This window comes from Sturnus vulgaris, chromosome 4, assembly GCF_052056855.1.
Source record: "Sturnus vulgaris isolate bStuVul1 chromosome 4, bStuVul1.hap1, whole genome shotgun sequence".
Taxonomy (NCBI): Eukaryota; Metazoa; Chordata; class Aves; order Passeriformes; family Sturnidae; genus Sturnus; species Sturnus vulgaris.
In genome coordinates, this window is record NC_142246.1 from 35948217 (window position 1) to 36070112 (window position 121896).

At 43.6% G+C, this 121896-nt stretch overlaps 4 protein-coding genes and 2 long non-coding RNA genes across 10 annotated transcripts; 3 read left to right on the forward strand and 3 right to left on the reverse strand.

Annotated features, from left to right (window-relative positions):
• Positions 1-21444: 21444 nt before the first annotated feature.
• Positions 21445-23749, forward strand: HAND2 (heart and neural crest derivatives expressed 2). Its single transcript, XM_014883983.2, has 2 exons — positions 21445-21999; positions 23020-23749. The coding sequence occupies exons 1-2, from the start codon at positions 21445-21447 to the stop codon at positions 23116-23118; spliced, it is 654 nt and encodes a 217-aa protein (XP_014739469.1). The 3' UTR covers positions 23119-23749.
• Positions 23750-27257: 3508 nt separating this feature from the next.
• On the reverse strand, positions 27258-29855 carry LOC148223945 (uncharacterized). The gene is made up of 2 exons (XM_088163588.1): positions 29567-29855; positions 27258-28923 (listed from the first exon to the last, which is right to left on the reverse strand). The coding sequence occupies exons 1-2, from the start codon at positions 29668-29670 to the stop codon at positions 28713-28715; spliced, it is 315 nt and encodes a 104-aa protein (XP_088019714.1). The 5' UTR covers positions 29671-29855; the 3' UTR covers positions 27258-28712.
• An 8653-nt stretch (positions 29856-38508) lies between these two features.
• Positions 38509-49844, forward strand: LOC148223946 (uncharacterized). The gene is made up of 2 exons (XR_015803151.1): positions 38509-40960; positions 49244-49844. It is a non-coding gene; the product is annotated as an uncharacterized LOC148223946 (long non-coding RNA).
• Positions 49845-61245: 11401 nt separating this feature from the next.
• On the reverse strand, positions 61246-100202 carry LOC106857720 (uncharacterized). Of its 5 annotated transcripts, XR_015803155.1 has the most exons (5): positions 90547-100202; positions 85298-85401; positions 78662-78824; positions 73768-76574; positions 61246-67308 (listed from the first exon to the last, which is right to left on the reverse strand). It is a non-coding gene; the product is annotated as an uncharacterized LOC106857720 (long non-coding RNA). The 5 variants fall into 5 exon arrangements; XR_015803156.1 differs by lacking the exon at positions 85298-85401 and having other exon boundaries at positions 73768-73897; XR_015803154.1 differs by lacking the exon at positions 85298-85401 and having other exon boundaries at positions 73768-76359.
• An 11-nt stretch (positions 100203-100213) lies between these two features.
• Positions 100214-107907, forward strand: SCRG1 (stimulator of chondrogenesis 1). The gene is made up of 3 exons (XM_014883992.2): positions 100214-100317; positions 104782-105047; positions 106595-107907. Exons 2-3 carry the CDS (start codon positions 104809-104811, stop codon positions 106647-106649), a joined length of 294 nt encoding a protein of 97 aa, XP_014739478.1. The 5' UTR covers positions 100214-100317; positions 104782-104808; the 3' UTR covers positions 106650-107907.
• Positions 107908-109987: 2080 nt separating this feature from the next.
• Positions 109988-116917, reverse strand: SAP30 (Sin3A associated protein 30). Its single transcript, XM_014883991.2, has 4 exons — positions 116353-116917; positions 114992-115114; positions 112314-112412; positions 109988-110322 (listed from the first exon to the last, which is right to left on the reverse strand). Exons 1-4 carry the CDS (start codon positions 116653-116655, stop codon positions 110200-110202), a joined length of 648 nt encoding a protein of 215 aa, XP_014739477.1. The 5' UTR covers positions 116656-116917; the 3' UTR covers positions 109988-110199.
• Between the last annotated feature and the right edge of the window lie 4979 nt (positions 116918-121896).

Genomic DNA, 121896 nt, shown 5'->3' on the forward strand with positions numbered 1-121896 from the left:
TTTTCTGCCATGAATGCATTCCATAAATGCAAAAGAATTGAAAAAAGAAAGATTAATCAAAGCTTAGGTGCTAAACTACAGGTTGGAAGATTCTGCTCAGTTTGGTTTCCACACATTCAGTGCCTTACACAAAGCTCTTTCATATATTTTAAAAGCATTCCATGCACACAGAAAAAAAAAGTTTATTTTTTTATCATTTTGAGTCTTTTGTTCCAAGCTTTTTTAAAAAAAAGTCTGTGAATGAACATATTCAGTTAGTTCCAATTAAATAGGGTTAATTTCATATTTTCCTTAGCATCATTAATCATTCTTCCTGCTACAAATAAGGCCAAATATACCAATCCTGATATAGATGGTCTCAGGTGACAGCTTAGTTTCAGTAATATATCTGCTGTACTTTCATAGTGTGAGAGGTGCCTACACTCCCTAGATCTGGGTGTCCTTTCTGACAAAACTAAGGAAGACTCAGTGGTCTCTCTTCTATAATGTCTGATACTCCACAAAAAAGCAATCAGCAAAGTGAGTCTGCTTCCATTCAGAGTGAAGGAAATGTTCAGGTGCAGTAAATTACTGTACTACTAGCTGCAAAGCAGAATAAAAAGTGAACATAAATAAAATGCTCCCACCACTTTGTGAGATACTCTTCCTACATTGTAAGAATTGAAAGGTCGCATGACGGAAATTAATGATTTTTTGTTTACCTTGGTCACAACAATCATGCAAGAAACTGAATGATAATGGTGTTTCCTGGTACCCTCTAAGTTGTTATGTTCTGGGTTCTGAGTGAGAGTAAGCTTTCTAGATCAGCAGCTGAGCAATCAGCAGAAGTACAAGGCAGGTGAAAGAAGAAAAAACATCTCTCAAATTAGCTTAGCCTGATCAATGTATTCAATGTATTTCAATCTGGTTAATCTCACGAGTGAGCATTCAGAAATGAATAGGAGAAAGCAGCACATAGAGAAATAGCACAGCCAGTGAACATACATCCATCCAGCAAAAGGCCACCAAAACTTTCTTGAACAGGGGTGAGGCACAGGATGTTCTGGATGCTGTGGGAAAAAAAAAAGATGATATGGAGAGTGTTAAACAGTAAGATATGCTGAGCAAAGAGGATGTTTAGTCTATTATCAAGAGTTTTCAGGCCCAAGTGGACAAGGCCCTTAGCATCCTGTTCTGCCCCCATAGTTCACTCTTCTCTGAGACAGTTTGGGCTACAGACCTTCATTAGTTTTTCAGCCTTGACTATTCAGTGGGTGCAGATGACTGCAGAGAGTAGCAATCAGTAGCATCTCAAAAATACAATGATCATGAAGAAATTCATTTCAGACAATTTATAAACTCACTTATATGAGAAGCTGGGAAACAGGTCATATGTTTCACAGATTTTCCATCACATGCCAGCAGCTCACTTGTATGTGCAGGAAGAAACAATAATGCCCTGAAAAAAATTTTGCCTTGAGAGTATTTGTCTATTTGTTGGCATACTATTCCTTCTACAATGACTCTACAATTTGTTTACTTTTCACAGGACATTAATATTCCCATTTTTAAAGCATAAACTAACAGCTGGTTTTGTAGGAGTGCTGTTTGATTTTGAAGTGATGAATAAGCAAGGGATGAGAAAAGACTGGTTAGAAAATATTTTTTTATTGTTGCTACTGATAAATGTTTGGCTGTAAAAGGAGACATTGTGCAATGAAAAAAAAAATCAGAGATCCACCAGTCTGTAGTGAAGAGGTCATTTCTAAGTTCTTCTTTTAGCCTCAGCTTTATGGTAAACATTGTGCCATCCTATTTCCTTTTGCAAGACTGCATCAAAACTACTAGTATGTTTTCCATATCGAAGGGGGAGAATAAATACATAGTAAAGAGTACCATTTTTTTAGTTAATCAAATGTGAATTTTAAATTTTGCTAATCCTTCACTGAGATTAAGGAATGCTTCTTGACTATCTTTTAGAAAGTTCAAAACATATAGAAATGGAAATATTCCATAATAAATAAAAGCGTATATGGACTCATTATTTTCCATTTGCACACATAAGTTTTCCATCATTTTATCATCTTGATAAATAAATAAATCTCTCTTACTTAAACTATGTTTACTGTTATAAAAGGTGATACTTTTGTATGAAATACAGATAAGGCCCTCAGTTATGGCTTGCATAACACACAAAATCAGTTTTCTAAAAGTCCATATTAAGTCAGAAATCTATCCCCCTCTGAGAGTCAGTGAAGCTTGGTCACCTGCTACATAGGATATTTTGAGAACTTGACTCCATCTGTGATTAGACATGTAGAAAAGCAGCAGAACTACCAGCCAAACTTACCCCTTGTCTTTCTTTTTTTCTTTTGTACCTAAATCTGAATCTAGGGGTTTTTGTACTCACAAACACACACACACACAAACACAGGTAGAAATTAGTTAAACTGCCTTTTTGAATAAACTCATTTGCTCCACTCACATTGAAAAACCACTGTGATTATTTTACAGCTTCCAGGAAAGTCACATATCTGGTGTCTGCACACTAATTAATATATTTGTCTCCCTTTCCAGTGTTACTAATTGTTCCTTGTGCTTAACCTTAGACAGTGACTTAGTTAAACGCTATATTGAATTTCACCATTTCCATTTGAACTACCTTTCTGGTAGTTCACTGAAGGGTTTATAGTTATCATGAGTGACCAAAGCACTTGGATTTGCCTACTTAGGTCAGTGTATAGGCCTATACATGTGGGATGGGGGTGAAATCTTTTAAAATAAAACAGCTGCAGAAGAAATGGTCAAGCCATTGAAGGCAATATGATAGCTGCTATTAAATCCCACTTTGAGAAACTTCCTTTAGCTTTGATGATTTTTTTCTTCTCAAAAGTTGCTATCAATTTTTCACTGACCTCAGCTCAACCTCAAAGAATCAACCTAACTTGTAGTCTGCTCACATTTTTCTTATGTGGGCACAAAAATAGTAAAACAGAAATAGTAAAATATATTGAAACTGAAAGTAATCAAAAGTTGGGGTGGTTTGGGTCTAAAAAATTTCATTAATTTTATTTTTCTTTTGCAAAACAAATACCCTGAGGTGGCTCACATCAGCATCCCCTTTTGTCTGAAGTTCAGAGAGGTAAGAATTAGAAGTTTGAGACTTTCTCTTTAATTGTAACCAAACACTACCTTGTAAGGGGTTGAGGATTACTGTCAAGGTGTTCTCAGCTTTTCAGGGGTTGTTGCTGCTCTTGATATAAAAATAATTTGTATAGTGCCTGCTCAGTATAAAATCTGAAAGACTCATAACCTTTATTTATGTTAACAGCATTTTTATTAGGCACCCTTGTTGTTGTGAACCCATATATTCCTATTCAGATGGGAAATTTACCCATAAATGGATCAATGCCACAGAGCAACACAAACTCTGCATCTCCTATAGCTGCAATGCCTGCCTGATAGAGGAACCTGCCAGTATGAGCCAGGCACTGAACATCTTTTTCTCGGTGCACATGAAGCACCTTGCAACTAAGTCGACAGAAGCACCGTGCGAGGCAGTGAATTCCTTGTGGCACTTGTGCATAACAGATCTTAAAATTTTGCCCCTCGTCAAGACTTGAGTGTTTGCCCAGTATAGAAACCCCATATTTCAGCCTGAGAAATCTGTGCAGCGTATGTGCACTCCACCCCACACTTCAGGAAGCAACACGTCCTGTTGCACATGCAGCATTTCATTGCTCTGCATATTCACAGTAAATCTGACTAGCAGAGGCTTTTCTCTGCGTGTTCCCAGGGACTGGGCAGCACATGGGCAGTAGGTCCATTAGACAATCCCCAGAAGTGTAAGTCTTACTGTGCAGGCATGTGGTGACTTCATCACATGTGCATAATAAATATGATGCTCTCTTAAAGTGTTGGCCTGACTATGAGGGTTCTTGCAGTCTTGTGGTTATCACCAGGCTGTATACAACCTGTTGTAGAGCATCCTGGGCAGAGAATTTGACCTGCCGCAGCTTCCAAACAGCTTGAAATCATAACAAATGTATAAATTTATCAACATCTGCCCAGACAATGTTTCTGGGCTGAAAAAGAGAATGTGTTCAGGAAATCCAACCATTTGGTAGCCTTCAGACTACAAAGGCTAAATTTACTAAGTTGTCCCTGAAGTTCACAGTCTCCTCTTGAGCACTTGCACCTCTTTCCTCAGCCTGGGATAAGTGACCCTCTAACCCCATCTCCATGGTCCAAATGCCACCTCAGGTAGTGAAGGAAGCTGTTTTTTTCCTAGTTTGGATGACATTTCTGAAAAATATGTGATTTTATAACATCAGTGGAAGGACTGGCAACCATTGCATTCAAATAAATACCAAATAAATACTGCACTTGTTCTAAGCTCTGACAAATTATAAACTAAGAATTATTTCCAGGCTGATAAATATTGGCTTGAGGATTTAGGCACTTGTATTTTGACACACCTTTCCCAAAATGGCAGAGAATCTCTGAACCAGAGCTGGAGTGTCCCAAGCTAGCAATTTTGTTGCCCCAAAAGACCAAGTCATTTTCATCCTGTCTCCTGTGTGCATTAAACTTTTCACCAGGAGATTTTTTAATGCTATTTTGTTTCTAAGGCTACAAGTATTAAGGGGTTAGATCTGAAGGAAAATAAAATGAAGAAAATTGTATATGTTAGAGCTGGTGAGTTCACCTTTTTGTAGCTGTGGAAACAGTTACAAAACTGAAAAACTCTCACAGGAGTCTCTCACCTGAGAAAACTCTGCTTCTTCCACAGATTAACTTTCTCATCTTGACAAAAATTAGCATCTCAGGTGAAGAACTGAACTTGCCTGGAAGGATGTCTGGGCTGGAGTTACATTCAGTGATTTTTGCAGCATCCAGAGGACTTTGCCCATCATTGTGCCTCTTCCCAGGAAGCCAGCAAAGCCTGTGCATGGTGAGTAGGAGGTGCTGGTGGAGAGACCTACTGATACTGTTTTATTTCATGTGGGAGATAGCTCTGTGTAGCTCTGTGTAATTGAAGGGGGGCCACTTCCACAAGGCCAGGCAGTTAGAAGGAATGTTAAATGCTTATATCGAGCACATTTTTTAATGGCTCTGGGGCTACTCTGAGCCATCAGCACTAGTTCTGGTGGATTATCCAAGGAGGACACAAGGAGATACACCACTGGGATTGGAAAGGGGGCCCACAGAAGGAGCAGAAACGGTGATTTTTGTATTTCATCACTAATACCGGTTTCATGGCATCATCAAAAAACAGACTGTGGATGTGTGGCTCTCAAGCTGGGAATGGTCTTTGGTCATAGTGGTGACCTTATTAGAGCAACCATAGAACTGACAGAGCTGGTTGGCAAGAGCCAGCCAGGCTTCAAACAGGAAAAGCTGCAAAGCAGCTGCCATAGAGCTGGAACACAAGTGTTCAGGTGGATGCAGAGGCCAGGGTGTCAGTGCCCTGTGCAGGCACTGATGTGAGCAGGCTTGCCCAATATCCACTTACTGGGCACGTCCCACGTAGGAGCAGCTTAAGCCCTAGCTTCAGCTCTTCAGTCACTGCTACTTCTTCCAGTTTTAACACCATGTCCTCTTCCCATGTTTCAGATCTTATCTAAATTTTCCTGTCCTTTCCCTGTAGTACTTTTACCTCTTTGTTCAGTCTTCTGTCTTTGCTCTTTTCTCTCTTTATTCTTATTTCCTTTTCGGGTTTTTTTGACTCAGTTTCTGTCTTCAACTCTCACTTCAAAGTCTATAATCTCACTACCACTCAATAAATCTATTCTTTCCTGCTCCTTTCAGGTTACACTTTAATTATAAGTTTGGCTTTCACCAAATTTCTTAATTTCTCTCTTTTGTATCCTCGGTTCACATTTTTTAAATTCTAAATTTTTAAATCATCACACTCTACCCAGTTCCAAATGTTACCTTCTTCTCTACCACCGTGGTATCTGCTCATCTAATGATGCCTCACTCACAACCTGCTCTGCTACTCCATCCCCTCCATTCTTAAAGTAAAGGAAACAGCATGCCATGATAAATTTCTGAAAAAAAACTTCTAAGTTGTTATCAAATCCTCTTCGGTTTTCTTCTGTAGCTTCCCCATCAGTAAAAATTTATCTGTTGCTTGCATTTTCTAACCTGCTGGTAAGCAAGAACTCTTATTGCTCAAGAAGTCTAAGACACGGGCAATTTTGCCATGGAATACATCAGGAATCCTATCCATTTTCTGTCTAGAATTGAAGGGGTTTGATTATCTCAGGTATTTTCTGCTAGAAATGTTCTGGAATAATCATTCTGTTGAAAAATTAACAGTAGATGTAGAATGGGGAAATACTGATATTATTCTGACTGGATTGTATAAACCTGGGAAGACAAAACTTTGAAGTATAAATGTGCTTACAAGAAATTATCTATGAACAAATTCCAAGCCTGCAGCTTTTCAATTGCATATCTCTCCATGAAGGATAAGAAAAACACCTGCTCATACACCTGGTGTTTTGGATTCCCTCCTCAGAGATGCCATGTAAAGTGTTGATTCTTATACTTCAGTCTATCTCCTGGTAACAACATGACATGCATCCATGGTAAGGTTGCAAGAAACAAAGTATTTGGCTCTTCATCCTGATAGAATCTTGAGTGCAATCCTTGCTTTCTAAAAATCATTCAATAGATGAGTTCTATTTGACAGTCTTCCACAAAACCCTTTAGGAATATGTTTTATCAAGTCTTGTGGTGGAAAATGTTTATCTACCTATGTCATGTTTAACCACAAAACCTTGCACTTTCTCTGTTTCTTCTTTCTGGTATCAAATAATTACCTTGGGCTGCCATACATTTTCTCTAAAACTAGAAACAAGGATAAAAATCACTCATCCTTCCTAGATTTCTTTCAATTTGACAAGAAATTCTTAGATGTATAAAGAAGCCTTTATCCTTTGTTGATTTTTTGTGACAGAACACTCCAGCAGAGTGTAATTTCTGCAATTCTCTCAAAACAAAGCCTGATCAAGAATTAAAATTCACATTTCATTTTGAAATAGTGATGTCATCTTTGTGCATTCAGACTGCTTGTTAGAAATACAAGGACTAGATTTGTCCAGATAGAAGATACACCTGCTTAAAGGGGAATGTGAATTTTATGTTTATTTATGCTGCATAAAAATGGCACAATTAGCAATGTAAATATGAATGATACTTTTCTGTCTTAACTGTATAGAAGGTAAAGTGAAATATATATATAGAAGGTGAAAGTGTAATTGGATGATGGTTTCCTAGTGACCATAAGGATGTTTTCTGTCTAGAAATGCATGTCAGAAATAACTGCAGAAGCTGCTTACAGTACGATAATTAAGAAAATGCTAGACTATCAAGAAGGTAGTTGCTTATTTGCCGGCTAAAAATCAGTCACAAGTTACAAATAACAGTTCTCCGTTTATAAATGTCTATCTTCTCTTTCTTTTCCATGCAACCACAAACAGAGTGTGCTTAGGGAATAACAAGACTGAAATTTGAGGAAGAGTGAGGAGAGGCTAGTTTTAGGGTGGGATGCATACCCAGGTCTTCTGCTGTTTGCCAGATGCATTTCTCAGGGCAGGTCCTTCAGCAGAGAGGAAGACTGGAGTCATTGGCACAGACTTTGTTTCCTGCTCAAGAAGGCTGTACACAAGCTGTTACAGCAAATCCACCAAACAGACTTGACATAAGATGGTGGGGACTTGAGCTAGCAACACAGAAATGAAAGACTCCATTGTCTATTCATGATCTCATAAACTATTAACTCTCACTTGAATTGTTCCATTAGATTACCATGTAAAATCTTCAGTTTTATTTTGGTCTTTTCCCTTCACTTCCTCTGGTTTTTTTTTTGCAGGACAGCATTTTAGACATATAGTATTTTAAGCTGAAAGGTCTTTTCCACTGGAAATTTAAATAGATTGTACTGTAAGAAAATATCTCACAGCATGCATGTGTTGCGTGCTACAGGGAGTGCAGTGTTTGTCTGAGTCCAAATCATTACTAAAGATTTGTATGGAGACTAAATAACAGAAAAAAATATTTAGGAAAACATTTCTTAGTTCTTATAACATTGATTCTTTGGTAGGCAACTTTCTTAGTTTATGAAGTAATTTAGCAAGTACTGTGTTGTAAATTACAAAGTACAGTACATAACACTCAGGGTAAGGGCAGTTTTGTTATTATGACTACCCAAGATCTGATAAACTATTATATCAGACTTTATAAACACTTTATTAAATATCACACTATCACAAACCCAAGAATGTTGTATAAAAGCAACTTGAGCAATTCGACATCCACTTTTTGTCATAAAAACAAGAAATATTCTCTTGATTAGTTTCTATGAAGCATAATATCTGCAAAATAAACAAGATAATCCTTGTGTAAACATCACAGGCTATATAGAGCACAAAAATGGATAGAGGCACAAAGAATTCTTGGCTCTAAAGCCTGAAAGCAAATTTCCGCTTCATTTAATCTAGTTTAATAATAGTTTTAATTGTAGTATTTTCATCACTGTAAAAAAACTTTTCTGACTCTTTTTGTAATTGTATCTAGGTTTGTTGGGGTTTTTTTTTAATTGAATCTATCCTCCTAGGTAGCATCCTCATGACTGCAATGAATCTGTATGTTCACATGTTACTTCAGACCTGTCTCTAGATTTCAACAGTGCAGTTTTGCCTGGCAACTCTTGTTCTGTTCTTCATATATCAAGGAAGCAAAATGTGGATCACCCATCCAGAGACTGTCTAGCTTATAGTCCACTGGCAACACTTCTTAGTCCAGACAAGAAGAGCAGATAGTGTGCATGGACATAAATATGAGAAATGCATTTGTCTCATACTCAGCTGTTCCCCTTCAATAAGCATTTTCTTCAAGTCAGATATAGCATATGGATTTTACTTTTTTTTCTCATTATTGTAATCTACAGTTTTGAAGGCACAAATCATTTAGATTTCTACTGTGACTGACATCTGAAATACTCCATGCAAATACTACTTAGTGAAACTCCATGTGGCCAGATGGAACAAAGACACTTGTCTCCACAAAGACAATGATCCATGAGAATCCCAAGGAAGCAGAATCAGATGTTTTTCAAGAACTGTATGGCTTGCAAATATTGCTAATCCTGCCAGATCCCAACATGTCTTTTGAACTAGAACACTGGTTAAGATGTAAATAGTGAAAGGAAATGTCTAGATCCTGGTTTGGGTTTTCTTCAGATTCCTACATATATGTATGCATGTATGTGTTTGTGTGTTTATCAGCTTGTATAGGATGTAAACATTTTTAAAATTTAAAGTCCTGGTTTCTTCTTATAAATGAGTTCATAGCATCCACCCTACAAATACCAGATTTCCTCCTGACTGCAACCATGGGAAGGTGTAGTGACAGTGAGGATTTTAAATGGTCTGGAGGTCTTCCAGACTGTGGGAAAAGAACTTGTCTCCATACTCTTATACATAGTATCCAAAGGAAGAAACAATTCTTCACAAGGAACAAAAGTTTTAGAACTCTTTTTCAAAAGATACATAGACATTGAGGTATTTGGGGTGTTTTATTTAGTTTACACTAACAGATGTTTTGTCGAAGTATCCATTTATACATAATTTCTGATACACTCAGATTTAACCCAGTGGCAGATTTCTAAGGCATCTGAGTAAGAAAAGGACATTAACTGCTATTATTCTGGGTAGCATTCTGCACACTGCTATGTCACACAATGCTTTCTTAGTCATGCACCACATACGTGTAGTTTAGGGAAATGTCCTCCACTGGATTATCTTCCATTTTTCTTTATTCGCATGTCAATAGAATCGATACTTCCCATTTGCAACCCCCTGTTTGTTGGTGCTTCTCTGTTTAGAGTCAGTCTGACTAGCAAAATGACAAAACACCTCATGGAAATACCGCAGTACTCGGCCCAACTCCACTTTTGATATTGGCGGCACTCGTGTCTTCAGCACAGCAATCAGTGTTCTGTGTGGCAGCCAATGCACATCATTACTCATTCTTCAACAAGCATGCCCAGCTCAGCCTCAGTGTAAGAGAAGCTGACACAAGTATCGCAAATATCCCCGGTGACTTTTAAGGGGCGTGCAAAAGGGAGGAGATTTCTCCCACGTGGCTTTGCAGAGGAATTTCCAACCCACGATGCCTTTAATCGGGATTAGGCGATAGCATCTGAAACACAGGCAGCTGGGGCTCCATTCTCCGCTCTGCTCAGTTGCAAAACTATGTTGGTGAACTGATAACAGACAAGCACTTAAAAACCTATTGCAAGCACAAACTCCTCTCTTCAGAAGCTGTCTTGGCGAGATGGGGGTGAACCTTGCCCAGTATGCAGGGCACCAGGACTCCCATTACCTACAGAGGTATTACAAAAGTGTTCCCAGATGAAAGCCTTTATCCAATTTCAATTGTCCACTGAACAGCAACAACATTAAAAGCAACATTGTTCCATTTGCTTCTGTGTCAAACAATACGACGACTGTTTAGCATTACATTTTGTTTCTCTGAGTAGCTGAAACTACTGTGGGAGTAGAGAAGTATTTACATCCAGAAAATCTGCATTCCTCAAAGCAGATGTTTTTAATTTTAGTAACATCAGCCTATAGAAATGAATATCTGAAATATTCTGATCACTGAGTGCATGTTGCTGTTTAGGAGTAACTCTCCATCGTAGTGAGTTTGCAGGAAACATCAGGAGCAACCAGGAGAAATAAACTGCTACTAACTGTGTTATCGAGAACAATTGTGCATTTCTTTTCTCTTTGAAAGCCACTTCAAATGTCCTCCTGTGCAGAAGAATGACATTTTCTGCACAGTAGATGTGCCATATTATAGACCCATAGACCCATACTTGGAAAATTGCACATGTAAATTTTTTTGTAGTGTATGCCTTTACTTTTCCACACATGCAGCCCAGATGTGTGTATGCACATATCACACAAAATGGGCATGTACTGTTTTTACAAGCTAGGACATATCTTTACGAATAGCACACAAATAGAGTGAGGGGAAGCCCTTTGTGGACTCCAGGGTACACAGGGCAGAGTCCCTGGTCTCCAGGTAAAAAAAAAGTGTATGCATGTGCAGTACTCACTTCTCCCACTACTCTGTCCGCTTTGCAGACTGCAGTCCAGTTTAGCCGTCCTTGAAGAGACTGCAAAAAAGTGCTTGCAGTCGTTTAGTGCAACAGAATGGAGCTCAGTCTAGGCTGCTTTTCTCAGTGGAAAACAGTAAAACCAGCCTGCACTGTGGTGTGCCTCCCTAGGCGAGACTGGTAATGGTAGATAAGCTAGCTTGACTATGTACAATTTTTTTCCTCCAACAGTAGGCACATGCAAAACTTCAATTCATATGAATAGGTGCCACTCTAATGAAAAGTTGGCTTAAGCAGAACAACTTGCAGTAATGATGTTTGTATTTGGGAGTTTTTGTGATCTTCTTCCCATTGATGTCTTTTGTATGTGTTGTTACACACATTATTTGGATTGACATATCTGAACTGATTGTTCTATGACTTTTCTTAATAAAATCATGGCTCCGAATCCACTTGCCTGTTTTATTTAAAAAAAAAAAAAAAAAAAAAGCCACAGGGAAAAAAGCAATGCGACTTTCATTTAGTTGTATGAGACAAAAAAAAAATCAACTAAAAGGACTTATTTGAAAAGAATATGTTTAACTGCATATGCTGCATCTGCATTCTGCTTTCATAGCTGTCAGGCTTCAAGTGACCAATCCCTTAGAGTGTCATGCTGCATGCATGTGTGCATGCTGAGATAGGAAAAGCTCGGCGCTGTGCGATACGAAGAGCAAGTGTTTCAAAATCTATGCTTCCAAATCACTGCAGCCCAGCAGAAGACCACTGGACCTACCAGCTATTTATTGATCTCTAGGTGACTTGACCTGGATCTAGGTGCTCATGGTAAGCAATATCAGGAGTTGGTCATAAGAAAGAATGAAAATAAGGCATGAAGACAGATAAAAAATATGTCTAGCATCTTAGATGTAAATATGTTTGCATTACACAAAACAGTTTGAAGATGTATGAATGTTTTGGGGGGTTTTTTACAGTGGAACATGACTGAAAAAACATACTGGATTTAAATCCTCGAAGAGCAGAATCTGCACTTACTTCAATGAACATTAGACTCTTTACCATTTGGAAATCCTCCGGCTGAAGTAGCTATCTTTATTTTAGCATGTGAATCACTTCCAAAAAATAAAAAGTCCCTTCAAAACTAGAGCTGTAGTTTAGCTCTATGGATTCATAAATTATCTCAAACCTTAAAGTATTAGAGTGACTAGAAAGAAAACAGCCTAATCTCATTCTGAGATGGAAGGTGGAGCATTGCTTCTGACTAAAAGTTTTGTGTATCAGTAAACTATGAAAGGGTAATGCCAGTAGCACCATAAATAATCAAAGCATATCCGTGCAGTGGTCAGATGTTAACTCTTGTGCCAGCATTGCTCCCATGAAAATCTCAGGGAATTTCGTCGTTGAACTGAGGGGCACAGGGTTGGATTTCTGTGTTGCAGGGGGGCTGGGAGGGAGAATATAGGTTATTCTTTTCTATGTAGGTGTCTTTAGATGTACCTGCAAAATACTTGAATCATAAAACCGTAGAATCCTTGTGTTTTGCTGCTAAAGAGAATCCATAAAAAAAGATTTATTGTCATATTTCCTTTTTGTGTTGCACTTTTCCACTCCATCATAAAATATTCTCGTTGGTTTATAGCAAAGCAAATATAGCAGCTTAGTTCATAAACGCCAAATTCTTTTCTGTTGCACCCCGTCTTTCAGCCATAATCGAATTAGCTCCGATCTGTGCTGCTGGCCGCAGTGACGAGCCTTATCGAGACCTGGTGTGTGCAGAGGGGTCGGTGTGCAGTGACCGAGGCGGACCCGCACCAGCCCCGCAGCTCTGCAGGAACCCGTCCAAGCAGCTCTAGCTTTTATTCCTCCTGACGAAGATTTAAAGCGGCTCTGTACAACAGTCAAACAAGAATAATCAGCTGTGGAAAATACAACAAATCATAAGAGCAGTTTAACAGAGAGAGAAGGAGCGGGTGCCGCATATCAAACCAAGTGCTCGGACTGCCCTGCCTGGGGACAGGCGGGCCGCCTGCCTGGTCCCTGACCCCGGCATGAGGGGCCAAGGCGGCGTTCGGGGAAAATCCCTTCTGCTGGAAAGCTCGTGGCTTCAGAGCAGACATTGCAAAAAAAAACCCCCCCAAAAAAATCCCCTTTTAGCCGGGGAGATTTCTTGTAATTTTTCAGTTTTGCTCGAGATGAGTCGCTCAGTGCTGCCGCGGGCGGTCCTGCACAATTCCCAGCCCAGGGAAAGGTGTCTGCGGGGCTGAACGGCACAGGCGGGAGGGGAGGGCGGCCGGGGGGTGGCAACGGGAACTCACCCCAGCGTGCAGGTAGCCACAAGCCAGGCTGTAATTACAAAGCAAACAAGGGTGAAATATTGAATCGGCCTCGCCCGTGACAAGATCTGCGCTTTTTGCCGCCAATTTGTTTGTGGAGCTCTATTTAAAGGCGCTTGATTGAGGAAACGTTGAAAATAGCAGTTAGGGTTTCCCTAATGAGACCTCTAGAGGAAAGCAGTGGCATTCAGGGGGCTACGGCAGGAGGAGGGGAAGCGCTTAACCCTTTCCAGCCCCCCCAGCCCGGCGAGGCTGCTCACGGGCCGCCCGCCCCCGTGAGGTGCGATGGGCAGGGGGCCAGCCCGCCGCCTCCCGCCGGTCTTCGGCATTTCCAGCACCGGCGGGAGGGCTGCCAGCCGCCCCGCCCGGCCAGTGCCGGGGCAGCGCTGAGCATCCCCAGCGGCTCCCGGAGGGGCGGCCCGCCTGCCCGAGCCTGCCCCCCGAGAGGAGAGGAGAGCAGCGTTGGGGGTCTGAGCCCCACCGCCCTTTGGTCGGATCGCCGTGTGGCTACGGGCTGATGCTTCAACCCAGAAGCCCAAAAGAGGGCGGGGAAAAAAAAATATCAAAGACGCCTTTAGGAAACACGAAAAGGCAGGGAACGTACTGAACTAAAAACGCGATGTGCCACACCAACACGCACTGCACGGGGGCCTGTGATACTCCTTTCCTTCCATCCATCGTTCCCATTTCTGTTGCTGCGTGAGCCTGCCCCGACACTCATTCTCGCAACCTCGCACACGCTACGTGCTCAATTAGCGCCTGTCTGAGCCCCGAATTACACACGAATGAGACCTCCGGTAAAAATGTCGGTAATATTTCGAAAGGCGCTAATGCCTGCGAGGGAATGTGGATGGCAGTCCTCTTCTGCAGGCTGCTTTCTCAAAGTACTAACACTTGAACGACATTGATATCTCCCCGCTCTCGATTTTATAAATCAACTTTAGCTCCGAGCAACGGGGCTTGGTTTTGCAATGAGCTGCCTGCAGCCTGTAGGGCCCTGGGATCTTACCTAGAGCATCTGATCGCCCCTCTTCCCTGTCACCGCACCAGCCCCTGCTCACACATGAACCTCAGCCTGTTGATTGTATATATATATTTATATGTATAAATATACATATACCTGGACGGGGATCAAAATGAACTTTTGGGCAATACCTTATAAAAAGTGAGCATTGTCTCTCCCTAGAGGAAAGAAAAGGTGAGCTGCAGGAAAACAAAGTGCTGACTTAGTAAAATAAGTTCTGCAGGGTGATATAAAGTATTTATTTTTGTTGTCGCATTTACACCCACTCATTTTGGCCGCGGCTCCGTCCCTCCAGGTCTGGGGAGGTATATGACACTCACTTCTCCATTTTCCGCCTTCTTAACTTTCCTGAAGAGAAGAATAAAGACATTTTTTCCGTCTAAAGCGCAGCAAATAAACATTCTGTATACCCACAGATAGGTTGTATCATCTGAAAGAACGAATTATGGTACGCGGCCGTGCGTTTCTAGTAAAATCTCCTGTATTCTGTTTACATTATGCCATTTCTGTTTGTAATTATTTTATTTTATTTTTATGTCACTTTTAACACAAGCCAGACCGGTTTTCCCCCCGTGTTTTGTACACAATGCTCTCTTTCTCGATAAGATGTTCTCTCCTATCTTTTCGCTTTTTTCTTTTAAAAAATGTTTATAGTTCCCCACGAGCAATTCTCCAATATTTCACTCTTGCATTTTAAGGACTTGTCCCTGTCTTGCTTTATTTGTTTGTGTGAAATTTAGTTTGAAAGGAGATCAGAGAGAGCAGGAGGGGTTTGTAATAAGAGAATGACCAAGTGACCTAAAGGCTGATTATATGTCATTAACTGGAGACTTGGTGTACCCAAATTACCAAAAAGACCTCACTCAGCCAGATCAATTACACCGAGATACGCATATAGGAATTACGGTACGGGCTGATGCTTGCAACAAGTGTGCAGCCGACTTTTGTAGGACTCAGCTGCTGAATTTTCGGACGAGCCCGTGTACTGCAGCCGGCCCCGGGCAAGCGGGAGCTGGGTGCAGTGCAGCAGGTATACGGGGCAGCCGACACCGGCAGGACGACACCGACATTTTGGGGCGTGTAGTTAGGGCCAAATTGCAGCTAATTTTCACTGCTCCAGAGGGATTTTTCTCTTAAGCCAAGCGAGGTTACCTTTGATCTATGAAGGCTTCTTAAACCCCAGCCTCGTTAAATGGAGACTTTCCATGAAGAATGACAATAGAAGTGTTGATTTTTGTTAACCTAAACACTAAACGATGCCAGCCTAGCCTTCTTCTTCCTCCACCGTCTGAACTTCAGATGTTGGAAGACAAAATATTCGTTAATGAAGGCAATTACATTCGCGAGCTATTTCATCAGAGTCGAGCTCAAGAGCAATTTAAGATATTCTTTCCCGGGAATACAAACCAATATTATGTGGAAAAACAGGGTGTTTGTCTGTATGCTTGTGTGTGTTTATACATGAGTGCACTTATAGGAGATGCATATAACAATTCCAATAAATAGAGACACACTGTGTTCACTGCAGAATTTTGTAAGGTCTTTATTACCATTCTTCTGACAAAGAAGGGCTTTTGGTTGGAATTCGTTATATTTTTCTTTTCTTTCCCTGATTCCTGTCCAGGGTCTAAATGCAACTCTGGATGCTCAGTCACAAATATAAGCAATCCTCGAATAATTGCTTGCACATGCAGTGGTAAAATGCGTAGGGTCCCCTGCTTACTGCCAATCATTGTGACTTACGAAATGGTCAGTGTCTTGGGTTTTTCTCATCCTTGACCTTTTTTTCTTTTTTTTTTTCTTTTCTTTTTTTTTTTCTTTTTTTTTTTCTTTTTTTTTTTTCTTTTTTTTTTTTTTTTTTTTTTTTTGTATACACAATGGCTGCGAGATTATCATACCTGAAATATGTGGGGGTTCATTACCGATAATAGTAACGTAAACCAGGGTTCTTCCACCTCCAAGGACAGCGATTAATTCGGGCCGGCTGGGCCCGATCCCGCCCTCTGCCCTGGGCGTTGAAATACAGGTTGTGTGAGCACAAGAGAGGGTGCAAGCCAGGCCCATTAGGCACAAGTCCTTTTCATTAACCCGCACTGACAGGTTGACCTCCAAATCATATTTCTCCGTGCCTCTTTTCAAAAATCCCTTTTCTTGCCTGTTTATGTTCTTTCACGAACTCCTAAGCAATGGCCCAGATACAGGATGCGTCTCATCCCTGGGACACGGAATGCTCCAGCATCCCCAAATCCATCCGAGAATGATACCCCTTTCTGATACGTTTGGTCCCGGGTCAATGACATCATGCACTCTATAAATTCAATCCCGTCTTGGCTTTTCAAGCCGTGCACCGGCCGGTTGAGCGGTGTGGTGGGCAGCCGGGAGAAAGGAGAAGGAATCGGCACCCCGGTACTTAGGGAGCTACGGGAAGGAGAGACGCCCAGGGGCTGCCTCAAAAGCAAAGGACGGGATGTCTTTGGGGTGCTTTCGTGTGTCTGATTATTTCTTTGCTTTAAGGAAAATTATGGAGGGAGATCCCGGCGCTGCTGCACGGAGCAGCGATGGGTACTTCTGGCGCCTGTACCGGGCGCCTCAGTGGTGGCTGCGGCTCCCGTCGTTGCCCTGTCCCCGATCATGGGATCGTCCCAGCGATTTCGGACGCTCCTCAAAAGGAAGGTGCGGTAAAGAAGCGAATGAGCGGGCTCGCTGACCAGGCACCGGTGAGGCGCCTCTCTGCCCCTGGCCTGCTCCTCACAGGGCCTGGCCATTCCCAGTCAGCCAGCCCGGGAGAGCCCAGCAGATGTGGGTTTCCGACCACCCAGGGTCGCCATCTCTTCCCCGTTTCCATACGGTTTTCCCCGACTGATTCGGAGAAATTAGCTTAATTTGCAATTTAGCTTAATTCACACAAGCCCGGGGGGAGGAGGGGGGAGCACAGCTCTATTGTTCTGTTATCCCAGCTCCCACCCTACTTCTGGCCCGGAGGAGAGAAGTGACCTGGCGATAAGCGGCCCGGCGGCGACTGAGCGCCGGGGCAGGGCAGCGGGTGGCCCCGGCGGCGCTGAGCGGGCGCCCGGCCCGCCGCCCCCCGCCGCGGGCTCCGGCCCCGCTCCCCGGGCACCCACCGGGGGGCAAGGGCAGCCCCTTCCTCCCGTTCGGCCCCGCCGAGAGCTGCGGGGCTGGACAGGCAACGACCGCAGGGCACAACCGAACGGTACAGCCCCACACACCGACTCCCGAAAAAATAAAATAAAATTTAAAAAGCGGGTTGAAGAAGAGAGAACCAGCCTCGGCACAGTCTCCAACAAAACTTCTTTATTATAGCAAGCCAGGAGAGTCCTGTTTGGCAGCAGAATTCAGATAAATCGCCGCCTAACATGCAACTATTTTGGCAGGGAAATAAAGTGACATAAGACTAGTGGGTTTTTTTTCTTTTCGTTTTTTCCTTGGGTTTTGTTTTTTTTTTTCACCATGTGATTTGTGCACAAAAAAAAAAAAATTCAAATCAAATCAATAAGTGTAAGATCGGCAAAATGATGGTGCTTTTTAGCCGGCTTTGAGCATGGTATTGGGAAAGGTACTTTGAGCTTTAGCGTTTTTCAATGCGTAGATCAAACAGAAAAGGCTACAGCCCATAATCGGAAATCCTGAGTATTTAAAAGCTGAGGGAGGACAAGAGAGTTGCATTTGCTCTAAAACTGGTTTTTTAAAACCCATAAATAACTGGTAAGAGGAAAAGATATATATATATATATATATATAAAAGAGATCTTTCTGGGTGCTTTATCTAGAGATCCTCTTTCTCCAAAGTTAATTAAGCAATCATGATGCTAGCTTTGGAGACTGGTGTTCTGATCGATATCTCCTGTATATTTTATTACTTTTTCTCTGTCTCACGTTTTCCGTTTCCTTCATCATTGTAGATGCTATCAGAGTTGCCGTAGTGTCTTGTAGCAGAGACTGTCCCAGTTGCAGTCTAACCTGCAATGTATCAGAAAGCTCATACACAAACGGGGAGAGTGTATAGAAACACGCCCGTTTGCAAGCCAATATAACTTTCTGGCCTTGACAATGTCCACTTTTTCTTCCTATCAAGAATATATCGCAGCAAAACAAAGCTGGAGAACCGCTGTAGAAACTGGGTGGATTTCCAGGCTGCGCCCTGCAGACATCTCATGCGGAGTGGCAGGGACACGCTGCCTGACCGCTCCAGGGCTCTGCCTGCACGGTCCGTCCACGGCCTTCCTTATATTTAAAAGTCCATACTGCAGGCACATTCTTTCCTTGGGATAACACAATATATACACGTGTGCTTGAGCATATAGAGATACTGATATCCATCAGCTGGCTACAAGCTTGTGTGTGTACGTATAAGATATATGTGTATATACATCAATTCTACATCTGGACTAGTTTTTCACTTTCGTACTCAGTTTACACCCAGACCCTCACGCATATGTGTATATGCTTATGAAAACCTACGCCTGCATGTCTGTGCTCCGTGCACGTCTCCTCTCTAGGTCCGACTCAACACTCCCCGTCCTGCCGAACGGCGGGGCAAGCACTCTTCTTCGCCTTTAGTATTACCCCGAAGAAAACAGCTCCCGGGTACAGCAGCAGGCTGCTCCTTGGCGGGCGGCCTCACCCTCGGAGACCGTCCCCTCCCTGCAGGGCATTCCCCACCGAGAGCCGGCAGACCCCCTCGCAAAGCCCCCAGGTCCCAACAAGCCGCCGGTACCGCCGGCAGCCCTCTCCACCCTCTCCACCGCCCGACCTCAGCCTGCCTCCTCTCCCCGGCACTGAGCTGATTTTCGCCCTCTTCCCACCACCCAGCGCTTCCCCCGAGGTACTCCCACCGCCTCTGCAGAGGGGCCGGAGAGCGCATTAAGCTGCTGCAGAAATTGGACCGCAGTTCTTGTTGCCTTCTTTCGCAGACTCCTCCATCTCTATCTTTCTCTTTCTTTAATTTATGACCTCTCAGCTCCTGTTGACACAGTTTTCCACACTGCCTATACTGTGGAACTGCGTTGCAATATACGCCGAATCAGCCTAGGCGTCAGCCCGCACAAATAAGGGTGGGTATTTGGTATTTCGCAGCTATTTAGTAACGCTCGGCTACACTTGAGGATGACAACAAATGCACCTCGCCTCCGAGTTATCCATGAGTTATAGCCTGAGATCAATTTTTCTTTTATAATATCTTCAATCTTACTAAAGCAAAGCATCTAAATAGCTACAGGATATTCCCTCCTTGGCCTGGCCGTTAAGCAAACATTTAACAACTCCCTTTCGATAACTAAACCTGCTTTCCGCAGATGCTGGTCTTTTTTTTTTTTTTTTTTTTTATAGCAGAAGCAGGAATGCTGAGAAATATTTATACATTTGTTAGTAAAAGCTAGAAAATTAGCTCGGAACATGCTGTAAAAGATATTCGGTTACTTACCGATTATACCAGTTCAAGAAGCATGAAACGGATTTCAGGAGCGTGAGCCACTCGGGTGAACGCTGGTGGAGGTGCACAGACACAGGCAGTAAGCTGGAAAACAACCAGTTAGAGTCGAGGTTATTGTTAATGTCTCAAAACAATTCTTTCAAAACCATCCCCGTCCAAGCCCCGAGCGCTCTTCTCCCTCGGTCAGCCAGCGGGCTCGCAGCCGGAGCCAGCCCATGCTAGCCCGGGTCGCAAGCCGGGTGACAGGCAAAGCAGAGCAGCTTCGCCTCCCTCCTCACGGAAACTAGTGATCTCGTGGTGTGTATTAACCAGCAATACCAGTACAAGCCGGAGCAATGCTGGGGCATGCCTGGAGCAATCGGGCATCGATGAAGTGCCCTCCGAAGTCCGTTTTATTTGTTCCTCCACGGGACTGGCACAAAGTACTTTGCCAAAGCAACCTCAGAGCCTATCAAGCTCTCACATAGACTTTCGCCAAGAAACTTCTTGGATCCATACTGTACCTGGTTTGAGATTATCCGATATTTAAGTTTTAATGGGTTTGTAGGGGGGTTTTTGTTGTTTGGGTTTTTTTCAATTTTTTAAAATGCAGATTTTACTGTAAGGCATCTGCTAAACACTTGCATTAACCTCTGCCTCCATGATAATTTTTCCCCCCTTGTTTTAATTACATTAGGGATGCGGAGGGGCAGCCAATCCTAAAAGAGGAGCTCGGCAATTAGCAGAGCGAACATCAAAAAGTTTTATTGCGGAGGGCGGCGGGCTCCGCCCCTGCCCCGGCCATTGGCGGCCGCCGCTTCTGACGACATATATTAACCCGAGCGGCCCTAAACATGTAGCTGTACATGGAGATCGGGCCGGGGAGCCCTGCCAGTGCCCCGCGCCGAGCCCCGCCGCCGCCGCCGCCGCCCGCCGCCGCCGCCGCGCCCGGCCGAGCGGCGCGGATGCCGCAGAGGAGCGCCGGGGCGCTGAGCAGCGCGGCGCGGCGGGCAGAGATGCGAGCGCCCGCCCAGCACTGACGGCCCCGCCGCCGCGCAGGGCAGAGCCAGCGCCGCCCGCCCGCCCGCCCCGAGCCGGGGGCGCATGGAGGGGGGCCGCGTGTAAGTACCACCCGGCCGGGCCGCGGAGGACTTGGCGAGAGCGGAGGGAAGCAAGAGGCGAGGAAGATCCCAGGCTGGGAAGCCAAGCCATTTTGTTTTGGTCGACATCTCTCCGTAGTTTTTTTTGTTTTTTTTTTTTCCTGTGCGCGCTTCCTCGAAGACCCGGCCCCGGGCGAGGAGGAGGAGGAGGTGGAGGCACAACGCATGAGCAGCGGCGGCGGCGCCCGGGGAGGGGGGATCGCTCGGGCATCCGAAGGGACTTTGCAGCAGCGCCCTATGGAGAGGCAGCGGGCAGCGGGACAGTGCTGAGGGGTGAGCGGCGGGCAGCATCTCCCGCCGCTGCGACGGGGGTGGGGGGCGGGCGGGGAGGGGAAACCTTTGTTTTGGGGCCCGGGGGGCGGGGTGGGGTGCTCTAGGGAGCGGGGATGAGTCTAGTGGGCGGCTTCCCCCACCACCCGGTGGTGCACCATGAGGGCTACCCTTTCGCTGCCGCCGCCGCTGCCGCCGCCGCCGCCGCCACCCGCTGTGGCCACGAGGAGAACCCCTACTTCCACGGCTGGCTCATCAGCAGCCACCCGGAGATGTCCCCCCCCGACTACAGCATGGCTCTGTCCTACAGCCCTGAGTACGCCAACGGGGCGCCGGGCATGGACCACTCCCATTACGGGGGGGTGCCGCCCGGGAACGGCCCGCCCGGGCTCGGGGGGCCCCGACCGGTGAAACGCAGGGGCACGGCGAACCGCAAGGAGCGGCGCAGGACTCAGAGCATCAACAGCGCCTTCGCGGAGCTGAGGGAGTGCATCCCCAACGTGCCCGCCGACACCAAGCTCTCCAAGATCAAAACCCTCCGTCTGGCCACCAGCTACATCGCCTACCTCATGGACCTGCTGGCGAAGGACGACCAGAACGGGGAGGCGGAGGCTTTCAAGGCAGAGATCAAGAAGACAGACGTGAAGGAAGAGAAGAGGAAGAAAGAGCTGGTCAGTGTTTCCGAACGGGACGGGACGGGACGGGACGGGGCGGGACGGGGCGGGAGAGCCGCGGAGGGGAGGCTTGTTTGGTCTCCCGCCGGCGCCCCATCCGAGGGCACCAGGCTCCTCGCTGGGCAGAGTCACCGGGGCATGTCCGTGAGGGACACCTGGCTCTCACCGGTCTCTGGCCGTAGCTGCGGGCCAAAAGTGGGACCGTGCACAGCAGCGAGCGGCCGTCGGTGTCCGAGTCCGACCCGGCGGCTGAGAGCAGCCGCGGGGAAAAGGCTGCCACATTAGGGCACCCCGGCGAGGTTATTCCCGGGCTGCTGCTTGTCCCGTATCCCAAACCGTGATCCCGCGGGAGGCAAGCCTCTGCTCTCTTAAATGAAAATCTGGAGGCATGATTACCTGCTAAACCCAGCCCAACTTTAAGCCCTCACAAGTACGACTTTCGCAGAGAGAGGCTTTCCTTCCTCTGCGCTCGGCGCTTGCAACTTTTTTGATTTTTAACGAGAGAGTCGGTTTAGGCGAGGCAGCGCAAGCCCAATTTCGTGTAGGCCCCATGGCGTGCTCGCGTGTGATTGATTCCCACATATGTTAGTGGCCGAGGTCCGATGTTTTGCCCCGGTACGTGCCGGTGCCCGGCTTCTCCCCGCAATCAGGGAGAATATGGTTTAGGGGGAGCCTTATCGTAATCCCTGTGGATAGCTGGCGCCTCTCAGCCTCCAGCCCCGCGCTCCGCAGCGGGGTGGCACGGAGCGGGAATCGGCCTCCGCCGGCGCCCACGGGCGGTCGCGCACGACGCGAGGCCGCTCCCACGGACGGCGGCTTCGCCCGCGGAGAGATCCAGTGGTGGTCCCCATTATGTCTCTCGAAGTCCGCAGGCCTCGATGAGCTCGGGTCTCCTCTTAGTTTTCGATCTCGAAGCAGAGCAGATGCGACCCAGAAAGGGGAGGAATATATCTAACCTTTTTTTCTCTCCTCTCCCCCTTCTGTTTCTCTCTCTCCCCTCGCATCCTGTCTCCCCAGAACGAAATCTTGAAAAGCACAGTTAGCAGCAACGATAAGAAAACCAAAGGGAGGACTGGCTGGCCGCAGCATGTCTGGGCTTTGGAGCTCAAGCAGTGAGCACGGCAGGACTGGAGGAGCCGTCCTCTTAGTCTCGGTAGTGAGCTCTCCTCTAAGGACTCTTTGTATTTGGAATCATCCAGTTTATTTATGTGCAATTTCTCCCCCAACCCCCCCAAAATGTGGATATTTGAAGGAGAGGGAAAAAGCATTCCATATATGAAGAGGAAACTCCAGCTTGGTAAGGGGTAATGTCTCTAAATGTTTTGTGAATGTTATTTGCTCTGTATAAAACACGTGGGAAAAACAGAACCATAGAAAAGGAAAAAAAGTCCCTCCCTGGCATTAGTGTGTATGTGAAGTGTATCTTTAATACTTGGCCTTTTGGATATAAATATTCATGGGATTATAAAGCTATATTTCAACAGAAGCAGTTGCACCAATGTTTCGATTGACTCGGTATTTAGTGTTGTAATTTTGTTGTGGTCGTTCGGTATTTGAAGATGTTTTCAACAGTTATTGGTTATGTGCACTTCCGTCCGTAAGGGATAAAGTGGAATCTAATTAATATTGAAGGTGTAAACGTTGTAAGTACTCAATAAACCACTGTGTGTGTTTTTTACAAAACAAAAGAAAAAAAGAAAAAGGAAAAAAAGAAAATCCAAATCTTTTTATGTTTTATACCTCAAAATGTTTTGAATAACAGCGTTGTTTATGGCTTTTTTTTCATAATATTTAAAATATTCGGAAGTAAACTAAATTATAAAGATGGCTCCTAATTTTATTTTTAAACAACTGACTGAATGAAAGGAGGGGTAGAAGGAGGGATCTCTCAGCCCAGTGAGTGTTAAACAGAAACCGGCAATTCATCTGAATAGGAATTCCCTGTGGTGGTGTTCTCCATGCAGGAGACCTACTGCGAACGGGAAATGGACAAGGGTGCAAACCCCGGGCGGGTCGGGAATAGCAGAGATGCGCGGTTTTCGTGCCGCTGGAGCCCGGGCGGCGGCGGTGCCAGGCGCGGGCCCGGAGCGGGGGCGGCTTCCCGGAGAGGGGCCGGAGGCAGGCGAGGGAAGCTGGTGAGCTTTTCTCGGAGTGATTATGTAGCAGGTAATTTTACGTCAAGGAAGAAAGAGCGAACAAGGCAAGGGATTTGCGGGTGTCTGGCGGGGGGGGATGGGGGGGTGGGAGGGTGTGCTGTAGGGAATATGTAAGATTTACAATGAGCTACGGTGAACTTAATATTAACTTTGTGGTTCCTAAAACTCTCCTGGGTTGCACGTTTCCAGCACGCCACAGCGAGTATAATTATTTTTAACCTTTTTTATCCAGCTGCAAACTGTAGCAGCCCACTCTCTGGATTTCTTTAGTACGTTCCCCAACACAAACTCTCTTCCCTTAAATATTTCGCCCCGTCTATCGACTTCTTTACAAGGGTCCTGGTGCCAGTCTGGTGACTTTTCTGCTCCCCAGTACCAGGGCGAGCTGCAGAGTTCAATGTTGGGAAATGCGTGGCGTCCTTCTGAATCGTAGGCACGCAAGAAAAAAATGAAAGGTTTTCATTAAAGGAAGCTGGGCTAGGCATTTTTTGTCCATTCTTGATTAAGGGTGAGGTTTTCCACGTTTAAAATGATAAAATTAGGGTTCGTATTTTAAACTTTTACGTATATCACCTCAACTTAAACCAAGCTGGCTCTCTCTTCAGGTCCAGGGCTGCATACCTGCCGGCCTTCCCGTGCCACCGCGCCTAAGGAAGTGGCTCCCAACGAGACCCAGCAGTAAGCGTAGGTAGATGTGCAATTGCCCATAAAAAGATAAGGGAGCCCCTGCGCCGTTTCGCCGCCCCTGCTGACAGTGGGGAGGTTGCGGGGTTACAACAACCAGACAAAAGTGATGTGCCCTCCCTCCCGCCGGGTCAGGCAGCCCGGCTCTGCTCTCCGGCGTGGGTCTGTGTTTACAGACACTTGCCTCTGTTTATAACACTTGGAGAGAAGAATCTGCCCCCTTGTTTGCTTTTCCTTGCCTATTAGTTGCCCAGCTGATGAACTGGAGCTTCTCACACTCTGCATCCCCTGCTCAAACAATTTTGTTGGTGGGTTTTTTTGTTTTTGTTTTTGTTTTGTTTGTTTGATTGTTTGTTTGTTTTGGGTTTTTTTCGTAGAGGCACAGGAAAAAATAAAAGAGATGAGGGGCGACTGCGAATGCTGCCGTGGGGCACATCACGGGCAGCCTCTCAGCACATACTGTGTCTCCCCTTGACCGAGTAACCGAGTTGCAGCTCCCCCGGGGGATGCGCAGTAGGGCCGGCGGGCGGCTCCGAGATCCAATCTCCGAATCGCCTGTCCAATATTTCTCCATGAATAATTTTCCGACTTTGTAACGTCAGTTTATTAGAAGCGGGAGCTCCTCTGAAACCGCTAAGGAAGATCTCTTTTAATTGCTCACTAACGAGGATGTTGCTATTTTCTTAGGAGCAGCCATTCCCGCAGCTAAATCACAGGAGCCCTAGACAGACCGGAGCCGACAAAAATGTAGGTTTTGACGTTAAAAGCTAAATGGGGAAGCAGAAGGTAAATTGATGGTCGATGGGGATGTCAGTGCCCTGGCCTCAGCTCTCCGCCGGCGGAGCCAAGGCCTGATAACAGCGGAGCGCTGCGCTCCGCATCCTGCCCGCACCCGGGGGCATCGGCATCCCGTCGATCTCTCCGGTAATTCCTCGGGGCCCAAAATATTTTTGGGAGCTTTTGCCGAGGTTAAAGGCACGTAAGAGATAGCAGCCTTTCCCACTCTGCAACTTTTCTCTGTGGATGCAGGGAGGAAGAGAGAAGGGAGGGCAGGCTGGAGAGCAGCCGTGTGGCTGAAGCCCTGTCCCCTCAGATTGACTCACGGATCCGTGTTTTAGGCTTGCAGCCTCGTTTCGAGGGCTAAGGGAACGACAAGCTCTGCTCTCTCCCAAGAGAACACAGCATTTTAATTTTTTTTTTTCTCCCCTTGGAAAGGAAGAGCGACAAAGCTCCCCTGGGTGACGTCCCGCCTCCCTATCCTCCCAGAGAGCGGCCCCTCGGTTCCCCGGGGTGCGGGCCCGGCTGCACGCCCGAAACAGCGCGGTCGCCCCCTCGCAGGGAGGCGAGGACCTCCCCAGCGGCTGCTTGTCCCCTGGGGGACCCGAAGCAGACAGCAGCGTGGATTTTTAGAGCTCCTCCGGATTTTGGAAAGCAGGGACACAGCGAGGGGCCGGCTCTCTGCTTCGCTGCTGGCAGAGAGCCTATCAGCCGCTGGCAGAACTGAGTTTCGGGGGACTCCGCAACATGCGGGACCTCGTTGCTATCGGATGTGCCTGCACTCTGGCAAGCAAAAGAGAAAAAAATGTGGCAGGGCTTTTTTTCCTTCGTCTTGCTTTGTGTTGTGGTCTAGAGATTTTTTTTTCACACACACTCCCCCTCTCCCCCATGGTTCCCAGGAGCTCTTCTTTGCCTCAAAAGATTATTGCAATAATTATTTCTCGTTTGATATCGTTGTCAAAGAGGTGCAACGGGGCCTCTTGGCTAAGCCAAAGACACCCCCAGAACAAGCGCCGGCCCATAAGCGGGGTATAAACAGAACTAGGGGATGCCGTGGAGACAGCATGAACTTGAAAAGTGGGCAAGGAGGTGGGGAGAGAAGGTTAATAATAAAACCTCTAAGCAAAATATCCTCCTTTTGCGCTTGGAAACCCAACCTTAATCCTCCTTTTTCACACGTACTCGCCCAGCGTCTCACAAATACCCCCAGAAGAAATCTCCAAGTAGCGATGGGAAGGAAATGCATTCCGCACGCCTACAGACAGAATCCCCTCTGCTGTAACGAGAGGCTTATCAATGTTTTATATATTTTTAATTTGGGACTTTTTTTCTGTGGACCAAGAAATATGAGCCTTTGCAAATCAGTTCCGATATTTTCTATTTCTAATTGAGCAATTACTATTCAGCTGTTTCAGCTTGTCACATACAATGGAGAGTAAAGCAGAGTTGTTATCTGAATTATATATTCACATAAATTCTAGTGAAGCCGGGCGATGCGCGAAGCCAGCGGATTTCTGAGGTTCCCTATGCCTCCCTCTTCCCTTTCCAAACCAGTGTGGTGTGCGTCTCCCTCTTCCTCAATTTTCCCTCCCCCCAACCCCATTTTCCTCTAGAAATACCATTGCTTTGATGATGCGATTTTAGAGCATTGATTACAAATTTATTCTCAGACACTATATAAGTCTTTATATCTGCTATTAGAGACATCTGGGAATGATTAGAGCTGTCCCTCCCCCGGCTCTGCTCCCTCTATCTTCCAGCGAGGAGCTAGAGACATGTTGACGTCAGATCAGACGGCTCGGAGCCATCCTGCTCTCCACTTGGGTGTAATCACGGCGACGCTTTCCAAGCGCCGGCCCGGCCGCGGCCGCCAGCGGGGATGCGGGCGCAGTGGGACACGGAGCTCCAGTCCCGGGGCTCCTCGGTACAGGCCGGTTTTGAACCCCGAAAGCTCCGGCTCTTCTGAGCTCGCCGCCGAGGTTGTTTGTTTATTTTGACTGTTTGGGACTTCGAGAAAGCAAAAGAAGTGCATTCCAGGGGTTGGGGTTACTCCTCCACCCATCCCGCTCCCCCCTAGACCCCGGCCCAGCGTTTGCATTTCCTCATATACCTATCTTCCAAAATAAATATCGAGCCAGGCAGAATTCCACCTTATGTCTTGGCAGGGAGAAATTAGCCAAAGTGGAACGCTTATGTGCGGGCAGTCGCAGGCGTGCCGACTCCCCGTTATCCAAAGTGATAGTCAGGTGAACGAGCCGGGAGAGTTGGAGGCTGCTGTAAAACAAGACGGTTTCCTACCCAAACGGCAGTGCTGCTGGCAAGGAGATGGCTTTGCACCTGCTATTAAATCCTAATGAATCTCCTCTGATTGAGAGCGAGGGCTGGCTGATGGTAACGCTGGACAGCCAGCATGGAAGCGTTGGCTCAGCGGCACCCAAGATCACGTTTGATACGCTTATTTTGAAAAACCTTTTGCTTTACAATTTTTTTAATGTTTTGTATTACTCTGTTTTTTTCCTCCAAGGAGATAAAAAAATAATAATTGAATAAATACAACTTAAGCCTCCACTGGCTGTTCGCAGTCTTGGACGGCTGACACTTGTCCAGCTGTACATTACAATCTGTGCTACTACCAGGAAGGAGAGGCGGGGGGGTGGATGAGAAAGCAGTTGATCTCGTCTCCAGAGGAAAAAGATAACGTTAAACAATTTATCTGAAGGATTAAATTCTCGCGGTAAAGTGTGCTTGCCAGGAGGAGGGAGAAAAGAAAAACAAAGCCCCATGTGACCCTAAAAATAAATTTTAAAATACTTCAATTTCTTTGTTCCAGCAGAATAAAATAAAATAAACCCCCAAAGATACCGCAACCCTCCTCTGTGTCTATCTGTAATCTCGAAAGGAAAAGGAACATTTCCTTTCTGAATCAGTGCAAACGGTATGTTGTGAGCTCGGCTTCCCACCACAGCCACCGACCCAGGGGGTCCGGCGGGAATAAGTGAATTTTTAAAAAATTGTTAAAGAAAAGGGGGGAAAACAACGCTGCGAAATAAGCCATAACCAAAAACAATCCCAGCAAAATCCAATTTCTGTCCTTTATGGGAGACCTCTGACTGGCGAGGGCTCTGTGGTAGGGCTGTGGCTGTCGCCCCGGCACCTCTCCCCGGGGAGTCCGCTGTCCTGAGGCTGGAGTCGTCTCCCCGCCGACAGAGGCCGTGCGGATCCTGGCGGAGAGCGAGCCGTGTCCTGCGGGCTCTGCAAGCCGCCGGGCTGGGGGCGAGGGGCGGCTGACGCCCGGAGTGCCCTTCTGGGAACAGCAGTAATGTGTTAGCGAAACAATGGAGATCAGCGGGCCCGCATCTCGGAGCCCTTCATTTACTAACTGTGGAGGCTGTTCAAAGCCTCCGAAACAAGCCCCTCCGTTGCCCAAAGAACTCGAGAGAAAAAAAGTGCAATTCTATTTTAATGCAGTTTCTCTCGTGCCGTGCACTGAGCAAACATGTGGGGGTAATAGAGAGGCCGACTCTCCTATAGGGGTCTCTATTTGCATGCCGTATGTGGCTATAGGCTGCAACAGCTGCTTATGATGAACTTCTTAAAAAAGATAAATACGTGTGCAAACTCAGAGAAGTTTTCTAAAACTGGCCTAAAAGACAATGAAATGTCCTGCCAGAAAATACAGGAGGCGGAAGAGATTAAAAAAAGTAATAATACGAGGTGATCCCGCCACAAGCCTCTAGCCTTCGCAGTGTTGCTGGCAGAGCTGCCCGAAGGAGGACCCCGGCAGCTGGGGGGGGGGCGGTGCGGGGGGCCGGGGACGCCCGGGGGTCGGGCGGCGACGGGGGGAGGTGGTGTCTGGAGCGGTCTGGCAGGGGCGAGCCGAAGCCCACGGGTCGGCCTTGACTGCCTCTCTCCCAAATCTGGTTTTCATAGAGCCGCGCAGTAATTACCTAAAGCCGTAACTGTCTCCGAAATTATTCATTAAAGTCATTCCCGGGAATCTAGCGGTGCGAGAGCCTACATTTATGGCCTTTGCGCCCTCCGAGCATGACATCGTCTCTCGCCTTGCGTCCTCAGCGGCCGAGCGTTCAGCATCGCGGAGAGGAAGGGGGAGACAGGGTTATTCTCTCTTGCCTTCCCTTCGGTGTATTTGTTGCGGGGGCTCAGGTTGCTTTCCCCCTTTTGGCAAAGGAGCGCGATGCAACCCGGCAGATACCTTGGGAGCGAGGAGGGTATTTTGGGGAGTTGCAGTGTTGTGCGGAAGATCATGTCTGTGCCCTGTGGTGCTGTCAGCGGTGACAGATCCCAGATGCAGTCGCTACTGTATGGCAGATTGAGTTTCTCAGCAGAAAACTCTCTCCCTCCCTCCGAAACGTCTTCAAAAACCTTCTCCAGATACTGCGGGTCACTTCGGCTCAAAGAGGGAGAGAAAGGGGGGAAAAAGGCTTTTCCTCTCTCCTCCCTCTCTCTTCCTCCCGCCGGATCTCTCTGGGGTGTGCGGGGGGCCATGACCGGGCCCTTGTGCACCCGGGGGGCTGAGGCGTCCCCTCTCACCCTCGTCCTGCTGGGAGCCCGTCGTCGAGCACGGGGACCGTCGTCCAGGTAAGCTGGGGACGGTGGGGAGCGGGGCCGAGGCCAGCGGCCGAAGTGATCCCCGGACCCATCCCTCCTCCCCGGGTCGGATCTCGCTGCCTGAAAGGAATTGCCCGAAGCTGGGTGGCTGAGGTGTCCCCTCGTCCCAGACGCGGGGATGGGGTAGGAATGGGGGGACAAGGCAAGACGCCTGGCTGTGCCCCGCCGGCCGCCGAGGGAGGCAGCAGCAGGGACCCCGATCCGCCTAAAGCCCCCTGCCCGGCGGGGCTCGGGCTGCCAGGGATGGTAAGGAAGCGGCGTGACTTTGGGGACTTTAAGCGGGGAGCCGGAGGAAGAGCGGGAGGAGTAGGAAAAGGCTGGCCGGCAGGCGCTGGGAGCACACTCAGCAGGCTTGCCGGGAGCCAGCAGGACGGGCCAACTGCGAATCCACAGGGGCAGCCGCTGTCCCGGTAAGCCGCGGGGTCGGGACATCCGCCCCTCTTCCCTCCTCCCCTCTTTTTTTCATCTCTTCACGCGAATGCAAGTGACTCGTGTTTTAACAGCTCTGTCTCTCGGAGACATATAATGAGTTTCAACATTCCTGTCTTTCCACCTCCATAAAATATTGATGCCCCCCGAGTGCCCAAATCAGAGGCCAATCGGCTGTAGTGTCTCCTGGAGTTCTTCCCCCGCTCCGTACAAATGGGTCATACTTGAGGGCTCGTTGTGGACCGTGATTGTGTAGCTCTCTCCTCCCTGCCTTAGAGGAGCAAAGCCTGTGCAATGTATGGCACCAGGGAGGACTGCCGTCCGCGAATGAGCCTTCAAAACACTTCGCGGGATCGCGGGGAAGGCCCACTGCTCCCCATGGGCGATTTCGTGTAGCAGCCCTGGGGTCGGAGCTCCCCGGACCTCATTCCCCCTAATTTCCCTCTGGATTGAAGCAACCTAATTTTGTTCATGCCTGTTGGAAACGGTTTCAACTAACCCCGCTCTCGGTCTTTCCTTCCCCAAACGAATTGAAAGGCTTTAATTCAACCGTTCGCACACCCCCTCCTCTCTTTGCTTTTGTCCTTTTTTTTTTTTTTTTTTTTTTTTTTCCCCTAAAGGCAACTCTTGCCTTTAGCAGAAGTATAATTGTGACCCTGCCTGATCCACAGAGCCTCCTGTTGGGAGCAGTTAGCTGTGGTTGCATTAGGCCAAAGGACCTCCCAAGTGGCGGTGGCCTGAGTGTCATAGGAAGGGACTCTGCACATTGTCCATTCTTTCCCATCAAAGTCCCAGGCACCGTGGAGCCAACAGTTTGGTGAAGAAGGAAAATAGTAAACAAGCCTTTCCCCTCCCTTCCCAATCCAGCAGCCCCGAGATCTTACTGGGACACGGAAAAGGGAACAAACTTTTTCATAACTTCAGCTCTACGGTGTGATTTACATTTCCGGCTGCTCTGTCACAGTGGCAGTAATTTACAGCCTGATAAAAAACACTTTTACAACACCAGAACATGTTCAAGTGGTGCCTTACTATACTCTTATATATATATATATATATATATGACACAAGCGAGCAAAAAAAGTTCGGTTTCCTGCCTTTTTCCACCATGGCTTTCTGAAGAGTCAAATGGGTTGAAGTTGTAGTGTAGGAAAAAAAAAAAAAGTAAGAGCAGGCTGAAGAAAACAGTCATGAAGTAAATCCTGGGCTTTTGTTTATATGCTGTGTATTATACGTCTACGTCTCTCCTATTTCTCTAAGGTTTTCGTACTTCTGTTATTGTGCTCTCTGGCCAAACCCTGCTAGTCTTGCCCCAGGGATTGCTTTCATTTAGCCAAGTAGCTATTGTGTTTAAACAATTTCTTTCCTTTAATAATTCATTTCTTCTCCGGAGTCTAAAATCGAGTGGGTCTGGTAGCGTTTATGAAAGGGGAAGCATCTTTTATTCAGTTCTAAAACTGGGGTAATAGCATTATCCCTTCTTGAGGAGCATCCAGCCTTTACCGGGGCAGGGCAGGACGGGTCTGGAAACTAATGTACAACATCCCTATCCTGGTAGGAACGATAAAGTTTAGTAAATTACAAATATGTGAATTTGGCAGACAGTTAGGGATGAAAATGATCAAACGATTAAAAAAAAAAAAAAAAAAAAAGGCAAGCAATGAATAAACCACATGTAGCAGTTGCCGCTTTCATGACTTTGGTAATTATTTACACCTGAATCGTAGTTTACTCCAGCCACAGTTTCAAAAGTAAACCTTTAGAGAATTTAATTATTTCCAGTTTTCGGCAATAGAGATGAAAAAGAAAAAAGAAAAAAAAAAGTAGGTTAGTGAGCAACTGCTGTCTCTCGAGCTCTCATAAAAGGCTTTATGTGCGTTTCCATCCCAAAGACACAAGCAGCCCTTCTGCGTCCCCTCCTCTCATGCGCTCACTGTCATCTGTGCACGTATTTACAGCCTAATGGAAGAGTCCTAAAGATCACATGGGACGGTGCTGCTGCATATATATGTATATGTATATGTATATGTATATGTATATGTATATGTATATGTATATGTATATGTACATGTACATGTATATGTATATGTACATGTACATGTATATGTATATGTATATGTATGTCTATATCTATATCTATATCTATATCTATATCTATATCTATATCTATATCTATATCTATATCTATATCTATATCTATATCTATATCTATATATCTATATCTATATCTATATCTATATCTATATCTACATCTATCTATATACACACACACAAGCACATGCATGCGTGTGCGTTCAGTCAAGGCACAGTATTGAAGCACGTGTGGGTGAACTCCCTGGCTCCTTCCTTCAGCTCTATAATAGCTCTGTTATTTTTACTAAACGATCAGGATGGCTCTACGTGACCCTTCGTCATTTAAAACCATTTTCTATCATTGCACGTGTTCCGGGGGGGCGGGGGGGGGGGGAGATGAGGAATCGACAAGTCATTGAGAATAACGGGGAAAGCCTGTGATGCATAGTACGTTTTATCTTTATTTAGGCAACACGTCGTTCGCAGGATGGCCTAAGTTTCCATGCACCACAAGGGCATGAAGCACATCCATCCTCGGGGCGGTGCGGGCAGGCTCGGGGAGCTGCTGTGGCCAGGGGACGGCTGGGCGAGCGCAAGGGCAGGGAACCCTCCCGTTCCCCTGCTGCCGTTTCCTGCGTATGAATTCCGCACTTTCTGGGGAAATTAAAAAAAAAAAAGAAGAAAAAAGAAAAAAAAAAAAAAGAAAAGAAAAAGAAAAGAAAAAGAAAAACTTTGCCGGAGCTCCTCTGCCACCCTGGCTTGGGCATGTGCGGTGGGCGCAGGCAGCAACCCGAGGGCTGGGACCCCCTGTCTCCGCCGAAGCTCCTCCTGCCGTGGGTACTGCGGTGAGCTGCCAGCTGCGAGTACTTTCAGTATTCCACTGCTCCCCCTCCTCGAATCCACCGCACTTCCCGGGTCGGGGCTGCCTTGGCATCCTTCGTACAGCATCCTGCCGTGCACTGTATCGCGGGGCCGGGCTGGAATTGAAAGTGCTCTAAAGAGGGCAGTTTGCTTTTAGAAAACCGGTTCTGGCTTGATTCTGATGGGAGTCCCGGGGGTAAAAGGGAAGAGAGGCAAACCCGTGGTTTGGAGAGCAGGCTTCTGCAGGAGGGGTGTGCCCCTTCCCTGCGCCGGGGTAGGGAGTGCCGGACGGTGCCCTGGCGGGAGTTCCTCGGGCACATCCCACGCACATCCGCCTGCGGGAGGAGACGGCGGCCGGGGATCCCGGGGCCCCCGACTCCGAGCCCCTTCCCTCTGCCCTGCCCGTACCTGGCGCGGCGGCTGTCTGCACTCGCCGAGGCGGGGATGCTAACGGAATGGAAAAGTTATGCCCACACACGGTTTTTAAACATCCTGGAGCTTCCCAAAACAAGCAGCAACCTCAAATCAATAGATCTATGAGGATTTTATACACACTCCTCCCAGAGTAACACGCTGCTGGTGCATTAAGCACTAGCCGTGGGAATATGTAGACATAAACGTATATATGGGGGCATGGACTAAAAATCTGCATCGCCTTGGGTTAAGGGCTCACTCCTCAGGGTTTTTTGGTCACTGACTCCTCCTCTGTAAAACAGCTGTTAGAAATTGCGTTCCCCGAAGGACAACGAGTTCGTTGTTTTTTGGTTGTTTTTTTGTTGTTTTTTTTTTCCGATTTATTTTCCCCCTGCTCTTGGCTGAGAGAAGGTAATATCGTGCTGGATACAGGGAGGCGAGAAGGGACAGTAACTGACTGTAACTCATTTTCTAGAGATATATCACCTCAAGCATGTGCTTCATCCTACTTTTTATTTGTGATGGCCGATCATCATAATATACGTGCACAGTCTTACGTAATTCGCAAGGCCATTATTCGCGCGTCTTTCTTATTTTTGAAAACGAATGTATTTTTTACTTGTTCAACCCTAAGAAGACGTACCTAAACATAAGATTAAAAGCGTACATCTTATTAAAGATGGGCTGCGATGGTTCCCACTACAACATCTCATTAAAACCGACAGGAAAATAGCGATTGAAACATGATAAGATCATATAATATATTTTGAGTGTAGGATGTATAAGCATAGAAGATGCTTAAAACGGTGACATTTTTCTTTTGCTTTTTTTTCTTTTTTATTTAAAGCAAAGTGGTTATTTTATTTAATGATCTACACACATACGCACACGTGTGTATATAAATATATATAGATAGATGTATATATTCTTCTCCCTGAAGAGAGCTCTGACACCTGCTGCAAGCCCCAAAGCAGAAGATCACACTGTAAATTCTTCCTGCGATTTTTTTTTTTTTTTTTTTAATGATAAGCACTTTTCTGGGACAAAACAGCTGTGGGAAAACTTTACTAAGTAAACGTCCACGAAAATATGTTGGAGACTGAATTAATTTTACGTTGGGACGAAAAACATGCCGGTTCGACCCGTGTTTCCCAAGCAGGACACCTCCGAGGAGATCTCTGTCAACCTTTTCGCTATTTTATTAAATTCTATGGAAACTAGATACTGAATATGCTTTTTATGTTGACTTGCTGAGCAGTAGGACGAAAAGCACGGTAAAATTCAACGAGCTTGCGGGGAGAGTCAGAAAAAGTACCATTTTCTCCTTCGCCTAGCTGGGGGCTCTTTCCTGGGGTTACCTGCACCCAGAGCACCGAGTGGCCGCCTGCTGCCCCGCGGGGCTGCCGTGGCACCCGGGGGTGCCCGCGGAGCCCCCGCTCACCTCCCGAGCACCGGGCGGCGCCGCCCCCGCCCCCCGCCGGCGGCACACAGCGGAGGGGGCCACGCCGCCGTAATTATTTTCCCCCCAGATGTTGTCCTGGCATTTAAAGGGCTAAATCTCAACTTCCAGGCACGCAGCTGGGGTATGTTGTATCCTATCAATTCATAACAAGGAGGCATTTTGGAAAGACTCGTAAGGGTATTTATTTTAAAATGTGTGCTGAAAAGATATATGCTGGGGGGAGGAGGGACAGGGTTGGGCGTCTCGAGTTTTGTTTCTAAGCCAAAACGGCACAGTTCGAGCTGTGAACAAATGGTTTCCAGAGAATAGTTCTTTTCTCTTTCTTTTCCCTGCAAGAAGTTTGTTTGAAGTTCCCGGAGTTTTTAATGTTAAATAATATTAATACCAAAATGAATAGTTCGGGGCTTCTTGTTTTAATTTTGAAAATCTGGCATGTGTGGGTTTCTTTCTTTCTTTCTTTCTTTCTTTCTTTCTTTCTTTCTTTCTTTCTTTCTTTCTTTCTTTCTTTCTTTCTTTCTTTCTTTCTTTCTTTCTTTCTTTCTTTCTTTCTTTCTTTCTTTCTTTCTTTCTTTCTTTCTTTCTTTCTTTCTTTCTTTCTTTCTTTCTTTCTTTCTTTCTTTCTTTCTTTCTTTCTTTCTTTCTTTCTTTCTTTCTTTCTTTCTTTCTTTCTTTCTTTCTTTCTTTCTTTCTTTCTTTCTTTCTTTCTTTCTTTCTTTCTTTCTTTCTTTCTTTCTCTCTTTCTCTCTTTCTCTCTTTCTCTCTTTCTTTTCTTTCTCTTTCTTTCTTTTTCTCTCTTTCTTTCTTTCTTTCTCTCTTTCTATCTCTTTCTCTCTTTCTTTTCTTTCTCTTTCTTTCTTTTTCTCTCTTTTTCTTTCTCTTTCTTTCTCTATTTCTTTCTTTTTCTTTCTCTCTTTCTCTCTTTCTTTTCTTTCTCTTTCTTCCTCTCTTTATTTTCTTTCTTTCTCTCTCTCTCTTTCTTTCTCTTTCTTTCTTTTTCTTTCTTTTTCTCTCTTTCTCTCTTTCTTTCTTTTCTTTCTCTTTCTTTTTCTCTTTCTCCCTTTTTCTTTCTCTCTCTTTCTTTCTCTCTCTGTATTTCTCTCATTCTTTCTTGCTTGCATTCTTGCTTTTTCTCTTGCTTTCTTGTTTCCTTTCCATTTCTTGCTTCTCCCCTCCTTCTTTCCTTCTTCTAGATTTCCCTCTTTATCTCTCGCTTTCTCTCTATCTTGCTCTCCCACCCTCTCCCTCTCTCCCCTCTCTTTGCTTCTCTCTTTCTTATTGCCCCCCCTCTCCCACCCTGTTTTTTCCCCTTTCCCCCCCGCCCCCCCCCTTCTTTCGACCGGACTGTGTCCGGGATATTGTTGCTGGTAAAAGAAATAAATAACCCAATAAATAAAGCAGGCTCCTGTTATGACAAGTTCCAAGTAAGAGCAACATTTTATGAGTTTAAAAAGCCCTTGAGGAAAAACAAGCAAACAAAAAATAGAGACAAAAGCGTTTAACAACAGGTTAAACTGTCAGTTGCGGAGGTGTGGGATGGGGTGCAGGGCGCACCTCGCCCCCAGCCCCACTGCGGCGCAGCAGTCGGCGTGGCGGACACTTCTCCAGGGGAAGAGGGCTTGCAGGATCAGTCCTCAGGGTTAATCACCGGCAAACCCTCTGCAGAGCCGGCAGCACCGGGAATGGGCAGCTCGGCAGGGCGCTGCGGTCCCCTCCCCGCCGCTTCTCTTTCTTTTATCTCTGCCAGTGTGTTAAAACTATTGCCAAAATTGCAAGGGATCACGTCAGCTCTTTGTGGAGGCTGAACTCTGCCTGATCACCTTCAACTCAGCCGGGCGTTGTCCCGGCGGCTCCTGCCTCCCTCCCCTTGGCTGCTGCCTGGGTGGGCAGCGGCGGGAGCCTGGGACCGGTGTCCGCCGGGAGCCCTTGTTACCCAGGGCCGGCATCTCCTAACGCGGGGCCAGCGTGCGAACAACGTCATCCCGCTGCCTCTGGGCACATTCTTCTTTAGAAATGGAGAGGAAAAATAAGTGTTGGTAGGGGGATTGCAGAGAGTCAAAGTCTGGAGACGGTTCGTCCCTCTGCAGATACTGGGAGGGGTTTCACTCCGGCCGCGGGGAGCCATCTGGGAGCGGAGTGGATCTGCCTGCCCGGAGAGGGCCGGAGAAGGGGGTGACAGCCGCCCTGGGAGAGATCCCTCCCCAGCTAGCGAGAGCCCTTCTCTCTTCTAATGGCTTGCATGTGCCTGCTCCCTGAGCAGCCCCGCTCCGAGCAGCGGCAAATACCGTAACAACTCGCGTGTCGTAAATTACAGAGACCTCACCCTGGGGCAGGGAGATGCCGGGGAGACGTCCGGTTTGTCTGCAATTCTGGAAGGCACGGGAGAAACCGGCCTTGCTGCTTCCCTCACTTTTCTTTTCCATCTCTTCCCCTCAGCCGACTCCTTCACCGAGGGTGATACCGCAATGAGTCACTAGCACGTTTCGGTGTAAGGGAGACTTTTTGTCTCTCACCCCCACCCCCCTTTTTTTTTTTTTTTTTTTTAAGTTGTTAACTCCTGTTTATGATCGAAATGTTACTCTCTTCGTTTTGTTTCGTTCTGGCTGCCATTGGTTGGCCTGGGTTTAATCAGAAGGAAAAAATGCTCGCCACAAATGTAGCTATTGTTTGGCTGGAGAGATGGGGACCGCGGGAGGAAAGCAGAGAGAGCGAGAGTCCGTGAATGACAGTGACGGTGGGAGCAGCCATCTGCCTCACGGAGTCCTGGTCCCGTGCTCAGCCCTTCTGAAAACAGAGCTCTCTCCTTCCCCAACTTGTCCACAGCAGTATGCAGGGGAGCCGGGGGCATGTTATCTCAGGAACATAATGCTAATAAATGTGCTCAGATGTTGGACATTCCCCTTGCCTGTTTTATAGGGTTTCGCTGGTGGTGCTTAATGGGCTGGGTCACCGGGACTGATGCTAGCAAGGTTATTAGGATTAAGTAACCTAATGAATCGTATGGCCATTAGCGAGCTTTGAAAGAAGGTAGTTTTCCCTGTAACCTGGTCTCCTGTCTCTTAACAGAGGCAATTATTTTTAACTGTCTCTCAATCACCGGTCGGAGGGGGGCTTTTTTTTTTTTTTCAATTTATTTGTTTAAAACCTTTCTCTGATGCTTAGAAATTGATTTCTCCACAGAAGGAGCCTGTCATTTTATCTCGGGGTTTCTCGGGACCGCTGAGCGAACCAGACGCTGCGGCCGCTCCCGCTCTGCTCGGGAGGGAACAGCCGCCGTCGGTGGTGCCTTTCCCCTCCGCTGGCCAAGTGCGTCACTCGGGAAGTAGCTCCGGGAGTGCTTGAGGAGGATTTGTACTTGTTTTTCCCAGAGAAGGGTTTTTCTTGCTGTGTATTTTGCCTAAGCAAGGTAAGCGATGCGACGCTCGGTTCCCCCTCCGGCGACTCGCCTCGCACCGCTCCCTCTCGGGAGTTCTTGCAGGTTCCACCGCCCCGCACTCGGGTACCACCACCGGGACCTGCCGTCCCCCGACCCGATGGGAGGCGCTGGGCGAGCGGGAAGCCCGGGCGGCGACAGAAGCAGGCCGGCAGCACCGGAGCCTGCGGCTGCCTTCCCTCCCCGGGGCAGCCATGGTCAGGGCGAGCGCAGCTTATCAGAAGGTAACTCTCTGCCATCCCTGTCTTCTATGGGGAGAGAGAAACCAACCATTATTATTATTGTTATTATTATCACCATCATTATTCTTCTTTTTGTGGCCTCGAGGTTTAAGATTTTTTTTCAAACTTACATGTTTTCGCCCCTACCTCCCCCCCGGGAGAAGGTAGATTTTGAATGTGGACTCCTCCTTCGGGGAGGCCGCGCCAGCGGTGTGAATATCCGCTTTAATTAGAAAAAGTGTTAACGGCTGATTCAAATTGATCAGGTCTGAAATATTTGCACCATGGTCATTTTCCGGACCGTCCATACTTAAAAAAACCCGGATGTAGTGGTTAAAAATTTAGAAAGGAGGTAAAAACCGACAAGAAGTTGTTGGGAGAACAGTCCTTTTGTCCGAGTGTCTCTGCGAGCCCGGCGGTGCCTACGCCGCTGAGCCGCTTGTGGCGGCGGGGCTGGGATGAAAGAGCGCAGGGGTGTGGGGCCGCGGCGGCTGGAGGCAGAGCAGGGCCCAGCCTCCGCTCCCGGAGCAAAAGGAGATGTGAAGACCTTGTCTAGCGAGGCCAGGGCCCCTTCTGAAGAGCTACCACCGAGCGGCATCTCCCGCGCCGAGCGACATGGCGCTGGCAGGGTGACAGGGGTGAGCAGGCTGGTGGCAAAACGCGTTGCCGAGTTTTCCACCTATAAAAGCTCGCGGTCAAGCTGCGAGGGGCATCGCACCTGCCGGGCTGTCTGGCTCCCAGCCGCCGGGAAGGGGCTGTTCCTCGGGGGGCCCTGCGGCAGGAGCAGCGCAAGGTGTCCGCCAGTAGAGCAGAGTAGAGGAAAGCTCCAGCCCGCCTGACTTGGAAAGAATCCACTTTCCCACAGCTTTTTCAATCCCCAATACTTTTCACACCCTGTTAGGAGTTAATACCGCCGAAACCGCTAAACGCTTCCATGCCTAAAGGTACGCCCGGCCAGGGGCTGCGCCTGGCGGCCCCCAGCCCCCAGGCAGGACGGGCGGCAGCGCGGGAAGAGCCGCCAGCCCGCGGGAAGGGCTCGTTTCCCCGATGGAAATTCCTCGGATGCTTCGTACTTAGGCTAACACATCGGGCTGACTTTCTCTGAAAGGGCTTCGGTGGGCAAGGGAGGGGAAGGATTCCCCAGATACCTTTTGAGGAAGAGCGGGGTGATACTGCCGGAGCCGCTCCAGCTCCCTGGGTAATATTTCAGATGCCAGTCTCGAGGCGTGGAGAGCTGGCTGGGGGTCAGCTATGCGGCCTGGGCTCTGCAACCAGCACCTCCGGGCGGCAGGGAAGCCACGCGGGGTTGGGGAGGAGGGTGGGTGTATAAAAAACCGGAATAGATCTTACCTGTAGCTGACGGGTTTTATATTTATTTGGTTTTTTGTTTTTTGTTTTTTGGGTTTTTTTCTGTTTTGTTTTTTGTTTGTTTGTTTGGGGGGGGGGTTGGTGGCTTTTTTTGGGTTTGTTTGTTTTGGGTTTTTTTGAGGGGAGTTATTTTTCGGGTTTGGTTCAGCCTCGCACCTTTCAGCCGCCGCCCTCCGCGGTCGCCCGCAGCCGGTACCGCCCCGGCCCGGCCCGGCTCGGCCGGCGGGCGGTGCCCCCGGGGAGGGCCGAGGGCAGCAGCCGCTCCGCTCTGGCGGTAGCTGACCTCGCCCAGCGCCTCCGCTCACCCCGCAAGGCCAAGGGCAGGGAGAGAGCCTCTTTTTTCCTGAGCTCACAGGGACGATGCGATAACTGAACACGCGCCGCAGGAAAGAGCCGATCGGGGGAGCATTTCCCGTCCGATTTTCCCACTGAAGTAATCGCTGGAAAATGCCGGGTGAGATTTCTTGCTGCTCCTTTCCAAATCTGCAGACATCATTCCCAGGAAAACCGCTCGGCTGGGGTCTCTCCTGCTCGCAGCAAGAGCATTTGTCCCCGAGAAACACAAAATTCACCCAGAAAACCTAACTAGGTAGTGTTCGGAGGTCAGGCCAGCTGTGCCCAATCTTCCAAGCAGTGGGACATGTAGGCTGTCATTCAGAGCCTAAAGGGATTTGTCCGGCCTGTCTGTCTTCACAAAACAAAGGACTTGGCCCCGGCGTAAAGAGAGAGCATCTCTGGCGTCCAGAGTTGCCGTGCTCTTCTCCATCCCTCCAGGGATAGGGATGTGCCTCTTCTTGCACCCCTCAGCTCATAATGAGCCTTTAATTTGCAGTAATGCTAGGGAAGGTTGTGACACCAGGTTGGTGGGCACCACGTGTGCGGGATATACCTTCAGCTATATCGTCCCCAGCCCCCGGCGAACACTCTCAGGCTTGTAAGGTTGGCAGCATCTCTGAGCTTCGCGGTTGCTCTCCGTTCAAACTCCTTTAAAATCTTGAGGCGGGGAAGGGAAATCCATCGGTAATGTGCACTTGGATGGACACTGCACAACTCTGATTAGGCTTTTTCCCTCACGGTCGCAAAATGAGCTGCGGACTGACTGCAGAGTGTTCCGCAGGGGGAGAAACTGCGGTGCCAGGACAGCTCCCGGGACACAGGTTCATTCCAAGGTGGGAATGAGAGGCTGACTCCAGGAAGGGCACACGATTTCCCCGGCTGTCCTGTCCCTGCCCGGGACACGCACATCCCCCCAGGCAGGTCCTGGCTGGCTGCAGCCTCTCCCCGCAGTTCCTGGGGCCGGCAGGGCCTCACCCGGGTTGCATCTCCCGGGCTGCTCTCGCCAAGGGGCAGCAGTTCCACCTCTCCTTGCTTTCCCCCATCGCCCGCTGGTCTCCAGCTCCCGGTGCCTCCCCGTGTCCACCCAGCCCTATCCAAGCACTCCACGCTCTCGGCCATCTCAGCAGGGCGGATGTCCGTGTAGGATAGGGCCACCTCCCCCCTCACGTTCCTCAGGCCTCGGCAGGCCTCTAAGTCCTGTCAAAACTGAGGGACCTGCGCTGGGGTCCCTACGCAAGCCATGCAGACGCCCTCGCCGCTCAGGTGTGACTATCGAGGGTCTCTTCTCTCGGCCTGGGACAGGTGTAAACAGTACCCACCCCGACGATGAGTGAGTTTCATCTCGGTGGTACCACTTATTCAAATAGCACAAGCCGAGAACTGGGAGGACCTTTGGGGAAAGGATGCTCTTTGCAGACGAAGTTGAGAGCATTGAGACCCGATCACGACAGCGGCGGACACGAGAGCCGGGTGGCCAAGGAGGGCCTTCCCAGCAGCTGTGACCCGCGGGGAGCTGTCACCGCTCGCTGCTCGGGGCTGCCAGCTCCCCGCCTTAGGCGGGGCAGGCGGCAGGCGGCACCAGCGGGATGCCCGCTCCCTCATGGCCCGTGTGCCCCTCCGCCGGGCCGCCCCCGCCCGCAGGGCACATTCGCTTTCCTGTTCCCCTTCCCTGCAGAGGGGAGGGCAGTGTGCTGCCGCCCGCACTGCAGGCAGGATGGGAAGGAACCGAGCTCGTGTTTAAAGCGGAATATCGCACCCAGCCAGCAGCGGTGGGATCAAACACATCCCTCTTCCCACCCCCTGCCTCAGGTGCTTCCCTGGGCTGCGCAGCTCCTCCCCACCTGTGCGTACACGCACATGTACCATTAATCCATGATAAATTATTACAGTCGAATATATATTATTTATATATTATATACATATTCATATATTTAATATAATATATTTATATTTTATATATATATATAAAGTTACTTTTTTAAAGAACAGAGCGCTAGTCCCGCAATTTCCTTTCATTTGTTTAATGAGCTTGCAGATCTACAAGCAGCACAAAGTGAGGACTATTTAAATATATATTTTACATATTAAAAATATAAAAGCATGCACGAATATACAACATTAATGTAACCACATATCAACACGTATGCATAAATGGTGGGAACATGTATGCAGGTGGGAACTTTACTGACATGCTCCGGTTTGCTGATACGGCAGGATGGGACACGCGGTATGAGGTGATAAGAATGTCCTTTAAATTGTGGAGCTCGCTGAGAGGTGTGCCAGGCTCCCCGTCCCAGGGCTGAGCTGTGGCACCGCCCCCCGCCCCTGATCCCATGGGAAAGGGACAGGATTTCCCTGACGCTGCCCCGCGCTCGGGTGAGGTGGGGCAGTGAGACACGAGTGCCGGGTTTGAGAGGCAGCACGGTGTCACCTCCGGCGCTTCCCGGCAGAAAGCGATCTCATTTATCAGAGGATGCAAGAGCTGCCTGGAGTTACGACCAGATACCAAACCTCCCCTCAGGCCCCAAGTAAAAATAAGAAAAAAGAAAAAAAGTTTGAAGGAGAAAGCTCCCAGCTGACAGTAGGCAAACAGGATGAGATCTCCCCTCTGTGCACTGCCTAGAGGCGAGGCTGGTTTTCCTTCATGTTCTTTTTGCAGAACTCACTCAAGTGCCTTAAATTCGTTTCCAAAATTCTCTTGGCACAGTCCAGAGCTTTCCAAAACCTCCTTATAAAAGAACCTCCTTACAAAAGATTCAGCGTTTGCCGATTTTTTTTCTTTTCTCCTATAACTGTAAGTTGTGGTGTACAAAAATAATGGATAAATGCATACGTCCACCCCTCCTTTAATAATCTTCTATGAAGTCACTGTGTAACATATCAGAACAATTATTTCAGACCTGACTCATCCACTTAGTTAAAAGAAAGGATAAAAATAATATCGAGAGGAGAGGAGAGGAGAGGAGAGGAGAGGAGAGGAGAGGAGAGGAGAGGAGAGGAGAGGAGAGGAGAGGAGAGGAGAGGAGAGGAGAGGAGAGGAGAGGAGAGGAGAGGAGAGGAGAGGAGAGGAGAGGAGAGGAGAGGAGAGGAGAGGAGAGGAGAGGAGAGGAGAGGAGAGGAGAGGAGAGGAGAGGAGAGGAGAGGAGAGGAGAGGAGAGGAGAGGAGAGGAGAGGAGAGGAGAGGAACCCCCACTGTTTTGATTATTAACATTTTCCCGTCTGTGTCTTGCACGAAGAACCGAGAAAGGACGCAGAGCAAGGCAGAGGGAGCTGCCGAGCCCCTGCAGCCAGGGAGCTGGAAGTTCAGAGTGTTGAGCAGCGCTTCCTTTCCGCAGGAAAGTGGGGGTTGCTTTTCAGGCCAGGTGTGAGCAGGTACGAGGCCAGGCAGCGGCCAGGCCGGCTTCCCGCCGGGAACGTCCCCTGGGAAGATAGCAATTTGCGATCCTGCTTCATTCGGGGAGAAAAGAACCCCATTTGCCGCGAGAAACACACCAAACTCCTAGTCATTAGCAAAATGGGATGAAAAAAAAGAAAGAAACCCCCCCCCCCAACATAATTAAAAGAAAAAAACAAAAAAAAAAAAAAAAGGAAGAAGGAAGACGGAAAAAATAAGAAAAAAGAAAAATACAAAAAAAAAGAAAAAATATAAAGAAAAAATTGTTAAAAGAAAGAAAAAATTTAAAAGTGAAATAAAGATAAAAGAGAAAAAAATGAGTGAGAAAAAGGGTAAGAAAAAGGAAGGAAAAAAGTAAAAGGCTGCCTTGTGTTCTGGGAACGGGTTGGATGCTCACCTGGGGTTGTACGGTGTCATGTGTCGTTGCGATGGGTGTGTGGGGCTGGCACCGCCCTTCCTGGGATGAGGGCCTGGCCTCACGCCTTCCCACGAGCCAAACTCGACATCAAAGGGCACGCGATAGACAATGTGGAGCACACATGGGAGGCTCGCAAGGCTTTTCTGTCAAAACGTGTTTCCTGGCGTTTTTCTGCCCTATCAGACCTGGTTCCCCGGCACCCTCACGGGACCATAGAGAAGCAGCAGGGACTTGCAGAGATGAGCTGTGAATACATACAGCCCACATGCAGCTTCTCAAAGTGAGCCTGGGGAGCTGCCAGTTTCCTTTTTTCCCTCCATAGGGATACAGTGACTTGCAGCAAATTAGTAGCCATTGTCATTCAGGGATGGTTTTAATTATCTTTTTGGGCCTCTGCAGATTTAACTAATCTCCTGCTACTTTCTTGTACAAATTAGGTGTCAACCCAAAGTCCAGTTCCAAACTCATCCCTTACAATCAATATCTCACCTTCTTTGCATCTACATCCCTTCAGCCAACATCTAGTTCAGCCAAACACAGCAAATATCTCTACTTCAAGTCCAAGAACCTGATGGATATTCCTTTACCCTTGCTTAATAACGGCATGAGACTTATCCTATGATCTGCCAAGGTCTGGAGTCACCTAACATCAGTTGTAATGGGAAATGGAGAAGAATTTTATGGCTATGAACTGTTGGAGAGCAGATAGGAGGTGGTGAATGGAATTAAGATCATTTGGTTCTGTATGAGGATTCAAAAAAATCTTATAAACATTTTAGGTAACATTTTAAATAAAGTCCTGATTTAGGAGGAAACTGGGAATTTGCAACACTATTTAATGACTATTTTTTTTTTAAATGTCATTAATTCACACCATGTTATATTGAGAGGTTACAAAAAAAAAAGGATCAATCTGTTTGTGAGCATTGATTAATATACTGCAGTACACTACAATATATGCTACATATGTATATGTGTACTCATTTCTCATTGCCATAACAAATCTAGAGTAAAACTTCAAGTTTTGCAGAGATTCCAAGACACAGCATTTAGGAAGAGACACTGCAATCCTTCATACCGTCTACACCTAGGAAGCTTCTATTATTTAACTGGGACACAAGCCCAGCTCACAAACAGAACAACACTGGGGATTGGGTGGAAATCTGGTGTTTAAATTTAGACTATCTTTTTCATATCATCATGTCTTTACCAAGTAACTCCCCCAGATCCAGGGAAGCCACTAAGATGCCTGAAGTTCTGCTCCACACATGCATTGAAGCCTTTTGGTCTTGACAGGGCTAAGTGTGTATCTCGCACTTAATCCCATCAGGATTCACAGACAAAGCCTTGTCTCCTCCCTGAAGGAGCCTGTTCTGGCAGTACACATGTAATCCATGCTCACACAAGCAGGGATCTGCATGAAACACAGTGGCACCAGCAGCCCTCTTTCTAAGAGCAGGTTGTTAGCCATGCAGGTATTGAAGGACCTAGCCATGTCCATTTTCCTAATCTCTCTGCTTTGGGGAATTCACAACCACATTTCCCATAACCATGGTGTGTAGCTTACATTATATCAGGCATCTAAAGGACAGGGATAAGAAATAGTCCTCTTTCTCTTGATGCTGCACTAATCTCCATATCATGATGGATGATTCAGTCCCTCTTCCCTTCTCTTGTGGAGACACCAGAACAACTTCTACCCTGACATCAGTATACTGCTACAGAGAGTGAGAAGTTTAACCCTCCTAAGGAACTGAATAAGGTCCCCAGAGCCTCATATCTATATATTTAAAAAGAGTTTTTCAGTTTCTGGTTAAAAAAACTTATTTTCCATCACATCAATGCAAGAAAAGATTAAAAGCCATTGAGCTGCACAGACATTCCTGACGCATCTAGGCAACACTTAGATGTTTGCAGGAAAGTGATGGAAGATTTTTTTCCCAAGGGAAAAAAGAAAGGAGGGTTTTTAAGCCTCTGATATGTCAGTCTGAAGCAGTCAATGCTTTGGAAAAGGTCCAAACTGGACTGCTTACTTTGGGTAATATAAAGTGGTTTAGTCTGGCCTCATGTACAGTCTTTGTGGAGCCAGGACAAACTCAGCACAGGTGAGGGGGCCTTTGAATGTGCATCTGCAGTGCTTAGAATGAAGGAACTCAAAGCCCCAAACCCATGCACCTCATATCTGCTGAGGCTGCTTGAATAGTAGAGCATATAGTCCAAAAAGCACAACTTTTGAGACATTTGAACCACATCTTTGAGCCAACCAAACTGAAACCAAATCTTCCTTCTGAACTAAATCCTTCCGTCACTAAAGCCTGTCAAAGACATTCATTCCAATAAATATTTTAGGATGCTAAAACAGAAAACGTAGTGCCTTACACTGGCAATCAAAACTAGAATTCACATGGCTGATAATAAGGGGAGGTTTTGGGAAGGACAATTTCTGGTAAGGAAAGAAAGTGTAGGAAGGAGGGTTCATGTGCCCAAGGCTTTAATCACCCCCTACCCCACCCCCATAAAAATAGCCACATAATTTATAATCATTCATAGCCGTTGGAATTGTCCTGACTTTTAAAATACTTTTCTCATTAGACAACCCTTTATTCCTTGTAAAGCATATTATTGATCTTAATATGCAGAAAATGCCATAGCTAGCAACTCAGTGTCAGTGCCATTTTTGCTAAACAATGAGAATTGATGAGGTTTGGCAAGACATTAAAATATTTAACACTATAACTTTGAGAAGTCTTTTATGTGTTTGTACTAATAGGAAAATCTTTTAACAGGAAAAATGTTTTTCTCTGCTCCACTAAAAACCTCCAGTGAGGGCTGATTCTGTTTGCATTAAACCCAATGGGAGGCTTGTTACTGACTTCAAAGTCAGTTCCAAGAGGAATTCCAGTTTAGAAAATCATGACTAGAAAAAAAAAATCATAGGCTCTTAGTTACATTACTAGTGCCATTTAAATTAGCACTTAATTACATGCCCTAACACTTCAGAGTGTCTGGGGAGAGCACGTTTGGTCTAGCCCAGAGAAGCTGCACGTTACCAGCCTGAATACAGTGGATATCCCAACTCTTAGGGCATCATGTCATCTAAGGCATAGGTCTGGCACCAGGTGCCCAGGGAAGTCACAGGCCTGTGTCACTTAGTGCTAAGAGTCTGCATTTGCAACACATTTTTCTTTTTAAAAATGATTTTAACTGTCCAGATCTTTTTTCCTATAGAAACCTGGCTTGCACATTTCTGGTTCCTTGGCTGATTTTCTGTCTTCACATCTTTATGTGTAGAGTGCAGAGTTTGGTTGAAGTAGTATAGGAGACATCAGGGTCTTTGTATTTAAGATGAAGGAGTAAAATTATTTAGGCTAACTAGTCAGTCTAAAAGAAAATTGTGATGAAAAGGAGATCGTAAACTTCATGTCTATCTGCATCTTTCAGTACTGAGCTTGTGTGAGGGTATTCTGATCTTGAGCACAAAAATTGTTCTTTCCTGCATTTCTTTTAGAATTTCTAAAGGCAGAGCTCAGGGTCATGTTGAGGCCTCTCGGACATTTAAAAAAAGGCTGATACACTTCATTTTAACCATGGAGCTCGTCATCAGGTTTTCCTGAGGTGGGCAATTAAATTACAAGCATCATGTTATTTGCGAAGATCAGAATTGATTTCGTTCATTTGCAATATTTCCTTTAACACCAGAAGGCAACACCTCTTGTAAATGCCATTAGGAAAAGAACAAAATGTAAAATTTGTATCCTGCAATCGTATGTATTCTTAATACACAACAAGCTAAAATGCTGGGATCTTTTAATAGCTTTTTCCATATTGGACTCTTTGTTTGGATGTGGTTTTCCTGATGTATCCTAGTAACATGTTTAGTTAATTTATATTGTGTGCATGTGTAGACAGATATACACACATCCATATGTATGCACACACATAGTCCTCATTAAGTAAGTGTTAAACCTCCCACAGCAGAGTTGGGTTTGGAGGGCAGTAGGGCTGAAAACTGCGAGTCTGCTCCCTGTGCAGAGGGTACCACAGAGGCTGCTCCAAGGAGGCACACACAGCTCCCAAGGGATCTGGAGCCCCCGTGCCTCTGCTCCGAAGCTGGCTCTGGCTTGTGCACCCCAGGCAGGACTGAAGTCCTTATTGCTCCCTGGGAGCAGAGCTCCATGCTTCCAAGCTGTCCCAGGAGGGTGGGCGCATCATCCCCATCATGTCTCACTTGCACGTGCAGAGGCTGGAGCGCTTGGCCAGCCCTTGGCAGCAGAGGGATTGCTGCACTTCCACTGGTGGTGTGAGGACTCCATCCTTACATTGTCAGAGTATCTGAGCTGTTGCAAGACAAACTCCAAATGCAGAAACATTTGGCAGATGATGAAGAAAATAGGGATTCCACATATTGCATAGTAAAACACAAATATAACCTATTTATCTGGTGTTAGAAGACTCATCCTTCAAGGATTCAATCCTGGCCATATCTGCCTTTACTAAAACAAGCAAGTGCTGGTTCCAAGACTTACAGTATGCACTCTTGGAAAAGGCACACACTCCTTATTCTCTTTCTTTTTTTTTCTTTGTTTCAGGCCCACAAGTGGATTAAACCAGTCCTGCACTGTTGTATTTAGTCTATAGCAAAACTCCCTTCAAGGAAGATTCTGCAGACTTAAGGACTGAGGAGTTAGGACTGGGAGCTAAGGAAAGGACATGAATAACTTCCTTCAGAGCTGGTTTTAAAAAGCCAGCTGCTTTCTACAGTCAAGCCCAAACTAAGGGGAGATAGTCTGAGGTCAAGAAATATGCAGGATAATTTTCACACCAAATGTGAAAAATGAGAAATTATTTTAACATATCGCAACTTGTCATAAAGACACATGCTCCTTTCCAGCTTTAAAAGAAGACTTTATAGACACTACTGTCTTTGATTTGTTAAGGCAATTTTATATTGATTTTTTAAATTCATATGTTCTTAAGAAAGCATAATGAAACACTTGATGTTTCTATTATCTTGATTAGTGCTTCATTGTATAAGAATTTGGTTATTGAAACATATACTAAATATTGCACTGTAAATTGTGTTGTGACTTATTCAATACCTTTTGGAATTAATAGAAAAAATTCAGGATTGCAAAAATGGTATTTAATTTTTTATTTTGTTTTGTTTAATAAAAACCTCACTTTACTGCACATTTCTTTGCTTTATTTTCTCATTTATTGTGCATATATTTGATGAAAAATATCTGTGTCTGTTGCATATCATCTATCTAGCACAAAAAACTGCTGCTGTTCTTAATAAGTTACTGAGAAAAATAAACTAGTTTGCACTTTGATTTCTATCACTCCTGGTGAGTGATTCTTCTGGAATAAACATAGCTCTAACACATGTAAACAACACAGGAAATTAATAACAAAATTCTTTGGATTTCTTTCAGATGCCACATACTTTATGTAAATATATGTGGCTTTCAATTTCAATGATTTTCCAGTAAGTAATAAACTTTGTTCATTAAGCATTCTCTTAAACTAAACATTTATTACTTTTTAAGTGTTATTTCAGCTAAATCAAGTGGATGTCCATGGTGAATTGATGCAACAGACCTGTTCAACCATAAAAGCAGGATGGCTTCATTTGAGTTTGTTAAACTGAGTTCCTATTTAAACTTCAAGGGAATGAGATGTAGTATAATACATTGATTTTTAATGTGAAAAAATGTTGATAATATCTTTTAAATATTAATCTACCTTTACCTCATAATCTCTGTGGTAAAACATGGGGAAAATCCCATCAGCTGGATGAAGTTATATATCTGCTCCATGAATCTTGGGTTAGTAGTTTTGCACAAAACTGGGATGGTGGTTTTTTTCACTACCAGCTGTGATTAGTCATTATTTTCCTGGAGGGATGAGTCAGGTATCTTTTCTGAAAACATAGTTATTTTAAGTGTAAAATTTTAAGATCATGCAGACAAAAATATTTTATGTTTTCTGTACCAACAGGAAAAAGAAACATATTAAGAAATACTCTCATGATTGTCATAATACATGTTTAAATTCTAAAGAAGTTGTTGGCACTGGTCTTTTTGGAGACTTTGTACGCTTAGAAAACCCATTCCCGGGAGTCTGGGTGTGCAGCTCCCGATGTGAGAAAGCCCTACCACAAAAAAAAGGTTTGGTATGGGATACAACATTCATTGTCCTTCCTTACTTGAGGAATGAGAAGAGTCGCTGGGGGCTCAGCCAGGGGAACGTGGGGAAGCAGCCTGTTCTCAAGCCAAGCCTCTTGCGCTGGGGCTGGACTCGGAGCAGCTCCTGCGCCACTGCTGGATGCCCTCTGCTCACACGGGCACTGGGCTGAGCCGGCTCCTTTTCCAGCAGGAGCTGGGAGGAGAGGGCAGTGCATGGCACAGGCACCTCGGCCTCGGGGGTCACCGGCACACACTGGGGCCCCTGGGAGAGATTCTGTTGTTCTGCCTCTGTCAGATATCAGAGCACAACCTTGTGTTTAACATGAGTGCTCGGCTTCTGGACTTTATCTCTTAATGAGGCACAGGCTAGCCTTGGGGGACACTGAATCAGCACTGTTTCCTGAGTGCTAGCTTGCAACCAGCAGCACTTGCTATTGGGAATGCATTGGCCAGGAGTCTGCATGGAGTGACACTAGCTCTGGCCACAGCAATCAAACATTAAAACGTCAGATACAAAGGGTTTAGATTTCTTTTGGTTCTGTTTGGTTGGATTTGATTTGGTTCAGATGTGATCCACTGCCACTTCCTGCATCTCCATGATGGCTCCTTCAGCTGTGGAGCATGGCTTGCACCTACTTCAATCATAATGCAAAATCTCATGTACGTTTTTCATACTCAGGCTTCATCAGAATTAAACATGGCAGCCAGAGGGTATGCAGTACACATCCTTGTTTCTCTTAGTATACTGGAAAGAGAACTACAAAGAAAAAAATAAAGGGACAGGGGGAAGGAAAAAAAAAAAAAAAAGAGAGAAAATTTTTTTAAAAACCCACTGGATATATGAAGGAAGAAGTCAAATTCCAAAACCTCACAGGAAGTCAAATTTTCCAGGCACAAGAGAAGTGACATTATTCAAACAAAACCCTAACACAGCATGGAAATGTGATGAAGAGTAAGGCTGGTATTTTCAGTAAAGCTATGGACATATATGTAAATACAATGAAATTGGGAACACATTCTATGGATTAAAGAGATCTGTGTAGCACTAGAAGAAAGGAGCAGCAGATGTAACTGCTAACAACAAAAGAAGGGATTTCTGGCCAAAGTTCAAGGTTTTCTTGCACCCAAGCCCATTGTTGCAAATGAATCTGGACACAGTAAATAATTTGTAGTGACTTGTAGATCCAAATTCTTTTTGTTGTTATTCGTGAGCTAGCTATCATTTACCAACATGCTGACTTTCATAAATGAGCTTCTTCAGAGCTGTTCAGAAAACAGTGTCACTGCCCTCTTAAATTGAGCTTCTGCAGTGGCTGTGAGATGGGCAGTGACCAACAAGAGCTGATGACTGAAGATGAGCGAAAAGATTTGTGGTCTGAACAGCAGATTATCAGCAGAAGAGAGGCATGAACTCCCCTGAAGCTGATGTTCAAACTTTAGAGAGGTCCCAGGCATCATAATTTTATAAGCCTCTCTTGATGAAGGAGGAAGGTACATGATGGGAAGGTACACTTAGTGGAGCAATGATGTGGGAAACAAGACTTTTCAGGATAATCCAAATCTGATTTCAGCTTCTTGGTGTCTTAGTGAGAGCTCTCTGGACATCTTAACAGTAGGTATTAAGCAAGCTATTAAAATTGGACTGTGTAATTAGATTTTGCCAGGCCAAGATAGGCACTGAATAAGTCACCTCAATTTCCACACATACTTGAGAGCATCCTGAGCACACAAGAAGAGTGCTCAGCCAAAATTAAACTGGAAATAAGACTCACCTTGACAAGTCTCTTACTTCTACTGGTCACCTTAAAAATATCAACAGTATAAGATTATTAATTTAACACTCCTTTCTGTGTGTTGTGCAGATCTGAATCCTGATGAGTTGGAGAGGCCCGTAGAAATATTGTATTAAGTGTCCACATATACCAGCCAGGTTTTTACAGCAAAGGATGCAGTTTGACAACTTATAAGTAGATAAATATTAGGAAAGCAAATGTAGATGACAGGGCCTTACTGCCTGCAACGAGAGGATCTTTGTCTCACGTTATTCAGTGGTCCAGTGAAAGACAGATAGGGCTACCATATGATTCCAGTGGGAGACAAAGAAACAAGTATCTTCTAACCATTATTATTTTTGGGGACTAGCAGAAGCAGATCTTCTAGATCTGGGAGGCAAGGAGGTATGGGGCGGTGACAAAGAGGAATTTCTGTGGTTCCCAAGATATCCCATGCTGATGTCACAACTGAGCAAAGCCATGTGCAGGGCCTGCCCTGTGCTGGGTGTCACTCTGGCAGCCTGGCCACTCGGTGCTGTCCCAGCCCTACATGATCACCCCATGAGGAGCTGGGTCTGCCATCCCATGGCTACCATCCCATGGCACTAGGCAACTACTCTGCTCTCTCTTGCTTGCTCTAAGCCACTGTGCCATCTCCGACTGAGCCTATACCACAGGCCCAAGCTCTCATCTTAACACTGGGGATGGCAGTAGATTAAACAATGAAAACGTAAGATCAATTTTTCTATGTATTATTCAGACTGAATAATCAATTGACATACAATACTTTCATTTTTGCAAGATCCTGTTCTGTCAAACAAAACTGGAGCAGATAAAATTACTTTGTACTATAAATTTGCACTGCTTTTCTTTTAAAGTCTTAAAGTCTTCATTCAAGCATTGCTATTGATCATCCAGCACACTAAATACTTTTAATATCTTATTGCAAAAGCTTTCCAGCTTGCTTTTAAAAAAAATGAAAATCTTGTTTAATATAAGAAGCCTGTAAAATTGCCAAATATAAAAGAACATCATACTCTCTCTTTATTTTTTTTAAATTATTTGAAATGCTTCTGAATTCCCAACATACTTATTGAGATCCAAGGTTATGATCTAAGAGAAAAGATATGTTCATTTAATTAAAGTAGCCTTTTACATTTTTTAAAAAGTTCCTTTTGAAACGTTCATATTGCCATTTATGAGCTTTGGGAGTACCAGAGGCTCTGGGGAGTGCTAATGACATACAGATAGCCATGTGTTGCTCTCACCTCTGCTGTTTCCCTGGGACTGATTCTTTGCTGCTTGTGCCATGTGCAAAGTAGTAGTCTGTTTTGTGAAGCTTTTCAATCCTTGATTGCAAAGCCCTTAATGTTACGTTACAGATGGGAAATGGAGGCACAAAAGATGAGCCAGTTCATCCCATGGGTCAAACTGCAGGCTAGTGGCAAAACTTGGCTTGAACAATACCTTCCCAAATGGCCTGTGCTGGGTGTAAAAGCCTGCCATCTAAAATTGCTGACTCCTGCACAACTCATTGCTGCTGCAAATATAAAGGATGGCGAAACACGCTCATTGATTTCAGTGATTTATACTGCATCAAAAAGAAAGTCAGCTCCAGTGCATAGTCAACATAATTAAAAGAGAGCAATAAGAGACCAGCTGGTATTTAGTAGGAGATCAGATCGGCAATTTAATCCCGGCTTCAAACAGACAAGTGTCTTCAGAGCAACGTTCTGGTTACTCTTAGGGAGCTGTGTAAATGCAGCCACAGCATGCCAGCCAGCCCTGTCAGCACTGAGTGCTCTTCCCTGGAATTCCATTTTATATCTACTGCATCGTGAGAGTAAATGGAAAGCTAAATACAAAATCCTAAAATGCACAATAAAATGAAGAAATTAATACAAAGAGATTTCTGTCTCTCATCAGATAAATGGTGAACCAGTTTGATTTTCTTCTCTGTCTTAAAAGTTAAACCATACTAACCATGCTGACCTCCCTCAGAGTCACAGATGTACTTACGAGGTCTAGCTCCGTGCCTAATTGCCAGAATGCTGTCTATGATGGAGCCTATTTTTAAATAACTTCCATCTTTGAAATCAAAGAGGGAGTATGTGATGTAAAGAACAGCCTAGGTTCAGATAAAGTTTTAAAACCTATAGGAAGGAAGTAAAGTGCAAGTAAAGGAAGAGAAGAATGGCCCAGCAGCCAAGATAAGGCTCATAAATTCCCCAGGCTTAAGGGCAGAGGAGTTGTCAGAGTGCCATTCTTGCTCATACATTCTTGCTCTTGGTCATTACATTTTGCCCTGTCAGGCTGCATTGAACTCAGACTGACTATGTCATCACTGGGATTGGTACCCATTTTATTTTGTCTCAGCCTCAGTGAAAAACTAGCTGAATCTTCATTGTATTGAAAGAAAATCTTCAGGAATGGAGGGGAAATACAGTGAAAGTTAACAAAAAAGCTTTCACTGGAACTGTCTGGGACGAGAAGCATGTCAGGGTCAAAGCTGGAGGATCAAACATTGTATCTATAGTGTCTTGCTCACTAGAGGCTTGACCCATGCAGTGGTGTGACAGCAAACACTTCCTCCCTACCAGTGCAGGGAGACTGGCACACCTGGGCCATCAAGGCAGCATGGATGCAGTGGATGTAGGTTCCCCATGCAGGGGGACCAAGATGCAGGCTGTGGGCAGTGCACGCACAACCACAGGCACAGAACTGCCTTTGCTCCTTGCACCTGAACTGCATCTCCACCCCCAGGGAGCATCACTCCTCCAAAAAGGCTGGGTTTGTAGCAGAATTATCTTTTTGTCTGTGGGGCATCCCAAATTTCACATCTTCAGATACCAGGAGTTTTCTTTGCTCTTCCATGCTCTGCTAAGACACAGTGCTGGGAAGAAAAAGCAAAACCAAGCCTTCTGCAACCCATTATTCCTCTCTGTTACCATTGCAAGAGTTTGCAGGGAAAAAGTAAGGAATGTATCAGATGGAGGCCAAGCATCAAGGTTAGACCGAAAAGTTAGACACCTTTTGACTGTAAACTGGTTTGCTTTCTCTCCACAGGCTCTCTCCTTCTATTTTAAATACAGCACCTGGTGCAAGCCTGGCGTGCAGATGGCCCTGCCACGGTGCACACAGTGTGCAATCCTCCCAATCTGGCAGGCAGCTGTTTCACTTTCTTTTTGCCAGGCAGCCGGTTCAGGATTGTTTTTACTTTTCTTTCCCCTTTTCTGCTCCCTCTGTACTCAGCCTTACCCTCCGCAATGTAAATTGGAAGAGCAGATGTATAATCTGGGAAATTTTCCACATCCATCTTTTAAATAGGAAGGTGGATAAGCTAACTCAGCTCTTTAAGGCCCCATTTCGGAAAAAGCACTTTAGGCACATGCTTAAGTCCTGTTGATTTAGGAAAGGCAAAAAAGGCCCGTGATTTCATAGGTCTTAAACACATGCTTATGTGTCCTTCCTGAAGAGCAATATGCACCTGAACAGTGGTCCAATTATGCCAGCGCAGAAGGCACAAAAACAAGTGTTCACTGTAAAACACACAAGCCAAGTAGTGTCATAGTTTAGCTCTTTACAATGGTAACGGTTTCATTGATTTTTTGAGGTCAAAGAAATGTGCTGACTCTAGAGTCTTGTTAGTTTTGAGGAGCTCAAAGTCAAAAGAAAATATTTAAATCCTGGTCACCCCCAAATCCTTCAAGCCTCTCCTATGCCAATTAACTCTTGCTGCCCTTATAGCTCAGTAAAACTTTGACAGCATTACTGGATCAGACACATTCAGATTTTAGGAAGGAGAAAATTAAAGTAGCTAAAGATCTCTCACTAGGTTTCTTTTCACAAGACGCTGAGATGAAATCTTGTCCTCAGCTGCTGCAATACCACAGAGATATGTGGTACAGCACAGGCAATTTCACTGGTCAGTCAATCAGACTTGGAGTCAAGCAGCAAACTGGTGTGAGCTGCTCCCTGGGAGGACTGAGTGAGCTGCATGCAAAGCAGTGGTTGTCTTCTCCAAAAATGTATTTTTACACATTGTTTTCCCTCCCTCCCACCCCCGCATATAGCCTTGCAATCTGCCCCCAGCAAACCCGTTCTCATTGTTCCTATGCATCAATAGAGGAGGAGACCCTTCTTCTGTGGGGGACACCCGGAGAGGCTGGGCTTGCCTTCCTGCCTATCTGAGCTACCTGTGCTCACAGCTTCTCATCCTGTTATCAATGGGTAAGAGTCCCTTGCAGCCTGTGCTGCCTGGAAACACCTTTCAGTGTCCCACTGGGAAAGAGAGGTGGGGAAGCTGCCCCAGCCCAAGGCCTTTTCTTCCAGCATGGCTCCCACAGCCTCAGCATTGGCTGTCTCCTTTGCTCTGCTGCCCACTGAGCTCCAGGGCCCAGGCTCTGTGGCACAGTGTGAGCCCCACATCTGCTCCAGCTGCTCTTAATGAAACAGGCAGAAATCTCACCTGGGTGTTTCTGACATGGTCTCTCCAAATTCCCAGCAAACAAAGAAAATAAGGGAAGCAGAGCCAGCTCCTGGGCATACACCACTGCCATTTCCAGGGTCCTCTCTCCAGGGAAGCAGACTGACACCCTTCATGAGTGTGGTGCCACAGATCAACAAGCACAGAGGTACAAGCAAAGGGATTTGGCTTTTGTCAGAAGACTGCTGGCTCATGATTTCTGCCAAGAGGTTGCTCTACAGGTCTCAAGGTGTTTGACTTTAACTTGTTTTATACTGTCTTTCAGGAAGATCTGAGGAGAGCAGAGAGTCAAGGCTCTCCTGCATAGTCCTGATGCAATGAACCCAATTATCAATAGGCACAAGTCAAAACAAGGTAGGAAGAAGAAATTTGACTGGAGAAATTAGTTCAGAGGCAGTTTTACTTTATTTTTTTCCCCTTAATCATAGCCTGTGGCAGATTATTAGAGATCAACTTTCATTGCAGCTGCCTATACTGTACTTGACCTATGCAGTAAGAATTTGGTCCCCAAGCCTGGAAGTCAGGCACCTTTGCCTAGCTCTGATTTCTCTTAAGCAATTTTAATTAAACAAGGAAAGAAAAAAAGTGAACTGACAGTTATGAAAAATGAAGTGGAAATGGGTTATGAGCACAATAAGAACTAATTAAACAGTGAGGGAAGGAACATGTTGAATTTTTTTTGTCAGACTTTAAATGAAATACATGTGCATTAAGGAGGGATTTAAATCTGCTACACACACTTTCCTTTACAGCACAACTCATGACAGCTGTTAGTCACATCACTTAATGCACTACTGCATCAGTCTTCAGACACCAGTGAACAGTGCAGGAACCTGTATGGGAGACCAGAGGAAGTGATGCTGGAGAAGTACGTTTTACCTTCTGTTGGAGATGTGCTTGCACACATGTACACTGAACCTGTGGTACAGCAAGTACCATAAAGCCAAATCATTCCCAAATGCTAAGATGCTTCAGCCTGTTCTAATAAAAATATCCGTATTTCCCTAGTATGTTACTACTGAAGATGTGCAAATAACAATAGCAATATATTGCACCGCAACAAAAATGAAATCACCGGCAAGGGACTATCCCACAGACCACCTGCAGATTATATATCATTTCTTTTCAGAGAAGTTGGAGCTGAGGGGAAAGGGGATTATTTTATTCCACAGAAACTGATGGCAGCAAGCTGAAAATGATACAGGCAATATTCATTCCTCATTCCCAAAGGGGGGAGCAAGGGCCAGCTCAGAAAATTAAAAGGCTTTACTGAAGATTTTCCTGGAAGAATTCCTCCACAGGCTCTTTAGTGCTGGTTTTGAGGCAAAGAACAGTAGGAGCACAGAAAGAAGTGACCGAGACAGTAGCTGACCAAGTAGCCTCTGCCTTCCCTTGCCCAGCACTGTAAATTTCATCCTGTGTGAATCTGCACTCATAGACCCCCACTCATGTGTGCATGGATGGCTGAGCATGGCCTGAATATTACCGAGGGTTGGCTGCCAGCCTACCCAGATTCTTCAAAGCACCCCTCCAGTTCCCTCACCCTGTCCTTGCTGCTTGTCCACATTGCGTTTGAGTTTATCATGTCCAGCAGAAAACTTCACTGAGCTAGAAGGTCTGGTAACACCCAAACAAGCCATCTTTTTTTTTCCGGAGTGGATTGTGTGATGTGGTTGCTGTGGAGAGTGCTAGAGGCGCAGCAGTATATCTGAGAACTAATCACTTCATACATTTCTTGCTTCTTACACATTTCCCTAAATAAGTGCCAAAGACACAGAAGGCAGAGGGATCTGTGACCTGAGCCACCGTGATGAGAGCAGTGGGCTACACTTGATGCTTGGAAAGTGCCTTTGAGCCTGTATTCCAATCTTCTCTTGCTCAAAGGGACTCAAATCCAAGAAGAAACCTTGGAAGGCCCTTTGTTAACCTGCATTCACAGTGCCACAAAATAATTTGGCCCATCTATGCAAAAAATGTCTTTTTCCTCAAAATGGAAGGGCTGTATTTTCATGGAGTTCACTTGTGCACAGAAAGTCTCATTTATGAATCTACTACATGCAGTGAAAATGTGCCCTTTTTGTGAATAAAGCCCCAACTGTCTGCAAACAGTGCTAACACACTGACATCATTCTGCAAACATTTTCACGTAATACAGTCTCTGACAAGCTTTGTTTCCACTCGGGTCAAATTACTTGGAAAAATCACACTTTTCCCATTAAAGAATCATTTTCTCTTTAAGCAGTTCCCAGTGTACTCCACCCCACCAACTTCCAGTTGGAGCTGGCTCACTTTTCCTGGCCTGGTCCAATGGCCAGAGCCCACGCAGCTCCCAGTGCCAGATCAGGTGGGAGCCAGGCAGATGCACTCAGTTCAAATATTAATCAAGATTACAGTTGCTTAAGCAATTTCAACTCCTGCCATAGTCTCCAGCCAACAGAGGTTAGAAAGCTCTGCACCTTGGTGAACAAGTAATTTGTGGAGCAAATTTACAAAGCAACACTTCTACTCTCTACATTTACCCAGAGATTTAAAGTCAGATGAGTCTTGCACAAGGGTTATTTGAGCAAGTAAAAGCATCCTAAGCTACCAAGTAAGGTCCATCTTTGTTGGTACACTCTGAGTACTTCATATTTTCTAACAGCACAAACCCAGTTCACAGAGACCAGTTTGTGACACAAATAAATTGAGAGGAACAATTTTGCTTACAGTAGAAAGTTGTCACAAATATAAGTGGACTAGCAGTGGAGGCTTGATGAGTGCTTTGAAGATGAAGAGTGAAGCTTACTTGTTGCCATGTGAATTATCCATTGGCATATTTTCAGAAAGAGTGAAAGCTCTTTTTTGTGGCTGTGCATTGAACTGCACACTAGGTTGCAAAATGGAGCTACAGGAACAAATCAGCTTATTTCTGTATATGTCTACTTGAGAGTAGCTGGAAATTCAGAGCTGGAAATAAGGTTCAATTCTCATTTTGACCAAGTCTGCCCAAATTTTGGGAAGCAACTTAAGCAAAAACATCTCTGCTCAAAAAAAATCTGTGAGTAAGAAATTATTCCTTGTACATTATCTTCTCTGCAGGAAAAAACTCAGTTTCAAGAATTTTGGCATGATTACTTTTGGTGTGGCTAATGACCTCTGTGTCACTTCCTCTATGAAATTTTCACTCTGACACCTTTATACTTGATTCATTTCCTGAACTACTGAATAATGCTAATTTTTTTTGTAAGTGAAAAGGCAAAGTTAAAGCACTGTCTACATGCAAACTTGTATCTTTCAAAAAGCTGTAAATTGTGGACTCTTCAGTCTCACAAAGATGTATTTTGCTCCTAGAAATAATTTACTTCTATTAGCTGTTATAATCTGAAAGGTTTTCCTTTTTTTTTTAAACACCAAAATACAATCAATATTTTCATAGGGTCTTTGTCAGACTCAGAACTTGCTTATTTTTATTACTTTTGTAGAAAGCAGGCAATTTTGTTATCCCCACTCTACAGATGGGAAAATGTAGCACAGATACTGTGAAGTGGCCATGCACTGGACTGATGGTGAGGCAGGGAGAGAACTTATGCCTTCAGAAGCTCAGTACAATGCTTCAACATAAACTGAGCAAAGTTATTCTTTGCCCAACATTTTTATAAGTCTGATGACAATGTGAATGGAGTAGAGATCCCTTATAAAGTAATTCTGTAGTCCATGCATCTATGAAGTGGAAAGAAACATCAGTTTAGGATAAAATTCTTCAAGCAAGCAAAATAGCACTGTAGTAAGAGCTGTACACAATTCAAACAATAGATCTTTTTTATTTTTACTTTGTCACCTTTCCTTTCTGCACATTATTTGCATTTGCATTGCTAATTGTACATCATTCTTCTAAATATCCTCTTGGGGAATAAGTATGTACTTTCTCTGTTCCCTTTTACATTACCAATGTTTAGAAGTTAGAATGTGCTCCTTTACCGACAAAAAAGTCGTTATAGGGTTCCTTCCATGCTAAGGTTGTTACTATGCTAAAATGTGCTTTATTTCAATAAAAATTATTTATGAAGATGGATGCAATGGTTTCTGCATAGACACATAACTTCCTTCCCTTAAGGAAAAACAGAAGTCACACAGCAGGGATGAATGACATAGATACTGCACAGAAGCACGGGGGAAAGAACCAGAACCATCCTTTATTTATTTGTAATAAAAAATTGAATACATTGTTTTAAATTATTTGAGTTACACAGAGGCAGGCAGGTGGGAAGAGAAGAAAGAGAGGTGGGAGAGAAGGGAGGAAAGTGGGAAGGGAGGAAAGAAGGAAAGAGGAAGGGGAGGGGGAAATAGTTTAAAGTTAGCCACTAAATCTGATCAAGGGACTGGCTTTCTAGGATGCACAGCAGAGATCTAAGGAGACATGAGGAATGTGACTTTGCTGGGGTGTTAAATGGCTTCCAGAACTGACCCTTGTCAAGCAACTACAAGCGTAGGCAGAGCAGGCGTGCAACTTCCTGCACACATCCATGGAAACAGGCTGTAAGAATCCTGTATTTGAAGTGAAAAGTTCCTTTGGGCTGTCTAGCTGACTCATTGATGGGCATTTGATCTTGCATTTTCAGCCTATATCCAGGCTTGCACTGAATAATCACATTGCTTTACAATCACAGATTTTCACATGGTGCTTTGCTAGAACATATTGGGAAGTCTTTAGTTAAGCAGCCCTGTTTAAACTGAGCAACTGCTTCAAGATTAAATTCCCCATGGATTGCATACCCCTCAATGTTACTATAAGCATTTATGTTCAGCACAGCAAGTCAGGGAAAAAAACATATACAGATATAAGGTAATCAATTAAGGGTCCTTCCTCTTAGGATGCAAATCTCTGTCATCCATTTGTTTGAGTCCTTTTCAGAGAAATTAACCACTCCTTAAAAGTGCATATTTCTTTCGAATTGCTCTAAAGGGATTCTAAAAGGATCATTTGAATTTACACATTTACATTATAGATGTCTATAACTGAATCAGAGTCTTAACAGAGGTAGCAAAGGTTGTGCTGATAATATCCTTTCTTGACTTAGTTGAGACGTTAATGTCTTGAAGGTCCTGGCTCCTTAAGCTTACCCTCAGCATGCTTATCATCCCGTGATAGCAGTGAGTTGAGCCCAGAAACTCAGAAATATTTTCAGTAAGTTGTTTTTTCCCTAATGTCCTGCTCAGAGCACAGGGTCTGGAACTGAGCAATACAGTGTCTGGTCTACCTGCAGCCTGACAGGGCCCACCCTCTTACAAGGATCTCAAAAAGACCAGGATATTGGGACACTCACCCAACTCTCAGCTAAAATCCAGCAGTTCTGCCGTTTGGGACACCAAACTTTTGCCCAAATTGACAGGAGTGTGCTGGCATCATCAGTCTGGTGGTAACCAAGGGGAAAGTCAGGTTCCTATCTAATGTAAAATAAACCTGTATGCATCATCACAGGGGGAAGGAGTAAGTTTCCTGTCTTCACCAACTCACAGTTGGACTGAAAAGCTTAGCCTCCATTTGCCTTTTATCCCCACTCCTCCTTGATGTGCTTGACATGCTTGGATGCTTCACCTTCTCTGCCTTGAGTTCCTTGCCCAGAGACAGGATGGGCATTGGGCACACAGCAGCAGCCATGACTGGGATGGCTCCTCCTGCTCCTCCCTGCCTGCCTGAGCCCCATGGCAGGCTGAGAATCAATGGCTAAAATTGGAATCCAAGCCTGGGCCATTGTCTGAGTCAAAAGCAAACCAACACAAAAAATCTCTGTGACATTTATTTCCACGTGCTGCTGACACCCCGAGAGGATTTGAACCCTGAAGATGCAGTAAAGCTCCAAGAACCACAGTCTGTCCTTTGGCTGGCTGGGCTTGGCAGCAGCCCTGCAGGGCCACACCTGCCAATCACAGCACAAGTACCCTACCCAGCCCCAGAAAAGTTTGGTTAGCTCAGTACCCTGCCAGCTTTTGCTTTCAGACCGAGCTCCATCCTCCAGCAGAGACATGTACAGCACCCCTTCTGCTCTCACATGACATAACATATGGGTGCTCTGGTGTATCACCCTCTTACTTTCTCTGTTATGGGTATCAAAAATCCTGTTCTTAGGCCTAAGCAAAATCTCCTGGCGATGCTCACAGGCTGGCTGGTGCATTTGGGTCAGAGACATTTTTTTTATCTATGTTGCTGCAGAACGTACCAAAAAGTCCCCTGGGATGTGTCAGGCTCAGGTGGTCCACTTCTAGTGAGGCTACACCCCAAATTCACTAAGTTCAGTCAACCCCAGATTGTACAGGAATACGAGTCTTGCCTGAGTTTGCCCTCAGTAGACACCAGAGCTAAAGGCCTCCTCTCACCTCTCTACTAAAAGCCTTCCAATATTTTAAGAAGAAACAGAAATCCTTTCTTGGTAAAGAGCCCCAGAAAGGTGTGCAACACGATACAGTCCCATGTGAGCAGGATTTCCTGCCTGACATCTGAATATTGCTTAAGAATTATTTAGCCTATTTTTCCTTCTAGCACGTAACATGAAGTTTTCCATTTGTTACTACTTACCAACAAGTATCATGCCTAATTTGACAAATAACTCCAGATTGAATACCTCTGCTGGAATTTTTCTTCAAAGACTACATCATTCTGGACTAGTTGTTGGAGAAGGAGAAACAACCTCCTTGACAACAGATAGAAAGGAGTTCTTAGTTCTCATTAGGAATTAAATAGATTTCTTCTATACCTGTATCATGCTTTAATCCTGGCTGGCATCATAGCCACTTGCCCACTCGCCCCTGTTGGAATGGGGGAGAAGTGAGAAGAATAAAACTGAGAAAACTTGTGGATTGAGATAAAGACAGTTTAATAAATAAAGCAAAAGCTATGCAGACAAGCAAAGCCAAACAAGGAATTTATTCACTCCTTCCCATGGGCAGCCAGGTGTTCAGCCCTCTCCAGCAAAGCCGGGCCCCATCACATGTAACAGTGTTTTGGGAAGACAAATGCCATCTCTGCAAATGTCCCTCCTTTCCTCCTCCTTCTTGCCACAGCTTTGTCTGCTGAGACACTACATGGTCTGGAATATCCTTTGGTCAGTGCAGGTCAGCTGTCCTGGCTGCATCCCCTCCCAAGTCCTTGTGCATCCCCAGCCTCCTCACTGTCACGATGGGATGAGAGCACAAAAGGCCTTGACTGTGCAAGCCTTGCCCAAAAATAATTAAAACATTGCTGTGTTATCAACACTCTTTCCAGGAAATATCCAAAACACAGCCCTATACTAGCTTCCATGAAGAAAATTAACTCTGTCCCAGCCAAAACCAGCACAACCTGTGCCCCTGAAGTTGGCTATATACATGGATGAAATTTTGTCCCCACAGATCAGAGATCAGTCGGAATTCTAGTTCCCAAAGTGAAAGGGTTGAGAATCAACCCGAGGTGAAAATTATGTTTTTCCAAGGGAATTATAAATTATAAATGGAAGAAAGCAAGGCTGAGATTTGTCTTTGAACAGAGACTTTCCTGAAGAAAATTCTCTTAATTTTCCTTTAACTATGTATATCAATAATGAATACAAGACTAGCAGTCTAGTCCCATGATACTGAATAAATTACTACTCACTGGACCATAAATCAAGTGTTTGCATAATTTGGCTATTTACAAATCAAGTCTCAGTCCAGAAACTGCTTTTTCCCAATGCACTCATTGTAGTTAAGCGAATACTTGGAAAACACACAAGATCTCATCTATTTATCAGTTTCTTTTCAAACAGCTGTTCATATCTTCAGTAAAAGGGAAGATGCAAAATGTTCTTGGACTGTATTCAAAATATGAAAATTATCATAGTAACAGTGGGAACAACAAAACCTCGTGAAGGGGATCCAGCTTTCTTTTCACTGGCTCTCAGGACACAGATGCCATTGAAATGGAGTCTCCCAGGAGGCTGTTTTGGTAGCACAAAGCCAGAGCACCTTTTCCTGGCCAAGGGATGGCTGCATATGGAGCAGCCAGCACATCTGATGGCTCGTGCTCAGCTCTGTCCTTACCTCCAAAAAACAGTCCTGCAAGTCGCTCTCCACTTCTGGAAGGACACTGGTAATGTATGCTGCTTCCCTCAAATGCTAGTTTAATGAAGGGTTTTGCTGCTAGAAAAAAGCATGCTGAGGGATTTATGGGAAATTGGGCCAAGACTTACTCCAAAGCCAGCATTGACCCGAACTCCCCCAAATGTACCTGGGGGACAGGGGGTGACTCTGGAGAGTTTCTATCTTTCCTTACACTTGGCACAGGAGTTCCACTCTGCTGAGATGACATGTTATGGGCCAGAACCTGCTCAAAGTGGGCGTGCACCCCACAACCAGAGTGTTGCAGTATGCTGCTTTTCCACTCATGTAAATGGCAGGGTAAGGACCAAGGCAAAGAGTCAGCTTGCTTGGAAGCCATGCCTCCAACCTCATTCCAAATAGATATGCAGAACCATAATATTGTACTTAGAAATATATTTGAATTTCCGTGGTCATTTTTAGATGAATAAACTGATGAGAGCCATGAAAGCTGGAATCAGCCACTGTTCTCATTTCCAAGATAAACATCTGAAAATACATTATGAACAAAATAAAGCAGACCAAGTTGCTAGCAAGGTTTCCAAGTGTAGGTGGCTTATTTTGAAGTTCCATTAATGTTTTTAAATTTGTTTTGGTGCCAGCCTGCAAAGCAAAAATATTCCAAGAGATAACATAAAGGTACATGGTCAAAGGAAGAATAAACCCATTATTCATCTACTGCAAGGCATTTGGCCACAATGAAGTAAGAGATGGAGAATGGAAAGTTGTTGACGTGTCCAGAAGATGGAGATTATTTTGTGGAACTTAGCACAAAGTTTAGTGCTATCTATAAAAAAAAAGAGAAAAGATTGCTGGGTTGTGGGAGAAGGAAACCAGCTACCCAGAAGACAGATGAAGCCTCACAGTCACAGCAATGCCATCCTGGGTTGATTGATCCAAGTTAACCAGTGTGCAGCCGTGCCCTTGGGCAGGATACACAAGATATTTACTCCTCACACCTGCAAACCTCTTTTCATCTCCTCTGGAGCAACCATAAAACCCCCAGTAGAAAAAGAATACCTAAAACTATAAGATACTAGAGGATAAGAATATTCTAATTCTGTAAAAATTCTGTGCATCAGCAGGTAATCTTCAGCTTCCAGAGCTGCCTAGGAAGTGACCCACAACTTGCACTAACAGCAGCAACCCATTCAAATCTAACTGAGGAGGAAAAAGAACTGCAAAGCTAAGGCTCAAAATGAAACGTGTGAACAGGTTATAGGAGTCCCATTGAGAAACATTCAGCATCACAAAGCTCCTGGGAAAAGAGCAGCTGACAGTACTTGAATAATACAGTTACTATTGCAATTCTTACATCACAGCTTTTCTTTAATTTCATTTTATTTCGAGAATAAAGAATTAACTTTCTTAACAAGGAATTTAAATCCAGGATTGCTGGATTATTGACTTATATTTTATAATCTTTCACAGAAATACAGGGAAAGGAATGTCCAGCTCTTTGGAATCATATGAGAGCAAAACCATAAAAAAAAGGGAAAGTTCAAATTTTGTTGAATGCCTGTATCTTGTTTTCCCTAATTATATAGATATAGATATAGATATAGATTAGATATAGATATATGTATAGATATAGATATAGATATAGATATAGATATAGATATAGATATAGATATAGATATAAAAAATAAATTACATATATGTATGATTTATTTGTCTATAGCTAAGTCAGCATTTAACTTTATAGCAACATTTAAGAAAAGAATTGTATTCATTAAACTTCTTTCTAATGTTATTGTTATGAAAAGCCACGTTCAATAATTGTGTCAGTCCTGCATGAGTGTCTCACTGCAAAACACACTCTACTCTTCTGGCTCACGTGTATGGTACTAGATACAATAAACAAATAAATTAAATAATAGCTAATAAGATTTGTCCAAATCTGATTTTGCTGCTCTTTTTTTTGATACTGCTAATCTCCAGCATCAGTTCCAGCAGAACAGCATTACAGCTGAAGATCTGTAGGTGAGAACATACTCTCAGTGTTTGATGGGGGAACACAACTCCAGTCCCTCCAGAGGTGTTAGCTGGCTCTTGCTGCCTGCTGGGAACAGCCAGATTGCCAAAGGAGCTCCTCCACCCACAGATCCTGCAGGGAATACCTGGAAGAAAACAACGGGAGGGTTCAAGAAGGGTGTGAAAGTCTGATATTTATGCAGAAATGAGTCTGTGCAAACTTCTCTGATGATAACCTCTCAAGCTTTGGCCGGCTATAATGAAGCTGAAGGCTCCCTGACTGAAGGTCTGTGCTCTCAGGGAAGCAAAGAGTGTTCCAGTGCAGCTACATAGCCTCCCATGAGGTGTACTGCACCATTGGTCCCAGTCCAGCAGCTCTCCACAGACTTTCCTTCCCTAAAATGTAGTTCAAGAAGATAATTTTCAGCTGCGCCCTGACAGTGATCCAACCTGTATATCTAAAACCACTGAGCATCAGGTGTTAGAGTTCTAATTTTTGAAAGAGTGATTGGTCAACACAGTGTTGATAAACAGAATTGCTGTGTTAATACAATATTTGGCCTCTGTCTAACTCACTAGGCCATAACCCCTCACCTGTGTCTCAGGACTGTGCAGTGGATCAAGCTCCAATCCCTCCAGTTTTCTATGGCTTTGGGGCTGTAGTGCTGGATCCTGGGGGAAGCACCCCAAGGACTGTCAGATGATGCTTTTCTGCTGAACCTTCACTGCCTGAGTCATTTGCCATTCTGTGAAGCAAATCTAAGAGGCTTGTTGAGCAGACATGGTGGAAGGCACAGCAGTAGAAGAAGGGGCAGCAGGATATTCAGAAGTTGTTTTTCTGGAGCTGAGAAAGTGTCCGAAAGGGTCCAAAAGTGGCACTTAAGATTTAGAGTAATCCCTCTGCCCTCCAGTGCCCTGAATGGACCTGCATTTGTTTGTCCAGCCTGCCTACCAAACAGGTGTCTGAATTAGTTATATTCTTTTATTGTTACAATAGTAATACTGATGTTAAAATGATCAGTGGACGTTAATTTCCAAGAACATTTTTCCAAGAATGGTTTCTGACTTCCGGTGCATTGTGCTATAAATCCCAATACCTAGCTGAATTATTTCTGGTTTACACCAGTGTAACAGAGCAGATTTTGGTCTGGATATAGCCTGATGAGCAGTAATCATATCCTTCTGCTCCCATACCACAAGCCTCATCACTCCAGCTAAAAGAAAATCTTCATTCATTTTGATTAATGTACGATTCTTGTTCAGGACTAATTTAGACCATGCAATGCTGAGAAGGTTCTAACCTGACCTTTCAAACACACCTGGGAGAGGGCTTTTAGAGAGGAGCAATTTATTTTATCTGTAGTTACCACAATTCCAATTTTGTGGAAATTTCGTGTCCACTCACATACAGTTGAACAGAAAATGAGAATTGGAAAAATGAGGTTTTAGAGGTATTTGCTCTAGAAATAGTTCAGCATTTCAAGTTCCCTACTTAAATAGTTTATATCTGCCATGCATGTGTGTTTTAGCATGCAGAGAATTATATTTCAAGCCTGAACCACAAATTTATCTCCAGTAATCATCAATCTTTGGTAAACGCAAATCTGAACTTCCATCTCATTAAAAAAAGCTGAACCCAGGTGGGGTTTTGCCTGGTTTTATGTTTCATTGTAAAAACATTGCATGCCCATATTCAGAAATACTCAGTGAACCAGCCTTTAGCAGACAAAGCTTTTTTCTAGTGGTCAGGGAAATAAGGTTCTCAAGCAAGGAGCTCAGCAAGGATGACAACTGCACTGGTTTCTTTCCTTCTTTAAAATACTTATCTTAAAAAACATTAAGACTATCAGTATTTATTGTCCAAACTAGAACTTTTTACTTATCCTAACATCTGAAGATATTGTGATTTCTAAGCTGATGCTTGGCTTACAGGTTTTCTCCATCATTTTCTAGATCACACTTCCAGCTGATAGGCAGGATTTGAGTGCTTGACTCCACTGATCTGCATCTGATATCTCTGGGGGAACACGGCAGAGTCTCTGCAGCATAACTGTATTTTCAAAATTCTCTTAGGGTCAGGGTCTTACTATTTGCCTCTGGAACCCCCAGATTCTTCCTAATAAAATGCCAGGAATATACTCTGGCACAAATTAGAACATTAACGCCCTCCCAGACATGGATACTTGATTTTTCTCACTTCTGCACAAGAAATAATATTTTGTTTTGTTGGTTTTCATGCAAAGGCTGGGATTTTAAAATTACTATCATTATTGTTATTTGAAAGGCCAAAGAAGAGAATTTTCGAAATTTTTAGGATGTGAGGGCATATATTTTCTTTAATTTATCCAGTTAATTCTGATTGGTGAAAGGTGTTTAAACGAAAGTGGAATATTTGATGGGCTTTGGAATCACAGTCAAAAGTGTGTCCCTCTTCAGTACCAGGTTAGAAGCAAGCTAGAGCAGCAAAACGTGCCTTTGCATTTCAAACACACTGAAAGGTATTCAGACCATACCACTGAAAAAGCAGAAGGATCTATGAAGAGCAAGGCTACATCCTGTGCCTTATATACCTCTTCATATGGTTGTCCATAAGAAAAAGATGTTTCAAGCCTTCTTGTGCTTGTTAATGTGGATTTTCACTGATAGAAAGTGGAATTTGTCGTCGGTAAAGGGAGTATCACTGTCATCTACCTTCTGAGACTGAAGAAGAGAGATAACTAGCTCTTCTCTGAAGAGTTTTCCTTAAGAATAATTACCCAAAAACAAGGTCTCTTGCAGGATTGACTTTTGCAGTGCTTTCTAGTCTATGGTATAGCTATACCACATCTGTATCACAGGTCAGTCCATAGAATACAGAACATTTAGTTCTAAATAAGGGCATTATTCAATTAGCTACAAATTATCAGTGTGCCATTAGTGCCAATGCTGTAAACCTGACATGCCAGAAAAATAAACTTTAGTCCTGTTCAGGTTTAAAGGTGATTTCTGGGACTTGTTTGCTGACTGTTCCTGAGACTGTGGTACACAACTTTTACTCATGAAGAGCGAGGTACCATTCATGGAATATCTGAACCACTGGCCCAGTAATCAGTTTGCGTTGAAAACACTATGTTTGTAACAATTATAAATATTTAATTCTCCAGTACATTAGTGGGGCTCTAGCTGCAGCTTTAGCAAACTGATTGTTATTGTTCTGCTCATTGTGCTGGGTCTGTGTGGCAGTGAAGTGATGCACAGAGGACACTTCCAACATTTCCTTTTATACTTTAAGGTTAAAATTAGATAATTGTGGGCAATGTCAACATAAAAATGTATTAATTATCCCCCCCCCAAAAAAATTATTGACCAAAATGCCTTATACTATGATAGTCCAACTTAAAAGTAGGTGATTTAACAAAAAACACCAATCTACCAAGGCATTTTTCTCTGTTCTGTTACTTATATCAACATTTATTTCCTTTCCTGTTGCCTTAAGAAAAAAACTCTTCTCCAAAGCACAACGTGTACTCCAGAAAAAAAAAAACCCCAAACTCTCACTGCAATGGAGAAGTAGCAGTCAGAAAAACACCATAGACCAGATTTGTGCTTTATACACATTAGTGGGAAGGATGAATGGGACAAAGAAGTCTCAAATGAATTAGATGGCCTGAGAGATCTCTCCAGTGTTCTGCCCACCAACTTATAAACATGCAACCCAGTTGCCATAGTGCAGAGATCCAATGCTAGCATATGGGCCTTATTTATTTGCACTGAGTCCTGGGGTTGTGTAAGAAGAGAAGACAGCAGTGTTCAGGTTCTTTACTCAGATCACTGATAATGCCTTCTGCTTTATCACTCTGAGTGCTAGCACACTAGCCCAGTTTTGCACCCTGAGAAGGTCTGAGCTCCTTTACATTGACATCTTGGATAAGGCAGCTGAGTGGTTCCACAGCTGCTTCACATGTAGCACCAAGCTGTCACCTCAGAAGGCAAGGAATAAAAAGGGAAATATGGCTGACATCTCAATTTCATCAGACATTGACAACACTGATCCTGGATTAAAAAAAATTATGCTTCACAGCCCTTCGTAACAAGACAACAGGAATTCCATGACCTCCTGAAAACCACTAATTTTCCATGTTGTACATACCCAGAGTACATGGAAATTTTGTGACAGTAGCATATGACAGAACTGACTTATAATGAATAAATAATGCTGTACCCACCTTCTGAAGTTCCTATAGTTCCTAAAGCTTCCAATGTACAAAAATTTACCCTTTTCTAGAGCTTTAGAATAAAGCTTCTATTTAATCTTAAATTTCTGTCTTTTAGACCATTTACCAAAGAAAAATATTCAAAACTTGCGTGGCTGATAATAGTCTTTCACTTGGGATTTTTGGCCATTGTTACTGACTTCCAGGTCTGACTGCTGAAATCTGGTTTGAGGGGAGGAAAGAAAAGAGGAGACAAAACACGGCAAAAAGCCTGGCAGGCATAAATTTTGCTTTCCAGAATGTCTGTGCTTGCAATCAGCAGCCTAAAAAGTTCTGCTATGATCATCAAGAGATGATGTCTATCAATCAGTCTTTAAACACTGTCCATTAGGTTCTCTTGTTGAGGATGTAACTGAATCTACAATTCCCTGAAGGCTGTTTTCAGTCCATTTTACAGCCAAAGGAGAAATAAGGAAAGCTCTTTTGCTTTCCAATACATTAAATGGTGTGGATCAAAGAGATTAGTATCATGGCCTAAAAAGTTATTTTTTAGAGCTATAATAGAATCTATACTGCTACTTTTTTTTCCCCCATAGAATAGTTTAAGACATAAATCAAGTCACATAGTATTGATAGTAGAATATATTTGCAGATGTCACCCCTTAGTATAAAGACTCAATTTCTAAGTGTTTTATTTTCTGGTACTGTAGGATTTTATACATTCATGCAAAATGCATTATATTATTCTCTGAGTTTAGATTTTTTCCAGATGACAGGTGTTACTTTTATGATGCCCTGAATGGAATGACAGAGTAAACTGCCCTGATTTATACTCCATTACAGCCAGTGATACTGCTGTCACGAGTGCTGCTCTTTCTCATTACACAACGTCATGCTCTCCCTTGCCTAGCAATGAAATAAGTTGCAGCATTCCCAAATGCCAGCAACACGAGTCGATTCCCATCGTGCTTGCTCATTCACCCTGGGAACTTTTCCATTTCAGACCTCGGTCTATAGCTCCTCTTACGGATGGTTTCCATTCCGTTGCCTTATCTGGGGTATACACGGTATCTCATTCTTCATTTTAGATGTACTGTTTGGAGACAAGCACCAAAACAATAAATCATGGGGCTAGGTTATTTTTAGGCCACGTTTCCGAATCAACATTGAGACTTTTTCTGAAGAACCTGCACAAGGAACTTATTGTGTGCATACACAAATAAATGACACAATTCAATGGTTTAATACTATCTGCCAAGTTAAACTACTGCAGAGCAGCTGTGTACATTTAAAATGATCCCTGGCACTTCTGAAGAGTTCATAAATCAGCAGCAACATACTTTCTTCCAATTAAGAGAGTTAAAGGAAAAAATCAGAAATTAATGTGTCTAGGACATAAATGACATCTCTACACACTTGTGAATGTGAATCTGAGGAAAAAAGAAAGAAGAAAGCACTGGTCTTTACATTACTACGATTATAATAATTTTTAAATGCCTATTTTTGTGTTTCAGTTGTTGTCAGAAGCGTTGTTTTAAGAAGGCTTGCTTGAAGCAAGCCAGTGATATTAACCCAAATCTATTGAGGAAATGAATGACAGTCACCAACGAAGCCACAGAATGCCACCAATGCCTCAAACTGAGGCTCCTTCCAATAAGAGTAACATAAGAAATACACTCTGTATGGGCAGTCACAAGTCATCTTTTAGAACTCACTCTGACAGCAATTACTAAAATACTACTTATTGCTGTAAAGAATCACATTGTCTAGTTCTACTATCCAAACTTTCCTGACAATCTGCTGGCTTCATTTGAATGTCCAAAGGTAAAGGACCTTGAGGGGAAGCCATATGAGGAGCAGCTGTGGTCACTTGGTCCATTCAGCCTGGAGGAGACTGAGGGGAAACCTCACTGCAGTTACAACTTCCTCATGAGGGGAAGAGGAGTGACAAGCACTGACTTCTTCTCTGTGGTGACCAGTGATAGGACCTGAGGGAATGGCCTGAAGTTGTGTCAGGGGAGATTTTGGTTGGCTATCAGGAAAAGGTTCTTCATCCAGAGGGTGTTTGGGCTCCCCAGGGAAGAGGTCACAGCACCAAGCCTGACACAGTTCAAGAAGCTTTTGGACAAAGTTCTTGGGCACATGGTGTGACTCTTGGGGCTGTTTTGTTCAGGGCCAGGAGATGGATTCAATAACCTTTGCGAATCCCTTCCAACTCAGGATATTCTGTGGCAAACAGCAACCACCACACAATTGCTCAGTGACTGTGCCATTGGCTCTTGCACTCTGCTATAGCAAACACTGTAGAAATGCAATGCAAAGGCAATAACAAGCATCTTTACCATCTGTAAGTCTTTACCATCTATGGCAGTCTCTTCTATTTGCACTTCTTGCAACTTCTTGCCGTCTCACCTGTGTCTTTTCACAGCAGTTATTCGGTCTCGTGCTGTAGCTGGATCTTCTTCCCAACTGTATTTGACATAGTTGTTTGTCTTTGTGACTACACGCATTAGAAATACGTTTATTTCTAGTTTAGACCTCACTAAAGGAGGCAGAAAAAAAGAATAAGTGCATTAATAAAAATATTCACATTTTTTAAAAAAACCCTCCCCAAAACGACAATGTTACGCAGAAACCAACACCCATCTGACCAAGTCACCTCCCCTTCCTCTCCAGCAGATTCTTTAGGTGTATTCCAGAAAACTCCATTCAAAGCAACCTTGCTTCTTCCCTTTCTTCACTGAATGGTGCTGGCAACAAGCCTCCCACTGCTGCAATGCTGCAGGACACACTGCTCTTGCACAGATGCAATTTGAGGAACACGTAGGTTGGAAGGGACTTCAGGCATTCACCTAGAACATCCTCCTGCTCAAAGAAGGTTTTTAGAGCTTGAAGTAGTCAACATCATGTCCTACCAGGTTTTCAATATCTCCAAAGACAAGGATTCTACAACCTGCTCCAGGGTCTGACAACTCTTTATACTGTATTGGGATTTCCTGTTTTCTAGTTTGTGTCTGTTGCCTGTTGTCCTTCTGCTCTGCACACACAAGAAGAGGACTCTATCTTCTTTATACTTTCCTGTTAGGAAGTGATTTCCAGCAGTGGGAATCACAGAAATGAATTTCATTATTACAGTTCATATACTCAAAATCTAGTATTTCCATTTAAATACTTCCTAGGATCCATAATTGGTTCTCTCCATGCTCCAGAGAAAGGATATCTCCTTTCACTCTGCTCTCTGGCAGAACTGAGAACTGATATCTGCCTAATTGCCAGAGTGTCTGGAACAGGCTTGAATCTGCTTCCTGTTAACTAGACCATTACTGCACATTTGAAACAGAGAATTGATGTAAAAGTGTGTCCTCTTGTTTTAAGCTTACAGCAATGCAAGCCATTTTTGTGGTAAACCAAGTGTGGAATGAATAAGATTTGGAAGACTGGGAGACTAGTCTGGGTCAATGCTGCTGCATATTGCCTTAATGACTCATAATATCATTTAGCTGTAACTCTTCAACCAGTGCATAAAAATCTCAGCATAATGTGATGCTAATTTAATAAGAAATAAAAGGCTGGCTTTAATACAGATTTGTAAAAGGTTTTGCAAAAATGCTGTATCATTTGATTCTTTCATGGCATTATTTCCTGTGCCAGCTGTCTCTGGTGACAATGATATGTTTGACAATTCAGACAAGGAGATTTTAGGCCTGGAAATCTCTAGGAACTGAATGATGGGACATTTCCAGCTAACAAACAGCGTAATTCTCTGGAAAGCTGACAGCCATTCAGGACTGCTATAATACACTTTGCAGGTTATTCACAGCTCACATTCATTTGACAACAAAGAATTCCCATTCTTCAGGTGAAAGTTGATTTATGTGCATAATGTGTGGATGTTATGTGGATACACTTCAGGGGGTGAGTCAGGTGAATCACACCCACCAGCTGGAAACATGCCAACACATCAACGTGTCCCTCAGGGCTTCTGTGGAGAGGATGCTGTACATTAAAAGGAATGGTTTTCATGACTAAGGCTTTCTCCCATTGCTGTACTTTTTTCCAGCCTCTGCAGGAGCAGTCAGAGGATTTGCCTCTTCCATGGTTATGGGGACAGACCAGTCATCAAGTGATATGAAAATGATTGCTATCATCTTCGTGTGGTTTTCACTCCACCTTGAATCTAGTTAACAGAAGTTCCCAGAGGGAGCATCCTGTGACCAGCAAACCAATGATGAGAAAGCTGAGGCACCTGGTAAATTCCCAGTGACAGAGAAGTGGAAAGACTCAGCATATCACTAGTACAAAAGTAGTGGACAGGGCTGAGACAAGAATTGGTCTTAGACACTTCAGTCACCACTGTTAGATCCCTTTCTCAGCTGCAGCTTGCCCAGAAAGCAAAGCCTTAGTACCCTGGTACCCCTACAACTTATCAGGCCAGATCTGAACAGCATTGAACTGATTTGCCTTGCCACAAATAGTCAGGTTTTTATTCAGCTGAGCCTAGCCCCTCCTTAATTCTAGCCAAAATGTCACTGAAATCAGAGGGCAGGTAAGGAATAGCATGGAAAGCAGAGTTCAGGTGATACATTGCTATTTATATACAAACCCGTGGTTCTCCAATCTTTGCTCGGCTGAGCCCTATAACATCAACTGTCTTCCTGCTTTTTAAAAAATTTTTACAATTCCCTGCAGTTACATCTGCCAGGATTGCAGGAGGACTCAGCTGCTTTGTTAGCCAGACAGAGAAACTAGCATCCAGAGAAATTAGTGCTCAGAGAAGATGCTGCAGGAGGCTCAAAAAACACAACCTGCTCTGTTGCCAGGCTTCGATTCCTCAAAAGCAATAGTGCAAACTGCCAGATGGTGTTTTCTGGTGCCTTCACAATTACCCACCAGAAGAGTGCTCTTTGATGTCTTGGGTAGAAAAGAGACTCTTCATCCTCCTTGTTGGAGATGTCCCCTGAAGTACCTGTGCATGCCATGCAGAGGGGAGCCTCTCCTGCAGCACTACAGAAGGGACAATGTTTAAGATCCCTGGTGCTCTGTGTCTGGGTAGTTCTGTGTAATTCTGGCTATAGGGGCTTCTCTCCTATGGCAACCCAGCTTTCTCTGTGCACAGCCTGGGAAGATGGAGAGCATGGCAATTTTTCCAGAGAGCAGGCACCTAAAACTCCACCAGATAGGTCCTCTTCTGGCCCCAGCACTTAGGAATCAAATTCCCCCTTGGGAACAAAAAAAAAAAAACAAACAAAAAACCCTACAGTTTAATGTTATAGAATGTTTCATACTTTCCAGTAAGTAAATGAGTAGGAAATGGAAGAATTTCCATTCTGGAAAGTTAAGGAATTGTTATTTGTAAATGCAAGTAATGCTGCAGAGTTTAAATTTCTGAGGAAGTCTGTGTTTATCTTGGGGAAGATAGTAAGGCTGATCTGTTTTCTAGATTTTCATGGCCCAGATGAAGTAATATTTTGCAAATGTTGTTTACAGTTTCTGTCTTACAAAGTTGTATTATGTATATTTGTATGTATACATATATCTCCTTAACTAGGCATTCTATAAGGAATCCAAATAGCATGTGAAAAGCTAAAAATGCTTTTGCAGAATATACATCTTACTTTGCCAGTAAGACTCTGACAGAGATAAGAGATTTATATTATTATTTTTATGGTCATTTTTTTCCTTTACTGTCATGGCCAACAGGTTTAAAAGACAACATTTTAGTTAAAGTACAAAATATGCAGACTTCCACATAAAGAGTAGTATGATAAAACAAAATGCTTTCAAATGATCATAATTTTGCCCAATTTAAAAAAAGGACACACTTCATAGCGGTAGAGCAGCACATGGCTAGATGGAAAGAAAATTCCACCAAGTATTTTATCAGCTGGCTGCCACTCTCTGTATGTGAGCCAATAAAAATGGAGAATTTTATTGAGAAGCAATAATTTCCTCTATATCAACTCTTGCAAGCTCTATTACATCAAACCCCAAATGTGCTCACAGAAACAAAACACCCTTTTAAATGTTTTCCCAAGATATGATGTAGCCATTCCATCTATCATTTGGACCCCATTTTAACCAAACATGCTCATATTGAGGAGGCAGAGGTCTAAACTGCAGATAGCACAGCTATGCCAAAGGACTACAAGCTTCATAAGGCTTTACATAATTTGTTTGTTTGTTTTTAATTTTGGACTTCAACATAGTGAGCTACCTTGGATGTGCTGTAGTACAGCTCTTAAAGGTAATGGCAGGAAGAGCGCAATTTTATTGAACAGCTCTTATTACACAGGGAAGGGATGTGAAAAGCTTTTCAACACAGGAAGTCATAGTCACTCCCGTTGACCAGAGGCAACACTTCAAACCAAATTAAATACAAGTGAGCTGACTAGAAGAGCACCTGCATATTCCCAGAACCACTAAGCTATTGGTCTCTGGGACCTGACCATGTGAACTAAAATGGAAGTCAAATAATTTTTGATGACCTTGGAAGGCATTAGAGCTGGCCCACAACCATTTATACCTTTACTGCAAAGCTTTGCTGATGTGCTGAATTTAAATAATCTCCCATTTTGCAGTCAGCTGAGATTGATAAGAGGTTCTCTTTGGTTTCAGCTGGCTACAATAAATAAATCCATTCGTTTATACATATTTTTTGTCCATATAAAACTGCACTAACTCTGCAGGAACTCGAAGGCCTCTGAGACCCTAGTTCAGGAGGTTGGTGGAGGACAAAGCCTGTGCTCACTGAAGCTGACTGCACCCATGGAAACCATGCAATGACCCAAGTCAGCACCACACAAATGTTATCTCACCTGAAAAACCCCATTCAGCTCTTGTTCTAACTGCTTCCCACCAAACTTCCCATCAGGAAACAGCCTCAAACCCTGACTGAGTCCTGGAACTACATGTCCTGTAGTAGCTGCTCAACAGCCAAGGTGGTGGGAAGTCACACTATATCCTAATAGGAATGAGCTTAGGAAACACTGCTCCTAGGCTCAAGAATTTACATGTTTTAACTAACCAAAGAGTAAACCCTCAGTCGCCTTCTTTCTTTAAAGCCCATAGAGGCAAGGGCACAACCTTTTTACAATATTTGTGGCCAAATATCTATATCAATCAGAAAAAAACCCTCAAATCTGGGAAAATATGCAGCGGGAAAATATGCAGCAGGAAAATGTCCTTCTTTGCCTTTTGAGCAAAAGTTTTTAATGCAGCTGAATCAGGCACCAACAAGTGAACACTAATCATGCCAGGAGAAAGAAAACAGCTGTGGACATCAATATGAACAGCCCTGCTGTGTCACCTTATTTAATGATCCACTGCTTCTTCACTTGGTATTTATCACTTTGAAGCTCAGTCCCATCCCTCAGTGATGCATCTTCCTTTCTTCTTCTTGCAGACTCAATATACATGATAATGTTCATTAATCAAAGCAGTTTTCTCCAATTCGTCTGCAGCTGGCATTCCTGTATAACAAAAAATGAAATAAACCATACAGTGGTCCCAAAATTAAGATTCCAGCAGTATAGAAGCAGAGTACTGAGTTTTCTCAAGGGTGCCTAATCTGACACTGGGGACAGGGGCATGGAGCCCTATCACTGAATCCCTGATCTGTCTTTACAAAGGCCCCCAGTGAGGTGATTTTAAGAGGTGCTGGCTCTGTTTTAGCTTGAGCCTCTATTTCAAGGTGAAATAGGTGTCAAGGAGCAGCAGCAGCCACAGTGCTGTCTCTGCACTGATCATTGTAGGTCACTGCAGTGCCCTTGGCAGGAGAGGGCAAACAGAGGGAGTGAGAGGAGCTGCCATCCCATTCTGCCTGAGAAGAGAGACACGAAAAGGAGGAGATGCTCCAAACCCTGGGCTTGGGTGTTGCTTTCTCTTCCTTTCACTAAACTGACCCATATTTAGACACACGGTGTTCTGAAGGAAAAAAGTTAAAAAAACAAAAAATTAAAAATGAAAGGAGTTTCTGCAGAAAAAAAAAAAATTGAAATGAAATATTCTCACTTCTCAAATATTTTCTTCATGTTCTTGACTGAAAACATTGCTAGGAATTTAACCTAAATCCTCAGATAGTTTCAGTCAATCCAAACCTGCATTTCAGGGAATAGAGATACCTAACATATGTCAGTGCAAGGCTGCTGACCATTTTTCCCAGCAGAATACTGGAGCTCTCATATGTCACAGAGAGCTTAGAGTATAACAAATTTCTTTTTGTTTTTAGCAATTTCCTTTCGTGCTCAGTGAATTACCCTGTCACACATTCAACAACTTGTTTTCATATTGCTACAAGGAATTCTGCTGGATGAAATTAATGTAGTAAAGTGTATTCTCAGTTTTTATTAAGCTCTCTTGGCTGAGGAAATATCAATATTTAGTAGGAAGATGGGGGAGGGAATGTAAGCACAAAGGTTTCACTTTTCTCTCTTGTATCTAAAAAAAAAATTAAAATTAAAATATTTAGTTTCTTGAATGACGGATCAATTCAGACGACTGGCCAGATTCTGCTGAGTACCAGTTGCAATCACAAAAATTTCAGGCTTGTTATGCTTTGAAGTTAACAGAGCTGACACTGTCAGTACTATAAAAAGAAACAAATAACCTGAAAGAAATGTAAAGGCCACAAATACTGTTTAATGACGTGACTTTGGAGACGCCTATGTGAGCAAAGTAATTAAAGCCCAGGCAGCAGGGAGAACAGAAAGAAAACTGAGAAGGTAATTAATTTAAAATATTATGATGCTTCTCGCTGAAAATTCTGTAGTTTTCACAACACAATAGAAGCTCAAAGTAGTGCCTTGTCCCTTCATGATGCTGATTTCTGCATGATATAGACACCTACCCAATAAAGTATATATAATAGATGAATAAAAGAAACAATTGTTTCTACTTCAGCATGATGGTGTGATGGTGAACTTTGATGGCATCCTAGTAAAACACATAACATTTATTGCTGTGATAAACTGCTCTTGAGGGAGTGATTTCCCTGCCCTCCCAGCTGGAGCTGTCGTACTGCAATGACAGAGTGGGTAAGGAAGGGACGGAACAATAGAGAAGTCAAGGAGCTGGAGCCTGACCTTAACAGAGTGGGTGGTATTTGCTGCAGTCCAGAAAAGCAAATAACTCACTCAAAGGTGATAGATTTTACTGGGGAGTGGAAATAACAAAGCTGAGAAATAAAGTGGAGCAAACATGGTATGAAAGCATATTAAAGTAATTGAAGGAGGGGATTTACTTTTCAATAGATTCAGCTAAATCAGGACAGAGAGAGAGGGAAAAGCAAAAGAGGGGTGAGAGAACAGAGTAAAGAGGAACAGAAAAAGAAAAAATAGAGAAGAATAAATAGGGGAGGGGGGAATGGAAAAAAAGAAAAAAAAAAAAAAAGCCCCAACCAAAACCAAGGCTCACAACTGCAAGGTGTTCTTGATTAAATGCATCACTCAGTGACATGTCCAAAACACACCAACCCGCTTCATGGAACACCTCGCCTGACAGCAAGGGTGTAATTGAGTAGTTGGTACTGGAAAGTTTGTTTCTGTTTCCCCTTTTTGAGACTAGAGACTGCAGGGACCTATGGCCTACAGGAGCAACATACTTCGTGGTCTCTATCTCAGCCAAGAACATGCAGGAGTAAACCCAGGTTTCAAAAGCAGATGGAAATTTTTTAAACTTTTTTTTTGCACATGAATGTGTGTAGGGCAACTACCTGTCTCTTATTAATTCTTTCCCATTGCCCTCTTTTCCTGAGCATGAGAAAGGCCAGAGTTCTCACTGATCTAAAAAATTAAGAGTTGCTACAGTGCTAGTGACTTTAATCCAGCATTTGCTGTGTGCAGACAAAACATTATATGGTTGCAATACATATGTTGGGTACTTGAAAACGTGTCAGTTTTACAAAGCTGAAATAAATCAGTGACTTGACTGACTAAAGAGTGATATTGCTCAAGGATACTCTATTTGCTTAGCAAAATATCACAGACTGACAGGAAAAAGGAATCTGACTGAAAGGAGGCATAGAAGCTCCAGTAAGTTATAGATATGAAAAGAGAATGAAAGAAAGAAAAAAAGCATAAATGTAGTGAAGTTATAAATTTATATCTCTCTTGATTTCAAAAGGAAGGTAGGAAAATTGATAAAGTATCCATGTCTATTCTGCAGGGGCTTTTTTTCCTAAAATGTGTATAATAAAATATTCTTTCACTCAATTTGAGATATTTTTATGGCTCCTGTTCATATTGCATTAAAGTGCTCCAAAACAGAAAGGTATTTAATTTTACAATGTACTTTTGAGAAGCAGATGTCTCTTTTGCCTCCATGTTAGAGAGGGGAAAACTCAGAGAAATATTCTGAGTTGATGTCAGATGGGATAGGTACACTGATAAAGCACGATGAATCTGGAAATTTCTGGATGAGAATGTGATTTGCTGGTCACTCTTTCTCCAAACTTCCTGTTTGAGTCCTTTATTATTATTACTATTACTATTATTACTACTATTATTATTACTAAACAAAGATATTGCTGGAGACCACAATATCCAAATGTCTTTAGACCAGCAGACAGGAAAGTGCTGATGCATAGGACATTGATAAGGCAGCTTATACACTAAGACATATTCAATTCCTAGAGGATAAGGACTATGAAGCAGCTGCTGGCCCCTGCAGAAGCTGTGTAGATTCCGGTGTCTTGTGGCATGAATCAAATCTAAAGATGGACTTGACTGAAGAGAATTAGTAGCAGTGTTACACACTGTGACTGGCAAATTGTCATCATCTTCAGACTGTTCTTTACCTGGGGTGATGAAAACCAGAGGCTGTACTGAAGGGGTCATCAGATTAAATGTTTCTAAGCACATCAAAAAGTTATAGCTTCTTTCTGTCTCTTCTAGACAGAATGGTAGGGCAGAAGAATTACTCATTAAGTCACATAATTAATTATAAGGATATGGCCATATACCTCTGTCTAGATACCTTGAACATTGCCATGATCATTATTTCTTTCTTAAAGCGGTGTCTCTCAAAAAACTCAGTGGCAACCGGCAGCTTTCTCATCTCACATCCTGCTCCATGGTCTCCTTTTCCTCTCCAGGCTCCAAAGCATGTAGGGAGAACCCAGTCACCTGGATGCTCTGGAACAGGCTGCAGCACCCCCACCACCAGACTATGCCACTCTTTGCATTCCCAGGGGTGGGATCCCATTCCCCAGCAGCAGACCTGGCACAAATATCTTTAAAGGAGAGAGGGTTAATGTTAGGTGGGATTAGGGGGCAGAACATTTGGGGAAGCCCAGTGAGAGCCAGGGCAAACACACCTGAGAGGTGCTGCTCCCCAGGATGCCCAGAGGCTCACGGCAAAACTTCTCACACCCTTGTCTCCATCTCCCTTTTCCCTTACCGGCCAGCTTTGAGAATCCCACCTCTCAGAATATTATCCTACGTTTGTTATTGAAATTACGCTGCAGGTCAGCAGCAGGCTCCTTGTCCTCCACTCAAAAACCATACCATGCTATCATGGTATGAACAACCTCTTCTGGAGAAGGAAAAGAGGAGAGATGTTCACAGCAGCACAAAGACATAGATGGGATGTTCAGTTCTGTGCACATCTAAGAGGAGTGTGATTTCCAGCTGTAGCAAGACACCATTTTTTTTTTGTATCTCTAGATTACATTAATGCATCTTGAGTTGCAGAGGCTGTGCTAGCAAGCTGTGCATTCATTTGTACAAACTACAGACACCCACCAGGCACAGAACTCCTGCAAGACTTCTTGCCCTTTGATCCCAACCCCAAATGGTGTGCTGCACTACACAGCATAGCTCTGTAAACAGCACCACTCAAATCTGCACTTTTTATGTCCAATTCATATAATTTTCTTTTTTACTACTATTTTAAAATATATATATACTATTTTAAAAACTACATACATTTAAAAAATATATGTACTTACATATATTTATTTATTTATTTACCAAAGTAGCTTTTATTAATGAATCCTTTATGTCTTACAACTCCTGCAGAGCTGATAATTTCATAGAAAAATTATAATAGAAGTGTCCCATGGAATGCTTTAAAACCAATTTACAATTTGTTTTTTGTCTTTGTACACAGTCATACAAAGACTTTGAGTGTGCCAGTTGTTTGAACCAAGTTCTTTTCATCTTTTCATCTGTACCAGAACCAAATCTGCACCCAGTCTGAGCTGCACCAATAGCTGTGACTACTTAGGTAAGTCATATAATACCGTCCTTTCCAGCAAAAAAGCACTTTTCTGTGGAAGAGAGACATAAATCTCCCCAGAGAGTGAATTTCAAACCTCTGGCCTGCCGGATTGCCTGAATGCTTGCTGAAAGCAGACATAAAATAAAGAGCCTGCATTTAGGAATGGCACGGATGGTTGAGGCATTTCCTTCTCTCCTCCTACTCGGCTTGCTCCAGGTATTGTTCAGCCTTGGATACACTGACTATCTCAGGGAACTTTTCCTCTCTGATCTGGGCTGGCAAAGTTGTTCTGGGCTCTGGTCCCTCAGCAGGATCCCCTGGAGCAGAGGGTTCTGCAGGTAAGATTTCAGTAAGACACAGCCCCTTTTTCTCAGCCACCTGTCTTGCAGGCGAAGGCTCATCATGGCTGGGTAATTTTGCCTTCTTGGTGTAAGGGGGACACATTTCTCTATCAGAACCACTACACTGAAGCCAGTTCACTTTTAATATTATTTGTGTGCATATGTTCAGTAGGTCCCTGTGAATGCCACAGTGAGACGGTGATAGAAAGTACGTATAAACCAAAATACTCAAAATAAGTAATTTTTCATAATTCAATATGACATCCTTTCTTTAATTTAAACCTAATCAGGGAATAAGAAACTAAAAACAGCTGTAAGCATTCACATTACATCTCTCCAGGGAAATGTACATAAAGTTAGGATTTGTTTTCACCCAATGGAAATTTTGCGATTTCACACAGCCACTCTTTTTGTTTAAGCTGCTTCTTTATTACATTTTCCATAACAGAATTTACAGTCTCCACAAAATAAAAAGCAATTCCACAGCATTTTCCTTGCCTTACCTTCTCCCGCTCAAAACATGAAAAGATTAAACACATAAGTGTTTCTAGTAATCTGGCTACCTCAGCCATAAATTCAACAGGCAGGAAAGATTTCTTTTTTACCTCAGTAAGATGTGCCTGGAAACTGTGCATGGGCCAGCATGATACACATATTTTTTGTTTTGTTTTGTTTTTTAACAATTCGGACCATAAATAAGCTTTTAGGAAACCACATCGAAAGGCGTTTTAAAGCTCTCTTCTCCCACGTACATCAATCCTGGCCAGCAGTGCAGAATTAAAGTGCATGGTGAGCTCAGAAGCGAACACTTCCAAAGCTTAAAATGTTCCACCGAGCATTCCAGTAGGGAGAGCACGAGGGAATGCGAGCCCTCCCAGCACAAAAGGACACGGCCCCCAGAGCGTGGCCATCCAACAATTCCTCAGCTGCTGAAGGGAGCAGAGAGGGGCTGGTGGCAGCCTGGAACAAGCAGCAGCCTGTGTGCTCTGCATCCAGCGGGAAGCAATAATCTGATTACAGCCCTCAGTCCCTCTGAAAGCTGGTCGCTAATGGAAGTTTTAAGAAAAGTGCTCTGCTGCTGAAGCTCGCTCAAATAAAGTGCACAGTATTTGGGAACAGCGATGCCTCATGAGTCCAAAGTTAATGCTAGCAACAGCCTCTTAATCTGTACTTAATCATCAGGCAGAGTGAAAGGCTGACCCAAGGCAAAGTTTAATGATCAAGGCTGGCAATTAGAGCTATTGGTAGCAATTAGTTTTTCTGCAAATGTGCTTTCCATGATGGGAAATGTAACTATTAAATTTCCAGACATTTTAAACTACATTTTTAATTACATTTTTAAAAATGTGACATTATCATCTATAAATACTGCATGAGACCATTACCTGAAGTTAAATGCAGGAGTAGGGGAGAGATCTTGCAGAAAAAGGCAGAAGAAACAGTTGTGACATTTGGCTATGATCACAGAAAACTTCAGTGTTTTCTTCACCTACAGGAGGAATTTAGGGAAAATAAATTTCCCTCACAACAAAAGACCTTGTAGAGGAAGGAAATCAGAGTGTTACAAACTGGCATCACCTGAGAGCTGATTGCCAAGAGTGGCACTGTCCAGGTTTAGCAGAGGACAAACACAGGTCTTGCCAGACTAATCCCCCAAAGCAAGTACCTGCTGAAGTTACAAGTCCATGTGCTCGTACTTCGAGATGTGGGACCTAGGAGACTGACTTCCAATGCCTTCGGTGCAAGGCAGAGGGAATTCTGCAGCCACTGACTTTCAGGGGAGCATCAACTATGGCTGAATGCTCCTCTCCATACCCAGAGGTGCTGGCTCCTCAGGGCTGCAGCCAGATTACACCAAGGCTTTGAATTTCTGACACCCTCAGGGGAGAGAGTGAGGGATGAAGATGTCCCTCGCACTTGGCAGGACTAACAGCACCCCACTGTCCTATGCCAGTGTGATGAAATCCTCCTGGAAGCCACTGGAGCAGCATCGTGTACCTCTTACCATACACCTGTAATAGTAATGTTGAAACTGAAGTGTTGACGTGGACAAAAATGTGCTTGTTGGTTGGAGTACAAGAAAGCTGTGGGAGGAAGTGGGAAACAGGCAGTGAAGGAAAACAAGAGAAAGATGCCAGCTAAGAAAGGCCTGGCTTTGCCCTGTTTTTAACAATTGCCCAGACAGTATTTTAGGTTTTATATACATGCATCATAAAACTGGTGAATTTTTCTTCTGTGTTTTTGGAACCTTCTTTTGTGTTTTTTGTCTTTTTGTTTTGTTTTTGGGGTTTTTTTTGGCTTGGGTATTTTTTTTGTTGTTGTTGGGTTTTTTTGTTTTTTTACCGGCAGCAATTACATATTTAATTCTAAAGGAATATGAAAAGGAAAAAGAAATGGAGAAATATGAAAAGTTGGCACTCTAAAGCATAGTTTCCATGACCATTAATATATGCCTGATGTATACAGAATAGCAAATTTGGACTTGAGGCAAGAATTCATGGTCTCCTAAAATACAGATTATCATGTCTTAAAGATGTAGTCTGGAAGAGTTAGACTTCGAGTTAGCAAAGACAAAAGCATTTTAAAAATTCAGATAGCACAAATGCATTTTTAATATGGTAGTGCATAAGCTGGAAAATACTTCTGATCTATATAATCAAATTAAATTATTCTTAAATTAATTTGGAATCTATCTAGGTTCCAGAATTTTTCTTAAGAAAAATATGTACACTAGTACATATATATAAGACAGGCATATTCCTGTGTATGATATACAAACATTTATAATACTTTTAAACCACTACTGATAAATCAAGGTAGCTCTTCTCAAAAATCCTAATATCCATGTACCCCATGTAGTTCAAATCAGGACAAGCCAAACCAAATACTATTCATGAACAAACACAGGTACATGCAATTCTTAAAACTAGTTTTATCTATTATTTGGACATTCCCTCTTGTGTGGGTGATTGTTTTCTCTGTTTGTGTTTTCTCTTTTTTGCTTTTTTTTTTTTTTTTTTTTTTTAAGCCTGGAAACTGCCACAGAGAAGTCTGGCAGCTATAACCTCCAGCTAACTACTAGCAAATGCTAACATGCTGTAAAGTGGAACATTTATACAAGATCCATCTGGTGCATACAAGTAGGAATCCAAGATTTAAAGCCATTACATTGTGCATGTGCATTTACACCTTCACCAAAGTTGGCAAAAGGAGTAGATTTTACCCCATGACTCCAGTAGTAAAAGGGGTGGTGTGAAACATGTGCTGACCTACGCTCCTCCATCCAATTGTAGTTATTATATACTGCTCTTTGGCATGTTACATCCCAGGCTTCATGCCAGGAGTAAATTAGTTCAGTCCTGAACTTGCCTATCAGAAATTAAATAGTACAAGAGTGAAACATGCCTATAAAGGATTAGAGTAGCTGAGTGTTTTCTTTTGATCAGTCTTACAGATTTAAAAAGGCAGTCCAGTGGGTCTGGTAAACCCAGCAATACTCCCATCAAAAAGACGTCTCACTTGACCCTTTTTGCCATAACCGAACAGCAAGGAGGGAAAAACAGCTTTGAGCTTTTTGCTGTTCTTCGTGAAACTTAGACTTCCTCAACCATATGCCTAAGCTTCTAGTCTTTTTCCAGTCGGTATATTCCCATTCCCTCAGGCAGAATAGACCTGGGTTTATCAGTAATATTTTGCTTTATATTTATACGGAAGGTGTATATAAGAAATACGCAGAAATTAATACAAAGCATGCAGAAATCACTGACAAACATAACCATCATAATGCTAAAAGAGAGGGGGGAAAGGTTGAAGGAAAAGGCTGCATTTACACTAGCAGAGAAATCCAGGTTCCCGCGGGAAGCAAGCCCCGATGCTTAAGGCATTCACTCATGCCCTCTGCCGTCTGTCCCGGCGAATTCCAGCGCAGGCTGATTGCCTCTGCGGCAGGAAAGCCCTCGCTCACGGAGCTGTCTGTGCTGACTGAGATTCCCGCTTCTGGGCGCGTTTCCCCCGGGCAGGAGCTGCAGCCCGGTGTCCCTTGCCTTGCCCTGCCCTGCCCTGCCTTGACTTGCCCTGCCCTGCCCTTCCTTGACTTGCCCTGCCCTGCCCTTCCTTGCCTTTCCTTGCCCTTCCTTGCCTTTCCTTGCCCTTCCTTGCCCTGCTCTGCCCTTCCTTGCCTTTCCTTGCCCTGTCCTGCCCTTTCCTTGCCTTTCCTTGCCTTTCCTTGCCCTTCCTTGCCCTGCCCTGCCCTGCCCTTTCCTTGCCTTTCCCTGCCGAGTGCCCGCACCGCCAGCCCACGGGAGCGCTCCGGCACGGTCAGCCTGGGCTGGGCACTTCAACACCAGGTGGCACCAAATAACAACTTTCGACACTGGCCTGCTTCGGTTTGGTTTGGTTTGTTTCTTAGTGGTTTCTGTTTCTGTTTTGTTTTTTGTTTTGTGGTGGCTTTTTTGTTTGTTTGTTTGTTTGTTTGTGGGTCTTTTTGTAAATTGGTGAAAAGGTCCCACAGAAATGTGTGATAGTGTAAAAAACACACCAAAACAAAACAAAACAAAACAATCCAAAGAGACAAACAAACCCCTCCAACCAAGCAGGCAAACCTAAACCAAACTAAAAACCAAACAAACACAAAACCCTACCAAACCTCAGAATGAATCTGGGGTGAGTTCACCAAGAACAATGCCTTCCTCTAAATAGTGATAGGAAGAGATGGAGGGGCAGACAGGCACTCCCAGCTTTACCTGCCTGTGCAGACGCTCATTCCAGGACCTGACAGCAGTAACTATCTCAGCAGCTCACAACAAAAGCATATTCCACCTCACTAACTGCTAAAAAGTCACCAGATTTCTGAGTGGGCCTCTCCTTGCCACCACCATTTGATAATACTGCTCAATCAGATCTTAACATGCCAGCGAGACCAAGGCCAGTATTTTGGGGAAGGAAAAATTCTGCTTTTGGGGCATGTACAGTCAGTACATTCCGTGCACATGAGACATGCTGGACAGCCAGCAGACATGATTTAGACACGATTTGTACCCTGCACTTTGGTCATCTGGACAGCTCATTCTTTGCAAAAGCCAAAATGCAAACTTTACATGCTGGACACAAAAATGCACACAAAAAAGGGTGGTGCTTTCTCCCCTGCAGGATATTGCTCAGAAGACCAGTGGCACAGGAGGATGAACTGGCTGGCTTGCTTTTTCATAAAATCATAGAATAAGATGAGTTGGAAAGTTGGACATTGAGTACAACTCCTGGCCCTGGACAGGACAGCTCCAAGAGTCACACCATGTGCCTGAGAGCATTGTTCAAACACTTCTTGAGCTCTGTCAGGCTGGTGCTGAGCACATCCCTGGGGAGCTGTTCCAGTGCCCAGCCACCTTCTGGCTGAAGAACCTTGTCCTAATATCTAACCTAAACCTCCCCAACACAGCTTCATGCTGTTCCCTCAGGTCCTATTGATGGCCACCAGAAAGCAGATATTGCTGCCTGCCCCTCCATGTCTCCTCATGAGAAGTTTTAGACCCCTTTTTTCAATATTTTCATAATCAATTATAATTTTAGATGCACAGTAACTGTACCTGATATGAAGGCATTGCACCATGGTGTTTCACAGAAACATGAAACTATTGAAATGGACTTTTGGAAGCCATTTGTCTAGCTGAAAGAAGGGCTAACTTCAGCTAGACCAGGCAGTTGAATATTTTCTGCTATGCAGTTTTAGAAACCTCTCAGGTGAAAATCTCGAGGCATCTCTGCTTTTTTCAATTTATATAATGAATAAAGTTATTCTGGTTGGACTCTGTGTGTGTGTGCACAAAAAAAGCACACTCGAAGACAACCATGTCTGTTGAGAACCACAGTACTGCCGTAGGTGATTTTCCAAACTAATGGCAAGGAAAATTTGATTACACAAGGTTAATACAGTTATTTTAATTATTGTCTTTTACGGGTGCAGGTGTTCAATCTGATACCAATTATTTAATTTCATTTCCTTTGCAGGAGATGCAAAGGGGAGCTATCAGAATTTAAATATTCACATATTCCAAAGGACAGAGGCTGCTCATAAACTCATAAGCAGAGACTTAACCCTGAAGCTTTTCCAGGTTCTGATAGCAAAAGAAATTCAAGGTGCTGTTAGAGACTGTCCAACAGAAGAATTGTGGATATCCCAGCTGAGGGTTGCTCTCCCTCATGATGAAAACACAAGCTGTGGTCACCGGTGCTCACAGGATACACATCCCCATTGCCTCAGGGCAGAGCAACAGGGAGGGCTGTGCAGTGGGAGGCAGAACAAAATACACATTCTCTCTAAAAATATGGGTGTTCATACTATACAGACCCTGTATGGCCACTGTGCTATCAAACTAACCCTATGGACAGATTCACATTTATCTCAGCGTAAGTTCTCCAGGCAGTGGAAAGTTTGGGGTGTGATTAGCACTGTCAGAACAAGCAAAGAACCAGCACAAAGTCACACATGAGCCACCTGTCTGATCAGCGAAAAAGGTTGTGTTCAAGTCAGGCTTTAACTAATAAAAATAGTTTTAAAGGAGAATGAATTTTGATTGAAGTCAAACAGCCTGTTTTAAAATGTCAGCAAGGACAACCAGTTCTAGGTTTTAATACTTACCACTGCATTTTGAAGATGAAATTGTCCAAAGCTGATTATATAAACCTCATTCACTGCCTTCTCATGTAGCAATGAGGTACAATTCCTGGAATGTGCTTCCTGTGATGCCTCCTCTTTCATTTCTTCTTTACACTGCTGGGGTACAATTTAAATCACATGTATCAGAATCTCTACGAGGTAGGTGTTTTCAGACTATCAACTAGGCAGTGAATTTTAATTTTTTTTTTTAATCTTAATAAGTAATCAGGCAGGAGTCTTGAATTTTGTGTTCTTAAGAGGCAGAACTGGTATCCTTCCCAAATTCAGTAGCATTAGGTGTGTTCTCTCTCCCCACCACTGAAGAGACAAAGTGCCCTACTGCCTTGAAGCAGAGGTTCAGGAAGGATGGAAGGAATGATGCAATTCTGCAAACTTCAGGCTTAATACCTGCAGGTCAGGATTGCTGTTCAACTTTACTAAACACCAGCTTTACTAAATGATAACTTTTTCTCCTGTGGCTGTTGTATTTTTCTACAGTGGTCATTATTATCTAAAACAAATCACTATTTAGGTTATATTTTTACTTTTCACAGGGTGAAAAAGTTTAAAGAATCTATTTTCCTTACTAGCCCAATCTCCCAGTTTCCTACTCTTAAACTGTCTGGCTTACCAACAAACAAATTCTGCTCTTCCTCCATCCACACATAGTTCCATAAAGGACAAAATAACTAAACATTGCTTAAATGAGTAAAAGGTGGCCAGATTGGACACCAGCTGTACAATATGGAGAACTGGGGATCAGATTCCTCTGGTAAAATATCAAGAGCATATTCCTACAAAGCCAGAATGAAAAGTTCAAGCAAATCAAATAAAGAACTTTTCTCAGAGACTACTTGCATGAATGTGACAAGAACATGTTCTTGCGTATTATGTGAACTTAGATACTTTCAATGACACTGTGTTTGCCTCCTAGAATTGAAGAACTACTTTATATTCTACAGAATCCTGCTATAACTTTTCATTTTTCTTTGTAACCAAACTCAACTAACTTTCAAGACACAGATGCTTAATAACATATGCACAAAACTAGCCCTGAGAGTCCTGGAAACCCCTGTCACATTTAATCTGTAAGATCTCACATGATGGATACAGACTTTATATCTTCCTGAACTCTATAGTCTTTGTTTACCTTTAAATCTTGTGCAGGAACACCTTCTCCGTCATCAGGCAACTACATTACACTTCACACTTTATAGACTAATCTTTATTCACAACCTCTTTTTGTTAGAAATCTCATTTCTTTGGGAAAGCCATCAAGGAAGGAAGCTCCTCAGCATTCTGCTTTCCCTCCCATACACTTCTTTCAACATACTTTTAACTGATAACGGGGCAAACAGTTCTGGGGAGCTGGTTTGGGGGAGCATCATCTCCCTCATCCATTAGCAGAACCAAGCCTTGGGGTTTAAATTTAAGACGAATCCCAGCCACTGAGCAATCTGGTAACACTAACTCAGAATTACACAAGTTCAAGTGAGGAACAGCTTTGGCAAGAGGGGTTAAAAGAAAGTACAACTCAACCATTTTCACTTGAGTTGTGAATCCCAGAGAGACAGTCCCATTACAGCACAACAAAACCAATAGGAATATGTAGGAAACAGGGACTGGGTAACCTTTTGAACTGGTTAACCAGCTCTCTCTCTAACAAGCATGCCTCAAGAAATGTGAAGAATGCTCATGCTTGGGTTGTCACCCTATCGACAGGAAGGCTTCTCTGAATTTTTTTTTAACTATTAAAATAGAAACTATAAACCAAAAAGAGCCACAAATTGCTAATCATCTAGTGGGAAATCTGCTGCAAATGTATGTCATACAGGCAATTAAATTTTTATGCTAAGATATATACACAAAAGCCAGATGAAACTGTTTCTATAGTTTACTCCCATAGAGGTGTCTTGCAAATGTAATGATGAGATACTTTAAGGAGGAAGGCAATGTGCTCTTGGATGACCCTGCTTGGGCAGGAAAGTTGGATCAGATGAGCCACTGTGGTCCCTTTCACCCTTACCCATTCTGTAATCCTCTGCAAAAAGCCCTGATTAATTTGGTGGTGAACAGGGCTAGGGCAATATAGAGAAAATATTAATTTTATATAAACATTTGCATAAATACTCACATGCCAAATTATTATTTTATTTTCCATGTGTTAGGTATCTCTCAAGCTTAATGAGAGCCAGGGTCACTGGAGACAACAGTAAATTGCTTAATTGCTTTTGCTTTATGCAAAGTTGTCCTTTTTCGTGGGCAATGTACTGTCAAACCATGCTGAACTCTACTAGTTCTGTATTGAAGAGTTGAATAATGTTTACCTAACACTCTACTGTCAATCAGTACAATCAATATAACAAGCAAGAAGCTGTGCAAAGATTATAAAGTAATAATTCAGCTTTGGATATTCTGAACACGATGCATTTAAGTCTCTGTTGAAGCAGGGAGAGTCTGGAAAGTATTTTTGACAATACTTGGAATTAAATTCTCAGTCGTTCCAGCGAATTCCAAGGAAGACTGCATAAGAAGCAGCTGAGAACCTGTAGATACACATATATTATATACTGCATAAAAACTGTCTTGTAAAGATATATATTATTTTCAAACCTTGGAAAATAGAGAACTACTGTAAGATGATGTACAAATTTAAATGCAAAGTTAAAAGCTCTGCAAACTATTTACAGTGATAACAAGAAACATGCAACAGTGAAGTAGTCACCTAAGTACCTTCGAAGGAGCTACCAAGACTGTTGCTCATGGAAACCAAAATATATTCTTTATTGACTTGAGGAGCACCAAAAAAAGCATATAAAAACATCATTTTATGACTTGGTTTTTTTATTGAATTAGCATATATAAATATTGAAAAATAAAGTAGTATCAGAAGAGTAATACACTTAACCATAGTGACCAAGGGGAACAATGTAAAAAGTATTCATTGCAAGTTGTATAACCCAGTGAGAGAATAATTATCAGGCCTGTTCAGCTTCTGCTCAGAAATAAAGATTTATTAAATGAAATTCTTTTTGCCACAAATAACATTCTTAGTGGATTTTTCTGGATTATGATGACAGTAAACTACAACAGTAATTGGTCTCCTTTAGTAGTTAAAGCTGACTAAAAATCAGCTGCACTGACATATGTTACAAATAAGACTGTGTTATTTGTCTCTGTTAAGTGTCAAGTCTAATACCACTTTAAAAAAAGGTTTCAGCAGTGATTTGCAGTTTTGTTACCCAAAAATCTAGGCAACACTCTTTCTCAATGTCAGTTATGAATGCAATCTGTAGCTTGTACACATAAGACACTGAAGTTTTGTCTTGTTTTGAGTACAGAATAAAAGTTTGAATTTAAAAGTGATTTCAGTAAAATTCTTCTTCATTCATTACGTTAAAGAAACAGAGGCAGTATTTCACCTAGGGCCCACAGCATACTTAACCCAGCCCTTCCAGCAGCAAAGCACACTGTCTCACTTCTCATGGAGAATGCTGCAGACTGTGGAGATGTTATCTTCATTTCCATCCTCTGATAGAGCCGTGTCTGCCTGAGAGCCAAAGATCTATCTTTTTAAAATTCATTTCAAAGGGCAGCAGAATGCAGTGTCTGTCAGCAGCAGTAATATTTGGGTGAAACCTCCAAATTCCTTGTGTGGGGCTTCATTTGCGGTACATACACAGGTGTAATTAACAAGTCTCTACAGTCTTCATCTGAAGAGATATGAAATACCACAGATACCATTAGCTCTATTAATACCAGTGGATTTGCTGGCTTTTTTGTATTATCCTCAAAGCTGGTAGCATTTGCTACCGGTAGCTGTAGGATTCATAAAGACCAGAAAAAAACTAGCTGCAGTTCTGCTTGGGAGCTACAGCCCTTCACAGGTACAAAATCTTTGTAAATAAATTTGAAGTCTCCAAGGGACCATGTAATTGAAGATAAAGGTAATAATTCCTTGGATGAAAGAGGCCAGAGGGACAGCTTTGCAAAAATAAGGCAAATACTTAAGAACAGCAACTATTATTCTCTGCTAGTTATTAGACAAACAAATACTTTTCCTGTCAATAAACATCTAAAATTACCTCATTATTACCTACCAACAAATGAAGAGGTTCTGTTGAGATTCAAAGGTAAAAGACCTTACAACTTTTATACCCCAAAACTATTACTGGCAGGTAAAGCAGGTGGAAAAACTTCACTGTGAGATGAACTACGACTAAGTGCTAAGAATCATTCAGCTTCTATCACAGCATCTGCAGTTTTCAGAAAGCTTTTGGCAAAAATCCCTTATCAGGGGCTCCTAAGGAAACTAAATTTTCTATTCATATCTAATATTCAGAAACAAGTGGTGGCATACACAATCACTTGCCACACCACAGGGAAGTTGCTGTTCTTCCAGGGCACCTGGGCTGCGACCTGACAAAAAGCAATAGGGACAGATAGGGAGTCTGCAAACAAAAGATTTGCTTTGGAAAACCACAGTTACACAAGCTCACTCAATATGGTGCACTTGGTACAGGTGATTACAGTTCAGAGCCTATGCTGCACTGCTAGCTGATTTTCATTTGAGTGAAGAGCTGAAATCACAGAGTAGATGAGGTTGAAAGAGACCTCTGGAGACCAAGCAGTCCAACTCTCCTGCAAGCAGGGTCAGCTTCAGCAGTTTGGACTAGCCTGTATTCAGCTGGGGTATTATATCTCTAAGGAGATCTCCATAGCCTCTGTGGTCACTGTTTTGCCTCCCTCACAGATTCTTTAGAACTTGTGAAGAAAAAAAGTTCTTTATATTTTGAAGTGGAATCTCCTGTATTTTAGCCAGTGTCCATCACCTTTTGTCCTGTCACTGGGCACCACTAAGAAAAGTCTGGCTCCTTCTTTTTTGCCCAACCCACACCAGGGATTTTAAGCTAGAGAGATACATACAAGATCTCTCCTTGGCTTCCTTTCTCCAGGCTGAAGACTCCCAGCTCTTCCAGACTCTTTGTACAATAGATGCTCCAGTAAATAGATACTCCAGTCCAATCATCTTTGTGGTGCTTCACTGGTTTCACTCCAGTTCATCCACACTCCTTTCACACTAGGTCACTCAGATGTGGACCCAGCATTCCATGTGTGCCTGACCAGTGAAGAGAAGGATCACCACTCCAATATGCTGACAACATTCCTCTTCATGCATGTCAGGATACTGCTGGCTCACCCAGGACCCTCACATGCTACTCTCCAAAGCTGTGCTCCAACCACAGCCTAGTGCATGGGGTCATTCTTCCTCACATACAGGACTTCGTGTCTGCTTTTGTTGAACATCATGGTGTACCTGCCTATTTCTCCAGGCCCTTTAAGTGGCAGCTGTCTTATTCCTTTTTAAAGCTGTCCTCCTTAGGTTGGCCAACCTGGGCAAAGATGCTTTTGCCTCACAGAGTCATCCCAAATCATTAAAGAATCAGAGCAGGCATGGATTTCTAGATATCAGACAAACAATATCTGTGATGACTGGGAATAGTTTCTCAATTTAAATAATTTTTTGATAATACTAGAAAATTTAGATTCATTTTCCAGCTTGAGACACCAAACTTTATATAAACACACTTAAAACATTGACTCATTTGGCCTGTCTGGAACTGATAGTTCATAACATCAGCAGGTTCTGACTATGCTGCCTCCCCTCTGCCTTCAGAGAAAAACCAGCAACAGCCTGAGCATGCCAACAGGCCATTGATCAGAGGAAATACACTGAAAGATGCCTTTGATTAACCCAGTACTTTGGGTTGCCTCTTTTAACCAAGCACAAATTGCAACCTGCAGAAAAAGTGAAAACTGACAGTAAAACTAATGAGCCAAAAATCAGAGAGAGAGGAAACAAAGGGGTTCTGCAGAAAACAGCAGTTGGAAGTAAAGCAGTGCCCAAAAACAAAGGCAAGAAATAGAAGAAATGTTGGATGAACAAGAATTACTGTACAGAACAAACAATGAACAGTGTTCCAGAAAACTCAGATTTATCCCCCAGGCTAATGCTAGTACAAGGTATAAAGCAAATTATCAGATGCAAGAATTGCAAAGGCAATTGTAGAGTATTTAACAGCACATTTTCTTGAAAAAAAAAAAAAGAAAAATCAAGAGAACAAATGAAAAAATTAAAATTACACAAAATAAAAGCACAAACACTATTTCTAAATAATTTTTATGACTGATATAATAAAATTTGAGTGATGAAAAATGTGACACAAGGGGTGTAACACGAGATATATTTGTTTTACATTTTTGTATATTTGCAAAATTAACACATAAGACTTTCATCTTTCCTAAAAGCCCATTGTGGTGATGACTGAAACCAAGGTCCCCTACCCACCGTGGTCCTGTAACAAACAATGACAGCAGTTAATATCTTAGCTCTGCTGGTACTGTCATTATGTCTCCAAGGTCTTTATGCATCCCTACAATACTTACATTCCTTTATAATCCTCAAGTACAGTTTTAGACTGCATCATCTGCCAAAATCAGGTTCTGAGGCTCCTTACAGATCTCCTCATATGTGCTCTACGTATGAATGAGCCAGTTAACTCAAAGGTAAAGTGGTATCTTTTAAAGAGATTTATTGTGAGTGGAGATGCATTGCTATTTCTCACTGTCAGCTTGCAAAGAGCTTAGTGTTGGTATCAAGGATACAAATAAGCTGCAAAGTGGTTTTCGTTGACAGCAAACAGCTAAACCTCTGTGGCTCATGTTAAAAATGCAAAGCACATTTTAGAGTGCACTGGGTACTTAAAAAAAAAAGAAAAAAAAGAAAAAAAATTTTCCCAGGATACGTTACACAAATTTAGACTAGAATAATGCTATATGTCAGAGGCAGTCATGCTTTTGCAGCTGAATTTTAATGCTGCCTTTTCTTTCTTCCATCTCACCCTACCAGGGGCCATTCTTCTTTGAAAACTACTTCTCTCTTACAGATTGCTGCTGCTACCTTGTCACACCCCCTCCTGCCTCCATCTGCCACTGCCTCCTCATGGGCCATCACTTCTCACTGACTTCAGCCTGGGGAAGAGGAAAAAAGGCCCCAGAGGAGCTCTACTTTGCATCTTACCTCTAATAATGCCATACCTCTTCAGACAGAAACGGGGATATGTGCACATCTAAAAGAGTGTCCCTAAATAAAACGAGTCAAACACAGTTCAGGATTAGTCTCTCTACACAGATAAAGGAGAGTGAAAAAGCAAGATTTCCTTATGGTTCTCCTGTAGATCCCAGATGCCATGGTAGGGAACAAAAAGGCTCCTGCAATTTTCAATAGCCCTCTGTCACAGCTGGCACCCCGCCAGCCTGTGCCAGACACCGGCTGCTGAGCCCACTGGGGATGTGGTGCTGGAGCAGAAAGGCCCAAGGAAACTGAAAATGAAGAAAGGGCCATCAGGGCTGGAGACAATGAGCGAGATAGAGCCAGTGGAGAAACAGATTCAGGCCTGTGGGTCAGGGGCAAAGTGGAGAAAGGGAAAAGAAGGCAAGATCTGGAAGTACTGCTATGCACTTTGCTTTCTCCCAGTGCAGGCTCGTCAGTGCTTCAGTGTGTTTCCCATACTTCACTTTTAACTCCTTAAAGGGTTGTTCTACAGCTCTCTTAGCGACTTCCTTTTGGGATGCATTTCACTGATGAAATTCCTCAAAACTTTTGCTTCTTCCAAATCCCACTTTGCTTCTCCGTAGCAGCATCACAAGGGAGGAAACTTCATCTTGTTCCTGAAAGTTTTCAGTGACTGAAAACATCGTGCATGGAACTCTGGAGGAGAGCAAAAATATTCACCAGCCAAACACCAACTTTGTCAGAACTGTATTTTCTCAAAATGCAGCAAGAAATCTCCTGAAGAAAACTATCCTTCACATACTTCACTTTATATACAAAACTATCTGGACTGCTGTCCAGACAGGGCTCTGAAAATGTATTGTGAAAACACATATGTTCCCTGGAAACACAAGAAAACTTAAACAGAAAGCAAAGGAATAATCGTAATACACTTTTATTTAACCTTCTGATAAAAACTTCAAATTATTCAGACCAAAATTTATTTTCAAGTAACTAAAAAGGCATTCAAATCCAGAGCTTCAGCACCCTATGCTCTCGCTCCCTTCTCTGAGTTTTATCCCGCTTATTATATATAGCCAGTCCCCTGCTGCTCCGCACCAGGCTCACAGGGAGAACGCTGCCCTGGAACACCGCGTACTCCCAGAGGCATTACGATAATCTCATTTAAGGCACGGAACGCTGTGGCCATGCTCTGCACCAGAAAAGAATTTCTGTAGCAAGGCAGAGGGAGCAGCAGGCATTTTGTCACCCTGAAAAGGCAAAGCTGTCCTGCTCTGACAGCCGCTGCCTGCAGCTATCCCCTCCCTCCCCTTTTAAGTTGTGTGCGTGTAACCACATCGGCAAGAAATGTCCTTCCTCACGTTTCTAACCAAAATTAGAGGCAGAAGTACAGCCATGCATCCTGTTCTCCCCATCGCAGCTGCCCACCGCCAGCACACAGAGGGGAGCACCCAGCATGGGTAGGCAGGCTCCGTTTCCAAAGGTTTGCTCCTAAATAACTGTGCCATTTACCCCCTCTCTTTGCTGAGGCGGCACAACATGGGATATGCGCTTCTTACAGAGGCCTCAGCTCGCTTCTGGCATACAATAAATCAAACTGAACAAGCACCAAGACAGCAAATTGTAAACTGAGCCAGCTGAGCAGGAGCACCTTTTTGTACTCCTAACAAACCTCTGTACTGGAAGCAGCCCAACAGACAGAGAAAACAAAACTCTTACAACATCAGAATCAAAACGCACACGAGAAAAATATCAGAATTACGGCTCAGCAATCATCCTTCTCTATTTCCATCGCAAAATAGCTCCAGAACGACTACAGTAGAACAAGAGTCCAATTGCAACAGAAATACGAGGACACATACTTCACCCTCAAGACTATTTTCTCATTAATACATGATATTTCAATTCCATTAAAGATCTTTGTTTTGTGTTTTTATGGTACCAGATCGTTTGATTAATCTGGGATTGGTCTAAAATAAGTTCCTCTGAAATACTGTTTAGTGTAATGCTTTACCTCTTGATTAAACACTGTTCAGTAAAGAACTTGATGCTTGGCATTGTTGAGCATATGGTTAAAATAATTAAGGGTTTTTAAAATTATGTCAGTTTCAGAAAACTTGAAAGGATCCTAAAGTCAAAAATTAAAGTACCGCATGAGATAGTTGACTAGGCCTGCTCTTGTCCACCAAATGCAAAATCAGGCACCTGTTTAGAAACCATGTTTTTTTGGCTGTGCAACCCCAGAAAGCTGCTCCTTCCCATTCCCCCCAGCCTGCTCACACTCCACAAGCAAGACACAGTTATTCCACAGGATCTTTCCTCTTCTCTTTTTCTGGACGTTATGCTTTGCTCTTTGAGGAGACACCTTTGCATCAGATCCGGGATGAACTAATTGTTTCCTGCTGGAAGGGATTTGTTAAATTTTTGCCCCAAGAACAGGCTGGCAGTGAGAGCAAGAGGAGGCTCCTGAAGCCCATCCTCTGCCCCACTGCTGGAGAGCAGTGCTCGTCACTCACAGGCAGAAGTCAGGACAAAGGGCTGCTTGTACAGCATCTCCCATCAGCCCTCCCTCCCTCCCTCCCTCCTCCTGTCATCCCCACCAGCTCCAGCTCTCTCTGGGTACATCTAAAAAGATACAGCTGCCAAGAAAGTGGAAGAGAGTGAACCAGAAGATAAAGGTACGTTCTGCTCCTGAAATTATTCCTTGTCTACTTGTTCCTTCTAGTTACAGGGTACAGAATTAGAAATACATATGGGAACATGCAGAAGAAGATTTGGGAGAAGCTGTTATATTGCAGGCAAGAGGTACCATTCAAGACAGTTGCATGGCTGGGATCCAGATAAAAATAATTCTTTTATTATCTTGCTTTTCTTCAAAGTTGGATACTACATATAAACATCTGAAGTCACTAAATATAGTATATTGCCTTCCAGTGTTCAATAAATTATGGAGAGAGGTGTCTTCACAATGAATTGCTGTCTTAAAGAAAACAAAATGGGGTTTAATGAGAACTCAGTTTCTGGAAAGAATCATGGTATTGATGACAATTACAAAGCAGTAATTCACTGAATTTGTCCTCAGTGGAATAGCTGCTGTCCTTACAGTGTTCAAGGAAAATAGATTTAAGAAATTTTTTTTAATGGAAAAAATCTTCATAATATTATCAGTTATGCAGTTCTTGTGTAATGATTTTTTTAGTAATGCACTAATAAACCTAACTATCAAGCACAAACACACCTAAATACTAAATCTCAGCATTTTATTTTGAATAAGTGAAATAATTTTAATATATATTTGCTTTTTTTAAGTGCAACTTGCTAACCTGGCACATGCCACTGGGCAGACTGGAAAAGAACATACACCAAAAGTGTACCAATTAATGTATTTCTTGTTTCCAACATTAGGCATCTAGAAATACAGCCTACTTAAGGGGGAAAGAAGGGTATATTTAACGAAGGATTGATATTTTAAATGGTTTATAGACCAACCTACAAATATTTCTATTTTCCCAACCATGCAGGATCTCAAGAAATGCCAAGATACACATTTGGTGCCATTTTTCAGTTTTCTCTATTTCTAACACCTGAGCTCCTACTGATACCATGTGACCCTTAAAGGACATCACTTCTCATGAGCTATTACCCTGTTGTTCTTGGACAAGGAGGCTGAGACTTGGGGTTTTCTCTTCAGTCTGACTACCTCTGCATCTAGTGGATCCAAAGACTAGATGGTGCCAAAGTGCCTGGCAAGATAATTCAGATACTCTCAGCTGAACAAGCAGAGAGAGACAGCACTAATTCCTGACTCATCACACATATTCCCAAACTAACCATTTTCCTTTAGGAAAAGCTCCAAACTATTTCAAAGCACTTGTATTCCCCAGGTGCATTTGGTCTTAAACCTTACTTACACCACATCAAAATAATTAACTGAAAAGAACTGACACAAATGCAAGGAGCTCATTTTCAGTATTTTTAGATGGCTTTACTCCTGCTAGAATTTGAAATGATAAAATCTTGATAGAGCAAGCAAGGCTTAGCATGGCTGGCATTGCTATCTTTTCAGAAGGTTTTATAAAATAAGGAAATGTAAGAGGATGCTTGCTGGCAATGAATGAGTCTTTGAGCCACATTAGTGATTGGATTTGTTCATCGTATTTTCCTGATTTTTCTTTGTGAAAAAAGCCTATGTTCTGTGCAAAAGCAGACAATGCCTTTGACACTCATTTTGAAATAAACATGCATACACTAGCTCTGTTCTTTACCTAGGCAATCAGTGACACTGCAACATCTGTTCAACCACACTCAGGATAAGAAATTGCAGCAGCTTGTCAGACAGAGATGCTGCATCTGAAAGGTCTGCTGAGTTTACCCGCATCGATCCTGTGCAGGGAGCTGATGAAACACTTCAGCTCCTTGGCAATCCCACATTTGCAAATGGGGACTGTTCTCTCTCCCCCAGGAAAGAAATACCTGTTTGAAGAATGGTCTTTCGATAAAACGTTTCTGCTTGGCTTTGATCTGCAAAAAAAAATCCCAGAGGAAATATTTAGGCAGAAACGAAATTATAATATTTTTTTCTGAATAATAATAATGTTTATCATTGGTAAGATGCATAGCTGGTCAGAGGAGATGTCTATCCATAGCTCTCCAGCATGTTGACTTTGCTAATACTGATTTTGGCACCCACCCATAGAAACCCTCCTGATGACATATCACAGCAATATCCTATTATTTTTCAAGGCAAGTAGTGAATTACAGAATCACCTTAAAAACTGTAGGCCATTATTTTTGAACCCAGTAATTTGACAGTGTATAGAGAATGTGCCTATTTTCGAGATGAATTTGCCTATTTTTCAGAAAGTGAATTCCTACAAATTTTGAGGAGATAGGTAGCTGGCAACAGATTCAAATGAGCATTTCAGTTGAACTCCAGGTAGGGAAGGATCACCTGGATTATTAAAATTTTTTTTAAAAGTTCACAAGAGCAAGGTATCATGAATGCCTCATTCTCAGTAGAAGAACACAGAATAATCCAATCACAGGAAACAAAGGCATAAACCCCCTCCTTCCTAATTTTCTATTTCATGGAAATTTTCTTCTATTAAAGACTTAAATAATTAAGTTCAACCATTTCAACAGAAGATTAAATTGTAATCCCTGACACTGGCATTTATCTAGGTATAGTATAAATAAATTTTTTCTCTTTAAGCATTAGACTTCTCTGAGCAGAACCCTCATAACTAAAGTGTTTATACTCCTACAAAATAAAACCATAAATATAATAACACAGATTCTTCACTCAAGTCTAAAATACACCAGGCAAGGTTAGAACAATGTTTACTTTATTTGAGTAGTAGTTTTGAGGTCGAAGACTAATAAAGACAATATGTTATTCAATACTGCACTCTGAGGTAATTAAAAATAGATCCCCAAGGCTCCATTACTAGTAGTTTATAGGAGTCTTCTACTCAAAAGTTCCCATACAAGTTCATGGAAACAAAAGTGAATTATTCAATGAATTTTTCTTCTACAACAGAAGCCAAAAAAAAACCACAGAAGAGATTATTCTCACTTTACTCATGCTCTTTAATATATTGGCCACTTTTTAATATTTTATTTGTCTAGTGATATTAAAAAACCCCCAAGTATAAATATAAAAATAAATAACCAAAAATCTTTGAGGTGCTGTGTTTTATCCCTAATATGAATCTAAATTTCCAGATTTTCTTACGTGGCATTTTATTAATGGGTTGAAGAAATGGAAGATAGCTGTGGTGGCAAGAAAACTAACTGATAAAAATGACTAAAAAATACAGTAAATTTATATATTTAAAAGTTTACTGTTCGTTTTTCAAGGGTGATCTCAAGAATTTTACAAAGTAACCCATATTATAGTCACATCTACAGCTGGCATAGCTCATTTTTTCCTTATCTAGATAATAAGTCTACCATCTTAACATCATCTTTGATAGGCTTTGATTAGACATTGCCTTACACCTTGTTTTTTTTGGGTTAGCCCATTCTAATCTTCAGCCCCACAAGGAAGATCAGGGCTGGCCCATAACATCGTGTCAGGGCATCAATTCCAAAGTGCCAGCAAGATGAGGGACAGCAAAGTCTTCCTTAAGTCTTACACAAGCAAAATAATGAGCACACAGGGAGAGTGCTGGGCAGAGCTGGTCATTCTCTAGGTTCATTTTCAGAGCAGAATTCCTATTTAAATTCAGTTAAGATAACAAATCCATTTTGTTTGAACACGAGGAAAAGTAAAAAATCCACTCTCCATACCAATAAAAGCTCAGTTCAAACGTTGTTCAAAAACCTAATTTAAAAGTGAATGCAAGTTCAAGGATCCAAAGCTTTGTGGCAAGGTCAGACTGTGCAGATCAGCACAGACTATCAGAGCTCAGGTTAAACACAACGATCGAAAGCCTAGCGGCCAGCAGGAGAGTTTTGCAAGGAATAATTTATCCCACCTTTTAAAAAACCAGTTAAACCATGAGAATGTTCAGTAGAATGACTCAACTAGTAGTCTGCAGTACTAAACAAATCAAATAAAAAAGATTCTCCATAACGCTGTATCATACCAGAGCCCAGGACAGCAGCAGCTGGCAGCACTGCAGACAGCTTTGGCTTCCTTGGCTGCTTAATGCCCCAGTTTCTCACACAGCCCATGACACAGGATTCAATCAGCAAGCAGTTTTCCCACAACTTTGATGGGGAAGGATACTATTTATTTTACATGACTCTTGTTTTGACAGGCAGAGTGGCCAGGAAGGCAAGGACACACACCCAGACATTTCCCCCTGGTTTGGTAGCAATCGATACAATCACTTATACCAACAAGAAAATGTGGCCGGCTCAAAGCAATTTTCTCAAGGTGAGAGGCCACAGAAACAACAAAATTGCCAGCATCAGAAGCCTCAATTCCCAATGAAAGGATTCCCAAGGTTGTACAGAAGGTAATGAATATCAATTCTGCTGCAATATTATTTACCTCCTAGGAGAGAAAAATCTCCAGCACTCAGGCTCAGATGACCAAAACTTCACAGGAAAGAAAAATGCGAGGTAGAAAGCAGAGGAGGGGCAGAGGTCTGTTCAGCAGCAACACCTGTGTCACACACCCCGTTTCTCTTTAGTACCCTGCTGTGGGAAACTTGGCAGAAATGAAGACGGTCCCGGTGCTGCTGCTGCTGCTGAGCGCCCTCCTGGGTACCCCCGCCGTGCCTTCCCAGCGCCCTGCTTGCTACAAGAGGGCCCTGAAGGACCACAGCTGTCACAGCATCCCCGAAAGCACAGAGAACCTCCGACATGTCGACGATGGCCTGCAAGATCACTTTTGGGAAGGGAAGGGCTGTGAGGTGATCTGTTACTGCAACTTGAATGAATTGCTCTGCTGCCCAAAGTAAGATCACGCTTACTTCATGTAAACTTGTTTACTTCTTCACAACTGCCCACTGTTATTTCCATCATTTTACAGTTTCCACATGCGGAATAAGCTATCATTTTAAAGAAATTCATCGTTTCAGATGGCTTGAAATTAGGTCAAGATACAGCCAATTTTCTGTTACTGTCAGTTTTGTGTATATATTTATTTTTCAGGGGCTCACCTAGGACTTGCTTAGCATATTTTGTAAACCTCCCTGTCCTATTAACAGGGACTTCAGCATTTGAATCACCCAAGTTTAGACTCCTCTGTTTGATCCAAACTAAGAATAAGTACATCAAACCCTTATTCACAGCATTTTGCAATGAAGATGTTTTCAGGACCACCAAAAAACCCTATTTGATTTCCGTTCCATGGAAGAGAACTGTATTGCTATTCTGAAGTGCATGCACATAATGTCAGTTGAACAGGAAATTCTGTAAAAATAACTGTTAAAAGCAGAAAAGCAAAGGAGGGGCACAGGGGTTAACACATACTTGGATAAGGCAAAGCGAAGATTGAGCACAAGAACATCAACACCTCCCTGGCTTGCTCGCACTGCTGACAAAGTTGAACAGTGAAGTTCTCACTGAACATGGGGTTTTCGTTGTTGTTACATAGAAAGAATATAACTGAGTTAAATAAACACCATCAGCCCATACTGGTTTTAGGTAATAAAATGTATTAAGAGGTATTATTTCATTCAGCTTTTCAGCAACATCTTTTCTTCAGTAAATTTGGATTAGAAATATCAACAATTCAAAACTTATTAATACTTCAGAGGCACCAAAATGTGATGGCATTATATAGGCAAACAAAAATGATTTTTTATATGTGCTCCTCTTAACACTCTCATTTCTCAAGTCCCCTAAAATCCAATTAAGGCAACTTTTCAGCACTTCTGTACAAGACTCAAGTTGAACCAAGTGCGAAAGACTTGTAAAGCTAAAAATCTCACATTCAAGCTGAGAGCAGAGTTTAAGTAAGATTTTCATCTTTCATTTTCCCTAAAACCAGATATGGTGTCCTCACCCTGAAGCACACTTTGGGTCTCTAGCTTCAACCTTTGAGCAGCATAGTAAAACCTCTTCCCCTGATACAAATACAGAAAATATTCCTTCCACCATCCTGTGGTACACAAGACCTGCTTTGCATCTGTGCTCTCAGGACAAACTGTACTAAAACAGTATGTGTGCACATGCCAAAGTCCTTTATTTTGATAATATAATCTCTTTGGTAAGTTTATTTTCTCAAAGTTAAAATACGAGGGTGGAGTTCTGCAACCTGGTCAGTCAATGGAAGTTTTGTCATTGCTCTCACAGCAGGCCAGCAGAGGTAGAAACTCAGTTATCTTCATCCAGACCTGCAGATGCATTTGCATTGCTGGAAGGGCATTCCACAAACACAGTAACCCCACATATATCATGATACACGCTAAAAAATATCCACAGTGGGAAATGAATGTCATGTTAAAGCTCTAATAAACCAATGATCTAATTGCTTAAATATGTAATCCTATTTTTCAGGGATATTTTCTTTGGACCAAAGATATCGTTTGTGATCCCCTGCAACAGTCAATGATTCAAGTCTGCAAGTGAAGAGAACAGACATCATTCTACGATCATGTAATAATGTTTTCAAGGGGAAAAACAAAACTACCACCAACAAAAACAACTTCCTTTCTAACAACAAGTCACTGCCTCACTTTACACTGTAGAAAGAATTTCCTTTCTATACCTTTATGGAATATCAAATATGTAAGAAGTTTTCTTTTCAAATCTGGTAGCTAATTGCCATAAAGCCATTTCTATGGTTTAACAGACTGTAAAAGCTCCTAATGTATCCTAATATGCATCCCCCAGCAAAAAGCATACCTCTTCTCACTCAGCACAATATCCTTAGCTAGTTTGGACAAAGAAACTTCAAGCCTGAGCCTTCATGTTAGGAACACAACTCTCAGAGCAATTTGTGGCAGTGCAGCTTCCTATTCCATTATTGCCATCACACTTTTAATGCCATTTTAAGCTGAAGCCACTCAGTCCCTGGCACTTCTGAAGAGAGGCTCCCATGTTCATGTTTAGGCATTTTAAAATGCCTGCACATACAAAAGGCATGCATTTCCATATTTGAAAGTATTTCACTAGAGTAAAAATAATATTAAAAATTGACACTAACAGTACTAAAGCACACTTATGTCTAACTAGTCACCTGCCTTGACCATGCAATCTCTAAACCCTTAAATTGCTTAATCTTAGCATTCAACATCTAAAAATATTAGAACAACAGATTTTTAAATCAAGCTCTATTTGAAATACAGTACCCCAAAATTAAGTTAAGATACTGGGGTTTTTTTTAGGCTAGCCCTGTAAGGCAATAGCTACAGAAAACACAAAGATAATCATCTTAATATTTAAGAGGTATTGTGATCTATGAGATAGATACAGACACAAATTTTTGACCATTTTCCTGTTATATGGCAATCTGTATTGGCAGGTATTGAGAAGTGACCACATAATTTTAAGCAGTCACCTGAATAAGCCACACTTACAGGCAGCAAGCCTGACTTGCTACCTTATACATATAAACTCTCTAGCTATCAAGTCAGTCACATGGAGTGTGCAGTACTGAAGGAGCTGTGCAGTCTTCTCTCCTCAAAAAAATGCACTGTTCACCTAATAATCTTACACATTGGTCCAAACTGCTACCACCAGTTTGCCATGCCTACTTCATGTGTCAGTATGAAATATCACCAAGACTGTTTTTCCTCTTGTTAGTAAACTGGCTGGACACTGGGTGAGGGGGTAATTATACACAGCCAATAATAAATGTTTCAAGTAAATCTGTGTGCACTATTTTTGCCCTACTGATTGTTAAACAGCTTATGTCACCAGGCTTTTTTTTGTTTGTGGAATTATTCAAGCAGATTGATTTGGGCTTCCTACCAAAAAAATCAATTGATAGTAAAATAAACTCCATAAATCTGGCAACCCAGTGAAAATATCCAAAGTCAGCGCTCTGTAAATAGAACTTATGGTATGTGCTCTTGTGTAAAGTCCTCTACAAGCTTCTAGGGTATGTTAACTTCTGGTGTTTGTGCCATCCAATTTCTACAAGAATCATGTTGCATATGCGTGGCATTCACAGCTTTGCCAAGCACCCATAGCAAAAAAAAATTAAGGCAGATACAAAGCTGGGTACTAAAGTTGGTGGCTTTCAGTTACCTTTCTTCCATGGCTCCTGGAAAATCCACAATCCACTGGAGCAAAACTTTGCTGCTTTCCACATGCAGCAAGATAGGGTCACTTAAGCTACTATTTTAAGACTGACTTTCCAAAGAAACTTGCTTTTGTTTCTTTCCCCACTCTCCTTCCCTCACACAGCTCCTTCTACAGGTCCTGCCAGGCCTAGGTGAGAACATTCAACCCTGTCATGCACTCAGAAAAACTCTTTATCCTTTGGATGTCCTATCCATTACCAGGTTCCCTGACTTTTTATGCAACTCACACATTGAAGGTAAGAAGCTTGAATGTGTGCAAAGGACATTTAGTAAACAAATTGACAGTCCCTGTAGTGAATTGGGCATGAAGAGGCACCTTCAAAGGAGCACCAATTTTAGCTGTCACTAGCTAGATATCACTGCCTTGAACTTAGGCCAGCACTGCAGAACTGTATTGTGGAAATACATAAAGCAGTACAAGTGAAAGAAATCATGCCACTGAGAGATACTGGGAAGGCAGCCAGTTTGAGGTTAGGGTTTATCATCATTCAGTTCTATGCAAGCATAACAGGTCAAAAAAAAGCAAAGTGAAGCATCTTAGTTGTAGTGATGCCAGTAGAGTAGTAATTTTCAGAAAAACTCAAAAGATTAGCATCAAGCAGATTAGATCATGGACATACTGCTTTCTCATTTTTCCCAAATTAAGAAAAAGCTTATCAACATCTGATAAGATTAGGAGCGGCAATGAATGCTAACTGAACAAGCTGAAGCCATGACCTCCAGCTTTAAGATGAAAACTATTTTCCCTCAGCTTTTTATTCATCCTATGTGCACAGCTTTAAGCAGAAAGAAATCATATTCCATACACCACACATTTAGACTGGCACAATAGTTGACAAAACAAAAAGTCATTCATAATACCATCTTCAACATCCGAATTTTCCAAGACAATCAATTAAAAGCCTAAGTATTGTTGCATATTCTTTTCCTTAAGTTACCATAAGTTTTGGGTTTATTGAGAGGCAGTTTTCTTTTAAACAGGCCTGAGCTAATCCATGCAATGAAAAAGAAACAGTGTGCCTGTTAGAAGAGCCTGCATTGACCCCACACAGGCTCGACTCTCATTCTCCAGTTAAGTTCTTAGCAGCAGTCCATGCAGACAAATGGAGAAGTCAGCAGGTAAAGGATTGCTAACCGAGTCAAAGGACTTCTCAGCACAGTAAGCTGCAGCAGTCTCTTCATCTGTACTTACAGCTTTGAAATTCAAGAGCTGCATTATTTTCCATTTTAATATAGGAGCGGGAAGGCCTCAGTGCTTGGAAGCACGCATCTCAGCAATGACAAAATGAATAAACAAATCAGAAAATCCTCCAATTCTTGTTTCCAAAGGAAAAAAAAAAAAAAGAGTATTATTCAGCCATTTCTGCCCAGCTAAGAACAGAACTAACACTTAAAGCCTTTTACCTTACAAAAAAGAACCTATTACTAAGTCTGCTACAGCATTTTTTTTAAAGGCATTGCATCTGAGCACTTGAGGTACATTTATAAATATATCCTTGGCACATTTTAATTGAAAAATATTTTAATATTATTACATAATTCATCAAAGCTTAACTATTAAGTACAAGTATCACAGAATCTGCTGAGCTGGATGGCACCTGTCAGGATCGAGTCCAACTCATTAAAATTACAGACACACCCATTTGAGCAACAATATCAGTGATATTTATTTAAAATACTTTTGCTGAGGAAATTTGTTTCATAAGAGATGGTTTTCAAACAAATCAGCAAGGTTATGAAAAATAAAACAGACAAACTCTCTCAGGAGAAAAAGTTACAAAGAAAGTTTTTGCATATCAACAAAATCTCAGTCTTTTGATTTGCAGCCTGAGTCTCAGTCCCAACCTTTTCTGCCTAATGAACTCCACTATCCATCTTTAGATCTGGTTTGTTCTTGTCATTCTTCACCGAGTAGATGAAGTATGTTAAGGTGTCCTTTTCATTCACTGGAATTGTCCTAAAATGGCAGCCAATTATCTATAAAGGAAGAATGCAAGGAAATTAAATAATTACTCTTACATACAAAAACTGAAGATTCAAATTTAAGCGTAGTACATTAAAGCTTAAAAGACTGATTAAGAAGCTTACAAAAAAGGAAATATTCCCTCTCTTCAGAAGTCTTTAGTAGTCATAGAAAGATAAACAGGAACCATTTTACCGATAACTGTGAACTAAATGTAGCAGATTGTACCCCTAATTTCCAAAGTAAAAAGCTGATAAATTTTTCAGGGAAAAAACCCTTCAAAGGTATCAGAACAATCATAGTTACATCTGTTTAGTTAAAGCTTGAATATAACAGGTAACGACTACAGAATATCAACAGTGACAGCACAGTTATGAGAGGCTACTGCTCTCCACTCAGCTTGGGAGATGGTGTCTGCATCAAATCACATACAGAAATACCTAACACAACACAAAAAACTATCAGAGAACTATAACTGAACATTAGCTCTTCAAAACAGAGCTATCAATGAAAATTCACCATGCTGTAACCACAGAAATATGACAATTTGTAAGCAGTTCTTGAATCACTTGTCATTTCAGCAGTCTTTCCCTTCATCAAAATGAACACCAGCTTTTAAAGAAAGTTGCAAAATATTGCCACTGAGTCTGTTCTCCGGCTTTTTGCCAGATTGGTAGATTAAAATTATGGAGTGAAAAACATAGGACTGCTCACTTAAGCACCACAGGATATAAGAATAAATGTTTAGCCTAACTAAAAAGTTAGGAAGCTTTCTAAACTCTACCCCAAAAGCATTCACAGAGAAGAAGTTTGACACAGTAATTTGAAGGGAACTTTCAGTTCCAGAAAGAACAGCTAGAGCAGTGTCAATGGTATGTTAGGACAGATGACAAGGGATCAAATGTACTGTATATTAAGGAAGCTCTGTGGCTATGGCTCACAAATACCTTCAGGTCAGTCAAATCAAGCATGTGGCAGAAGCAGCTTTGCCCATGCACACGATGCAACATTGGAATAACTTAGTGCAAGTACCATGAGATGTACCTAAAGCAGACCCTTCGAAACACCAGTTTTGCAGAACAAAAACTGCTAATTCAAAGAGCTAACCTACATATAAGAAAATGGGACACTGATTTTGCATTCTTACTCTTAGTGGCAGCAGGAATAGTCTTTTAAGTTCAGCCTTGAGAACACCCATACTTTTAAGAGTCTTGCTTTTAATTCACACAGATTACGGAGAGATGAAAACAGTGTCTGCACTTAAATACAGCTGAATGTATCACCGCACAAAAGTGAAAAATAAGTAGCTATACCTTCCTGTTAAGATCACCAGCTCTTCCACTTATTTACATCAATATGCTGACTGCACCTTTGCAGCTCTAAAGAATTCCTTTAAAATTGCACTCATGTGAAGTGAAGATGCTAACATACAGCTGTACTGACATGCAGCTTCAGCACTTTTAGGAACAGTAAATTCCACAAAATTCCAGTTTTCCGACAGCAAGTTCCAGTGGTTTTAACAGAATTAATTACCAATAGAAGTATGTTTTTTCATGTTTCTTCATATATACAGAAACCTATGGTTGTAGTAACTAGCTTTATAAAATGAAGTCTGAGCCTCACCAGAACTTCACTGACACCTCCCTGTTTCTAGTTCTTTTCAGCAGGACATTTCAGGTGAAGCTGTGATTGATGCATAGACAGAATAAATTCATGATTCTGTGATATTCAGGGGCATGAAGATATTACTGTTCCAGCTAAACACTGTGTTTTTAAGCAGCACACACTCCTTTTGGAAGTTAAGAGTCCCTCCTCTGGAAAGAGCTTTTACATTTGATTTACTTGGCTCAGGAGCTGTGGCCAATGAAGGAAGCTTGATAAGCAGCTCCCTTTTATTCTCCTAAAATCCAGATTATATAGGCACTTTATGCAAGGATCACAGTGTATAGAAAACCACATGCCACAGCAAGTTGCATTTTCTATTATGGGAAACACTCATACATACTTCAACAAGCTGTGCTTTGTTAAGTCCCGGTCTGGTCTGTAGCTTGAAGTGTCTTTTGTACCTTCGAAGTGTGTTTACTTGTAACTGATATAAATCAACCTAGAAGAAAAGAGGGGGAAGGGAAGAAAACAATCTAATACAACTGAAAAAAAAATTCAGTCATTAATAGCTCGCCTCGCAAAAACATTTTGGAAACAGACAGATACGCAAGTGTAAACAGTCAGCTCAGCAGATGTCATTTTGACAAAAAACAAACCTTCCAGCAGAAAGGAAAATAGTCCAACTCAGTTTAAGAGCGTTTTGTTGTTACTGAGCATGCCTCTATCTCCCTTTAGCTGTGGACAGTGTTTTGAACTCACTACTGTACTTTCATCCATTCTGGGTTTTTTGTTTGCTTCCCAGTTCCAGTACGATAACACAAAGCCCCAATAGCAACTTTCATGTAACATCTATGAAGATGCTGATTCAAAGGAGGCCCTCATATTGTAATTTCAGCCATTAAATCTTATGTAGATTACATACAAGACACAGCACATCTGGCACCATGGAAGAGCACATATTAAAATCAGGACTAAGTCTAGAGCACAAGCATTCTTGGCTTGAGGTGAGAAAGAAAACTACTGCTCTTGCTCTCCAAAAGTACACAAGCAAAGTGCAGGAGTTATGTGCAGGGACAAAAATGTCCAAAAGCCTTTCTCAGTGTCAGTCAACAGTTGAGAGAATTACACAAAGTCCTCTCAGGGATACAAATACACAGCCTTAATCCAGTACTCCGTCAGTTTTGAATCCTATGTACTCTGATCAGTCACTTCTCCAAGCAACAGCTTACCCTCCCATCCTCCCTGACAACCTAAGAGAGCTTAATCAGATGACTGAGTGGGAGAGCAAGCTCAGAAAGCAGGCTGAATGAGAAATTCTATTAGGTCAGTTCAATTACAATAGTATTCTCCAAACTCACTGCATTAAAGATTGATGAAGGCATTCACTTTTGCTTTAAATTCATTTAACAGCCTCACTGCAGAACACTTAAAACAGCAGTGCTACTGCACACTTGGCAACCTGGCCAGACTTGAAGTGAGGCCACTTTGCATGATAAAGGATGGTATCCTTTGTGTTTCTAAAGTTTACATGGCATTAAATTTCACTTCCCAAGTCACAGTGGGGACGCCATCCTTGCAGCATCATGCAAAGGAGGAGCTGCAGCTTTTCACCAAGCCCCAGAAACTACCAGCACCACAGGAGGTTCTTTTCCTCCTGTAGGAATCATTTCCAATCAGTAAAGATGGTCATGACTGAGATGGAAGCAGGAGAGCCTTACAACTCTTCAGAAGAATGATACTTTTTTTCCTTAGCAAACTGAGTAATACTCGAAAACAAAGGTGGTCAAGGGCAAACAAGTATCTAAGGCATACAGTAATTACAAGGAATGAACGTACTGCCCTTATCCAAACAGCCACCTGACACTCCTCAAAAACAGCTCCCAGTTTTCTTTTTGTAATAATACTGTTAAGAAAAAAAAGCTTGTTTTCTTGTTCTGGAGATATTAATCAGTTGTGACATGTTTTATAGTCCTAGCAGAAGAAAACAAAATAGGCTTCCAGGAGAGTTGCAATTACACAGTCTTAGAGAGCTACCTGAAGTCACTCACAGCACTAGCTTTAGACACAACTTTCCGAGAAACAATCCCAGATATTTAACAGACAGACAGCACCACCCAGCATCAAACTACTTTCAATCTCCTAAAATCCTCTCAGCCAGAGCCTTAAGACTGGAGCCTCGTGCCTAAAGGCAGATTCCTGCACAAAGTTTCCTCACTTGCTGTTATCTGCAGATGCTGACCATAAGGATGCCATTAAATTAACACTTAGAGAGCAATTTCTGAAGAATGTTTTAACAAACCCTCTCAGAAGGGACCGAAGGCATAACAGCCTCTGCTCAAAATTAACACACTGGAGCACCTGCTAAGCAACGCTGTAGCAGAAATAACCCAGAGCACGTGTAAGAAAAAGAGAGCCTTATGTTCAACACCAACCCATTATACTGTGAAAAAAGTTGAACGCTTTACTTCCCTTATTTTAATGGGTCAGATTTCACTGGTGTGTAGTGGAGAAAACAGTTTGAAAAGACACCGTATTTCTCTCTACTCCTCATAGCAGAGCTCCCCAAATGGCTCTTCCCCCCCCCAGTGGGGCAGAAACAAAGCTACCATCATTAAACTCTCAGTGTTTAAAGTGACTAAGGCAATGGACTAATTGCCAAGAGCCATCTGCAATACATTTAGCAAAAGAAAGGTTTGGAGGGACGGGACAGAGAAGCATTTATATCCCAAGCACTATGTGCAATTCCTTTCAAGTTGTCAGCTCCTGCAAAAGATAAGAGTTGGATGGTATGTGGCAAAGCACTAAGGAGGAGAGGAAGCTGAAAACAGCAGATTTCTGAGAGAACCGTCAGACACTTAAAAACAGAGACTATTGCTCATTGTACTCTGCACCATTTAATCAGAACACATGCCACAAAATTCAGTTAAATTCTGTTATATTAAGAACACTGCAAATCAAGAATCTTCCCGTACCCACATGTGAGGTAAGCTGTAAAAGTGGGAGAGTGGTGCTGGTGCAAACTCGGTATCATTAAGAAGCTTAACACAACTCGGAAAAAAGAATCAACTGTTTAGCTACCTCTGGAGTGTCGATGTCTTGCACTGGTGAGTCACCGTCATCATCGCTGCCTTTCCTCTTTCTTCTATTTCTCACACTCTGAATTAAATTTTTGTGGAAGTCACAAATGTACAGATGTCTTGCCTAGAAGAATAAAACAGCGTGTTTCAATCAAAACCATGTAGTGCATCTCCCAGACTAAAGCGCATGTAGACAGACAACCCTTAAGCACCCACAGCCACATCAGCTGGGTTTTTACTGGCTTCTTCTGAATGGAGAGTGTGCTGCGCTGCAGCTCCCTGCCACGGGCTGGGCCCCGAGCTCGCTGAAATGCTGCAATGGGCCGATGCAGCAGTGCCAGGCTGCGGAGCCACGCAGCGCAGCCCTCCCTCCCTCCCGCACCGCGGGGGCCGGCCAGCACGCAAACAAAACAAGCTTTCAGTTGTTCTCGGCAGAGCTAAGAGACGGCTCTCATTTCCCCAGCTATATCCTCCCCTCCTTGTTTTACTTCCGCTACCCGGCGTGGTCACGCAACACACTTATTTTTACTTTCTTTCTTTCTAACAAGTTTCCCTTTCGTGGGGATCTGCACGCTTTGGGAGATCTCGGCGCGTACCAGCCCGGAACCCCCGGCTACGCGTGCTTTAAGGGCAGATGAGAGCACGGGGCAGCGTTAGGCACCGGGCTGCAGAGCCGGGCCGGGGTCCCTCGGGGCGCAGGCAGCCCCGGCCGGGCGCGGGGCGCTCCTGCCGGCAGCCCCACGCTGCAGCCCGCCTTGTCCTCCCGCGGGGGCCGGCGCTCTCCCGGCTCCCGGGCATGCCGCCCCGCTGGAAGGCGGCCGGTCCCCGCCCTGCCCCGGCCGTGCCGAGCCGCGCTGCACGGGGCCCGATGGCTGCCGAGCGGAAGATAAAGCGGCACGGGAGACGTGCGGCGCTGCAACACGAGGCGGGGCAGCGAGCGCGGCCCTCGCCAGCAACACAGACAAACTAGCGCGCCGGGAGCCATGCAGGCTGCGCTCCGCTCCGGCGAGCAGCGGCGCTCCCCGGCCGCGCTCACTCCCGTTCTGGCTACGGAGGGGTACACGCAGTCGATGCCCAGGCTCCTGGGAGTAGAGGGGACCCCAAGAGCAGGCAGGAAATGCGGGCGCTGCCCCCCGCCAGCAGGGACTTTCAGGCAGTGCTCCTGCCGCGCCAGCCAAACTCGGCCGTGCTAGGGAAAAGCGGTGGGAAGGGGGAATGAACACTTCCCCGCCGCCAAACACTCCTCCTCCCCCAGTAAACTTGATTAAAAGTCCCCCAACCAACTAAGACACAGATGCAGCGACCTACCTACCGGCCGCTTTTGTCCGCCCGCCCCGCCGCGTCCTCCCCTCGCGGACTTACGCTCTTGTCCAGCTCGATCTTCACCTTCTTCTGCGAAATGCTCTTCTGGATGCGCTTGCTGAAGCTGGCGTTGCCGGCGGCGCGGCCGCATCGCTCCCCCTCCTCCCGCAGGCAGCACAGCTGCCCGGCCCCGGGGCCGCCCGCGCACCCACCGCCCGCCGAGCCCGCGGCGGCGGCCGGACCCAGCCCTGGCGGCGCTGGCGGCGGCGGCACCTCTACGGCGGAGCCCGCATTGCCCACCACCGCCGCGGCGGCGGGGTCTGCCCCGCGCTGGGTCACCTCCTCGGGGGCGAAGCCGTTCATAGCCGGCGCCACCGCCGCGGCCGGCGGGATCCCGCCCCGCACGAAACTTCCCCGGCGAGGCGCCGCGGCCCGGCGGGGGTCTCCCCCGCTCCCTGCCTGCCTCCCTTCAGCGGCGGCAACGGGGCGCAAGTCCGCCCTCGAGGGCGGTCAGCCCACGCGTTGTGGAAAGGGCTCTCCCCGCCAGCCGAACTCCGCGACTACCAGAGCGGCGGAGCCCCACGGGCCACCCCACTTCCTCCTTCCCCCCCTGTCATGTGGAGACTCTTCAGCTGTTTCCTATGTAACAACAGCAACCTGCCCTGCCGCCCCGCCCCGCCCCGCCCGCCGCGCATGCCGGCTGCCGCGCGCGGCCCCACGGGAAGCGCAGTTCCTGCCCCGGCCGCAGCGCCCAAGGCACCGCACGGAGCGGGAGCCCGGCAGAGGCGACGGCGGCGGGAGGGTTGCGGCAGCCGCTTCCTTTTTTCCCTTTCCCTCCCGCCTGGAGGCCCGGCCCGCTGCGCAGGAGCGGTGGCAGTGGCTCAGCCCACCTTTAAAAGGCCCCTGCGTCAGCCCTTCTTTTCCCCCCTTCTTGCACCTCCCCGGCGGCTCCGCCGTTGGATGTGAAAGGGCGGCCGCGGAGGGTGTCGTGGGTCGGAGCTGCCGCTGGCACGGCCGAGCGCGTACCCGCTTTCCCAGCGACGCGGGGCTGGCTACCTCCGCCGCCTCCCCCCGGCTCTCAGCGGCGCCTCGCTGTGCCGCAGCAGCTTCCCCGTTCACTTGTTCTCGCTCTAGGGTTTTAGCTGAAGCCGGCACTGCTCGGGCTGCTCGTTCCGGATAGTCTATCTCCTGCCTTCCGTCTTGGCCTCTTCCCTCCCTGCCTCGCCGCCTCCTTTCTTTTCCGCTTACTGTCGGCCATGGCTGGCAGCGGTCCCGCCGGCCGGCGCGGGCGGGCTCTGTCCGGGCGGGCTCTGTCCGGGCGCTCCTGCCCCTCCGCCTGCGGCAGGGAGCTCCCCGGCAGCCGCAGCGCAGCCGGCGGCTGTGCGGCTCTCGGCAGAAAACAAGGCTCCAGCCTTTGTTAGAGCTGCTTTTATAACACACGTACTCTGGGCTCCGTCCTGCGTTCCTGTGGCAAAGCCCTCTGAAGATAAGCGATTTAACAGTGAGAGTTTTCAGTTTTGTCATTTAAAAGGACTTTCTGTTAGTAAAGGTGACTATTACAACAGAAAAGACTTGAGAACGCAAATTATTTTCGCTAATGATGTACCAAGACCTTACTGTGCACACGACTAGGTAAAATAGACACTCTGAAAATAATTGACAAACGCAGGTATTTTTAGTTTTGAGGCTTTGCAAAGCTATATAAGAGATGCGTTAGCATTAAATCATTTAACATTTCAGCTGTTGACAGCAGAGTGGCAAAAACAGCAAGCTCTGATCTGCTGTCCTTTCAAGCACATTCAAAGGAGGAGCAAGGAAGGGAGAGGTTTTGCTTTCCCTTTGAACTACTGCAAATACTCCTTTAAATCTCAGAAACGGCATCTGAGCTGAGCGTGCTCAAAGCGTAATGATTTAATCGCTGAAATATTTGACCGTATCCCTTGCTGTGCGCTTCCAGCTTGAAGAAGGAGAGGAGTAGCAGGGAGGCTGGTGAATAATTCAAGGAGACACAGATCCTGCGTAAGCCAAAGTTCTGCGTGAGCAGAGAACACGATTATAGAGCGGTTTCAGTTTGTGCTGCAGATGGCTCCTTAATCTGATTGCGTAACGTGGTATTAGAGAATAAGAGTAGGTGCCGCTGCCGCAATTGAATGAAGGATACAGTAACTGAAGCTGAACTGAGCATAAAGTCACGGCAGTTATCCATGAGGCACGTTTTAGTGATTAGTGGGGGGAATAGGAGAGTTAGAAAGATACTGAACTCTGCTTTGTTATCAGCCAAGCTGAAGACTTTATAATGCCTAGGTTAAATTCCACGTTCTGCAGCTGAGCACTCTCAGGCAGCAAATGTTTAACTCACTTTTTAAGTTTCTCGTGATTTCAAACTTTCGAAAACTGTAATCATGCTAAGATAAAAAAGAACAAAAAACCCAATATCAATCATAGCAGACCTTAAAATTTGAGACTATAGGAAGCATGATCTGGGAAAAGTGGGACAAGGGTGAGTTCCAGGAATTCTTCAGTGGAAATCTGGGTCATGAATAGCAATTTCTAGACTCTCAGACTATGTCTTTTGAGGTCCCTTTGGTTTTTTTTTCAGATGGATTTGACCTTACTGTGAGCATAAAATATGTCAGTCTGGGTCTGGCTGCTGTTTGGTTTGATGGAAAGATCACTTGTGCATTTTAAATGTTGCTGATCCTCTTTGTTTGGGAACAGTTTGGGAGCAGTTAAAAGCCTGATTATGTTACCCAGCCGTGCTTGCCAAGATGCTAATTTATAAGCATAATTTCAAGTAAAGTAGTATCATAGTTTCATGATTAGGTCACAATAAGAGAGTCGTGGGACTTAGAAAGATAGTTCTGCTTCTGCTGTAATCTGCTCGTTTTCACACCTGTGCCCTGTGCTTCTTTGTGCCCATAAAAACAGTTCTGTGGCTGCACAGCAAACTATTGGGTTACAACTAGACTAGCAACAAGAAAAATAATTTAGATTTATCCTGATCTGCATTACTGCTCAGTTGCAGGATGCCCCAGCACACAGGATGGTGCAGTAGAAGGGCAGGACCATGTGACTGGGGATGACCATCTCATTTGGTATGAACGCCTGCTTGCAGCAACAAAGAAATCATGTCACTTTTAATCTTGCATCACACATGGGATGAAAAATACAAAGAGCTTGCAGCTACATGGGCTTATAGACCGTATGAAGCTTACTTCTACAAAATGGATTTGCAAACTTTCATGAAGCTTGGGCTACATGAAATAAAAAGAAAAATCATTGTGGAGTATGTTGTCTAAAATTACAAATTTTAACATAAACTCTAGTACTGGCTACCATAGGTATTCAGCTATAGATAAAGCATGTATGAGGACATATTTTAAATAAACATAAAAACATGCAGCATTGCAACCATATACTGATTAAACGTCAAAAATTAAATCAGTTCAAAGGAAGCAGCAGCTCCAACTGCCCTGTACATGACATGTCACTAGTACTCACAGCAGAACTGAGTAGTACAGAAGGCAGCAGTAATCTATATCCCAGGAACACAGCATGGATGACACGCAGAAAGAGCAGGAACTATGGCATCCCAAAAATTCTGAATTTGCTTCTCCCAGCCTCTGAAGTCAGCAGGACTCATGGCCCCTCCTGGCACCGAGGCAGGCCAGGCACAGGTGGCAGCCCAGCAGCTTGTGCTTCTCCGAGATGCCATATGTCCCAGCTCCTGTTAGCTTTTGATTGACATGTTTTGTAATTTGAGAGAGAAGAATGATAATCAGATGCATCACCTTGGATGTATTGCAAGCACACTGCAAACCCATTACTAGAAACCAATCCTGGAAGATAAACTTGCAACTTTGTATGCATTTCCATGGCATAAAGTTCAGCTGGGGAGGACGATTCCCTTCCCCAGCAGGTACCATTCACTTGAAGTGTAAGCGTACCTTTGTGTACTTGTGTTCAGCACCTGAAATTATCCTATTAGCAAAAGGAATAATAATGAAAATTATTGGTATACATTTTTCTCAGCAAAGACACATTTTATTTGTTACATATTGTAACTACTTCAGTGAAAAAAGATTCCTTTAAAGCACTTGAAAAATTCTGCAAATTCCACCACACACCCTGGTGCTTTTAATAAAAAAGCAACTTACTCGATAAGTATTCATGGGCTGTGATAAAGAACAGTGACCAAATCTCTCCTTACCAGAAACAAGTGCTATTCTTTTTATTTTTCCTTTTTTTTGTTCCTGATTTTTTAATATCTCATTTTCCTTTCCCACTCCAGCACTACCTAACCTACTACTGTCTGTTGCTCTGCTTCCAATTTATTGTCCAAATTTGTTAAAGCATAGACCCAAAGCATAGGAATATTGCCTACAGACTGCATTTTTTTACTTCTTTACATGTTTTAGGCTAGGGTAGTTAAAATATAATTTCAGATAATTAATTGTATAACAAAACCTAATCTGTATTAATACACATAGAGTTTATTGTATATGAATCAAGAAGTGCAGTAATAGAAAAAAAAAATTGTGACTTTAACCAGAATTATTTCCAGATCTGAATCCAGCTGAAGCCAGTCTTTCTTTTTTAAGTATTCGGCCTTGTACAATAGATGTACTCAAGATGAATGAAAGAGTATATATGACACAGGCTTTTATTAAAAGATTTAAAGCAGTAAAGAAGGCCCAAAACTACACATTTTATATTAAGAATAATTTTGGTTTAAAACTGATAAACCCATGTACTGTAAAAGCTTTACAGTTTTGTAATACAGTCCCCTAAATGGTTTGTGCAAATTCTCTTTCACAATAAGCCATTAGTTACAGGAAGCATCAAAGGATCTTCTGGTAGAAGGCATCGTTATAATGTGCAAAAATTATGTTATGTTCTTTGTTAAATGTCCATGACAAATGGTTCGTTGCTGGACTTAAACAATGAAGGAATTAGGAGAGAGAGCTCAAACACAATGACCACACAAAACCAGAGAAGCCAACCTCCAGTTTTGCCTTAGGTACCCCTCAGTTTCAACAACCCTCCTCCTCTTCCTCAGAAGCCTCCACCCAGCCCAAGTGCACCTCCATCTGCTTGTTTCACAGCCACTGATCTCTTGTTCATCCAGGTTGCTTTGATTAACATTTTGTTTCACATTATATGAGATCACACAGTTAGACCCCACTAAATCATCACTCATGCTCTTCAGAATTGTAAAGCAGCTATCTGGAACATATTGTGGAAAAGTATCACCCCCAGAGGTTTTGTGTAATGCAATAAAAATTTAACTACTAGTAAAAAGACCAATGTAGTATATTGCTTAAGAATTATTTTTCAATCCCTTGAAATTAAATAAAAATCTTGCTCAGATTTTTTTTCCCTGTAAGATAAACTGTCATATCTTTTCAGTAAATTTGGCTGGTCTCTAATGCACTCTTGAGACCACAAAAAGCACTGTATATACTCTGTGCTACAGTCTTGCATTTTGTGAGCCACTGTTTTCTTGTTATAGAAATTCAGATTTGACAATGGCTTTAACCTCTTGCTTTGTGTAACACATACTACACCATCTTTTGCAACGGCTTTGTCAGAGGATCCTGGAGA

Bases quoted from the DNA above. Each gene is read 5' to 3' on its own strand.
- SCRG1 (XM_014883992.2), top strand. From the start codon at position 104,809: ATGAAGACGGTCCCGGTGCTGCTGCTGCTGCTGAGCGCCCTCCTGGGT. The intron at 105,048-106,594 runs GTAAGATCACGC...CCTATTTTTCAG, and splicing joins GAATTGCTCTGCTGCCCAAA to GGATATTTTCTTTGGACCAA.
- HAND2 (XM_014883983.2), top strand. From the start codon at position 21,445: ATGAGTCTAGTGGGCGGCTTCCCCCACCACCCGGTGGTGCACCATGAG. The intron at 22,000-23,019 runs GTCAGTGTTTCC...CTGTCTCCCCAG, and splicing joins AGAAGAGGAAGAAAGAGCTG to AACGAAATCTTGAAAAGCAC.
- SAP30 (XM_014883991.2), bottom strand. From the start codon at position 116,655: ATGAACGGCTTCGCCCCCGAGGAGGTGACCCAGCGCGGGGCAGACCCC. The intron at 115,115-116,352 runs GTAAGTCCGCGA...TTATTCTTCTAG, and splicing joins AGATCGAGCTGGACAAGAGC to GCAAGACATCTGTACATTTG. The intron at 110,323-112,313 runs GTATGTATGAGT...CTTCCTTTATAG, and splicing joins ACAAAGCACAGCTTGTTGAA to ATAATTGGCTGCCATTTTAG.
- LOC148223945 (XM_088163588.1), bottom strand. From the start codon at position 29,670: ATGTCATGCTCGGAGGGCGCAAAGGCCATAAATGTAGGCTCTCGCACC. The intron at 28,924-29,566 runs GTAATTACTGCG...TGCTGTTCCCAG, and splicing joins GGAGACAGTTACGGCTTTAG to AAGGGCACTCCGGGCGTCAG.